This window comes from Oncorhynchus clarkii, chromosome 4 (assembly GCF_045791955.1).
Source record: "Oncorhynchus clarkii lewisi isolate Uvic-CL-2024 chromosome 4, UVic_Ocla_1.0, whole genome shotgun sequence".
NCBI lineage: Eukaryota > Metazoa > Chordata > Actinopteri > Salmoniformes > Salmonidae > Oncorhynchus > Oncorhynchus clarkii.
This window is the reverse complement of record NC_092150.1, coordinates 56,562,142-56,706,320: the sequence shown is the minus strand read 5'-3', so window position 1 is coordinate 56,706,320 and position 144,179 is coordinate 56,562,142. Positions and strand designations below refer to the sequence as shown.

At 43.2% G+C, this 144,179-nt stretch overlaps 1 protein-coding gene across 1 annotated transcript; it reads right to left on the bottom strand.

Moving 5' to 3' along the window:
* Window positions 1-76,165: 76,165 nt before the first annotated feature.
* Window positions 76,166-126,224, bottom strand: LOC139407736 (potassium channel subfamily K member 3-like). The gene is made up of 2 exons (XM_071151591.1): window positions 125,847-126,224; window positions 76,166-77,309 (listed from the first exon to the last, which is right to left on the bottom strand). Exons 1-2 carry the CDS (start codon window positions 126,127-126,129, stop codon window positions 76,372-76,374), a joined length of 1,221 nt encoding a protein of 406 aa, XP_071007692.1. The 5' UTR covers window positions 126,130-126,224; the 3' UTR covers window positions 76,166-76,371.
* Between the last annotated feature and the right edge of the window lie 17,955 nt (window positions 126,225-144,179).

The following is a 144,179-nucleotide window of genomic DNA, read 5'->3' as shown; positions in this document are numbered from 1 at the left end:
GTTGTTTTATGCACGTCAGCCCCCATTTTGCAGGCGCTGTATGGCCTACGGCCACATCTTCGCCTCGTGCAGCGCAAGAAAATGCAGATTTTGTGGATCTGGGGATCACGAGGCGAAGAATTGTGACGAGCCTAAGGCGTCAGCACACCTGTGGCGGGGGTGCCCGGCTCGTCAGAGGTCATACGCGTCTGTGGCTGGGGGGGGGGAGCAGGAGCGGGGGATGGGGGAAGAAGAGGAGGGGAAGGAAGCACGCCTCATGACCAGAGTACAGGCCCAGAGGGGAAGGTCGCAAGGAAGGAGGAGGAGCAAGAAGCGGCGGATGGAAGGGAGAAGGAAACAGAAGGCACGGGAGTAGGAGAACCAGGAAAAGTGGCGGAAGAAGGCAAGCGAGTGGAGGAGCATGAGAGAGAAGAAAGCGAGGGAGGGGTGGTGGAGAAGGAGACGGTGGAAGAGCTGGTGGAGTGGGGGGAATGTGCCCTGGTGGAAGAGATGAGGGGTATGGTGGAGGAGCTGGCGGGGGGGGGGGGGGGGTATCTCTCCACTGCCGTCATCACCAAAGAAGAGAATGAAGAGGAGGGAGCGATTGGCCGACAGTGAGAGGGAGGGGATGGCCAAGAGAGTGATGGGGGTGGGAGAAACCTCTGGGTTGCTGCTGGTTTCCACAGGCTCTCAATATCTGTTGGGTGGGGACAAACCTAACAAGACTCAGGACTGGGTACAGGAGGAGGTGGGGAGTTTTTTGTTTGGGGACTCAGCCTCCCCGAATTTTTTCCAATCCAGCTGCAGCACTGGGGAGGGGGAGGGTTGTGGGGGTAGACCCAGGGTGCAGGGCACCCCGGAGCCAAACACTATTCCTGCATCCTGGGTTGGTGAGATGGAGGAAGAGGGGGGGATGTTGGGAGTACAGATGGTGTTATCACCGGTAGATATGGAGCAGGGGAGCATCGGGTGAGTCTCCTGTTTTTGTTTTTTTCTGTCTGTGTTTAGTATTTGAGTGTATTACATGTTTTTATTTTATTCTTTCATGGGGTCTAATTTTACTTTTGTTAGTTTAAATGTAAGGGGTTTAAGGGATTATGTTAAGAGGAGGGCGGTTTTTAGTTATTTGGAGGGTGTGGGGTTTGATTTGTTTTTTTACAGGAGGTTCACCTGAGGGATGGAGGGGATGTTAGTAGGTTTAAGAAGGAGTGGGACAAAGGGGAGTCGGTTTGGGGTATTGGGGGTGTGCACTCATCGGGGGTAGGGATTTTGTGTGGGCACAGGGAGGTAAAAGTGGAGGGTTATAGGGGTGGATGTCACGATAAGGGATTGTAAATTTAGATCAGTGGTGGTGTATGGGCCACAGGTGGTGGCAGACAGGAGGCAGATGGTGGACTGTCTGGCGCCCCTGTGTGTCACAAATAGGAAATTAGTGATAGGGGGGGATTTTAATACAGATTTAGGAATAGGGGGGATGGCAGTGCAGGCGCCATCACCGGGCTAATGGCTTGCCATGGTCTGGTTGATGGTGGCCTGCACACTACTCCGAAAATGGCCGGTCCTACATGGCGCAACTCCAGGGAGGCTCGAGCTTTCCTGGAGCGTGCGCATAGTGGCTTTCTAGAACACAATGAGACTTGTTCTGCTATGTTCTTTAAGTCGGTTAGGGCCAGACAGAGTAGGAAGGTAATGCATGCCGTTAGGGAAGAAAATGGTAGTATAGTTAGAGAACCAGAGGATATGGTCAGGGTGACAACTGATAATTTCCAAGGTTTATTTAAGGAAAGGGAAATAGATGTAGAGCAGGGAAATGTGTTTTTAGAACACTTGTCCAGGCGGTTGCCGGAGGACATTAGAGAAGTGATGGAGGCCCAGATTTCACTAGAAGAGGTTGAGAGCGCTCTTAGGAGGATGGGAAAAGGGAAGGTGCCTGGGATGGATGGGCTGCCGGCTGAGTTTTATCTCAAGTTTTGGGGTATACTTGGACCAGTGGTCCTCGAAGTCTTGAAGGCCATCCTTGAGACGGGGGTCCCGGGGGGATCAATGGCTGTTGGTGTGCTGTCACTTTTATATAAGAAGGGAGAAGTAACAGACCTTGGCAACTGGCGGCCGTTGACCATGCTGTGTGTAGATTACAAGCTACTTGCAAAGGTTTTAGCAGACCGGTTGCGCACAGCCCTTCCCTACGTCGTCCATGAGGATCAGACGTGCGGGTAGAGGGTCGCTCTATTAGATGGAACCTACAGTTAATCAGGGACTCCATCGCTTGGGTTGAAGATAGAGGACTGCCTTTAATGGTAGCAGCGCTAGATCAGGCGAAAGCCTTTGATCGCGTGAATAGATCCTTTTTATTCAGATTGTTAGGTCGATTAGGATTTGGGGAGAAGTTCATAGGATGGATTCGTACATTATATGTCGGAGCGGGGTGCCGAGTTAGTGTAAATAGTCACTTGGGTGACGTTTTTGACCTCTCGTCTGGGGTCAGGCAGGGGTGCCCACTCTCGGCTCTCCTCTTCGTTCTGTACATGGAGCCTCTGGGGGCTGCCATTAGGGCAGACACAGGGGTGGAAGGCTTGTTGATCCCTGGAAGTGGTGGGCTGCGTGTTAAGATGACGCAGTACGCCGACGACACTTCCTTGCGGCTGTGCAAGGACTCATGCCTGACAAGGTCCCTTGCCATCTTTGGGGATTTCACCCGAGCGTCGGGAGCAGTTCTGAACCATGCAAAGTCTTCCGTCAAGTTTTTCGGAAGATGGCGCGGTAGAATGGATGTGCCCGGGGGGTTATCTCTCTGTGAGGGGGCCCTGAGGATTCTCAGGGTCCATTCTGAGACCTCCGGCTCAGCGACGCTAAACTGGAACATGCGTATCGCAGTGGTACAGAGGAAGCTAGCAATGTGGAAGGCTAGGTATTTGTCTTTTATGGGCAAAGTCCTGGTCCTAAAGGTGGATATGTTGCCGTCTCTTTTGTATTTGGCATACATCTACCCATTGCCGGCTTGTCTGAGGAGGCCTCTAGTGAGGCTTGTGTTTCAGTTCATGTGGAGTGGCAGGTGCGAGTGGGTCGCCAGGGCACGCATGCTCTGTCCCATCGGGGAGGGAGGTAGGGGGGTACCACATTTCCCCCTCAAGCTGGACGCAATTTTTGTTTCTTTCTTGTTAACGGAGCTTGCTCATCCAGTGATACACCGGTCTAACACGGGTCCTCGGGCGGAACAGCTGCCGTGGCACTTTGGTCATGCGGCCAAGTGGCTGCGTGCGCACCCTGAGGTTGAAGTTGCCCGAGTAGGTTTAGATCACAGGCACCTGTACGAGGAGGTCAGAAAGGCAGGGAGTCCGGCGCCTGTAGTGGGCATCTCGGAAGTGGTCTGGGAGGGAGTGCAGGCGCGGGGTCTGGACAACAGGCTAAAGGACCTGAATCCTCCATAAGTGCTTGCCGGTACGTTCCATCATGTACCGGTATAGTTTGGTGCAATCCCCCACCTGTCCAAGATCCTCTTGTGGCAGGGAGGAGACTGTGCGCCATGTATTTTTGGGACTGTGCCTTTGCCGGAGTAGTATGGGCTAGGGCACGGGTGTTGTTAGGTTTGGTAAGGGGGGATTTTGTATTGACGTGGGCCAGGTTAGAGAGCGGTGTAGGGAGAGCGAGAGGGACAGATAGGGGCAGGTTTCTGCTCTGGCTTCTCATGAGTCTCTTTAAACGGGGGCTGTGGGAAGCCAGGCAGAACATGGTGAAGACAGGGAGAGATTGGGGGGTGGAAGGGATAGTGAGGAGGGTGGAAGGAGATTTGAGGGGGGGGGGTGAAGAGGGAGGAGAGGAAGTGGGGGCAGCATGCTGCCCGGGAGAGGTGGAAGGTGGGTTTAGGGCTGGGTGTCATTTAGATTTGTAAGGGGATAGATTAGGGACGGGGAGATAGGGAAAGGTAGTTTGTAGGATGACGGGGAGGGAAGATGCTCCCCTGAGGATTTGTTTGGTATTTTTTGTTTAGTTAAATTAAAATACCATTATTGAAGTATGAATGAGAATTATGAGTTGTAAAGAATGAATGGTATTGAATGTAATAAATTATTTTTTCTACAAAAAAAATAGGGCTGTATTGTTTTTTCACGTTACGTTTAGTATTGTTTGTTATTATCTTTATTAAAGATGTATCGAGATAACCACGCTGCGTTTTGGTCCTCCTCTCCTTCGACGGAAGAAAACCTTAACAACACTCTTGGCATTCTGTCAACCAGCTTCATAAGGTAGTCACCTGGAATGCATTTCAATTAACAGGTGTGCCTTGTTAATTTGTGGAATTTCTTTCCTTCTTAATGTGTTTGAGCCAATCAGTTGTGTTGTGACAAGGTAGGGGTGGTATACAGAAGATAGCCCTATTTGGTAAAATATCAAGTTCATATTATGGCAAGAGCAGCTCAAATCAAAGTGTATTTGTCACGTGCCCCGAATACAACAGGTATTCAGTGAAATGCTTACTTACAGGTTCTAACCAACAGTGCAAAAAAGGTATTGGGTGAACAATAGGTGAGTAAAGAAAGAAAAACAACAGTGAAAAAGACAGTAGCGAGGCTATAACAGTAGCGAGGCTATATACAGACACCGGTTAGTCAGGCTGATTGAGGTAGTATGTACATATGGTTAAAGGTACTATGCATATATGATAAACAGAGAGTAGCAGTAGTGTAAGAGGGGTTGGCAGGTGGTGGGTAGTGGGTGGAAGGACACAATGCAGATGGCCCGGTTAGCCAATGTGAGGGGGCACTGGTTGGTCGGGCCAATTTGTACATGAATGTATAGTTAAAGTGACTATGCATATATAATAAGCAAAGAGAAACGACAGTCCATCATCACTTTAAGACATGAAGGTCAGTCAATCTGGGAAATTTCAAGAACTTCAAAAACCATCAAGCGCTATGATGAAACTGGCTCTCATTAGGACCACCACAGGAAAGGAAGACCCAAAGTCACCTCTGCTGCAGAGTTTAAGTTCATTAGAGTCAGCCTCAGAAATTGGAGCCCAAATAAATGCTTCACAGAGTTCAAGTAACAGACACATCTCAACATCAACTGTTCAGAGGAGACTGTCTGAATCAGGCCTTCATGGTCAATTTGCTGCAAAGAAACCACTACTTAAGGACAGCGATAATGAGAAGTGACTTGATTGGCCAATAAACACAAGCAATGGACATTAGACCGGTGGAAATCTGTCCTTTGGTCTGATGAGTGCAAATTTGAGATTTTTGGTTCCAACCGCCGTGTCTTTGTGAGACACGTGATCTCTGCATGTGTGGTTCCCACCATGAAGCATGGAGGAGGAGGAGTGATGGTGTGGGGGTGCTTTACTGGTGACACTGTCAGTGATTTATTTAGAATTCAAGGCACACTTAAACAGCATGGCTACCACAGCATTCTGCAGTGATATGTCATCCCATCTGGTTTTCGCTTAGTGGGACTATAATTTGTTTTTCAACAGGAAAACGACCCAAAACACACCTTCAGGCTGTGTAAGGGCTATTTGACCAAGAAAAAGTGTGATGGAGTGCTGCATCAGATGACTTGGCCTCCACAATCACCAGACCTCAACCCAATTGAGATGGTTTGGGATGAGTTGGACCGCAGAGTGATGGAAAAGCAGCTAACAAGTGCTCAGCATATGTCGGAACTCCTTCAAGACTGATGGAAAAGCATTCCTCAGGAAGCTTGTTGAGAGAATGCCAAAAGTGTGCAAAGCTGTTATCAAGGTAAAGGGTGGCTATTTTGAAGAATTTAATATATAAAATGCAGTTTGATTTGTTTAACACGTTTTTGGTTACTACATGATTCCATATGTGTTATTTCATAAAAATAAAGAAAACCCCTTGAATGAGTAGTTGTGTCCAAACTTTTGACTGGTACTGTATATTTTGAAATAGCACATTGAAACAAAGCCATAGTCTCAATATTTATTTTTCACAAGATACGATTTCATATGATATCATTTATTTATATATTATTTAATGAACCGAACAGTCCAAACATCAGACTAAAGTATTATTTGAAATTGGTGTGCACACTCAGATTGATGCGGAAAAAGAAACAAAGGATGCGTGCGTGTGACACTTAATCTGTGGTATTAGCACACATCCAGTAACCCAAGCCGTGTACCTTGCTCCAATGCCGGTCCACTAATGACTGTAAACACCTGAGAGCAGTCCCCAAGAGCCAACATAAATGGGTGGGGTCTGATCACCTCGACCTGGTGTATGTACTCAACCATGTTGGTCCCAAGCTATTGGAGAAATCTTTTGATTTTTCAATATGAGGACTTGTGCAACGTGTGGAGGAACACTGACAGTTCCATCACACAATGTATTTTGTATATTTTATAGCCATTTACATCAATCAAAACCAATCCCTGTTTGATGCCAACATCTTCCATTCATTTGGGGCTGGGGCTCATAGGTTCATTTACACAACTCTAACCATGTTTCCAGCCAACCATTTCATGCAGATGAATTACCTGACACATGAAAAAAGTCACGACTGGGCTGATGGAAACATGAAATGCAGGTACAATTGTATAAATGTCTACAGGCAATTTCTTCATGGTTTGATTATTTTGTGTCTGTAAGGGGTGCGTAACTGGTGGCAGGGAAGTCAGACGCAGGAGAGCAGAACTAGGTAATAGCCGGAGCAGTTTAATTGCAAAAACCAACCGCATAAAGAAATAACAAACATGGGTACAAAACCCGACGCGCACCAGTAAACATGTGCACAAGCACTTACAACAAACAATTCCACACAAAGACATGGGGGGGGAACAGAGGGTTAAATACCCAACAGTTAATGAGGGAAATGAAACCAGGTGTGTAGGAAAACAAGACAAAGCAAATGGAAAATGAAAAGTGGATCGACGATGGCTAGAAGACCTGTAACGCTGACCTGTAACGCCACCTGAACAAGGAGAGGAACCGACTTCGGTGGAAGTCGTGGCTTTCTGGCGCAGCACGGCTCGCTGAAGGTGAACATGAGCGGCATGTCTCCCATGTCTCCTCCGCGCACAGGAACCAGTCGTCCACCGATCCGGCTGAATCCCCCTTCCAGTGCGTACTGGGGTGAGGTTAGTGGAGGAGTGGCTGGGGTGAGGTTAGTGGAGGAGTGGCGGAGCGAGATCTGGGCCATCTCTGCCCAGGGCACGAACGCCGCCCACTCCCTCGGCCGGTCCTGGCAATAAGTCCTCAGAAACCTACCCACATCCTGGTTTACTCTCTCCACCTGCCCGTTACTCTCGGGGTGAAAACATCGTTAGCGACAATGGGTCTACCTGGAGGAGGAGACACTTGTTTGTGTAATTTAGATTACACAAACAAGTGTCTCCTCCTCCAGGTAGACCCATTGTAGCAGCAATCGACTCTGTGACATCCAACATTTCAACATTTGTGGATTACCACATTAAACCGATGGTTGAGAACTCCCATTTTATGTCAAAGATACTAGTCATTGATTGTGGGCTTACAACTTGTGGGCTTACAACTTACTGAACTGGTATTATCCAATAATTACTTTGTCATTGAGTCAGACTTTTTCCTTCAAATTCGGGGTGTAGCCATGGGCTCCCCTTTTCCCCCCAACTATGCAAACCTGTATGTGGGACAATTGTGGGCTTACAATTTACTGAACTGGTATTATCCAATAACTACTTTGTCACTGAGTCAGACTTTTTCCTTCAAATTCGGGGTGTAGCCATGGGCTCCCCTTTTCCCCCCAACTATGCAAACCTGTATGTGGGACAATTGTGGGCTTACAATTTACTGAACTGGTATTATCCAATAACTACTTTGTCATTGAGTCAGACTTTTTCCTTCAAATTCGGGGTGTAGCCATGGGCTCCCCTTTTCCCCCCAGCTATGTGAACCTGTGTGTGGGACAATTTGAAGAAGCACTCCTTTATAAAACAAACACACCCCTTACTTTCTAAAATACTCCTATGGAAGAGATACATAGATGATGACTTTGTGCTCTGGGAAGGAAGTCAGCAGGAACTAAATGAATTCCAAACTCTACTAAAAGAGAGCTCTGAATACCTCAAATTCATCATGCAGACTGATGAGAGAAAAATAAACTACATGGATTTATGGATTATCAAAGAGAATGATGCATTACGCACAGATTTATACACAAAGCCCACAGATTGCAATACCTTGCTATGTGCGGATAGTATGCATCCCTTTCCCCTCAAGAATGGTCTACCATATAGCCAGTTGTGCAGGGTTTAACAAATCTGTGGCCACCAGACAGATTTTGACAGATAAAATGACAGATAAATTCAAAATGAGAGGCTACAAGGACAAAACTATTGATGCTGCAATGATGAAAATATCTCAAAAACCAAGAAAGGAATTAATAAAAACTCAAAGAAGAAAAACAACGCAACCGTCTTTTGCACTAAGTACACCAAGGGTTCAGAGAAAATGAAAGCAATCCTGAAAAAGCACTGGCATATTCTGCAATCAGACAAAAAACACACCTCTTCAAGGAACACCCACTGGTGGTCTATAAGCGTGGTCGCAATATTGGAGATGGCTTGGTGAGCTCTGACATGCCCCCTGAGCACACTCAGACACTCTTGACTCCTATCCCAAATGGAAACTACAAATGTGGCTCATGCGCACAGTGCAATAGCACTATAAAAACATCTTTCTTCAAACACCCACATACAGGTCGAAAGATCCCTGTTAGGGGTATCACCTCATGCAAGACCAAGGGAGTAATCTGTCTCATCACCTGTCATGTGGAAAAGCCTACGTAGGACAAACAAAAAGACAATTAAAACAATGCATAGCTGAACACCGCAGCTCAATCAGGTGTAAGAACATTGACTATCCAGTAGCAGCTCAGTTTGTTGAAGCTAAACATTCAATCTCCTCCCTCAAATACACAGGCATTGAACATGTTGCTCTACCAAGGAGAGGAGGTAACATCGAGATCCTACTACTACAAAGGGAGGCTTACTGGATATCCTATCTAAAAACATTGACCTCTAGTGGTCTGAATATTGATTTTGATCTCAGGCCATTCTCATGAACAAATCTTTATTTTATGAGTCTTTTTTTAAGTCTTATAAATTGATATATTCTTTCTACAGTTTATTAACTTACACCAAATATGTTCCCCCTGTTGGTGATGCTCATTATACATTAACGTTGAACAAAAATTTTACATGTAACAAATATGAAATTAAATACGAAACAATCATGTGAAATTGAATTAAACACTAATGTATGTTGATGCTAATATGATGTACAATATTCAATTATGTTTCTATATGATAACAATAGCCTAATATATTTTATATGCCATAAACTATAGTTTTTTAAAACATTTTCACTATTTCATTTTAATTAACTTAATCATTATGACACACCCCTCACTATTGTCTACATAACCTGGTTCAAGTACTCATGACATTACCCTGAAGAAGGCACAGTGATGCCGAAACATTGGTAAATACCCATTAAATTGCCGGGAGTTTATACACGGAGTGTGCAACTTTATTTTGATAGTTTATAGTTTATTCTCCGTTAGTCAGCACCTCCACATCAACACATTTTTCTTGGTGTGCGCCAGATCATGTTTTTTAATCTTCTTTAACTTCAAACCAAACTTAATTTGTCACATGCGCCGAATACAACAGGTATTTCACCTTACAGTGAAAGGCTTACTTACAAGCCCTTAACAAGTAACGCAGTTCAAGAAATAGTTAATAAAATAATTATCAAATAAACTAAAGTAGAAAATAAAAAAGTAACACAATAAAATAACAATAATCTGTTTCACCTGTCTTTGTGCTTGTCTCCACCCCCCTCCAGGTGTCGACCATCTGCCCCATTACTCCCTGTGTATTTATACCTATATTCTCTGTTTGTCTGTTGCCAGTTCGTATTGTCAGGTCTTACCAGCGTCCTTTCCCATCTTCCTGTTTCTCAAATATCTGTTTCCTTCTTTTTCTCAGTTCTGACCATTCTGCCTGCCCTGACCCCGATCCTGCCTACCGTCCTGTACCTGCCTGATTCTAACCTGATCACAAACATTTACCTGTCCTCGACTTGCCCTTTGCCTGCCCCATGCTTATTATAAATGATCTGAGAACTGTACTATCTGCCTCCTGTGTCAGGAATGCCAGAACTGTGGTTTCAACACATTGCTGGAGCAATTTCACAGATTGTCTGTGAGGCAGCCCGCCACTACTGTAACCCCCCAGACTGTCAATTACCCTGCTACTAGCTGCGTTTCTCCCCAATCTACCCCGGCTTCCCAAGAACACTGCTTACCTTCTCCGGAGCGCTACGCTAGAGATCCCTGCTTACCTCCTCCAGAGCGCTACGCTGGAGATCCCCGGATCCTGCCAGGAGTTTCTCTCCCAGTGTTCCTTCATCTTTGAGCTGCAGCCATCTTCATTTTCCTCAGGTTGCTCGAGGACAGTGTATGTGATAACGCTGATGTCCGGGAGGGCTCTAGCCTGGGCTACAGCGGTGTGAGAGCAACAATCCACCATTTGCCACAGACTGGAGGAGTTCGTGGTGGTGTCAGGTGTCAGTGGTGTCAGAGCTGGGAATCCCCACACAACCCCTCTCCATTCCCATGGATGTCAGAGCTTTGGATGGGCACTCTATTGGCAGAGTCACCCACACTACGTGTCACATTAACCTGAGAGTGTCAGGTAATCACAGCAAGTCTATGCAGTTCGTGCCAATCGAACCCCCTCATGCACCCTTGGTTTGGGGTTTTCCTGGCTCCAGAGGCACAATCCGCTGATCGACTGAGCTACTGGTTCTATCCTGGGTTGGAGCCAGTTTTGCCATGCGCATTGCCTGAAGTCAGCACTGCCTGCCCCGGGACGTCTTCCTGTGGACTTGGGAAAAGCCACGGACCTCTCCACCATTCCCGCAGGGGAATACCAGGACCTCCGGGAGGTTGTCAGCTAGGCCCGTGCCACCTCACTTCCTCCGCACTGACCCTATGCCTGCGCCATCAACCTTCTTCTGGGCACTACACTGCCTCGGGGCTGGCTTTAATCCCTGTCAGGGCCGGAGACCAAGGAGATGGAGAAGTATATTGAGGACTCCCTGGCTGCAGGGGGTATCCGTCCTTCTCCCTCCCCCACCGGCGCAAGGCTCTTCTTTGTGGAGAATAAGGACAAAACCCTGTGTCCGTGTATCGACTACCAGGGCCTTAATGACATCACGGTTAAAAAACGTTACCCGCTTCCATTCATCGCCTCGGCTCTCCAGGGTTCTCCAAGTTGGACCTCCTGAACGCCTAACATCTGGTATGGATATGGGAAGGGGATGAGTGGAAGACCGCCTTTAACACAGCTATCAGGCACAACGAATACCTTGTGATGCCATTAGGATTGTTCCAGGCTCTGGTAAATGATGTTCTCCGGGACGTTGAACCCGTTCATATTCGTCTAACTTGATGACATCCTTGTGTTTTCCCACTAGGCTCAAAAACATGTCCTCCATGTCAGACAAGTCCTCCAGTTTCTTCTGGATAACCAGGTGTTCGTCAAAGCGGAAAAATGTGAATTCCATCGCTCCACCATCTCCTTCCTTGGGTACATCAAAGCTGCAGGCAACATACAGTTGGATCTTGAAAAGGTGAGAGCGGTGGTGGATTGGCCGCAACCCACCTTCAGAGTGAAGCTGCCATGCTTCCTGAGTTTCGCCAATTTCTACTGCTAGTTCATCCGGGCCGACAGCACTCAGGCCTCCACCCTGTCAGCGCTCACCTCTCCCAAGGTCCCGATGATGTGGTCTCTAGCTGCAGACTATAAGTTCTTGGGCCCCAATTTACCTCCGCCACCATCCTAATGGGCTCTTTCCTCTCGACTGGGCTGCCATCCTGGCTCCCATCAGACCCGGGCCTTTGTACGACAACGCTTTTGGTGGCCCACCATGGTTCCTGACATCTCCATATTCATTGCCGCCTGCAACATGTGTGCCCAGAATAAGACTCCTCGGCAAGCTCCGCCTGGCCTCCTTCAACCACTTCCTGTCCCTCACCGTCCTTGGTCACATATATCTCTGGACTTCGTCACTGGACTCCGCCTGTCTGATGGCTACATGGTTATCCTTACTGTGGTTGACCGTTTTTCCGAAGCCATGCAGCATGTCTTCCAGATCCATAGACTTCCGGTGGATATGGTAGCCTAGTGATTAGAGCGTTGGACTAGTAACTGGAAGGTTGCAAGTTCAAACCCCCGAGCTGACAAGGTACAAATCTGTCGTTCTGCCCCTGAACAGGCAGTTAACCCACTGTTCCTAGGCCGTCATTGAAAATAAGAATTTGTTCTTAACTGACTTGCCTAGTTAAATAAAGGTAAAATAAATATGGTCTCAGTTCTGGAAGGCGTTCTACACGCTCATTGTGTCATTTGCCAGCCTCTCATACGGGTTCCACCTCCGGTCAAACGGCCAGTTGAAGCTAGCCAATCAGGACCTGGAGATGACTCTTTGCTGCCTGGTCTCTGCCAATCCCACCATCTGTAGTCAGCAGCTCGTGTGGGTAGAGTATGTCTGTAACACCCTCCCTTACTCAGCCAGTGATCTCTCGCCTTTTGAATGCTCCCTGTGATATCAACCCGCTCTCTTCCCGGAGCAAGAGGAAGAGGTCAGCATACCCTCAGTCAAAATGTTCGTCCGCCGCTGTCGCCGTACCAGGAAGAGAGCCCGGTCGGCTCTTCTCTAGACCACCTCCAGGTATCGACGACAGGCCACCAGACCCCGGCTCCCCGTTATCGTCTCGGGCAGAGGGTATGGCTGTCCACTCAGGATCTTCCCCTCCAGGTAGAGTTCCTCAACCTGTCCCCCACTTTTAGGTGTCCTTTCCCAATCTCCAAGATTATTAGCCCCTCTGCTGTTCGTCTTCTACATTCCACTTTTCATGTGTCTAGGATTAAACCTATGTCCCATAGCCCTATATCTACTGCCCTTTGCCTGCCCCGTGTTGATAATAAACGATCTGAGAACTGTATTATCTGCCTCCTGTGTCGGCATCTGGGTCATATCCTGAGTTGTGATAGAGGCTTTATATAGGTTGTCCCGGTTCCGAGTCAAAGTGTGGGGATACAGATTAGTCGAGGTCATTTTCACATGTAGATAGGGGTGAAGTGACTATACATAGGAAATATGTAGTCTTTGACCATTTTTGGGGCTTTGCTCTGACACAGCCGAGTATATAGGTCCTGGATGGCAGGAAGCTTGTCCCCAGTGATGTCTTGGGCCGTACACACTACCCTCTTTAGCACCTTGTAGCGTCAGATGCTGAGCAGTTGCCATACAAGGCCGTGATACAACCAGTCAAGATGCTCTCGATGGTGCAGCTGTATACCTTTGAGGATCCGGGGAAACATGCCAAATCTTTTCAGTTTCCTGAGGTGGAAAAGGTGTTGTCGTGCCCTTATCACGACTGTCTTGGTGTGTTTGGACCCTGATAGTTCATTATTGATGTGGACACCAAGGAACTTGAAACTCTCAACCAGCTCCACTACAGGCCCATCGATGTTAATGAGGGCCTGTTCGGCCCACCTTTTCCCGTAGTCCATGATCAGCTCCTTTGTATTGTTCACATTGAGGCAGAGGTTGTTTTCCTGGCACCACACTGCAAGGTCTCTGACCTCCTCCCTATAAAGCAAGATGGCGCCGACAGAGATGGTTGCCTTGCTTCAGGTCCTTAGGAAACTTTGCAGTTATTAGTTTTTTTATGTATTATTTCTTACATTGTTAGCCCAGAAAATCTCAAGTGTTATTACATACAGCTGGGAAGAACTATTGGATATAAAAGCAATGTCAACTTACCAACATTACGACCAGGAATACGTCTTTCCCGAAGCGGATCCTTTGTTCAGACCTCCAGCCTGGACATGAGATCTTATCCCAGAGTCCGACCCAAAACAACAAGGTTGCCGCAAGAGAGGCAGACGGAGCGGCCTAATGGTCAGACTCAGAAGGCGAGGACGCTGTCCACCTCTTCCGAGCATATTACTCTCCAATGTCCAATCGCTAAATTAGGACACGAGTTGTCTTCCAGAGAGACATCAGAGATTGTAACATTCTCTGTTTTCACGGAAACATGGCTCAATCGGCATATGTTGTCAGAGTTGGTACAGCCACCCGGTTTCTTCATGCATCGCGCCAAGAAAGACAAACATCTCTCTGGTAAGAAGAAGGACGGGGGTGTATGCCTTATGATTAACGACTCATGGTGTAATCACAACAACACACAGGAACTCAAGTCATATTGTTCACCTGACCTAGAATTCCTTACAATCAAATGCTGACCACATTTTCTTCCAAGAGAATTCTCTTCAAATAGTCACAGCCGTTTATATCCCCCCAAGCAGATACCTCATTGGCCCTGAAAGAACTTCACTGGACTCTATGTAAACGGGAAACCATACATCCTGAGGCTGCATTTATTGTAGCTTGGTATTTTAACAATGCTAATCTGTGAATAAGACTTCCTAAATTCTATCAGCATATCGAATGCGACACGAGCTGGTAGCATTCTGGATCATTGCTACTCAAACTTCCGTGATGCATACAAAGCCCTCCCCCGCCCTGCCTTCAGAAAATCTGACCTTGACTCCATTTTGTTGCTCCCAGCCTATAGACAGAACCTAAAACAGGAAACTCCCGTGCTCAGGTCTATCCAATGCTGGTCTGACCAATCGGATTCCACATTTCAAGATTGCTTCGATCACGTGGACTGGAATATGCTCCGGAAAGCCTCAAACAATAACATTGATGTATAAGCTGACTCTGTGAGCGAGTTTATTAGCAAGTGGATTAGAGATGTCTTACCCACTGTGACTATTAAAACCTTTCCTAACCAGAAACCGTGGATTGATGGCAGCATTTGCGCAAAACTGAAAGCGTGAACCACCGCTGTTAATCATGGCAAGATGACTGGAAACATGACCGAATACAAACAGTGCAGCTATTCCTTCCGCAAGGTAATCTATAAGGCAAAGCATCAGTATAGAGACAAAGTAGAGTCGTGATTCAACGGCTCAAACGCGAGACGTACGTGGCAGTCAATCACGGATTACAAAAAGAAAACCAGCTCCGTCGCGGACAGCAACGTCTTGCTTCCAGACAAATTAAATAACTTCTTTGCTCGCTTTGAGGACCATACAGTGACACTAACACGGCCGGCTACCAAAGCCTATGGGCTCTCCTTCTCCGTGGCCAACGTAAGTAAAACATTTAAACGTGTTAACCTTCGCAAGGCTACCAGCCCAGACGGCATCCCTAGCCACGTCCTCAGACCATGCGCAGACCAGCTGGCTGGTGTGTTTACGGACATATTCAATCAATCCCTATCCTAGTCTGCTGTCCCCACATGCTTCAAGATGGCCACCATTGTTCCTGTTCCCAAGAAAGCTAAGGTAACTGAACTAAATGACTATCGCCCTGTTGAACTCACTTCTGTCATCATGAAGTGCTTTGAGAAACTAGTCAAGGATCATATCACCTCCACCCTACCTGATACCCTAGACCCACTCCAATTTTCTTACCGCCCCAATAGGTCCACTGACGATGCAATCGCCATCACACTGCACATTGCCCTATCCCATCTGGTCAAGAGGAATACTTATGTAAGAATGCTATTCATTGACTAAAGCTCAGCTTTTAACACCATAGTATCCTCCAAACTCGTCATTCAGCCCGAGACACTGGGTCTCGACCCGCCCTGTGCAACTGGGTTCTGGACTTTCTGATGGGCCGCCCCAAGGTGGTGAAGGTAGGAAACAACATCTCCACCCCGCTGATCCCCACAAGGGTGCGTTCTCAGCCCTCTCCTGTACTCCCTGTTCACCCATGACTGCGTGGCCATGCATGCTTCCAACTCAATCATCAAGTTTGCAGACGATAATACCGTGGGTAGGCTTGATTACCAACAACGACGAGACGGCCTACAGGGAGGAGGTGAGGGCCCTCGGAGTGTGGTATCAGGAAAATAACCTCTCACTCAACGTCAACAAAACAAAGTAGATGATCATGGACTTCAAGAAACAGCAGAAGGAGAACCCCCCCATCCGCATCGACGGGACAGTAGTGGAGAAGATGGAAAGTTTTAAGTTCCTCGGCGTACACAACTCGGACAAACTGAAATGGTCCACCCACAAAGACAATGTGGTGAAAAAGGTGCAACAGCGCCTCTTCAACATCAGTAGGCTGAAGAAATTTGGCTTGTCACCTAAAACACTCACACACTTTTACAGACGCACAATTGAGAGCATCCTGTTTGGCTATATCACCGCCTGGTACGGCAACTGCACCACCCTCAACCAGAGAGTAGTGCGTCTGCACAACGCATCACTTGTGGCAAACTACCTGCCCTCCAGGACACCTAGAGCACCCGATGTCACAGGAAGGCCAAAAAGATATTCAAGGACAACAACCACCCGAGCCACTGCCTGTTCACCACGTTATCATGCAGAAGGCGAGGTCAGTACAGGTACATCAAAGCTGTGACCGAGAGACTGAAAAACAGCTTATATCTCAAGGCCATCAGAATGTTAAACAGCCAGCATTAACATAGAGAGGCTGCTGCCAACATACAGACTCAAATCTCTAGCCACTTTAAAATAAAGGTATCACTAGTCACTTTAAATAACATCACTTTAATAATGATTACATATCCCACATTACTCATCTCATATGTATATACTGTATTCTATACCATCTACTGCATCTTGCTTATGCCGCACGGCCATCGCTCATCCATATATTTATATGTACATATTCTTATTCATCCCTTTAGATTTGTGTGTATTGTTGTTGTGAATTTGTTGGATTACTTGTTAGATATTACTTAGAGAGACGTTTTATTTCTCTATTTGTTTAGGTCAGGGTGTGATTTGGGTGGGCGTTCTATGCTTCTATTTCTTTGGTTTTGGCCTAAGTGTGGTTCTGTCACGTTCTGACCTTAGTTCCTTTGTTTTGTCAATTGTTTTAGTATGGTCAGGGCGTGAGTTGGGTGGGTTGTCTATGTTAGTTTGTCTATGATTTTCTATTTCTGTGTTTGGCCTGGTATGGTTCTCAATCAGAGGCAGCTGTCAATCGTTGTCCCTGATTGAGAACCATATTTAAGCCTGTTTTCCATTGTGTTTTGTGGGTGGTTATTTTCAGTCTTTGTGTGTCTGCACCAGACAGAACTGTTTTGGTTGTTTCTTTGTTGTTTGTTATTCAGTGGTCAGTTTTTTCATTAAATAAGATGAACACTTACCACGCTGCGCTTTGGTCCTCACCTTTTTCCCAAGACAGTCGTTACAGGTTCCCAATCAGAGGCAGCTGTCTACCATTGTCCCTGATTGGGAATCATACTTAGGCAGCCTTTTTCCCACCTAATGTTGTGGGTAATTATTTATTTTCTGTTTGTGTGCGCCACAGTTGCGTCTCGTTCGTTTTCTGGTTTCCTATTTTTTTGTGAAGGTTTCACTATGGTTAAAAAAATGTGGAATTACATGACGCTGCACCTTGGCTCATTTATGACAGGGAGTTTGAAGATAGTAAACGTGACATTACGGCATTGTCGGAACTAGAAGCACAAGCATTTCGCTACACTTGCATTAACATCTGCTAACCATGTGTATGTGACCAATACCATTTGATTTAGATCACTGGCTATAGTCAAGTCGGCCAAAAGCAAGAGCGTTTCCTGGTCTATCTCTTCCACTGCAAAAGGGAGTGTTAAAGGGAAAACAATCAGTTGCACAACTGAATACATTAAACCGAACCCCTCTGAATCAGAGAGTTGCGGGGGGGGGGGGGGCCTTAAACGATATCCACGGCACCCGGGGGAGCAGTTGTTGGGGGTTAACCGCCTTGCCTTTAAAACCAGTACAGTAACGCTAGCGAACTCAATCACCATGCAAGCATGAGATAGGACTGCCAAATAGCTTGCTTAAATGAACTCAGATGGAGAATTGTAACGGTTTTCCTCCTGGGAAGGAGAGGCGGACCAAAATGCAGCGTGGTTATAGTTAATGTTTTTTAATAGAAAAACTCAACATGAACATAATACAAAACAATAAACGTGGAAAAACCGAAACAGCCCTATCTGGTGCAACAAACACAAAGACAGGAAACATACAAACTATGGTCAGGGTATGACAAGAATAAGTAAATTCTAGCTAGCCAGCTCATTTAGCTAACCTATGATAACGTAGCTAGCCAACTAACATAGCTAGCATAGCTAACAAGTGAAACAGTGTCTGAGACAGTCCAGAAGAAGTGTCAGACTAGCTAAGGTAGCTAGCCAGATAACTTTAGTTAGCTACCATTACAGACACTGACAGTTAGCTAGCTAGCTAGACAGCCAAACGTTGACATTTACACTGAACAAAAATATAAACGCAACATGTAAAGTGTTGGTCCCATGTTTCATGAGTTGAACAAAGATCCCAGAAATGTTCCATACACACAAAAAAACGTATTGCTCTCAAATGTTGTGCACAAATGTATTTACATCTATTTTAGAGAGCATTACTCCTTCGCCAAAATAATCCTCCACCTGGCAGGTGTGACATATCAAGAAGCAGATTAACCAGCATGATCACTACACAGGTGCACCTTGTGCCCGGGACAATAAAAGGCCTCTCTAAAATGTGCAGTTTTGTCACACAACACAATGCCACAGATGTCTCAAGTTTTAAGAGGGCATACAATTGATGTGCTGACTACAGGAATGTCCACCAGATCTGTTCCCAGAGAACTTAATGTTAATTTCTTTACCATAAGCATTCTCTGCCATGTTGTTTTAGAGAATATGACAGTGTGTCCAACTGGCCTCACAAACGCAGACCACGTGTAACCACGCCAGTCCAGGACCTACACATCCGACTTCTTCACCTGCGGGATCGTCTGAAGAGGGGGAAGGGGGGTGCTGAGGAGTATTTCTGTCTGTAATATAGCCAATTTCTGGGGAAAAACTCATTCTGATTGGTTGGGCCTGGTTCCCCAGTGGGTGGAAATGGCATGGAAATGGCCTGGAAATGTTTGCAAGCTTTTGGCAACATTTTGTGAAATACTATTTAGTTTGCAGCAAAATGTCCTATACATTTTTTTTGTCAATGTGCAGTGGGCAGAACCTTCTCTTCATTCACTTGAAGGACAATCATTTGTTTACTTGCAGAAAAAAAAACATTTAGACAGTTTTTCGCATAGAGTATCTTATTGACAAGATCAGAGTTTCTTGTTACCAAGAGAACTTAATATTAAGTTCTTAATGTATAACTGGGGATATCAGTTGGCTATCACTGGCCCCTCAGTGAATTTTGGGGTCACTAAGTAGATCACATTGTATAGAACATTGCAATAAATATACTGTACTTTAACAAATATATGTTGTTCTAAAAATGTTGTCAACACTATAACCTTTGTCTGAATCAAGAGACAAAATATGGGTCTGATTCTTTTGGAAAAAGTCTCAGACAGTAGACAGTAGGCCTACATACCAAAATCCACAGATCTAGATTATTACAAAGTATCTCTATTCAATAAAATATATTTAGAATGTCCTAAAACCCCTAACAGCAAGCAATACAGATGTAGAAGCACAGTGGCTAAGAAAAACTCCCTAGAAAGGCAGGAACCTGGGAAGAAACCTAGAGAGGAACGAGGCTCTGAGGGGTGGCTGGTCCTCTTCTGGCTTTTCCAGGTGGATAGGTTTTTCAAGATGTTCAAACGTTCATAGATGACCAGCAGGGTCAAATATTGGTTATATTTACAACAAGCATCATCAACTGTTTGCTTGTCGTAAATGTAGAAGTCCATTTGTTTTCCAAATGTTTACTAGACACATAATTTGAAGTGAGGGATAAGTGAATAGGCTTGAATAGGTTTAATTCAACTAAAACATTAAGCATTCAATTATTTTAATCATGAGCTACATTATACAAAATGCTTGAAATAAACCAATTACAATTAAGCTTTGTATTCAATTCAATTATTGATGGGCTATGCAATGTCTCAGAGAACAGAGAGTACAGAATCCACACTAACATCCAGGCATAAAGTTCACTACACATTTATGCATTCATTGATCCATAGGTGATTTTACCATGCATTCATGACATAGAGGGTTAATGTTGTTTATGTTATTATGATCAACATCCTTAGAAGGATTATGTTACATAGGCTAACAAGGATAATTAAATGTCTCTGGTAAGGTATCATTATTGACTTGTAAATCTACCAGGATTTTGGTTCATTGAGGTCACATGAATCATCGGCCTCAGCCTCCAGGTTGGTTACTGTATTCAAATACATGGGAATCATTGAAAGGTTAAAATATGGACAGCAGATGGCAGACAAGTCCAAAGTGGTTTGGCTGGCTCTGGCTTGTTCTGCAAGAACCTCTGACTTGCTACCTATGATGAAAATTACAGGCCTCTCTCATCTTTTTAAGTGGGAGAACTTGCAAAATTGGTGGCTGACTAAATACTTTTTTGCCCCACTGTATATTACTAAAGATAAGAGTCTAGGGTTTATATCTAAGGTTTATTTAATCCTGTTGTGACTAGGGGGCAGTATTTTCATTTTTGGAAAAATAACGTTCCCGTAGTAAACGGGATATTTTGTCAGGACAAGATGCTAGAATATGCATATAATTGACAGTTTAGGATAGAAAACACTCTAAAGTTTCCAAAATTGTAAAAATATTGTCTGTGAGTATAACAGAACTGATTTTGCAGGCTAAAGCCTGAGCCTGTTTTGAAATCGCTGCGTTCCATGCATCCCTATTGAGCAGTGAATGGGCTATCAACCAGATTACTCTTTCTCCGTATTCCCGAAGGTGTCTACAGCATTGTGACGTAGTTTTACGCATTTATGTTGAAGAATACCCGTAAGCGGCTACATAGCAGTAGTGGTCACCTGATGCTCCCAGAGAGGTTCTCGCGTAAAATACAGAGGTAACCATTACTCCAATCGGTTCTACTGAAAAACGAATTGTCCCGATGGATATATTATCCAATAGATATTTGAAAAACACCTTGAGGATTGATTCTAAACAACGTTTGCCATGTTTCTGTCGATATTATGGAGCTAATTTGGAATATTTTTTCGCCGTTTTCGTGACTGCAATTTCCGGGCGATTTCTCAGCCAAACGTGAAGAACAAACAGAGCTTTTTCGCCTACAAAAATAATATTTTTAGAAAAAAGGAACATTTGCTGTCTAACTGGGAGTCTCGTGAGTGAAAACATCTGAAGCTAATCAAAGGTAAACGATTTAATTTGATTGCTTTTCTGATTTCTGTGACCAAGTTACCTGATGCTAGCTGGACAAAATGCAATGCTAGGCAATCGATAAACTTACAAAAATGCTTGTCCAGCTTTGGCTGTAAAGCATATTTTGAAAATCTGAGATGACAGGGTGATTTACAAAAGGCTAAGCTGTGTCTCAATATATTTCATTTGTGATTTTCATGAATAGGAATATTTTCTAGGAATATTTATGTCCGTTGCGTTATGGTAATTAGTGTCAGGCGATGATTACGCTCCCGCATGCGGGGTGGGGAGTCATTAGAGGTTGCACAATTGGTGGCTGACTAAATACTTTTTTGCCCCACTGTATATTACTAAAGATAAGAGCCTAGGGTTTATACAGTGCCTTGCGAAAGTATTCGGCCCCCCTTGAACTTTGCGACCTTTTGCCACATTTCAGGCTTCAAACATAAAGATATAAAACTGTCTTTTTTTGTGAAGAATCAACAACAAGTGGGACACAATCATGAAGTGGAACGACATTTATTGGATATTTCAAACTTTTTTAACAAATCAAAAACTGAAAAATTGGGCGTGCAAAATTATTCAGCCCCTTTACTTTCAGTGCAGCAAACTCTCTCCAGAAGTTCAGTGAGGATCTCTGAATGATCCAATGTTGACCTAAATGACTAATGATGATAAATACAATCCACCTGTGTGTAATCAAGTCTCCGTATAAATGCACCTGCACTGTGATAGTCTCAGAGGTCCGTTAAAAGCGCAGAGAGCATCATGAAGAACAAGGAACACACCAGGCAGTTCCGAGATACTGTTGTGAAGAAGTTTAAAGCCGGATTTGGATACAAAAAGATTTCCCAAGCTTTAAACATCCCAAGGAGCACTGTGCAAGCGATAATATTGAAATGGAAGGAGTATCAGACCACTGCAAATCTACCAAGAACTGTCCGTCCCTCTAAACTTTCAGCTCATACAAGGAGAAGACTGATCAGAGATGCAGCCAAGAGGCCCATGATCACTCTGGATGAACTTCAGAGATCTACAGCTGAGGTGGGAGACTCTGTCCATAGGACAACAATCAGTCGTATATTGCACAAATCTGGCCTTTATGGAAGAGTGGCAAGAAGAAAGCCATTTCTTACAGATATCCATAAAAAGTGTCGTTTAAAGTTTGCCACAAGCCACCTGGGAGACACACCAAACATGTGGAAGAAGGTGCTCTGGTCAGATGAAACCAAAATTGAACTTTTTGGCAACAATGCAAAACGTTATGTTTGGCGTAAAAGCAACACAGCTGAACACACCATCCCCACTGTCAAACATGGTGGTGGCAGCATCATGGTTTGGGCCTTTTTTTCTTCAGCAGGGACAGGGAAGATGGTTAAAATTGATGGGAAGATGGATGGAGCCAAATACAGGACCATTCTGGAAGAAAACCTGATGGAGTCTGCAAAAGACCTGAGAATGGGAAAGAGATTTGTCTTCCAACAAGACAATGATGCAAAACATAAAGCAAAATCTACAATGGAATGGTTCAAAAATAAACATATCCAGGTGTTAGAATGGCCAAGTCAAAGTCCAGACCTGAATCCAATCGAGAATCTGTGGAAAGAACTGAAAACTGCTGTTCACAAATGCTCTCCATCCAACCTCACTGAGCTCGAGCTGTTTTGCAAGGAGGAATGGGAAAAAATGTCAGTCTCTCGATGTGCAAAACTGATAGAGACATACCCCAAGCGACTTACAGCTGTAATCGCAGCAAAAGGTGGCGCTACAAAGTATTAACTTAAGGGGGCTGAATAATTCTGCACGCCCAATTTTTCAGTTTTTGATTTGTTAAAAAAGTTTGAAATATCCAATAAATGACGTTCCACTTCATGATTGTGTCCCACTTGTTGTTGATTCTTCACAAAAAAATACAGTTTTATATCTTTATGTTTGAAGCCTGAAATGTGGCAAAAGGTCGCAAAGTTCAAAGGGGCCGAATACTTTCGCAAGGCACTGTATCTAAGGTTTATTTAAGTTCAAATTGGTTTAGAAGGACCTCATATCCAGGGCTCATCCCCTCTCATCGGATGTTTATTAAATTAACTGAAATGGGCTGCCTGTTGCATTCCCTCCTGCCTGCATGTACACTTTACTTTCCGCTGAAATAGCACTTGTGATGGAGAATGGTTTCAGGGCAGGCAAATGCCAGGGACAACTAGACGGCTACTGAGCAAGTTAGAAAGCCTCTGTTCTGTCCCCTCCCCACTCTCTGTGAAGCCACTTGTCTCTACTCACTGCAGACTGGAGCCCTCTCAGCTCTCACCCCCACAAGGTCTGTTCAAGTGCCTCTCCATGTGACACAACAGATCAACTCTCACTTCAACCCTCAGAGAATAACATTCCTCTGTAATATTTCGAAGTGTTTATGGCACAAGGTTTGCCCCAGATTCCAATCTCACTTGAAGATGGGTAAGGTAAACAATACAGCATATCATGCTTAGCTAGAGCTCCTGGACTGGAACAGACTATAATCCTCAGGTTTTTGACAATTTTTTGGGAAGTATTTGCGGTCAATGTTGGAACACAACTTTAAAAATGAACGATCATATTAAGTGGTTGCTTTACTGAGCGGAATACATACATTTATTTCAGTGCTCACACATTTCCAAAGGCAGTTGAACTGACAGAGGATGGATGGAGCAAGGGCATATTGAGGTTACCAACAGAGCAGGATGGGACAATTGGCATTGTTTTTGTAACGCAATGGAGATAGCAAACAAAATGTTCTGAAAAAACTGCATAAATTATACATAAAGCTTCCAAGCCCAGATTCAAACTCAGTGTATTCATGGATGCCAAGGGAAGCCAGACTTCCCCAAAAAATGGACCAAGATTATCTCTGTGTTTCATACATTTCCTTCAATTAGCAAAAGGTTGAATGTACCATACCGGAGAAAGCATCTGAGCGAACTAAACAGCGCCCCTCTGTCTCAGTATGTGTAGCATATCAAATGGATGCTGTCTGGTCAGAAAGAGATTGACATTGTTGCAACCCGTAACATTGAATGCAAGGGAAGCCAGCGAGCATTTGGCCTCCTTTGATACATAAAAAAAATAAATAAATAGCCAATCAGCGTTGAGCCAAACTGAGTGTGAATGGTCCTCGTGCACCAAAAAGTGTCCTTGCGCACCAAAAAGGGTAGCCAGTTTGGATTTGGCTTCAGACGAGTCACATTACAAGCCAAACATCAGTATTGACAGAAAAATACTTGAATTATTGCATCTCAGTGTGCTGTTGTCCTCTGGTGGCTAGCTAGCTAAAATCATTCCATACCTAAATTAGCCATGGATGGAAATAGGGATTTGGACCTGTGGTTTTACTAAAAAAACACACACACACACGCACGCACGCACGCACACAAAAGTCTTGAGGTATTGCTTACCTGAGATAGAGTACCTTGTGATAAGCTGTAGGCCACACTATCTACCAAGAGAGTTCTCATCAATATTATTCGTAGCCGTCTATTTACCACCACAGACCAATGCTGGCACTAAGACTGCAATCAACCTACTCTACAAGGTCATAAGCAAACAAGAAAATGCTCATCCAGAAGCGGCGCTCCTAGTGGCGGCGGACTTTAATATAGACCACATATACTCCACACACAGAGATGCATACAAGCTCTCCCCCGCTCTCCTTTTGGCAAATCTGACCGTATTTCTATCCTCCTTGTTCCTGCTTACAAGCAAAAACTAAAGCAGGAAGTACCAGTGACTCGCTCAATACGGAAGTGTTCAGATGAAGTGGATGATACGCTACAGGACTATTTTCTAGCACAGACTAGAATATTTTCCAAGATTCATACAATGTCATTGAGGAGTACACCACCTCAGTCTTCGGTTTCATCAATAATTGAATTGACAACATCGTCCCCACAGTGACCGTACGAACATATCCCAACCAGAAGCAATGGATTACAGGCAACATCTGCCTCGTGCTAAAAGCTAGAGCTGCCTCATTCAAGAAGCGGTACACTAATCCGGACACTTATAAGAAATACTACTATGCCCTCAGACGAACCAACAGTCTGGATGACTGTGTGATAACACTCTCGATAGCCGATGTGAGCAAGACCTTTGAACAGGTCAACATTCACAAAGCCGCGGGCCCAGACAGATTACCAAAACGTGCACTCAAAGCATGTGCGGACCAACTAGCAAAAGGGTCTTCAATGACAGATGCATCCTCTCCTGGACCGAGTCTGTAATACCTACATGTTTCAAGCAGACCACCATTGTCCGTGTGCCCAAGGAAGCGAAGGTAACCTGCCTAAATAATTACTGTACCGTAGCATTCACGTCGGTAGCCATGAAGTGCTTTGAAAGGCTGGTCATGGCTCACATCAACAGCATCCTCCAGGATACCCTTGACACACTCCAATTCACAAACCACCCCAACAGATCCACAGATGATGCAATCTCAATCGCACTCCACACTAACCTTTCCCACCTGGACAAAAGGAACAACTCAGTGTTTAACACCATAGTGCCCACGAAGCTCATTACTAAGCTAAGGACCCTGGGACTAAGCACCTCCCTCTGCAACTGGATCCTGGACTTCCTGATGGGCCGCCCCAGGTGGTAAGGGTAGGAAACAACACGTCTGCCACGCTGCTCCTCAACACAGGGGCCCCTCAGGGTTGTGTACTTAGTCCCCTCCTCTACTCCCTGTTCACCCACAACTGTGTGGCCAAACATGACTCCAACACCATCATTAAGTTTGCTGACGACACAACAGTGGTAGTTCTGATCACCGACAACAATGAGGCAGCATACAGGGAGGAGGTCAGAGAACTGACAGTGTGGTGCCAGGACAACAATCTCTCCCTCAATGTGAGCAAGTCAAAAGAGCTGGTCGTGGACTACAGGAAAAGGCGGGCAGAACAGGCCCCCATTAACATCGGCGGGGCTGTAGTGGAGCGGGTCAAGAGTTTCAAGTTCCTTGGTGTCCACATCACCAACGAACTATCATGGTCCGATCACACCAAGACAGTCGTGAAGAGGGCACAACAAAACCTTTTCCCCCTCAGCAGACTGAAAGGATTGGTCCCCAGATCCTCAAAATGTTCTACAGCTGCACCATCGAGAGAATCCTGACCGGTTACATCTTTGCCTGGTATGGCAACTGCTAAGCATCTGACCGTATGGAGCTATAGAGGGTAGTGCGTACGGCCTAGTACATCACTGGAGCCAAGGTTCCAGCCATCCAGGACCTATATAATAGGTGGTGTCACAGGAAAGCCCATAAAATTATCAGAGACTCCAGTTCTCACTGCTAACGCACGTCAAGCGGTAACGGAGCGCCAAGTCTAGGATCAAAAGGCTCCTTAACAGCTTCAATCCGCAAGCCATAAGACTGCTTAACAATTCATCAAATGGCCACCGGACTATTTACATTGACCCCCCCCATTTATTTTGTACGCTGCTGCTACTATTTTGTACGCTGCTGCTGTTTTTTATCTATGCATTGTCACTTCACCCCTACCTACATGTACAAATTACCTTAAACCAACCTGTACTCCCACACACTGACTCGGTACCGGTTCCCCCTGTATATAGCCTTGTTATAATTTTTATAATTTTTTACTTTAGTTTATTTGGTAATATTTTCTTAACTCTTCTTGAACTACACTGTTGGAACTTCCGCCCCTTTCTTAAAATGTCTGCCCAAATCTAACTGCCTGTAGCTCAGAACCTGAAGCAAGGATTTGCATATTCTTGATACCATTTGAAAGGAAACACTTTGAAGTTTGTGGAAATGTGAAATTAATGACTGGAACGAATTGCAAAAATCGCTGATGTTGGAAACTGATATGTCCCTCACTAACTTTAAACAGCAGCTATCCGAGCAGCTCACCGATCGCTGCAGCTGTACATAGCCCATCTGTAAATAGCCCATCCAATCTACCTACCTCATCCATTGTTTTTATTTATTTATTTATTTATTGCACACCGGTATTTCTACTTGCACATCAACATTTGCACATCTATCAATCCAGTGTTAATTTGCTAAATTGTAATTACTTGCTACTCTGGCCTATTTATTACCTTACCTTAAAAAATAAAACAAATTAGATCTGGTCAAAGCTAATACAATTTAAAAACCAATAATACAATTAAAAAAACGTTTTTGTATTTTTTGTTGTACCGTCATCTTTGAAATGCTTGAGAAAGGACATAATGAATTATTCCAGCCAAGGCGCAATTACAATTTGGGCCACTCGATGGCAGCAGTGTATGTGCAAAGTTTTAGACTGATCCAATGAACCATTGCATTTCTGTTAAAAATGTTGTGTCAAGACTGCCCAAATGTGCCTAATTGGTTTATTAATAATGTTTCATATTCATTACTGTGCACTCTCCTCAAACAATAGCATTGTATTCTTTCACTCTAGTAGCTACTGTAAATTGGACAGCGCAGTTAGATTAACAAGAATTTAAGATTTCTGACCAAATTAGATATGTCTATGTCCTGGGAAATGTTCTTGTTACTTACAACCTCATGCTAATCGCATTAGCGCACATTAGCTTAACTGTCCCGAGGGTGGGACACCGATGTGTAGAGATCCTTAAGAGGTTTTAATATCAATAAGTTGACAATGTCACTTTGCACTTGTCAATCAATCGTAGCATGCAGCAAAACAATTGTGTAATGTGTACTTTAAAAAAATACTACACTCCTCCTATATGCTGAAAAAATGTTTGCCCGCTCCTTAGATCTGAAACATCTGTGTGGAAAATACATGGAAAAAAAGATGAACACCAACTGAATATTTGATTGACAGCTCCATCAAGTTTTGTCAGGTGGGACCTAAGAGAGAACCGGAGGTGAAGATGTTGGGGAAAGCTGTACAGGCTGTTCTCTTGTCAAACCGAGTAGAACACAGAAAGGTCAGATGGAGAGCTCTGTAATAATATAATTAGGTGGGTGCTTACATTTACCAATGTACACGTGTGTATTATGAGGGTAATATTACATTTGCCCATGTACATGTGTGTATTGTACACGTCTAAATTGGAAATTCGTTTTTTCCATAACCCACTCCCCCTGAGACACCGTCAGAGAGTGGGGTCACATCCAGGGATCAGCAACCCCGGAGCAATTAGGGTTAAGTGGCTTGCTCAATGGCACATCAACTAAACTTTCACCTAGTTAGCTAACCTTTTGGTTACTTGCCCAACACTTTTAACCGCTAGGCTACCTGCCACCCACTCTGTAGAGGCCGGCTAAGGTGGTCAGTACATGTCAAGGAGTTTAACGTAATGGCAAACCTGTTCACCTGTCAACATACCTACTAAATCATCTAAACCAAAATCTGGAGATATAGTAATCTATTTCAATATTTTATTGATATAGAGGTAAGAAATGAGGAGGATATAGACAGAGGGAGAAGTCCAGGGGTGTGCTGCAATTCAATCCCATGCAGGTAGGGCGACATATACAGTACGTGATTGACGCCACGGCCTTAACCGCACACGTTTTTGTTTTAGCTCCAGACAAAAACACCTGCTTTTCAAGGGCTTGATGATTTATTGACAAGTAGAATCAGGTGTGCTTGTCTGGGGCCACAACAAAAATAGGTACTGTTGCGGGTACTGGAGGTATACCTGCTCAGGTATACCTGCTGCTGCTCTTATGTTGTGGTACAGTGTATCAGTGGATTTGGTGCTGTCTGTAGAGTGAGGGTAATATTACATTTGGTAAAGTGAATTAGATTATTGTAGCTCTTTATCATATTATGCTCTTACATTATAGAGTTGATGAGCGTACATACAGTTGTCGTGTCTATGGCTATGCCGGATTAAGTGATATGACATGCTATTCTATAAAATAATTTATCTGTAATTAATATTACCTGATTGAGCTAATCATGTAAATGTAATTTCACATAATATTTACTCTGACCAGCAATAAATATTTACTCTAGGTTGGTGGTAGAGGGAGGGCCGTGTTGCCCAACCGAGTCCTTTGTCCTTTGAAGAATGTATCTGCTGGTAAATTGGATACGTTATAGTAACATTGTTGTGTGGTAGACGGGATACTCTGTCTGTTCCTTCCTGACCTGCGTTTGCAGCTGCTGTTGCTAACTCAACAGCTAGGAGGTATCACTTCTGTAGTGAATAAGAGTTCAAAGTTCATACCATTCGCAACCAAAGCTCACGCTGATGTTGGCTTCGTTCTGTAGTTATTATCTGAACCATTCTGACATCGGACCGTCGTCCTCACATCCTCGGAACAGGAGGTTATATTGTCGTCAAGGCTTTATATAGGAAGGGAGGGCATGTTTGAAAAGTTTTATAGCCCATGTCCCTTCACAGGGGCGGGCCACTCATTGAGCAGAGCCCTACCTTATGAAAACCCAAATCTCACATTTTAGAAGCTAAAATCACATTTCATCCCATCACGAAAATGTGATCATATTACTCCAGTGCTAGCCTCCCTACACTGGCTTCCTGTCAAGGCAAGGGCTGATTTCAAGGTTTTACTGCTAACCTACAAAGCATTACATGGGCTTGCTCCTACCTATCTCTCTGATTTGGTCCTGCCGTACATACCTACACGTACGCTACGGTCACAAGACGCAGGCCTCCTAATTGTCCCTAGAATTTCTAAGCAAACAGCTGGAGGCAGGGCTTTCTCCTATAGAGCTCAATTTTTATGGAATGGTCTGCCTACCCATGTGAGAGATGCAAACTCGGTCTCAACCTTTAAGTCTTTACTGAAGACTCATCTCTTCAGTGGGTCATATGATTGAGTGTGAAGGTGAACGGAAAGGCTATGGAGCAACGAACCGCCGTTGCTGTCTCTGCCTGGCCGGTTCCCCTCTTTCCACTGGGATTCTCTGCCTCTAAACCTATTATAGGGGCTGAGTCACTGGCTTACTGGGGCTCTTTCATACCGTCCCTAGGAGGGGTGCGTCACTTGAGTGGGTTGAGTCACTGATGTGATCTTCCTGTCTGGGTTGGCGCCCCCCCTTGGGTTGTGCCGTGGCATAGATCTTTGTGGGCTATACTCGGCCTTGTCTCAGGATGGTAAGTTGGTGGTTGAAGATATCCATCTGGTGGTGTGGGGGCTGTGCTTTGGCAAAGTGGGTGGGGTTATATCCTTCCTGTTTGGCCCTGTCCGGGGGTGTCATCGGATGGGGCAACAGTGTCTCCTGACCCCTCCTGATTCAGCCTCCAGTATTTATGCTGCAGTAGTTTGTGTCGAGGGGCTAGGGTCAGTTTGTTATATGTGGAGTACTTCTCCTGTCCTATCCAGTGTCCTGTGTGAATTTAAGTATGCTCTCTCTAATTCTCTATTTCTCTCTTTCTTTCTCTCTCTCGGAGGACCTGAGCCCTAGGACCATGCCTCAGGACTACCTGACATGATGACTCCTTGCTGTTCCCAGTCCACCTGGCCGTGCTGCTGCTCCAGTTTCAACTGTTCTGCCTGTGATTATTATTATTTGACCATGCTGGTCATTTATGACCATTTGAACATCTTGGCCATGTTCTGTTATAATCTCCACCCGGCACAGCCAGAAGAGGACTGGCCACACCACATAGCCTGGTTCCTCTCTAGGTTTCTTCCTAGGTTTTGGCCTTTCTAGGGAGTTTTTCCTAGCCACCGTGCTTCTACACCTGCATTGCTTGCTTTTTGGGGTTTTAGGCTGGGTATCTGTACAGCACTTTGAGATATCAGCTGATGTACGAAGGGCTATATAAATACATTTGATTTGATTTGAATTTCATATTCAAACATTTAAATTTAACAACAATTCCATGTGAATCCGATAACTCCGATGTGTAGACTTTCCACTGTAGAGTTTATGTCATCTTATCATTGATGAGAATGTCTCAGATGACAATCGAACTGACATCATATTCATTAACTTCTTGGTCCTACTTGAGACGTCTGCGTCTCAAGTAGGCACCTGGAAATGCAAATGCGCTACGCTAAATGCTAAATGTACTCGTTACAACTCAAACCTTGATCAAAATTCACAAGCAGGGTATTGAATTAAAGCTACACTTGTTGTGAACCTAGCAATCAAGTCAGATTTTTAAAATGCTTTTCGGCAAAAGCATGAGAAGGTATTATCTGATAGCATGCACCACCTGAAAATCCCTGAATGCGATGTAAACAAAGACTCTGCTTATCCGACGCAGCACAAAACGCAGAAATAAAATATAAAACATTCATTACCTTTGACGAGCTTCTTTCTTGGCACTCCTATATGCCCCATAAACATCACTATTGGGTCTTTTTTTCGTTTAAATCGGTCCATATATACCCAAAATAGCTTTGTATGGAAGCTATGTCATTCAGAAAAAAACATCGTTTTTAAACGCTGCGTAATTTTTTAAAATTAAAAAAGTTGACGATAAACTTTCACAAAACACTTCGAAATCCTTTTGTAATCCAACTTTAGGTATTAGTAAACGTTTATAATCTATCAAAATGATTACAGGGCGATGTATATTCAATAGCTCCTCGTTTGCAAATCAATGGCTGCCAATGTCTTCATTAACAACATCCGGGTGAAGACTGGAAGAAACGGATGCCAGATAGATGGATTTTCCAACAATTAATTCAATTGAAAATGACGACAATGGCGACATCGTGTGGAATTTGTATGAATTGCATGCAGGTCGATATTAAATTTTGTCCTCTTTTAACAACTCGTGGAAGTGACTTATGGAAATTATTTTTAGCTTTCAGAGAGCAGTTTTTCTTGCGTTTTTCAATGAAACACACAATCTGTTATAGTCACAGCCGTGATTTAACCAGTTTTAGAAACTTCAGAGTGTTTTCTATCCACACATACTAATCATATGCATATACTATATTCCTGGCATGAGTAGCAGGACGCTGAAAAGTTGCGCGATTTTTAGCTGTCACGCCCTGACCATAGTTTACTTTGTATTTTCTATGTTTTGATTGGTCAGGGTGTGATCTGAGTGGGTATTCTATGTTTCATGTCTTGTTTGTCTATTTCTATGTTCAGCCTGATATGGTTCTCAGTCAGAGGCAGGTGTTCGTCATTGTCTCTGATTGGGAACCATATTTAGGTAGCCTGGGTTTCACTGTGTGTTTGGGTGATTGTTCCTGTCTATGTGTTTTTCACCAGATAGGCTGTTTAGGTTTTCGTTACGTTTTGTTTTGTAGTATTGTATTGGAGATTCGTGTTTCGTATTATTAATAAACATGGATCGTAAACCACACGCTGCATTTTGGTCCGACTCTCCTTCTCATCAAGAAAACCGTTACAGAATCACCCACCACAAAAGGACCAAGCAGCGTGTCAACAGGCAGGAGCAGCGCGAGGAGAAGCGCAATAAGGATTTCTGGACATGGGAGGAAATCCTCCACGGGAGAGGACCCTGGGCTAAACCAGGGGAGTGTAGCCGCACTAAGGTGCAGCGGGAGAAGAAACAACAGGAGCAGCCCAAAGAGGAGATATGGACATGGGAGGACGAATTAGAAGGAAGAGGACCCTGGGCTCAGCCAGGAGAATATCGCCGCCCCAAAGAAGAACTGGAGGCGGCGAAAGCTGAGAGGCGCAGATATGAGGAGGCAGCACGACGTAGCGGATGGAAGCCTGAGAGGCAGCCCCAAAAATTTCTTGGGGGGGGGGCTAACAGGGAGTATGGCTACGCCAGGTAGGAGACCTGGGCAGACTCCCTGTGCTTACCGGGGGGCTAGAGAGACCGGACAGGCACCGTGTTATGCAGTGGTGCGCACGGTGTCTCCAGTGCGGGTGCATAGCCCGGTGCGGTATATTCCAGCTCCGCGTGTCTGCCGGGCTAGATTGAGCGTCGAGCCTAATGCCATGAAGCCGGCTCTACGCAGCTGGTCCCCAGTGCGTCTCCTTGGGCCGGCTTACATGGCACCAGCCTTGCGCTCGGTGTCTCCGGTTCGCCTGCATAGCCCAGTGCGGGCTATTCCACCTCGCCGCACTGGCAGGGCGACCGTGAGCATTCAACCAGGTAAGGTTGGGCAGGCTCGGTGCTCAAGAGCTCCAGTGCGCCTGCACGGTCCGGTTTTTCCAGTACCACCTCCACACCCCAGCCCTCCGGTAGCAGCTCCCCGCACCAGGCTTCCTGTGCGTGTCCTTGGCCCAGTACCACCAGTGCCAGTACCACGCATCAGGCCTACAGTGCGCCTCGCCTGTCCAGCGCTGTCGGAGCCCTCCTCCTCTCCAGCGCTGTCGGAGTCTCCCGCCTGTTTAGCGCTGTCAGAGCTTTCCGCCTCTACAGCGCTGCCGGAGTCTCCCGCCTGTTCAGAACTGCCAGTTAGCATAGAGCTGCCAGTTAGCATAGAGCTGCCAGTTAGCTTAGAGCTGCCAGTTAGCAAGGAGCTGCCAGTCTGCAAGGAGCTGCCAGTCTGCAAGGAGCTGCCAGTCTGCATGGAGCTGCCAGTCTGCATAGAGCTGCCAGTCTGCATGGAGCTGCCAGTCTGCAAGGAGCCGCCAGAGCTGCCTGTCTGCAGGATGCCGCCAAAGCTGCCAGTCTACAAGGAGCCGCCAGAGCTGCCAGTCTGCAAGGAGCCGCCAGAGCTGCCAGTTAGCATGGAGCAGCCAGGGCCGCCAGTCAGCATGGAGCAGCCAGGGCCGCCAGTCAGCATGGAGCAGCCAGGGCCGCCAGTCAGCATGGAGCAGCCAGGGCCGCCAGTCAGCATGGAGCAGCCAGTCAGCATGGAGCAGCCAGTCAGCATGGAGCAGCCAGAGCAGCCAGTCAGCATGGAGCAGCCAGAGCAGCCAGTCAGCATGGAGCAGCCAGAGCAGCCAGTCAGCATGGAGCAGCCAGAGCTGCCAGTCAGCATGGAGCAGCCAGTCAGCATGGAGCAGCCAGAGCTGCCAGTCAGCATGGAGCAGCCAGTCAGCATGGAGCAGACAGAGCTGCCAGTCGACCAGACTCTTCCAGATCTGCCAGTCGACCAGACTCTTCCAGATCTGCCAGTCGTCCAGACTCTTCCAGATCTGCCAGTCGTCCAGACTCTTCCAGATCTGCCAGTCGTCCAGACTCTTCCAGATCTGCCAGTCGACCAGACTCTTCCAGATCTGCCAGTCGACCAGACTCTTCCAGATCTGCCAGTCGACCAGACTCTTCCAGATCTGCCAGTCGACCAGACTCTTCCAGATCTGCCAGTCGACCAGACTCTTCCAGATCTGCCAGTCGACCAGACTCTTCCAGATCTGCCAGTCGACCAGACTCTTCCAGATCTGCCAGTCGACCAGATTCTCCCAGATCCGCCAGTCGACCAGATTCTCCCAGATCCGCCAGTCGACCAGATTCTCCCAGATCCGCCAGTCGACCAGATTCTCCCAGATCCGCCAGTCGACCAGATTCTCCCAGATCCGCCAGTCGACCAGATTCTCCCAGATCCGCCAGTCGACCAGATTCTCCCAGATCCGCCAGTCGACCAGATTCTCCCAGATCCGCCAGTCGACCAGATTCTCCCAGATCTGCTAGTCGACCAGGATCTGCTGAAACCGCCAGCCAGCCAGGTTCTGGTAGTTTCTACTACCTGCCTGGGCTTCCTCTCAGTGCTGAGCTTCTTCTCAGTGCTGAGCTTCCTCTCAGTGCTGAGCTACCTATCTGTCCCGAGTTACCTCTGTCCCGAGCTGTCCCTCTGTCCCATGTTATCATTGTGGTGGGTAACCTATTTAGGGACGTTTAGGAGGGGGATTAAAACTGTCATGGAGTGGGGTCCACGTCCAGCGCCAGAGCCGCCACCGCGGACAGATGCCCACCCAGACCCTCCCCTATAGGTTCAGGTTTTGCGGCCGGAGTCCGCACCTTGGGGGGGGGGGTACTGTCACGCCCTGACCATAGTTTACTTTGTATTTTCTATGTTTTGATTGGTCAGGGTGTGATCTGAGTGGGTATTCTATGTTTCATGTCTTGTTTGTCTATTTCTATGTTCAGCCTGATATGGTTCTCAGTCAGAGGCAGGTGTTCGTCATTGTCTCTGATTGGGAACCATATTTAGGTAGCCTGGGTTTCACTGTGTGTTTGGGTGATTGTTCCTGTCTATGTGTTTTTCACCAGATAGGCTGTTTAGGTTTTCGTTACGTTTTGTTTTGTAGTATTGTATTGGAGATTCGTGTTTCGTATTATTAATAAACATGGATCGTAAACCACACGCTGCATTTTGGTCCGACTCTCCTTCGTATGAAGACGAAACCCGTTACATTAGCAGAATGTTCGAAAAAGGAGGGGGTAGAAGTAAGAGGTTTAAGTACCACCGCATATGTTCAATTGGTCGGATTACCAGAATATAGTTAATTTCCCCCCATCTTCTGATGTTCCCAGAATCTCTATGTTACCAAGGGTTTTGCAAATGTAACATCAGTAGGGTAGAGAGAGGAAAAAGGGGGGAAGAGGTATTTATGACTGTCATAAACCTACCCCCAGGCCAACGTCATGACACAGTTCATGCTTGTAACAGGGTTTACAATTAAGTCATGAACATGCATCTATTCGTCCTATGTCCTATTCTGAGTTTGAAAAACAAATCCATACTTTTGTGATACAACCCTAAGAAATGCATGTAAATTGGAATCACTCTGTGTCTGTGTGTCTGATACTGCGAAGCCCATTTGGCAGTAGGTGCTTTTGATGAATAGTGGTACATAACAATGGCTCAGGTCTGCTGTACAAGCGCAGCAAAATCACACATTCACCTATAAGCCTATTAAAAGCAGCAGGGCACGTAGGAAATAGTGTCTACGGCTTAATCAAGCCTGTTGCTAAGCTACATCTTTCTAGTCTCATTTGATGTCTTTCCCAGACACCCTAATCAATTTAATGGCTCTCTTTCATGTATTTACTTGTTTGCTTTTCCCCTGCTTTTTTTCATTGAAAACAAGGGTCCTCATTTTGCACATGGAGAGATGTATTTATCACTTGAAATGGCTCAACTCCAGCCATGATGACTTGGTAGCACTTAAAGTAGTTGAATTTACTGTACTAAGAAATGCTATTAGCCCTACTTTAATCATATATTTCCACATGCTGCCGAGATGATCACACTCCCAGGGAAATCACTGCAGTTCATGTACTCCTAACATGTATTCCTAATTTACTTGAATGTTTATTAAAGCAAAGTGATGCATACTGACTACATTCAAACCCCAATTAAAATGTGATACAAGTCATTGATACAAAGCTTTCCATTGGAATCCCCTCATATATTCAGTATGTATCAGTGAAATAAGTAAGAAGACTGTCCCTCAAGCCTGTGGTCACCAGCTGTTGAGACACTTGGAGAAGAAGAAAAATAATTTCCAGCTGATTTTCAAGCATTTGCCTATGGCCAGCAGTCAAAGCAAAAGCACACACATATACACACACATATACACACACATATACACACACACACACACACACACACACACACACACACACACACACACACACACACACACACACACACACACACATGAGAGCACACACATGGCGTTGGATGTGACATCTCCATATCAGTTAGACAGACACACGTATGCACACATACAGACACACGCACGCACACACACACACAAATACACACACGTACAGACACACACTTTGGGCACAATACATTGCCGTTGGCTGGAAATGTGCAGGATGTAATAGAATTGGCAGCCCTCCATGTCCCTTAGAGAATATGTCAACAATCAGTCTGCATCGTTGTAATAACTGTTATTTCCAACTCAGAGGCAGGCTGATGCAATCCTGGATGCCCTTTCATTGGAGACCTGCGTTTCAAATTGGAGAGGCGTTCAAGTAAACACGTACTGGGGACACTGTCATCATTGTCAAAGATCGAAGTCTCAGGTGACTGTTGACGTAAAAGGGATGTGAAAAGAAGGGGATATGGGCTGGATGGAAAGAGGGAGTGAATTAGATATAAAATACAACATGATGCCAAAGACTTCTATGTAACCCTCAGGCTTGTATAAAAATTGGATCAGTAAATCGGATGGAAATGTGTATTGTAGAAGAACAACGTTGGTCATGTCTGTTATAGTTACTCTATGACTGTCGCATAACTGAAGTTGTTTGTCTGTATTTTGCATCCTCAGTCACATGAGCAAGCTCACATTTCCATATTTGGCTGTGATGATACAGCAACAGATATCTCTACATGTGCGGGAGTGAGCTCACCTAATTTAGTTGGATCATAAATCGGCAACGGCAAAACAGAACCTCCACAGCCCCAAAGCTTAGTACTGCAAACACATTAAAGGGATAGTTTGACATAATTACATATTTTAAAAACAAATGTAAGTTAATGTCTCCGTTGAACATGTTTTACATTTCATGTTTTGTTGCTCAATTACTTGTTATGAAATGATTTTGAGATCATATGTCATTTCGCTGAACTGTCCCTTTAGTGGTGTCTTTTAACAAGTAAGGTGTTCTGTGTTTGAGTCAGTCTTTTGAGACCATAAGGAGACTAGAATTTGAGCAGAGCCAGGGTCTAAGGCTATGATGTAGAGCTGGGTCATGTTCCACAGTTTATGCTTTAACCACACAATGGTTTGACGTAAACAACCTTTACCGTGTTTGACCATTCTTTTAAACTATACACACATTTGCATAAGAGTAATGAAAAGCTGTTGGTAAAGCATGATGGTGAAACCCATAGATGGTAGTAGAAGCTTATGAATAATTTGCTTTGCATTGCCACCCTGCTTAACATCCTCTCTGATTCAGAGGGGCTGGGTTAAAATGGGAGACACAATTCGGTTGAATGCATTCAGTTGCACAACTGACTAGATATTCCCTTTCCCCTTTCCCTTTATTCTTTGAATATATTGAATCTTTGTTCTCTTTCATCCTTGAAAAGATGTGTGATATAAGCCTAGTGTTTATAGAAATGACCTCATACATGAATGTATTCTAATACAATGACCTATGCCATAAGTTTGCATTCAGTGTATTGTTATAGCTGTAGACCCTCAAAAGTACAGTACATGTCCTTATTATGATGCAAAATAAATGACAGGACTGCCTCTCTCTCTCTCACCACTGTCACATAAGCCTTCATGTATTGTACAACAAGTCCATCACATACTCAATGCTACACGGGTAACAAATTGTGATCAGCACATAAGACAGCAAACCCCTGGTTACCTTAGGCCTAATCATCATGCACCAGCCAAAGTCACAGCAGGCTTTCATTGGTTGCTCAACCATTCTCTAGTGGTGCACGATGCACTTTTGGCTGGAATCGCTGCTCTTGCCGCTCAGACGCTCTCTGAAGTCCTTGTGCTCACCAGAGGAGGCTGTTGAATGCACATGTCCATGAGAGAATCACTGTGATGGCAGCAGTGCATCGCCCAATGAAAAAACAAATAGAACAACATAGGTGTTAGGAATATTGTGAATAATGACTAAACAATATCTACATTTTAAATAGAACTATAACTAATGAAACGTATACTCTTTTATTATCTGATTAAACAATATTAATTCATAACTAAGGGATTGTGGAGCATGAAACAGGGGGTAATTAAATAAAATAAATACCATTCCAGCCAGGTTGGAGAGGACTGGAATTGTGGGTTTTTAAGTAAGCAAAAAGCGTCGTTGACCTATGGTTGAACCGACTCAACTTAGCTCTTTAGATAAGGCAGAGAGTGTTTTCCTGGGTTTTCTATTATCTGGAACTGTCTTCTAAATTGTGATGGATGAAGGTGAAGATTCCAGAAGTTAATCTAGATAAGTGTGTGTCTGGAGTGAGCGAGCTAGTGAGTTGGAATAAACTATTGAACCCGTTCTGGTCCTGGTCGTTAGGAGGAAGGACGTTTTATAACCTATGATGTCATATTTTGTATATAAACTGTTGTTCGTGGTTACATGGCAGCGCGCTCCAAAGAATAAATACTATTATCTAATTTTGATAAGACTGGTCTGTGTCTATTTTATGCAAATAAGAATCTTACAAATTCTCATAGAATAGACTAAGTGAATTCAATTAATGAAAACATATTGGAATTATGAAATTACATTTAACAATAGGCTAAAGAAATAAATAATTTTTCGGAATGGAGAACAGGAGAAGAGGAGAAAAAACAGAGGGGTCATTGGCATTATAAAAACAGTAAAAACACAATACAGAAACAGACATGTGGGCTGTATTCATACTGTGTGTTGCCTCCCTGATTAAGTATAATTTGTGTCCAATAGCGGGGTGTCTTTTTTATTCCTGTATTTTCTCAGTTTTATTGTTTTTTCCCAGATCTCGTTGGTAGAATACAGAATGAATAAAAAAATCTGAATAACACATCAAATCTGCTGAACCTATGCGTATCATATGAATCAATGCATTTTTGCATGAAATATTGCATGAGAAGCCATTCTGAATCAGATCTGGCTTGGTTATCTAAATGCCGAGACAGCCACTCGACGTGAGCACAGTGGTAACGAGGCGATAAGGTGAGCTCGAGCCGCGACTTCTTCGGTAGGACACATAATCATAACTGACACAGGAGCAACACGGCAAACTTAACAATAATAGGCGGTGAAGTCACAAACAGCACAAACATTTCTGAGGCACTCAGTGCTACTCCCTTTGAAAAAACGGCAGTAAGTTATATTGCCATGGCTTCATTAATAATTTTGTTATTGTATAATTAATGTCCTTCTGTACAGTGCTTACATATCTGTAGAACAGGGAAAAAACGTTGTATATTCACAAATTCATTCTCACAAATCCTCTTGTAGTGTTTGCATCAGCAGGTGAGGTTTGATGAGGATGTTACTGCTTACAGGTTAGGAGCTATCATTAGTGTAAATATACCTTGCATTTCCATTCTTTCAAGTTCTCAATTATATTCAGGCTCAAATCAATCTTCAGATCTGCAATGCAGCATTAAAGGTCAAAGGTGAGATGTAATATTTTTTCTTTAATAAAAAAAAATCTATCGAATATAAGTGAAAGACAGAGCATTCAGGAAGTATTCACACCCATTCACTTTTTCTCCATTTTGTTGTGTTACAGTCAACATTTAAAATGGATTAAATTGAGATTGTTTGTCACTGGCCTACCCCATAAAACCCCATAATGTCAAAGTGGAATTGTGTTTTTCACATTTATGAAAAAATTAAGCTGAAATGGTTTGAGTCAATAAGTATTTAAGGCAAGCCTAAATAAGTTAATGAGTAAATATTTGCTTAACAAGGATCCACCATTTTTTTTAGATGTTCACCTAAAATGACATACCCAAATCTAACTGCCTGTAGCTCAGGACCTGAAGTAAGGATTTTTTAAATATTTGTATTTATTTATGAATGTATTATAAGGATATGCATATTATTCTTGATACCATTTGAAAGGAAACACATTTGTGGAAATGTTTAATTAATGTAGGAGAATATAACACATTATATCTGTACTTATATTTGTACCATCATCTTTTAAATGCAAGAGAAAGGCCATAATGTATTATTACATCCCAGGTGCAATTCGATTTTCGATTTTGGCCACTAGATGGCAGCAGTGTACATGCAACGTTTTAGACTGATCTAATGGACCATTGCATTTCTGTAAAAAATGTGGCATCAAGACTGCCCAAATGTGCCTAATTGGTTTATTAATACATTTTCAAGTTCATAGCTGTGCACTCTCCTCAAACAATAGCATGGTATTATTTCACTGTAATAGCTACTGTAAATTGGACAGTGCAGTTAGATTAACAAGAATTTAAGCTTTCTGCCAATATCAGATATGTCTATGTCTTGGGAAATGTTCTTGTTACTTACAACCTCATGCTAATTGCATTAGCCTAAGTTAGCTAAACCATCCTGCAGGGGACACACCAATCCTGTAGAGGTACAGTGCCTTGCGAAAGTATTCGGCCCCCTTGAACTTTGCGACCTTTTGCCACATTTCAGGCTTCAAACATAAAGATATAAAACTGTATTTTTTTGTGAAGAATCAACAACAAGTGGGACACAATCATGAAGTGGAACGACATTTATTGGATATTTCAAACTTTTTTAACAAATCAAAAACTGAAAAATTGGGCGTGCAAAATTATTCAGCCCCCTTAAGTTAATACTTTGTAGCGCCACCTTTTTCTGCGATTACAGCTGTAAGTCGCTTGGGGTATGTCTCTATCAGTTTTGCACATCGAGAGACTGACATTTTTTCCCATTCCTCCTTGCAAAACAGCTCGAGCTCAGTGAGGTTGGATGGAGAGCATTTGTGAACAGCAGTTTTCAGTTCTTTCCACAGATTCTCGATTGGATTCAGGTCTGGACTTTGACTTGGCCATTCTAACACCTGGATATGTTTATTTTTGAACCATTCAATTGTAGATTTTGCTTTATGTTTTGGATCATTGTCTTGTTGGAAGACAAATCTCCGTCCCAGTCTCAGGTCTTTTGCAGACTCCTTCGGGTTTTCTTCCAGAATGGTCCTGTATTTTGCTCCATCCATCTTCCCATCAATTTTAACCATCTTCCCTGTCCCTGCTGAAGAAAAGCAGGCCCAAACCATGATGCTGCCACCACCATGTTTGACAGTGGGGATGGTGTGTTGCTTTTACGCCAAACATAACGTTTTGCATTGTTGCCAAAAAGTTCCATTTTGGTTTCATCTGACAAGAGCACCTTCTTCCACGTTTGGTGTCTCCCCCAGGTGGCTTGTGGCAAACTTTAACCGACACTTTTTATGGATATCTTTAAGAAATGGCTTTCTTCTTGCCACTCTTCCATAAAGGCCAGATTTGTGCAATATACGACTGATTGTTGTCCTATGGACAGAGTCTCCCACCTCAGCTGTAGATCTCTGCAGTTCATCCAGAGTGATCATGGGCCTCTTGGCTGCATCTCTGATCAGTCTTCTCCTTGTATGAGCTGAAAGTTTAGAGGGACGGCCAGGTCTTGGTAGATTTGCAGTGGTCTGATACTCCTTCCATTTCAATATTATCGCTTGCACAGTGCTCCTTGGGATGTTTAAAGCTTGGGAAATATTTTTGTATCCAAATCCGGCTTTAAACTTCTTCACAACAGTATCTCGGTGTGGCCTGGTGTGTTCCTTGTTCTTCATTATGCTCTCTGCGCTTTTAACGGACCTCTGAGACTATCACAGTGCAGGTGCATTTATACGGAGACTTGATTACACACAGGTGGATTGTATTTATCATCATTAGTCATTTAGGTCAACATTGGATCATTCAGAGATCCTCACTGAACTTCTGGAGAGAGTTTGCTGCACTGAAAGTAAAGGGGCTGAATAATTTTGCACGCCCAATTTTTCAGTTTTTGATTTGTTAAAAAAGTTTGAAATATCCAATAAATGTCGTTCCACTTCATGATTGTGTCCCACATGTTGTTGATTCTTCACAAAAAATACAGTTTTATATCTTTATGTTTGAAGCCTGAAATGTGGCAAAAGGTCGCAAAGTTCAAGGGGGCCGAATACTTTCGCAAGGCACTGTAAGTCACAAAATAAGCTGCATGGACTCACTCTATGTGCAATAATAGTGTTTAACATTATTTTTTGAATGACTACCTCATCTCTGTACCCCACACAACAATCTGTTAGGTCCCTCAGTCTAGCAGTGAATTTCAAACACAGATTCAACCATGAAGGCCAGGGAGATTTTCCAATGCCCTGCAAAGAAGGGTAGATGGGTCAAAATAAATAATAAAATAAAAAAAGCAGACATTGAATATCCATTTGTGCATGGTGAAGTTATTCATTACAATTTGGATGGTGTATTAATACACCCAGTCACTACAAAGATACAGGTGTATTTCTTCCTAACTCAGTTGCTGGAGAGAGGAAGGAAAACACTCAAGGGTTTCACCACGAGGCCAATGGTGACTTTAAAACAGTAAAAGAGTATAATGGCTGTGATTGTAGAAAATTGAGGATGGATCAACAACATTGTAGCTACGCCACAATACTAACCTAATTGATAGAGTGAAAAGAAAGAAGTCTGTACAGAATACAAATATTCCAAAACATAGAAGGCACTAAAGTAATACTGCAAAAATAGTGTCAAAGCAATTTTTACTTTTTATCATGACAAAGTGTTATGTTTGGGGAAAATCTAAAACAACACATTACTGAGTAACACACTCTTCATATTATCAAGCATAGTGGTGGCTGCATCATGCTATGGGTATGCTTGTAATTGTTACGCACTGATGAGTTAAGGATAAAAAAGAAACAGAATGGAGCTAATGACAGGCAAGATCCTAGAGGAAAACCTAGCTTAGTCTGCTGTCCACCAGACACTGGGAGATGAATTCACCTTTCTTTTTTCTCTTTTTTTTACCTTTCAGAAGGACAATAACCTAAAACACAAGAACAAATCTACACTGGAGTTGCTTACCAAGAAATGAGTGTTCTTGAGTGGCCGAGTGACAGTTTTACTTGAAAAGCTATGCCAAGACCTGAAAATGGTTGTCTAGTAATGATCAACAACCAATATGACAGAGATGGAAGGATTTTGAAAAGAATAATTGTCAAATATGTCACAATCCAGATGTGGAAAGCTCTTACCCAGAAACACTCACAGTAGTAGTCACTGCCAAAGGTGCTTCTAGAAAGTATTGACTCAGGGGTGTGATTACTTATGTCAATTAGCTATTTTTTTCTTACATTTTCAAAATATATGCAAACATTTTGCCAAGGTTTGCACATGACAGGGACTCCGTGAAGCTCTGTCTAGTCTTTCGAAAGTGAGCGCAAGCTTGGCCACATGTCCAATATGAACCCACTGCATTCATCCTGTGTGACTCAGTCGGTAGAGCATGGCGCTTGCAATGCCAGGAGTGTGGATTCAATTCCTGCTGGGGCCATCCATGTAAAAATGTATGTGCACACCACTGTAAGTCGCTTCAGATAAAAGTGTCTGCAAAATGCCATTATATTACAGTACATACTACTTTTCTTTTAACCTAAGTAACATATAATTCACACTCTGAATAGAAGATCGATTCATGTTTCATACCAACATTTTATTTTCAACATCGGAATAAAATAACATTTAAGATAGATAGGCGTACTAGTATGCTAATTATGATCAGTATTGGTTAACCGTATAATATATAGTGTGATCTCCACAGTGCAACAACAACATTAACAAAACAGAAACAACGACAACGACAACAATACAGTTAAGTAAACGGCAGAAAGACAATTATATTGTCTTCATGTTATGAATGGGTGGTACTGTATTGGGAATGGGTTTGGTCTTTCATGTTGAGCTGCTTCCTGACAGGGGCTGTTTGGAGTGGGTCTCTCTCTCACACATGCATGCACACACAAACACACAGACCAGCACACACACATGCACACACACACACACACACACACACACACACACACACACACACACACACACACACACACACACACACACACACACACACACACACACACACAATTAGATCAGCCTGCTAAAGCTCTCATTACCCACTACATCTGCTTTGGGTGCACACAGAAGCCACAGATAACCATAAAGCCATAATGCCAGGTGCTTTAAACACACTGATCTAACACGTGGCTCCGTGTGCCACCTGAATCGGTGATTCAGATTCACGTTGTCAACTTAATTTAGTACAAAGTACTATACACTATTATGTATTTTGATGATTAAAGCTGAACATCTAATATATGTAAATTAAGATTTTGGGAATAAAGTACACTGAGTGTACAAAACATTAAGAACACCTTCCTAATATTGAGTTGCACCCCCGCCTTTTGCCCTCAGAACAGCCTCAATTTGTCGGGCATGGACTCTACAAGATGTAAAAGCATTCCACAGGGATGCCTGCCCATGTTGACGCCAATGCTTCCCATAGTTGTGACAAGTTGGCGCGTGAAAAACCTTCCAACAGGACAACGACCCTAAGCACACAGCCAAGACAAAGCAGGAGTGGATTCGGGACAAGTCTCTGAATGTCCTTGAGTGGCCGAGCCAGAGCCTGGACTTGAATCCAATCGAACATCTCTGGAGAGACCTGAAAATAGCTGTGCAGAGACGCTCCCCATCCAACATAATAGAGCTTGAGAGGATCTGCAGAGAAGAATGGGAGAAACTCCCCAAATACAGGTGTGCTAAGCTGGTAGCGTCATACCCAAGAAGACTCAAGGCTGTAATCGTTGCCAAAGGTGCTTCAACAAAGTAAATGTGATATTTTTTTACAGTTTTTTCCAACTGCTTACACACAAAATCTTTTCATGTCACACGATTTTTGAAACCTCTCACTTAAAGTGCATAACTACACACCAAATATCCAAAACCATAAGCTATTTCTCAGTCTTTGACTAAGTTGCATAAAACACTTTTTTCAAAACACTACACACAATTCTCTACCTAAAACACAAAAATCTAACAGGAAGGGACTTGCTTTCCTTTTCCAAACACAACCAATCAAAATGCTACACTTATTCAACACACACACTCCTCACATGTGCAAACATGTGCAAACACTAATAGCTTAACTGATCACTAACCAATCACTGCTTTACTGTAGTATAGGCCTATAAATAGGTCATAGGTCAGATGACCTGTTTTGAACAATGGATGCCAACAATGGACAGAGAGCAAGAGGAGTAGGAGGGAGAGGAAGATGAAGAAGAGGACGAGGGCAAAGAAGAGAAGGAAGGAGAGCCATCTCTGATGAGATTATTTATTTTATTTTATTTTATTTTACCTTTATTTAACCAGGTAGGCAAGTTGAGAACAAGTTCTCATTTACAATGGCGACCTGGCCAAGATAAAGCAAAGCAGTTCGACAGATACAACGACACAGAGTTACACATGGAGTAAAACAAACATACAGTCAGTAATACAGTATAAACAAGTCTATATACAATGTGAGCAAATTTTTATTTATTTATTTATTTATTTATTTATTTTACCTTTATTTAACCAGGTAGGCAAGTTGAGAACAAGTTCTCATTTACAATTGCGACCTGGCCAAGATAAAGCAAAGCAGTTCGACAGATACAACAACACAGAGTTACACATGGAGTAAAACAAACATACAGTCAATAATAAAGTATAAACAAGTCTATATACAATGTGAGCAAATGAGGTGAGAAGGGAGGTAAAGGCAAAAAAGGCCTTGGTGGCAAGGTAAATACAATATAGCAAGTAAAACACTGGAATGGTAGTTTTGCAATGGAAGAATGTGCAAAGTAGAAATAAAAATAATGGGGTGCAAAGGAGCAAAATAAATAAATAAATTAAATACAGTTGGGAAAGAGGTAGTTGATAGGGCTAAATTATAGGTGGGCTATGTACAGGTGCAGTAATCTGTGAGCTGCTCTGACAGTTGGTGCTTAAAGCTAGTGAGGGAGATAAGTGTTTCCAGTTTCAGAGATTTTTGTAGTTTGTTCCAGTCATTGGCAGCAGAGAACTGGAAAGAGAGGCGGCCAAAGAAAGAATTGGTTTTGGGGGTGACTAGAGAGATATACCTGCTGGAGCGTGTGCTACAGGTGGGAGATGCTATGGTGACCAGCGAGCTGAGATAAGGGGGGACTTTACCTAGCAGGGTCTTGTAGATGACATGGAGCCAGTGGGTTTGGCGACGAGTATGAAGCGAGGGCCAGCCAACGAGAGCGTACAGGTCGCAATGGTGGGTAGTATATGGGGCTTTGGTGACAAAACGGATTGCACTGTGATAGACTGCATCCAATTTGTTGAGTAGGGTATTGGAGGCTATTTTGTAAATGACATCGCCAAAGTCGAGGATTGGTAGGATGGTCAGTTTTACAAGGGTATGTTTGGCAGCATGAGTGAAGGATGCTTTGTTGCGAAATAGGAAGCCAATTCTAGATTTAACTTTGGATTGGAGATGTTTGATATGGGTCTGGAAGGAGAGTTTACAGTCTAACCAGACACCTAAGTATTTGTAGTTGTCCACGTATTCTAAGTCAGAGCCGTCCAGAGTAGTGATGTTGGACAGGCGGGTAGGTGCAGGTAGCGATCGGTTGAAGAGCATGCATTTAGTTTTACTTGTATTTAAGAGCAATTGGAGGCCACGGAAGGAGAGTTGTATGGCATTGAAGCTTGCCTGGAGGGTTGTTAACACAGTGTCCAAAGAAGGGCCGGAAGTATACAGAATGGTGTCGTATGCGTAGAGGTGAATCAGAGACTCACCAGCAGCAAGAGCGACCTCATTGATGTATACAGAGAAGAGAGTCGGTCCAAGAATTGAACCCTGTGGCACCCCCATAGAGACTGCCAGAGGTCCGGACAACAGACCCTCCGATTTGACACACTGAACTCTATCAGAGAAGTAGTTGGTGAACCAGGCGAGGCAATCATTTGAGAAACCAAGGCTGTTGAGTCTGCCGATGAGGATGTGGTGATTGACAGAGTCGAAAGCTCAATGAATACGGCTGCACAGTAATGTTTCTTATCGATGGCGGTTAAGATATCGTTTAGGACCTTGAGCGTGGCTGAGGTGCACCCATGACCAGCTCTGAAACCAGATTGCATAGCAGAGAAGGTATGGTGAGATTCAAAATGGTCGGTAATCTGTTTGTTGACTTGGCTTTCGAAGACCTTAGAAAGGCATGGTAGGATAGATATAGGTCTGTAGCAGTTTGGGTCAAGAGTGTCCCCCACTTTGAAGAGGGGGATGACCGCAGCTGCTTTCCAATCTATGGGAATCTCAGACGACACGAAAGAGAGGTTGAACAGGCTAGTAATAGGGGTGGCAACAATTTCGGCAGATAATTTTAGAAAGAAAGGGTCCAGATTGTCTAGCCCGGCTGATTTGTAGGGGTCCAGATTTTGCAGCTCTTTCAGAACATCAGCTGAATGGATTTGGGAGAAGGAGAAATGGGGAAGGCTTGGGCGAGTTGCTGTTGGGGGTGCAGTGCTGTTGACAGGGGTAGGAGTAGCCAGGTGGAAAGCATGGCCAGCAGTAGAAAAATGCTTATTGAAATGTTCAATTATGGTGGATTTATCAGTGGTGACAGTGTTTCCTATCTTCAGTGCAGTGGGCAGCTGGGAGGAGGTGTTCTTATTCTCCATGGACTTTACAGTGTCCCAGAACTTTTTTGAGTTAGTGTTGCAAGAAGCAAATTTCTGCTTGAAAAAGCTAGCCTTGGCTTTTCTAACTGCCTGTGTATAATGGTTTCTAGCTTCCCTGAACAGCTGCATATCACGGGGGCTGTTCGATGCTAATGCAGAACGCCATAGGATGTTTTTGTGTTGGTTAAGGGCAGTCAGGTCTGGGGAGAACCAAGGGCTATATCTGTTCCTGGTTCTAAATTTCTTGAATGGGGCATGTTTATTTAAGATGGTTAGGAAGGCATTTAAAAAAAATATCCAGGCATCCTCTACTGATGGGATGAGGTCAATATCCTTCCAGGATACCCCGGCCAGGTCGATTAGAAAGGCCTGCTCGCTGAAGTGTTTCAGGGAGCGTTTTACAGTGATGAGAGGAGGTCGTTTGACCGCTGACCCATTACGGATGCAGGCAATGAGGCAGTGATCGCTGAGATCTTGGTTGAAGACAGAAGAGGTGTATTTAGAGGGGAAGTTGGTTAGGATGATATCTATGAGGGTGCCCGTGTTTAAGGCTTTGGGGAGGTACCTGGTAGGTTCATTGATAATTTGTGTGAGATTGAGGGCATCAAGTTTAGATTGTAGGATGGCTGGGGTGTTAAGCATGTTCCAGTTTAGGTCGCCTAGCAGCACGAGCTCTGAAGATAAATGGGGGGCAATCAGTTCACATATGGTGTCCAGAGCACAGCTGGGGGCAGAGGGTGGTCTATAGCAGGCGGCAACGGTGAGAGACTTGTTTTTAGAGAGGTGGATTTTTAAAAGTAGAAGTTCAAATTGTTTGGGTACAGACCTGGATAGTAGGACAGAACTCTGCAGGCTATCTTTGCAGTAGATTGCAACACCGCCCCCTTTGGCAGTTCTATCTTGTCTGAAAATGTTGTAGTTTGGAATTAAAATGTCTGAATTTTTGGTGGTCTTCCTGAGCCAGGATTCAGACACAGCTAGAACATCCGGGTTGGCAGAGTGTGCTAAAGCAGTGAATAGAACAAACTTAGGGAGGAGGCTTCTAATGTTAACATGCATGAAACCAAGGCTATTACGGTTACAGAAGTCGTCAAAAGAGAGCGCCTGGGGAATAGGAGTGGAGCTAGGCACTGCAGGGCCTGGATTCACCTCTACATCGCCAGAGGAACATAGGAGGAGTAGAATAAGGGTGCGGCTAAAAGCAATAAGAATTGGTCGTCTAGAACGTCTGGAACAGAGAGTAAAAGGAGGTTTCTGGGGGCGATAAAATAGCATCAAGGTATAATGTACAGACAAAGGTAAGGTAGGATGTGAATACAGTGGAGGTAAACCTAGGTATTGAGTGATGAAGAGAGAGATATTGTCTCTAGAAACATCATTGAAACCAGGAGATGTCATTGCATGTGTGGGTGGTGGAACTACTAGGTTGGATAAGGTATAGTGAGCAGGGCTAGAGGCTCTACAGTGAAATAAGCCAATAAACACTAACCAGAACACCAATGGACAAGACATATTGACATTAAGGAGAGGCATGCTTAGTCGAGTGATCAAAAGGGTCCAGTGAGTGGAGAGGTTGGTTGAGGGTCACGGCGATTTAAACAGCTAGCCAGGCCATCGGTAGCAAGCTAGCATAGGATGGAGGTCTGTTGTTAGCCACCTCTTGCGTTCGGTCAGTAGATTAGTGGGGTTCCGTGTGGTAGAGGGGATTAATCCAAATCACACAACAACAACAAAAATAAGAACAATAGATATAGTTATAGAGGCCCGAGAAGAAAACATAATAATAATAAAAATAAATAAATTGTCCGATTGTCTATTCAGATAGCAGCCGGTAAGACAGCTAACGATTAGCGGGCCGCAGATGGGCGTTCAGGTAACGTCGCGACGGAGGAGCCAGCCGGATCTCTTTCAGGTAGATAACGTCGGCAGTCCAGTTGTGAAGGCCCGGTGGGGCTCCGCGTAGGCAGTAAAATGGGTCCGGATAGGTGACTGCAGCCCAGGAGTGAATGATGGAACTCAGGAGTGATTGACGGAGCTGGCTAGCACCGGAATAATTGATGTTTGCTCCGGAATCGACGAAAGCCGATTGTCACACGGATAGCAGCTAGCTAGCTGTGAGATCCGGGTATGAATGTCCAGAGAGCAGTTGAAATCCAGGAACATGGAGAGAAAAATTGGTCCGGTATGTTCCGTTCCGAGCCGCGCTGCGCCGTACAAAACTGGCGATAGATTTTCGATAGATTTTCGAGCTAAAGGATAGCTGATGACCACAAACCGTGGTTAGCTGAATACTAATGATTTGCCAGTAAAGAAGCTAACTAGCTTCTGATTAGCTTCTGGATTAGCTTCTGGGCTAGCTCCTGGCTAGCTTCTGGCTAGTTTCTGGCTAGCTTCTTGGAGTTTCTGGCTAGCTTCTTGGAGGATTACAGATCTGAGGTAAATAATACTTTTTTATAAATATAAATTGGTGAGGCGGGTTGCAGGAGAGTGTTTTGAAGATGAGTTGATGGAAAATAAAAATAAAATGTATGTGAAAAAAGTTGTATATATATATATACAGGACACGACAAGACGAGGACAAAAGACGTCTGAACTGCTATGCGATCTTGGAGTGAATTAGGGCAACACTTGTTGATCATGTGATCAACCACGGTTTGACCATGAGAGAGGCTGGACTGAGAGTCCAGCCCAACTTGAGTCGATTTACAGTGGCGTCCATAATTCGAACCTTCAGAAATGAGAACAGGTATGCAACTATATAATGACTATTTTAGCATTACAGTAATGCACTGTAAAATACGTATGACTGCATAGTATTGCATACACATTTGTAACTCTAAGCCATCCATTTACTGCACTGCATTGAATGAATGAGGTTGGTTATCATGCTGTACTACATTTTTTTGTACATTGTTTACAGTTCCTATGCTGAACACATACTGTGTTTGAATTCTGTACAGGACGAGGACGCTTGTTTACAGATGTACAAGAGACTGCAATTATAAATATGGTTTTGGCCAACAATGCAATTAGGATTCGAGAGATAAGAGAGCATATCTTGAAGAATGACACCATATTTAACAACATCAATGCTGTAAGCCTGTCGACCATACAACGCATCCTCCAACGGCACCGAGTGACGATGAAACAACTTTACAAGGTGCCCTTTGAGAGAAACTCTGACAGAGTCAAGAATATGCGACATGACTTTGTAGTGGTATGTTTGCAACACTACTTCCAGTACTTCAGACCATATTTACTCATCTGTATATCCTTTTGTCTGTTACAGAGAGTATTGGAGCTGGATGCCCATGTAATTCACCATGAATTTATTTATGTGGATGAGGTTGACTTCAACCTCACCAAAACCAGGCGCCGCGGAAGAAATGTAATAGGACAGAGGGCATTTATCAATGTCCCCGGACAGCGTGGGGGTAATATAACTATGTGTGCTGCCATCACTCAAAACGGGGTCCTCCATCACAATGCCACACTGGGTCCGTACAACACCGGCCATATGCTCACTTTTCTGGATGCAATTTACACAATGCTTGTCCCTGATCCAGATCAGGAGCCTGCTAGATTTGTGGTTTTATGGGACAATGTTAGTTTTCACCGGGCTGTTCTGGTCCAAAACTGGTTTGTCCCCCATCCACAATTTGTAGTTTTGAACCTACCCCCATATTCACCTCTTCTAAATCCCATAGAGAAATTCTTCTCAGCCCGGCGCTGGAAAGTGTATGATCGCCAACCCTATGCCCGCATGCTGCTTCTCCAGGCAATGGAGGACGCATGTGGGGACATAGAGGGGGCCTCTGTCCAAGGTTGGATACGCCACGCTAGGAGATACTTCCCTCGATGTTTGGCAAGAGAAAGCGTATCTTGTGTAAAAACTGTAATACCTGTTTTTGCTTTGTCAGTATGGGGTATTGTGTGTAGATTGATGAGGGAAAAAAAGATTTTAATAGATTTTAGAATAAGGCTGTAATGTAACAAAATGTGGATAACGTCAAAGGATCAGAATACTTTCCAAATGCACTGTATAATGAGCATTTGGCTGATCAGCACAATAGACCCTTTTTGATCAGTGAGCTACCAAGATGGGCCGGCCTGGTTTTCTGATAGGCTGAGCTGAGGTCACGCTAACTCATATTTAAAGTAAAATGCTGCATCAGCAAAGAGACCAAGTCCGACTCTGTCATCAGTTAGACAGCCAAGATCATGAACCTTAAAAAAAACTAAAAGGGTGCCTTTCAACCTAGAAAGAACACATTCACTCAAAACTTCCTATTTTTGGGCCAGCTAAAATGATTCCTGTACTGAAAGTGTCTGTCCTGCACCTGTGCCTGTTTCAGTGTGATGAGTGAGCCAATGTGTTCTTCTCACATTCTGAACATTTCAAAATGCAATTGCGGGAAAAACACAGCCTTGGAAGCTTCATCCCACTGTCGTTGTCGAAGAGAGCAGGGTCTCAGCTTTCTGTAGGATAAAATATTTATTTCTAAAATCTCAATATTCAGTTTAATAACAACTATGTTGCAACAAAGATATGATATGGCATTACGAGGGCATAGACCAATAGGTCTCATAGGATGCCAAGAGTTGCCTGTAACTGCAAAGTTCTTTAGGACATTATATTTACTGTTGAATGAAGACATGGCTACTAGAAGTGAGTAAGTAGCCTGTTATATTTAAGCAATAAGGCCAGAGGGGATGTGGTATATGGCCAATATACCACAGCTAAGGGATGTGCTTACGCACGGTCAGTGGCGACCCATCATTCAGAGCCCCACCTGTTTTGAGCCCCACATTTGAGCCCAACATTTTTTGGGCTTGCCTGTTTTTGCATGTTATTTTGGCATTAGTACGTGTCACATATCAGTTTGCAAACAATGTAAAAACGTTTTTTTGTATATATATATCATTGAGTTAATAAAGCCGCAGCTCCAAAATGCAGGTGTTTTAGCCTAGCTCAGCCTAGCTCAGTGCTTTCTGTGGTGGTGGGGCAAGCCAGCAGAAAATACGGAGCGTTGCGCTGTGATTGGCTCAGTGTTCTGTCACACATGGGCAGTGGCGGATTTAGGTATAGGCGACATGGGCAGCTGCCCAGGGAGGCATCTTCCCAGGGGCGGCACGGGTCGCCAGCACAAAACATTTCAAATCAAATCAAATGTATTTGTCACATACACATGGTTAGCAGATGTTAATGCAAGTGTAGCGAAATGCTTGTGCTTCTAGTTCCGACCATGCAGTACTATCTAACAAGTAATATGACTTAACAATTTCACAACAACTACCATACAAGTGTAAAGGAATGAATACGAATATGAATCGATGGCACCAACTAAACAGACTTTTTGGGACATAAAGAAGGATTTTATCTAACAAAATGACCATTCATGTTGTAGCTGGGACCCTTGGGATTGCAAAAAGAGGAAGATCTTCAAAAGTAAGTGATTTATTGAATTGCTACTTGTGATTTTATGAAGCCTGTGCTGGTTGAAAAATATGTTGACGTGGGGCACCGGCATCAGACAATCACATGGTATGCTTTCTCCGTAAATTCTTTTTGATATCGGACAACGGATTAGATTAACAAGGATTATATTATATAAGACACTTCTATGTTCATGACACTTGTATGTTCTAACCCCAACCCTTCAATTTCACAGGATTTTGTCGGCTTGTGTCCAGCTAGCGAGACACCTATCCCTAAAGTTCAAAATAATAAACATGCAATTGGCCATTCTGTCAATGAAGCATGATTTGTGCCGCGCTCAAAACAACTGTTAACTCGGAACTACGAAAACCTGACTATACAAGCTCTGACTGGGAAAATACTTTTTGAACAGTCATCCAATTCGAATTGTAAATCTGGCCTCTTTCTAGAGCTACGGCCTGAAGATTAAAGATGTCATCATGATTTGAATTATTTTTTTCAGAGTTGCTAGTTGTTTTGAAGCACCATAAAACCAGAGAATGCCAGATTTTGATGATAAAATTTGCCCACGAAGGACCGGTCGGTCGCCTCTGAAGTGAGCACAGCAAAACAAGGTGAGTCCAAAAATGTATTGTATGCTGCTGAATTAATTATGTAATATGTCAGGGAGATATAAATACTGTAGCTAAGAAAGTAATACTATGTCTATGTTGTGAAGTAAGATGTTAGTAGGCCATGTGCCTCACCCTAATAATTTGGTCTATTTACCCTTCTTAACTTCGCCTACTGTTCTGACTTGCTGGTGCACATGTAGCCTATTTTAGAGAAATGTAATCATTGAATATTGTAAGAGCTTTCATTGTTTGCTTATATGCCCCCTTTATTTATCCTATGGTTCTAACTTGGTTTAAAGGGAGAATACTGTAAGAATGGCCCATGTTCTGAATTCTGTTGCTGTATATTTTAAAAGTGCTAAACAAATAGTTATATTGACTACGTCCGTCCAAGCTCGCTCATTAATGTCTTAATCAAAATTACAGATTGTCTCTTATCCACTCGTCGTCCCCTTATGCCATAGTTTGTACATCTCAATTGTCATTAGAAACCACATTTGTTTAAGCAAGTCAGCCATATCAGCTATGTTTTTTTAAAGGCAGTAAATGAGTCTGAATGAACTGTTTCACTGTCAGACAAGGCAAGGACTGCTGTTGGGGCAGCTTTATGTAGGCCGTTCGTGGCCACCGTTTGTCACCATTACAGTGCAATTTAATGTTGTGTAGTGGCTTTTGCCCCACCAAGAATTACATGCGAAAATCGCCAATGTGCATGACGCCAACACGGAGTGCCTGGATACAGCCTTTAGCCGTGGTATATTGGCCATATATCACAAACCCCAGATGTGCTTATTGCTATTATAAACTGGTTACCACTGTAATTAGAACAGTAAAAAGTAACGTTTTGTCATACCCATGGTATACGGGCTGAAATACCACAGCTTTTAGCCAATCAGCATTCAGGGCTCGAACCGCCAGGTTAATAATTAGAGTTAGCAATCTAGTTAATATGTTTTCAGTTTCCACTTCCTCATGAGTTGAACCCCAAAATTAATAACCATATGACATTAGTTAGTGAAAATAAATTATGTAATTCATCTCTATTGAACAAAAAAAATCGAGAAAATCTGGAGTCCTATAGTCTATAGTACTATAGTCTAATTGTCATCACAAAATTCATGTCAGTCACTTTATTAGGTTGCACATCAAATAATCTTTAATCATGCATTCTTGCTTGGACGTGTTAAATTAAATGAAACAACTTCTTTATTGAATACCTCAGTTGCCTATTTATTACATTTCTTAATAAAGCACTATGAATGACTTTATAACTTTATAATGACTTTTCTAATCCAATCAAGATGGCATAGCAGTCAGACATCTTTGTCCTCGTCTTGTCGTGTCCCGTATATATATTTACAACTTTCTTCGCATACCTTTTTATATATATTTTTTTATTTTCTAAGCTAGCCAGAAGCTAACCAGAAGCTAGCCAGAAGCTAGCCAGAAGCTAACCAGAAGCTAATCAGGAGCTTGCCAGAAGCTAACCAGAAGCTAATCAGAAGCTAGCCAGAAGCTAGTTAGCTTCTTTACTGGCTAATCGTTAGTATTCAGGTAACCACAGTTTGTGGTCATCAGCTATCCTTTAGCTCGAAAATCTGTCGCCAGTTTTATACGGCACGGCTCGGACCGGAACATACCGGCCCTATTTTTCTCTCCATGTCCCCGGATTTCAACTGCAAGCTCTGGACATTTATACCTGGATCTCGCAGCTAGCTAGCTGCTATCTGTGTGACTATCGTTGATTCCGGAGCAAACATCAATTATTCCGGTGCTAGCCAGCTCCGTCAATCACTCCTGAGTTCCATCAGTCACTCCTGGGCTACAATCACCTATCCGGACCCGTTTTACTGCCAATGCGGAGCCCCACCAGGCCTTCACAACTGGACTACCGACGTTATCTGCCCGAGGGAGTTATCCAGCTGGCTCCTCCGTCACGACGTTACCTGAACGCCCATCTGCGGTCCGCTAATCGTTAGCTGTCTCATCGGCTGCTATCTGAATAGACCTAGGGGACAATTTTTTTTTCTTCTTGGGCCTCTATAACTAAATATATTTTTATTTTTTTTGCGAATTGGATTGATCCCCTCTACCACACGGAACCCCACTAATATAACCGACGGAAACGCACAAGGTGGCTAAAAACAGACCTCCATCCTATGCTAGCTTGCTACCGATGGCCCGGCTAGCTGTCTGAATCGCCGTGACCCCAACCAACCTCACTACTCACTGGACCCTTTTGATCACTTGACTAAGTATGCCTCTCCTTAATGTCAATGTGCCTTGTCCATTGCTAAGCTTGATGCCCTCAATCTCACACAAATTATCAATGGACCTACCAGGTACCTCCCCAAAGCAAAAAACACGGGCACCCTCATATCATCCTAACCAACTTGCCCTCTGAATACACCTCTATTGTCTTCAACCAAGATCTCAGCGATCACTGCCTCATTGCCTGCATCCGTAATGGGTCAGCGGTCAAACGACCTCCACTCATCACTGTCAAATGCTCCCTGAAACACTTCAGCAAGCAGGCCTTTCTAATCGACCTGGCCGGGGTATCCTGGAAGGATATTGATCTCATCCCGTCAGTAGAGGATGCCTGGTTATTTTTTTTAAATGCCTTCCTAACCATGCCCCATTCAAGAAATTTAGAACCAGGAACAGATATAGACCTTGGTTCTCCCCAGACCTGACTGCCCTTAACCAACACAAAAACATCCTATGGCGTTCTGCATTAGCATCGAACAGCCCCTGTGATATGTAGCTTTTCAGGGAAGTTATAAACCATTATGCACAGGCAGTTAGAAATGCCAAGGCTAGCTTTTTCAAGCAGAAATTTGCTTCCTGCAACACTAACTCAAAAAAGTTCTGGGACACTGTAAAGTCCATGGAGAATAAGAACACCTCCTCCCAGCTGCCCACTGCACTGAAGATAGGAAACACTGTCACCACTGATAAATCCACTATAATTGAGAATGTCAATAAGCATTTTTCTACGGCTGACCATGCTTTCCACCTGGCTACCCCTACCCCGGTCAACAGCACTGCACCCCCCACAGCAACTCGCCCAAGCCTTCCCCATTTCTCCTTCTCCCAAATCCAGTCAGCTGATGTTCTGAAAGAGCTGCAAAATCTAGACCCCTACAAATCAGCCGGGCTAGACAATCTGGACCTTTCCTTCATAAAATGATCTGCCAAAATTATTGCCACCCCCATTACTAGCCTGTTCAACCTCTCTTTCGTGTCGTCTGAGATTCCCAAAGATTGGAAAGCAGCTGCGGTCATCCCCCTCTTCAAAGGGGGAGGCCACTCTTGACCCAAACTGATACAGACCTACTGTATATCTATCCTACCCTGCCTTTCTAAAGTCTTCGAAAGCTAAGTCAACAAACAGATTACCGACCATTTCAAATCTCACCATACCCTCTCTGCTATGCAATCTGGTTTCAGAGCTGGTCATGGGTGCATCTCAGCCACGCTCAAGGTCCTAAATGATATCTTAACCGCCATCGATAAGAAACATTACTGTGCAGCCGTATTCATTGAGCTTTCGACTCTGTCAATCACCACATCCTCATCGGCAGACTCGACAGCCTTGGTTTCTCAAATGATTGCCTCGCCTGGTTCACCAACTACTTCTCTGATAGAGTTCAGTGTGTCAAATCGGAGGGTCTGCTGTCCGGACCTCTGGCAGTCTCTATGGGGGTGCCACAGGGTTCAATTCTTGGACCGACTCTGTTCTCTGTATACATCAATGATGTCGCTCTTGCTGCTGGTGATTCTCTGATCCACCTCTACGCAGACGACACCATTCTGTATACTTCTGGCCCTTCTTTGGAAACTGTGTTAACAACCCTCCAGGAAAGCTTCAATGCCATACAACTCTCCTTCCATGGCCTCCAATTGCTCTTAAATACAAGTAAAACTAAATGCATGCTCTTCAACCGATCGCTGCCTGCACCTGCCCGCCCGTCCAACATCACTACTCTGGACGGCTCTGACGTAGAATATACATAGGTGTTTTGTTTTGTTAGACTGTAAACTCTCCTTCCAGACCCACATCAAACATCTCCAATCTAAAGTTAAATCTAGAATTGGCTTCCTATTTCGCAACAAAGCATCCTTCACTCATGCTGCCAAACATACCCTTGTAAAACTGACCATCCTCCCAATCCTCGACTTCGGCGATGTCATTTACAAAATAGCCTCCAATACCCTACTCAACAAATTGGATGCAGTCTATCACAGTGCCATCCGTTTTGTCACCAAAGCCCCATATACTACCCACCATTGCGACCTGTACGCTCTCGTTGGCTGGCCCTCGCTTCATACTCGTCTCCAAACCCACTGGCTCCATGTCATCTACAAGACCTTGCTAGGTAAAGTCCCCCCTTTTCTCAGCTCGCTGGTCACCATAGCATCACCCACCTGTAGCAAGCGCTCCAGCAGGTATATCTCTCTGGTCACCCCCAAAACCAATTATTTCTTTGGCCGTCTCTCCTTTCAGTTCTCTGCTGCCAATGACTGGAAAGAACTACAAAAATCTCTGAAACTGGAAACACTTATCTCCCTCACTAGCTTTAAGCACCAGCTGTCAGAGCAGCTCACAGATTACTGCACCTGTACATAGCCCACCTATAATTTAGCCCAAACAACTACCTCTTTCCCTACTGTATTTATTTTATTTTTTTAATTTGCTCCTTTGCACCCCATTATTTTTATATCTACTTTGCACATTCTTCCACTACAAATCTACCATTCCAGTGTTTTACTTGCTATATTGTATTTACTTTGCCACCATGGCCTTTTTTTTGCCTTTACCTCCCTTATCGCACCTCATTTGCTCACATCGTATATAGACTTGTTTCTACTGTTTTATTGACTGTATGTTTGTTTTACTCCATGTGTAACTCTGTGTCGTTGTATGTGTCGAACTGCTTTGCTTTATCTTGGCCAGATCGCAATTGTAAGTGAGAACTTGTTCTCAACTTGCCTACCTGGTTAAATAAAGGTGAAATAAAATCAAATAAATAAATAAGATGGACCTAAATCATGGGCTGGTGCCACCAATTGTAAAAGTAAGTGGCACCAGTGACACCAGGGGAAAATGTTAGTCTAATTAACAGTTAGAGTAGGTGTTGATTCAGTAAAGAATACAGTATATGACAGGCACTAATTTGTATATAACCTAAGTCGTTAGCGTGGCTTTTATAACATATAAGGCTTAAGCAAACAGGCAGTGATGTGGTATGGATTAAATGCTAGGGCTGAATTCTTGTCACAGTACGCCCCTGGCCCAGTGTCAGGCAGCAGCAACACACACACATGCACACACACACACACACACATACACACACACACACGCACACACACACACACACACACACACACACGCACTGTGCCTATTGTCAGGCTGCAACAACAGCAAAGCTGGAGGTTACGGTTGCATAACACAGCTAATGTCAACCCCATCGCATGAGATGAAACCCCGGAATCCATGTCACCGGCTGCCATTTTCTCTGAGTTGGAGGCCAGCTAAACAATCACCCATTACAGTTGATTTGAAACAACTTTCACAACCAAGCAAGCTCCATCACCGAGACCAGCCTGCTCAGTTCAACGGGTGTGAAATTAAAGTAAGTAGCGTTGTCGTATAAGATAGAATAGGCGTCAAAACGTCCTTTTTCATACGATCAGAGACAAGTAAACACACCACGTATGCCCCCCCCCCCCCCCCCCACACACACACACACAAGCACTCATACATGCACTTCTCACACATGCGGAGTGTTTGAGTTATCTAGAGGCCTCTTCATGCAATTGCTCTCTGCTCTTGGGCCAGTTGATCCCCAGCATATAAATGCACCAGTGGGTTGATTAAAAGCCTTTATAGCTCCCACGCAGGGCCTTTGGGTTAGCTCCGCTGTGAGCAAAAATAGAGTGTGTGAAGAGGAGAGAGATGTTGTAAGTAAGATGACTCCGACGGATATGGCAGATCTGCTTCTAGCTGCTAGGCAATTCTGCAGTGTTTTGCTTTGTGTATTATTTCGCCATCGCACTGCACACTGTCCTATCCCATCTGGACAAGAGGAATACCTATGTAAGAATGCTGTTCATTGACTACAGCTCAGCATTCAACACCATAGTACCCTCCAAGCTCATCATTAAGCTCGGGGCTCTGGGTCTGAACCACGCTCTGTGCAACTGGGTCCTGGGCTTGCTGATGGGCCGCCCCAGGTGTTGAAGGTAGGAAACAACACCTCCACCTCCCTGATCCTCAACACAGGGACCCCACAAGGGTGTGTGGTCATTCCCCTCCTGTACTCTCTGTTCACCCATGACTACGTGGCCATGCACACCTCCAACTCAATCATCAAGTTTGCAGATGACACAACAGTAGTAGGCCTGATTATCAACAATTCCTGACATTTAATCCTAGTAAAAAGTCAATGTCTTAGGTCAGTTGGGATCACCACTTTATTTTAAGAATGTGAAATGTAAGAATAATAGTAGAGATTTAATGAATTATTTCAGCTTTTATTTCTTTCATCACATTCCCAGTGGATCAGAAGTTTACATACACTCAATTAGAATTTGGTAGCGTTGCCTTTAAATTGTTTAACTTAGGTCAAACGTTTTGGGTAGCTTTCCACCAGCTTCCCACAATAAATTGGGTTATTTTGGCCAATTCCTCCTGACAGAGCTGGTGTAACTGAGTCAGGTTTGTAGGCCTCCTTGCTAGCACACGCTTTTTCAGTTCTGCCCACAAATGTTTTGTTTTTGAATACTTATTATTTCTTTCCTTGGGTCCAGCTCAGCCCCTTTACCTGCTCCCCCCATTACTGTGTGTTTTCCAATAAACCCTGAGTTTGACGGTAGATTTCAGTTGTCGTGGTTATTTCGTTCTCACTTTTACTTTTTCACTATTATAATTTGCATGAGTTATGTTACGCGTCTCGTTACTATCTCCCCTAGACTGCCGGGCCAAAAGGGATTCGTAACACAGGGCTTTGTGATGGCCACTCCAATACCTTGATTTTGTTGTACTTAAGCCATTTTGCCACAACTGTGGAAGTACAGTGCCTTGCGAAGGTATTCGGCCCCCTTGAACTTTGCGACCTTTTGCCACATTTCAGGCTTCAAACATAAAGATATAAAACTGTATTTTTTTGTGAAGAATCAACAACAAGTGGGACACAATCATGAAGTGGAACGACATTGGATATTTCAAACTTTTTTAACAAATCAAAAACTGAAAAATTGGGCGTGCAAAATTATTCAGCCCCTTTACTTTCAGTGCAGCAAACTCTCTCCAGAAGTTCAGTGAGGATCTCTGAATGATCCAAGGTTGACCTAAATGACTAATGATGATAAATACAATCCACCTGTGTGTAATCAAGTCTCCGTATAAATGCACCTGCACTGTGATAGTCTCAGAGGTCCGTTAAAAGCGCAGAAAGCATCATGAAGAACAAGGAACACACCAGGCAGGTCCGAGATACTGTTGTGAAGAAGTTTAAAGCCGGATTTGGATACAAAAAGATTTCCCAAGCTTTAAACATCCCAAGGAGCACTGTGCAAGCGATAATAATGAAATGGAAGGAGTATCAGACCACTGCAAATCTACCAAGACCTGGCCGTCCCTCTAAACTTTCAGCTCATACAAGGAGAAGACTGATCAGAGATGCAGCCAAGAGGCCCATGATCACTCTGGATGAACTGCAGAGATCTACAGCTGAGGTGGGAGACTCGTATATTGCACAAATCTGGCCTTTATGGAAGAGTGGCAAGAAGAAAGCCATTTCGTAAAGATATCCATTAAAAGTGTTGTTTAAAGTTTGCCACAAGCCACCTGGGAGACACACCAAACATGTGGAAGAAGGTGCTCTGGTCAGATGAAACCAAAATTGAACTTTTTGGCAACAATGCAAAACGTTATGTTTGGCGTAAAAGCAACACAGCTCATCACCCTGAACACACCATCCCCACTGTCAAACATGGTGGTGGCAGCATCATGGTTTGGGCCTGCTTTTCTTCAGCGGGGACAGGGAAGATGGTTAAAATTGATGGGAAGATGGATGGAGCCAAATACAGGACCATTCTGGAAGAAAAAATGACCTGAGACTGGGACGGAGATTTGTCTTCCAACAAGACAATGATCCAAAACATAAAGCAAAATCTACAATGGAATGGTTCAATAATAAACATTTCCAGGTGTTAGAATGGCCAAGTCAAAGTCCAGACCTGAATCCAATCGAGAATCTGTGGAAAGAACTGAAAACTGCTGTTCACAAATGCTCTCCATCCAACCTCACTGAGCTCGAGCTGTTTTGCAAGGAGGAATGGGAAAACATTTCAGTCTCTCGATGTGCAAAACTGATAGCGACATACCCCAAGCGACTTACAGCTGTAATCGCAGCAAAAGATGGCGCTACAAATTATTAACTTAAAGGGGCTGAATAATTTTGCACGCCCAATTTTTCAGTTTTTGATTTGTTAAAAAAGTTTGAAATATCCAATAAATGTCGTTCCACTTCATGATTGTGTCCAACTTGTTGTTGATTCTTCACAAAAAAATAGAGTTTTATATCTTTATGTTTGAAGCTTGAAATGTGGCAAAAGGTCGCAAAGTTCAAGGGGGCCGAATACTTTCGCAAGGCACTGTATGTTTGGGGTCATTGTCCATTTGGAAGACCCATTTTGCGACCAAGCTTTATCTTCCTGACTGATTTCTTGAGATGTTGCTTCAATATATCCACATAATTTTCTTTCCTCATGATGTCATCTATTTTGTGAAGTGCACCAGTCCCTCCTGCAGCAAAGCACCTCCACAACATGATGCTGCCACCCCCGTGGTTCAAGGTTGGGATGGTGTTCTTCGGCTTGCAAGCTTCCCCCTTTTTCCTCCAAACATAACTATGGTCATTATGGCCAAACAGTTCTATTTTTGTTTCATCAGACCAGAGGACATTTCTCCTCTTTTTGGAGGTTTTTGAGCAGTGGCTTCTTCCTTGCTGAGCGGCCTTTCAGGTTATGTCGATATCGGACTAGTTTTACTGTGGATATAGATACTTTTGTAGCTGTTTCCTCCAGCATCTTCACAAGGTTATTTGCTGTTGTTTTGGGATTGACTTGCACTTTTCGCACCAAAGTACGTTCATCTCTAGGAGACAGAACATGTTTCGTTCCTGAGCGGTATGATGGCTGCGTGGTCCCATGGTGTTTAAACTTGCGCACTATTGTTTGTGCAGATGAACGTGGTACCTTCAGGCATTTGGAAATTGCTCCCAAGGATGAACCAGACTTGTGGAGGTCTTCCATTTTTTTCTGAGGTCTTGGCTGATTTCTTTTTATTTTCCCATGATGTAAAGCAAAGAGGCACTGAGTTTGAAGGTAGGCCTTGAAATTAATCTACAGGTACACCTCCAATTGACTCAAATTATGTCAATTAGCCTATCAGAAGCTTCTAAAGCATTGATATAATTTTCTGGAATTTTCCAAGCTGTTTTAAAGGCACAGTCAACTTAGTGTATGAAAACTTCTGACCCTCTGGAATTATGATACAATGAGTTATAAGTGAAATAATTTGTCTGTAAACAATTGTTGGAAAAATTACTGACCGACTTGCCAAAACTATAGTTTGTTAACAAGAAATTTGTGGAGTGGATGAAAAATGATTTAATGACTCCAACCTAAGTGTATGTAAACTTCTGACTTCAACTGTACCACTGGTATGCCATTTTTTTATTGTTCTAATTAGGATGGTTTCCAGTTTTTAGTAGCATCAGACACCGCTGGGGTTTGTGGTATATGACCAATATACCATGGCTAAGGGCCGTATCCAGTACACTACATTACCAAAAATATGTGGACACCTGCTCGTCGAATATCTCATGTCAAAATCATGGGCATTAGCATGTAGTTGGTCCCCCCTTTGCTGCTATAACAGCCTACACTCTTCTTTGAAGGCTTTCCATTAGTCAGAGCTGACAGACAGGTTGGTTGAGTGGCCAATTTTACTCAACTTAATTTCTGTCTCTTTACTAAAAATCAATTTCCCTTGCCAAAAACGTTGTGCTATTATCTTTAATTCTCTGTCTGGGGAAATGCTTTATCCATAACAGTTATATGGGGTCTACTGTCCTCCCCCGGGAAACCTTTGTGCACTCGAAGAATAAATCAGAAGTTATTATTCTGGGTGACCTAAATTATGATTGGGAAATGCAGAATTCAGGCAATCAAAAGAACATGTGTAATGATCTAAACCTAATCCAGCTGGTGACTAAGCCTACATGGCCCAACCCTAGAGATCCATCAGTCAACTCTGATTGATCTTATTTTAACGAATAGACATCTCCTTGGTCGGGAGGCGTTCGGCGGTCGACGTCACCGGTCTTCTAGCCATCGCCGATCCACCTTTCATTTTCCACTTGTTTTGTCTTGTCTTCCCACACACATGGTTTCAATTCCATCATTACATGTGTATTTAGCCCTCTGTTCCCCCCATGTCCTTGTCAATAATTGTTTATTGTAAGTTCTTGTGCACGTCATGTCTGGTGTGCTACGGGTTTTGTACCCATTGTATTTTGATTTGTTTTGTTTACGGTGATTTATATTATTAAACTACGCCGTTGTAACACAGTTTTTGCTCTCATGCGCCTGACCTCTCTGCCGCCAGTACGCACCCCTTACAGAATTCCGGACCAAACTTATGGAGTCAGCAGGAGCAGGTACACCGGGTATAGGGGTGGAGGAGCACGTCCGGGAGCACGCAGCAATGCTCCACCATCTTGGCACTGCCATGGATCGCGTTGTCCAGACAATGGACTGCTGGGAGAGACAGGGGGTTCTCCCAGCATCTCCACCAGCACAACCGGGGTCCCCACTACACACCCCTTCTTCTCCTGGTCCCAGTGGGATTCGTCTCTCCCTTCCCCAGGAATATGATGGGACGGCTGCGAACTGCCAGGGGTTCCTGTTGCAGCTGGACTTATACCTGGCAACCGTTTACCCGGCTCCTTCGGGCTGTGAGAGGGTGTCCGCCCTCATCTCGTGCCTCACCGAGAAAGCCCTGGAATTGGCCAACGCCGTGTGTAGAGAGAGATGCGGTGTTGGACCAGTTCAACCACCCACCCGCCTCTTCCATCTGAAGCAGTGGACGAGGAGCGCCCAGGAGTTCGCTCTGGAGATTTGGGCACTGGCTGCCGGCGCGGGATGGAACGACAGGACCCTAATCGACCATTATCGCTGCAGTCTGTGCGAGGACGTCTGTCTGGAATTGGCCTGCAGAGAAACCACCCTCACGTTCGACCAGCTGGTGGACCTGTCCGTCCGGCTGGAAAACCTGCTAGCTACCCGTGGACGTTCAGATCGGGGTCTGTTGGCTCCATCCCCCCACACCCCTTCTCCGATACCCATGGAGCTGGGAGGGGCGGTGCGCAGAGAGACCGGAGGGGATTCCAGCTCATGCACCATCTGTGGCCGCAGAGGTCACACTGCGGGTCGGTGCCGGGTTGGTTCCTCTGGGTATCGAGGCAACAGGCAGGACGCTCTGGCGTCACCCCAGGTGAGCCGGCACCATTCTCACCCAGAGCCCTCTGTTGCACATATGTTTATGTATGTCACTTTTCCTGAGATTTCCCCGCATTCCCAGCATGAGGCGCTCGTCGATTCAGGCGCAGCTGAGAATTTTATAGATAGATCGTTCGCCCATATTTTAGGGATCCCCATTGTTCCTGTGACTGTGCCCTTCCCCATTCACTCCTTCGATAGTCGACCATTAGGGTTAGGGTTGATTAGGGAGGCCAACGCTCCTCATTGGCATGGTGATGCAGGGGGGTCACAAGGAGAGAATTAGTCTCTTCCTTATTGACTCTCCTGCGTTTCCTATGGTGCTAGGCCTACCCTGGTTAGCTTGTCATGACCCCACTGTTTCTTGGCCACAGAGGGCTCTCACGGGGGGTGGTCGCAAGAGTGCTCAGGGAGGTGTTTAGGGGTTTCTGTTGGTGCTACTACGGTGGAAAGTGCAGACCAGGCCTCCACCGTGTGCACCTCCCCTGAATTTGCCGATTTGGCTCTCGCCTTCCCCAAAAAGAAGGCGACTCAATTACCACCCCATCGACGGGGCGATTGTGCAATAAATCTCCTGGTAGACGCTGCACTTCCCAGGAGTCACGTGTATCCCCTCTCACAGGCGGAGACGGAGGCATGGAAACATATGTCTCCGAATCCCTGCGTCAGGGGTACATTCGGTCCTCCACTTCACCCGGGTTGATCTATTGGGCCCACACATCACCCTTCTCTGGTAATCCTGGGATCGGTCGGACGGTGCACTGTTTGAGCCGGAGGTACTGATGGCCTACCTTGGCTAAGGACGTGAGGGTTTATGTTTCCTCCTGCTTGGTATGTGCCCAGTATAAGGATCCTAGGCACCTGCTCAGAGGGAAGCTACACCCCTTACCCGTTCCACAATGGCCTTGGTCGCACCTGTTGGTTGATTTTCTTACCGATCTTCCCCCCTCACATGGTAACACCGCGATCCTGGTCGTTTTTTAGATCGGTTCTCTTAAGTCCTGTCGTCTCCTCCCTCTGTTCGGTCTCCCTACGGCCCTACAGACTGCGGAAGCCTTGTTTAAGCACGTCTTGCAGCACTATGGGGTGCCTGAGGATATAGTGATCGAGGTCCCCAGTTCATGTCTAGGGTCTGGAAGGCGTTCATGGAACGTCTGGGGATCTCGATCAGCCTTACTTCAGGATTTCACCCGAGAGTAATGGGCAGGTGGAGAGAGTAAACCAGGATGTGGGCTGATTTCTGTGGTCTTATTTCCAGGACCGGCCGGGGGAGTGGGCAGCATTCGTGCCTTGGGCCGAGATGGCACAAATCTCGCTTCACCACTCCTCCACTAACCTCTCTCCCTTCCAGTGTGTACTGGGGTACCAGACAGTTCTGGCGCCTTGGCATCAGAGTCAGACCGAGGCTCCCTGCGGTGGACGACTGGTTCAGGCGCGCGGAGGAGACATGGGTAGGCACCAGAACCTTCAGCGGGCCGTGCTGCGCCAAAAAGAGAATACAGACCGTCACCGTTGTGAGGTCCCGGTGTTCGCACCGGGGGACCGGCTCTGGTTCTAGACCCGAAATCTGCCCCTCTGCCTGCCCTGCCGGAAGCTGGGTCTGCGGTTTGTGGGGCCTTTTAAAGTCCTGAGGAGAGTGAACAAGGTTTGTTATAGGTTACAGCTTCCCCCTGATTACCGTATTAAACATTCGTTCCATGTGTCTCTCCTCAGGCCGGTGGTAACTGGACCGCTCCAGGAGTCTGAGGTGCGAGAGGTTCCTCCGCCCCCTCTGGTCATCGAGGGGGTCCCGGCGTACTCCGTTCGCTCCATACTGGATTCGATGCGTCGGGCGATGGGCCTTCAGTATCTCGTGGAGTGGGAGAAGTACGGTCCGGAGGAGAGGTGCTGGGTTCCTGTCGAGGATGTGTTGGATCCTTCAATGCTGCAGGAGTTCCACCGTCTTCGTCCGGATAGCCCTGCGCCTCGCCCTCCGGGACATCCCCGAGGCCGGTGTCAGCGCACTGCTGGAGTCGCACGTCAAGGGGTGTACTGTCACGACTTCCGCCGAAGTTGGTCCCTCTCCACGTTCGGTCGGCGGTCAGCGGTCGACGTCACCGGTCCTCTAGCCATCGCCAATCCACCTTTCATTTTCCATTTGTTTTGTCTTGTCTTCCCACACACATGGTTTCAATTCCATCATTACATGTGTATTTAGCCCTCTGTTCCCCCCATGTCCTTGTCCGAATTGTTTATTGTAAGTGCTTGTGCACGTTATGTCTGGTGTGCTATGGGGTTTGTACCCATTGTATTTTGATTGTTTTGTTTACAGTGATTTTTATTATTAAAAACTTAGGGCTGCAATACCATTAACGGGATCGATATGACAAAAGCAAGTGAAAGTGCAGGGCGCCAAATTCAAAACAACTGAAATCTCATTATTAAGATTCCTCAAGCATACAAGTATCTTATACCATTTTAAAAGTAATCTTGTTGTTAATCCCACCCAAGTGTCCGATTTGAAATAGGCTTTACAGCGAAAGCACCACAAACGATTATGTTAGGTCAGAGCCAAGCCAAAGAGAGGAGTCACAAAAAGCACAAATAGAGATAAAATTAATCTTTAACCTTTGATGATCTTCATCAGATGACACTCATAGGACTACATGTATGTTTTGTTCGGTAAAGTTCATATTTATATAAAAAAATCTCAGTATACATTGGGCACGTTATGTTCAGTAGTTCCAAAAACATCCAGGTTTTTGCCTGCCATATGAGTTCTGTTATGCTCACAGACATCATTCAAACAGTTTTCGAAACTTCAGAGTGTTTTCGATCCCATACTAATAATAATATGCATATGTTAGCAACAGGGACTGAAGAGCAGGAAGTTTACTCTGGGCACCTTTTCATCCAAGGTACTCAATACTGCCCCTGCACCCATAAGAAGTTAAACTGGCCGTTGTAACACAGTTTTTGCTCTCCTGCGCCTGACTTCTCTGCTGCCAGTACGCACCCGTTACAACACCAGTGTATTATATTTCTACTGGTGTCTTCACATTAGTAACCATTGCCCAATTGTTTGTGTTAGAGACGTGAGAATACAAAAAAATAAGCCTCGTATCATCACAAAGAGGAACTTTAAAAACTTGAAACTGTGAACAGACTTTTTTTTTTACATTGTCTTTATTTTAGTGTCCTTGATTGTATTTCAGTTATACCTGAACCTGATTAAGCTTTGAGCGTCTTTGCAGATGTCTTAAATGTTATCTTCTATAATCATGCTCCCTTCAAAACATTATGGGTTGAAAGTAGATTGAATGCCTGGTACACTCCAGAATTATCAGAAGTAATTCTAATTCATAAAAGAGATGAGGCCAGGAACACCGGCTTAGGCCCAGACTGGCAAGCTTTTAACACTAGAGCCTCCTGGTCTTTCAGCCTATAAAAGTCGACAAAGTTGCCAGGCGTTCAATTTAGCATACACATCAGATGCATGTCAACCCGCAAAGTACGCAAACATAAGCACCAAGACTTGATAAATAGTGCATGAAGAAATATTAGTGGACATACAGTACCAGTCAAAAGTTTGGACACTACTACTCATTAAACGTGTTTTCTATATTTGACTATTTTCTACATTGTAGAATAATAGTGAAGACATCAAACTATGAAATAACACACATGGAATCATGTAGTAACCAAAAAATTGTTGAACAAATCAAAATAGATTCTTCAAAGTAGCCCGCCCCCCTTTGCCTTGATAACAGCTTTGCACACTCTAGGCATTCTCTCAACCAGCTTCACCTGTTGTAATGGAAACTATCAGCCTTACGACGAAGCAAGCTACATGAATGGGCAGCTAGGTGGGGTTCAGGCACTTGTGAAAACCTACTGTCAATATGCCCTGCTCATTCATTGTTATTCACACAAACTAAACTTAGTTTTAGCACAGTGGACAAGCAATATTCAAGACGCAAAGTATTTTTTTTTGTATCATTGACAGTTTTCATAACTTTTTTACCTGGTCATACAAAAGGACAGCCATGCTTACTGAGATTGACAATACCATTGTGATAACGGGAGGCTTTGCTATTCATTGGAACTTCAAAAGTAGAGCAGTGCATGCTGTGCACCAAGGCCAGAGATAATTGGATATGTTAATTTAAATGCATTCCAGGTGACAACCTCATGAAGCTGGTTGAGAGAATGCCAAGAGTGTGCAAAGCTGTCATCAAGACAATGGGTGGCTACATTGAAGAATCTCAAATATAAAATACTACATGATTAGGTTACTACATGATTCCATACGTGTTGAACGAGACACGTTCTGTCTCCTAGAGATGAACGTACTTTGGTGCGAAAAGTGCAAATCAGACCTATTCTACCCTGTCATTCTAAAGTCTTCGAAAGCCAAGTTACCAACAGATTACCGACCATTTCGAATCCCACCGTACCTTCTCTGCTATGCAATCTGGTTTCAGAGCTGGTCATGGGTGCACCTCAGCCACGCTCAAGGTCCTAAACGACATCATAACCACCATCGATAAGAGACATTACTGTGCAGCCGTATTCATCGACCTGGCCAAGGCTTTCGACTCTGTCAATCACCACATTCTTATTGGCAGACTTGACAGTCTTGGTTTCTCAAATGATTGCCTCGCCTGGTTTACCAACTACTTCTCTGATAGAGTTCAGTGTGTCAAATTGGAGGGCTTGTTGTCCGGACCTCTGGCAGTCTCTATGGGGGTGCCACAGGGTTCAAAACTCTCCTTCCAGACTCATATTAAGCATCTCCAATCCAAAATTAAATCTAGAATCGGCTTCCTATATCGCAACAAGGCATCCTTCACTCATGCTGCCAAACATACCCTCATAAAACTGACCATCCTACTGATCCTCGACTTCAGCGATGTCATCTATAAAATAGCCTCCAACACTCTACTCAACCAATTGGATGCAGTCTATCACAGTGCCATCCGTTTTGTCACCAAAGCCCCATACACTACCCACCACTGCGACCTACACGCTCTCGTTGGTTGGCACTCGCTTCATACTCGTCGCCAAACCCACTGGCTACAGGTTATCTACCAGTCTCTGCTAGGTAAAGCTCCACCTTATCTCAGCTCACTGGTTACCATAGCAGCACCCACTCGTAGCACACGCTCCAGCAGGAACTGTATATCTCACTGGTCACCAACAAAGCCAATTCCTCTTTTGGTCGCCTTTCCTTCCAGTTCTCTGCTGCCAATGACTGGAACGAACTGCAAAAATCACTGAAGCTGGAGACTCACATCTCACTCACTAGCTTTAAGCACCAGCTGTCAGAACAGCTCACAGATCACTGCACCTGTACATAGCCCATCTGTAAACAGCCCATCTATCTACCTCATCCCCATACTGTATTTATTTATTTATCTTGCTCCTTTGCACCCCAGTATCTCTACTTGCACATTCATCTTCTGCACATCTACCGTTCCGGTGTTTAATTGCTATATTGTAATTACTTCGCCAATATGGCCTATTTATTGCCTTATCTCCCTTATCTTACCTCATTTGCACTCACTGTGTATAGACTTTTTTTTTGCTATCTTTTTTTCTACTGTATTATTGACTGTATGTTTTGTTTATTCCATGTGTATTCCATGTGTTGTTGTATCTGTCAAATTGCTATGCTTTATCTTGGCCAGGTCGCAGTTGCAAATGAGAACTTGTTCTCAACTAGCTTACCTGGCTAAATAAAGGTGTTAGTTAGTTAGTTTTAACGTCTTCCCTATTATTCTCCAATGTAGAAAATAGAAAACAATTAAGAAAAACCCATGAATGAGTAGGTGTGACCAAACTTTTGACTGGTACTGTACATAGAGCAGCAGTCTCTAAAGTGCAGGGTAGAGTACCAGATGGTAGCCGGCTAGTGACAGTGTATAAGTTGGAAGGCAGGTACCGGCCAGCGGCCGGCTAGTGATGACTGCTCAACAGTCTGACGGCTTGAAGATAGAAGCTGTTTTTCAGTTTTGATATTCCTGTACTGTCTCCGTCTGTTAGATGGTAGTAGGGCAAACAGGCCATGGCTCAGGTGTCTGAGGTCCTTGATGATCTCATTGGCATTGGTGATGGGTTGGGCTAACTGCACCATCCTCTGTAGAGTCCTGTGATTAAGGGGGTGCAGTTATCCTACCAGGCATGGATACATCCCGACAGAATGCTCTCGATGGTGCATCTGTAGAAGTTCTTTAACCTTTGAGGTTGAATAGAGCCTGTTGCGACTTCTTCACTATGGTGTTGGTGTGGGGGGACCATTTCAAGCCCTCAAGGATGTAAATTTAATCTTTTGACCCTCTCCACTACGGCCCCATCGATTTGGAGGTGGGCGTGCTCTCTTTGCTGTCTCCTGTAGTCCATGATCAGCTCCTTAATTTAGTTGACATTAAGGGAGAGGTTATTTTCCTGGCACCACTCCACCAGGGCTCTCACTTCCTCCCTGTAGGCTGTCTCAACATTTTTGGTGATCAGGTCTACCACTTCGGTGTTGTCAGCAAACTTGATGATTGCTTTGGAGTGCGCAGCCACACATTCATGGATGAACAGGGAGTACAGGAAGGGGCTGAGCACGCACCCCTGTGGGGCCCTCGTGTCGAGGATCGGCGTGGTGGAGGTGTTGTTATCTACTTTTTCGACCTGGGGTTTCCTGGCAGGATAGGGAAGGAGCAGTGCAATTGCTGTTGTATAGTCCATGGATCTGTTGGGGCGGTATGCAAATTGAAGTGGGTCTAGAGTGTAACAGAGTATGTTGCAATCCCTTGTGTCTCTCTGAAAGGATATCATCGCCCTGAGCTCATCTACGTTATTGTCCAGGGCCTTAACATTAGTGAGTAATATACTCAGAAGCGGTGGATGGTTTGCTCGCCACCTGAAACTGACTAGAACCACAGCTCTCCTCCCACTCCTCTGGTGTCGTTCTTTTGGTGGAGCACATGGGATGCTCAGGCTACCTCGGGAAATCCAAACAAAGGATCCAGGTCATGTGGAGCAATGTAATAGCTGCCAAGGTTGGGGTGAGTTGTGACACAATGTTACAACTATCCCAAGTGAGATGTGGGTGCAGTGATTTGAAGCATACAAAGTTGTAGGCCAACAATGGAGTATGCATGTGTACATGTTTCTCAACTGTTAATCTGACTGAAAATGATTCCTATGTGTACGTTGGCATGCACGTACGCAGACAATTATTGTTTTAGTTGTTGTACTGTATAACTTACAAAGTCAAGTGTGAAAACAAACACAATATAACAATGATTGGTGTAGTTCAGTTGTTTGCATTTGAAAAAATGTTTTCATAAGGTTTGTGAGTTAAGTAGTTTCTTGGTTAAGAATAGTGCCACAATGTGTTAAACATGACAATGGTCTTCTGATTGGCAAAGACTGGGGAGTTTTTGAGGATGAAAATAAATAGGATGTAGCTAAGCACAGGCTAAATCCTAGAGTAAAAACCTGCTTCAGTCTGCTTTACACCAGACACCGGGAGAGGAATTCACCTTTCAGTAGGATAACCTACAACACAAATCCAAATCTACACTGGGGTTGCTTACCAAGAAGACAGTGACGAAGTTACAGTTTTTAATTAAACTGGTTGAAAATCTATGGCAAGACTTGAAAATTGCTGGCTAGATATGATCTCCAATACCTTCACAGAGCTTAAAGAATTTTGAAAATAATAATGGGTGAATATTGCACAGTACAGGTGTAAAAAGCACTAATGAGATTTACAGCTCAGCTCTAAGGTGTTTCTAACATATACTCAGGGGGTGAATAATTATATATTAGTATATTAGTATATATTATATATATTAGTGTTTGTTTTATTTTTCATTAATCAAAAAACAATCTTCCACTTTGACATTAGAGAATTCTGTGTAGTACGTTGACAAAAAATTATAATTACATTTTAATCGCACTTTCTAACACAATAAAATTTGAAGAAATCCAAGGAGGGTGTAGACTTTCTATAGGCACTAAAATCACTTGGCTAAACAGGCAAAATAAATGATTAGGTAGAAACACTTGTTCATTGACTTACTGAAATTATTCTCTTGTAATTGTAGGCTATTTGCTGATAGATTATTTTCAATATTATTGCAACAGCAGGCCTACCTACTCAATAACATCGTATGGGGTTACTCACCACAATCCATTGAATAATAAGAAGTGTTCATCATTAGCCGCAGGAAGGGGGGTGTTTTAATTCAATCAAATGATATAATTACTCCTGCCTGTTCAGATATAAAGGAAATCCTTGAAAATACTACACCAGATAACATAATTTAGCCACATGTGCATTGTTTTTCGTCACATCATTAAGCGCATTTTGATTGTATTATTATTTAATTTTATTTTATTTAACTATTTAAAATACATACTGATGCCCCACCAGGCAACAATTACATACTGTAATTCAAAATTCAAAAGGTAATCGCAAATCTGAGCTATCTTTGTTGCAGGTTCATGGAAACAGTTGAATAAGATTGAGAAAAAAGAAGAAACCCACACACTGCTTTTGCCTTGAGGCCGATACGTAGGGCTTGGTGGGGAGCGGTGATATTAGCAAGAGCAGTGTGCGGGTTTCTTATTTTTTCTCAACAATTCACCAAGCTGTTGAAAAATACTGTGATGAACTGAGATTTTAACTTTCACTTTGGTTACCATTATCACCCAATCAGAATATATAAAAATTAAAAAATAAATGTTGGTATTAAATTTCCAACTTCTATACTTTATTAAGAAAATGTGATTAATAACTCCAACTCAAAGAAATGGTAATCTTCAAATCAATCTGAAGTGATTGAATCAAAAAGAGTTTCAATTTAAAATCTGTTAAACATTCATAGTACCATCTCATGATGTTTCAAACAAATCTAATTTCTCTATAACATAAATATTATTCAGTAAATCATTAACTTGTGATCCATATGACCCTCACCAAAGACGCTCTATCTGCTTGAAGATGTGCATTCCCAGTCGACAAAACGTGCCATGTGACATCATAATGATGTAGGTTTCTGGTTATAAATTGGTTTTCTGGTTGAGGAGATGGAAAATAAACAGATTAAAACCAAGTAAAGATATAATTTTTTCATAACGTCAAGACATATTTTTCTGGATGCGAAAAAGGCATTTAAAAATCTATTTCAACCAACTGAACCAAAGACAAAAGACATCCGAACCAAAACCCAGTGTAAGTTCAAATGAAACAGCTGTAGCTTTTTGGATTTGTGCTTCTTCTTGGATGACACACACACGTGGAAAACCGGCATATGGTAAGTTAATTCATACGAAAATACATATACATTTTAATATGAATTTGACGATGCAAATTGGAAGCAAATTCTAAGCCTACAAAACAAGGATCCCAGAAGTAAAAATGTGTGTCACTTTCATAGGGTATTACAAATCTCCCTTAGACAATATTTACGAGCATTACACCTATAAGAATAAATTATTTAGGTACCAAAAAATCAGGTGAGTAAGCATAAATTCCAGTGCCTTAAAGCACACAATAATGTTATAAAGTGCAGCAGTAAATTAGACTGTCTACTACAGTATACACAGTGAGCCCAAATGCTCTCAGTAAAACCCTATCATGAAAACATAAAACAAATGAATAACAAACATACAGTAAATCAATTATATGGATGTAAAAAAAAGCATTAGAAAGAAAATTACAATACTTTTTACAAAGAAAGTATGATAGGTCTTGAGGATTGAGAGAAAGATACAGTAAGTAACTAAAGCAGATCAAAAGTGTTCAGCTTGAAACTGAACTTCAGTTACAGACTCAAGACAGAGTCGACTGAGTTTTTAGAATACTTTAACTGAAAATATACCTTCTTCCCTAGTAACTACGTTGGTTAAAAACTGTATTCATATGAGAAATATATTTACATTTATTTTATTGATGACTACTGGGAGTTTTTATTGATGATTACTGAGAGTAACACTTCTATATATCTCTTGTGATATATTGAAGTGATAATATTATTTGTGAAAAATAATAGTATCACTTCACCAAACATAAAATCAAGTGTGGCTTATGATGCACAGTCTCTTAAAATTAATAATCCTCGCTTTCACATAAAAATATGTCTCTCATAGTGCAATGTCCTCTTATCATTCAAACAATCTCCCAATATTGAAGATCATGAACTTCAACCTTAAATATGGCAAAATGTGAAAGGATGCTGAAAATATAGTAAAGATATAGTTCAAGGGTCAAAACTTCGGCCTATTCTTGTTTTTCGAAAATCAGTGACATTAATCGATCACTTAAGTGCCAGTGCAAAACAAATCACCACAGGACAATGATCCCATGAGGACTGTTAGTTGAGCGCTCTTGGTTTAGTCCATCTAAAATGGTGCCACAGTCCTTCCGTGTGGTAGAGAGGAGGTGGGGCTTGGTTTTATATGCATTGCGTCCTCCAGGCCTCTATATGGAGCTTCGCCGCTTGCTGTGTCCTAGTCTGTATGGGGTGAGACTGTGCAGGCCCGTGGACACAGAGCTGATGGCAGAGTGGGGATGGTGCATGCTGCAGATGCAGCCGTTGGAGTGAAGCGGGTGGAGGGGGTCGGAGGAAAAGGCCTCCCCCTGCTCCATGTATGTGTCCGAGGTGGACAGGTCCCGGGGGATGATCATGGGGATAGAGTACTGCAGCTTCTCCCTACTCTTGTACCACAGGCAGGAGCACATGGACTGGAAGTGGAGCACCTCCGCGTATACGTTTCGCAGCCCCCTCCCTGCTCCCCCCACACCACTGTTCCCTGATCCTCCACCACACCCTGAGGCAGCTGAGGAGGAGGAGGGCAAGTCGGGGGTGCAGCGCATGTGGTTGTGCCCTCCGGCCTGGCCGTTTCGGGAGAGGAGGGCGCGCTGCTCGGCGTCCCGCTTCTCGTCCTCTGCGTTCATGGTCATGAAGCGCAGCACGACAAGGTTGAGGAAGGCTCCGATCACGGTCAGGCCAGTGAGAATGTAGATGAAGCAGAAGGCCACGTACTTGGGGTTGGTCTGTAGAGCGTGATCCTTCTGCAGTGCTACATAATCCCCGAAGCCGATAGTGGTGAGCGTGATGAAGCAGTAGTAGTAGGCGTGGAAGAAGCTCCATCCCTCGAAGTAGGAGAAGGAGAGTGCTCCAATGCACAGCGTGCTCATGCAGGAGATGAAGCCAATGGCCACCATGTTGACCATGGAGACCTCAGTGCGCCGCATGCCAAGGCACTTCTTCAGGCGGTGCAGCAGGTAGCGCACCAGGGTGTTGATGCGCTCCCCCAGGCTCTGGAACATGACCAGGGTGAGAGGGATGCCCAGCAGGGCGTAGAGCATGCAGAACACCTTGCCTCCATCCGTGCTGGGGGCCGCATGGCCGTACCCTAAGACAGAGAGAGACAGCAGTAGAGAGTCAGTGGGGTGGAACAGACAAAATGAAGTCAGTTGAGGTATTCAATTGAGTTTATTGAGTTACTTTGTTTAGTGAGTGAGCGAGTTAGTTGAGTTAGTTAGTCAGTCGCGTTAGTTGAGTTTCTTCTATAGTTGTTAGTCTTTTGAGTTAGTCAGTTAGTTGAGTTACTTAGTCAATTGAATTAGGGATGAAGGTCGAAAGTGCCACAGTTTTGAAATTCAACACAATTTAACATTCCTAATTTTGAGGGGCTCCAGATAGGATTTTGGCAGAATACAAGGTAGTTATGAATGTGCAGCAGTAGTGGTGGTGAGAATGGTTCAGTGTTGATGTTGTGTGGGGGAGAAAGGCCTTCAATTATTCATAACGAGTCAGTCTCTCTGGGGTTTGGCAAGTATAGACCACTAAGGACAGTTGCTTCTAATTAGCCCCTTATATTGTTTTGGGTGAGATGCACTTGCTGTCAATATGAATGCTCTCTCTTATTGAAGGAAGATCAGTTAAGGGTATTATTTTTGAAAATGTTTCTGCTAGGTGTATTGTACAAGGTTTGTATCAATAATTACAGTACACAGATACTGCATAATGGAAACAAAATGTATTCTGTATGCTAGGGTGTTACCTGGCCAACTGAACAGGCTTTGACATGATTGATCAAGGGAAAGAAAGGACAAAGACTGTCTAAAAAATAGAGACACCCAATTTAAGCAGAAAGCCCAACTTCAGAAGGCCAAGCAATAATGAAACATGATTTTACGATTAGCGCAATTCTTTTAAAACTTAATATTTTTTTTAAACGGGTTGATATGAGATGAGAAACAGGTTTTTAGTGATCTTGCACTTACTGATAGAGCCACTAAAAACCACTTGGAATGATAGAATAAAGGGTTTTTCAACACTTCACAGCAGTTCTGAAGAAACGACTCATTCCATGGGTACACCAGGTGAGCTGACCAAGCTGATAAACCCACTGAATGAGTGATCTGCCATGCACCCTGGCACATTTTAGGTGAAAGAAATAACATTCAGGCTGAAAAATCTAGCTTTAACCGATTTATCAAAAGTGCAGCCAACCTCAATCCCACACACACCCCGTCCCACACACGTGTACTTTAACATGGTTGTCAAGGGAAATATATATTTCCACGTGCGGCGGACCAGTTGCATGCAAGATCCTTGCAACCCGGTGTCAGATAACAATGGTGCCAGAAAAGACTGTTCAATTGTTTGCATGTAATTACTTTGCTGTTTGATTTAATTTCAAGGCCTCTGGTTTTATTGTCACACCAACCTATGTGGTTAACTCGTCTGTCTCGCTGAAGGCAAATGAGTTTAAAATCTCACCCGCCGCACTGCCTTGAAAGGGTAAGCTGTCCTGGGCTTGGCTCTTCCTCTCCGAAGTGAGAAGAAATAACATCCTGACGACACTAGTTCTAGTTTAATCTACTGTACGTTAAAGCATTCATCTTCCTATCCTGAGACGTTTCATGTTATTTTCAGATGAGTTTTCCATCTCTATCTTTCTTCACCTTGTCCTATAGGGCAGATTAAGATGCTTTACGGTGTCCTACACTAACATACTTTTAAGACAATTTACAGCATATATCTCTTCATCCACAGTACTTATGAGGACACAAATGTGGCAGGAGATTTACTGCCTCGATTCTTATTTTCAACCTCCTTCAATATTTCTGTCTCTCATATCTCTCTCTCATATATCTCTCATCTCCCCCTCTCTTTCGCTCTCTCTCTCTCTTCCATCTCCACCTCTCTCTTTGTCTCGCTCTCTCTCTCCCCCCCTCTCTCTCTCTCTCAATCTTAAAATTATCAACTTTAGTTTATATACAAGCATCATGAAACACTATCAATTCATTTGGAGAAAACCTGTTTTTTGCACCTAACTTGCTTACTACGTTTTCCATCTTGTTTCTTACTTGACAGACTCCGTGAAATGGTGACCTCTTCCTGAATATATACAAAAAAAATGTGTGTATGGTTTCCTCGAAACAAGGGTGTGTCTCAATTTACCCCTTTGGCTCAAATTATCGCACTCTCCACTACAAATTGTGAAGATTAGCTGATATTGGATAAATACAGACCAAATTGAAGTGTATTGGGTTTCTTTGCGTGTTCTATAGTCTTGTGAAGATAGGGGGGTGACTGGGACAGGTAATGTAATAATCCATAAGTTTTGTAAAAGTTGCACCTTACATCGAATCATCTTGAAACATTCTATTTCAACCTAACTTTCATTAATGTTTTATCTGGTTTTTAATTGGTTTCTCTGTTCATTTTCATTATCCCTTTTCAGCGTTATGATATCCATGACATCCATAATGGTTGTGGATGTGATGGATATTAATGTATCATATCTTAGCTTCAGAAGATTGTGTATCCACCACATTTTGTGTGCTTGTTCTGGTATGTATTCTTTAGACCTCTAGTTCTCAACTGGCTTTGCCTGGGGACCCAAATTTGACAATGACAATTGAGTCGCGACCCAATATTATGGACTGTTGACGATTACATTTTGTAATGTTGTATTGCAGCTGCCTTCATGGGCAGGCTTCACCTGCAAAATAGACTGTCTCATGGGTCTACTATTACGGATTTAAAGAAAGTGATTACACAGCCATATTAACGGAGAAAATATTTATTATAAATTCAAGAGAATAAGCCATTTTAATTAGGAGACGAGTTCAGGAGTGGGGTTTAATACATTATCAGACTCAGAACATGACATCAAAACCAGTCCAATAATGTTAATGAACAGTAACACGTACCAGTCCAATAATGTTAATGAACAGTAACACGTACCAGTCCAATAATGTTAATAAACAGTAACACGTACCAGTCCAATAATGTTAATAAACAGTAACACGTACCAGTCCAATAATGTTAATAAACAGTAACACGTACCAGTCCAATAATGTTAATAAACAGTAACACGTACCAGTCCAATAATGCTAATAAACAGTAACACGTACCAGTCCAATAATGTTAATGAACAGTAACACGTACCAGTCCAATAATGTTAATAAACAGTAACACGTACCAGTCCAATAATGTTAATAAACAGTAACACGTACCAGTCCAATAATGTTAATAAACAGTAACACGTACCAGTCCAATAACGTTAATAAACAGTAACACGTACCAGTCCAATAATGTTAATGAACAGTAACACGTACCAGTCCAATAATGTTAATGAACAGTAACACGTACCAGTCCAATAATGTTAATAAACAGTAACACGTACCAGTCCAATAATGTTAATAAACAGTAACACGTACCAGTCCAATAATGTTAATAAACAGTAACACGTACCAGTCCAATAATGTTAATAAACAGTAACACGTACCAGTCCAATAATGCTAATAAACAGTAACACGTACCAGTCCAATAATGTTAATGAACAGTAACACGTACCAGTCCAATAATGTTAATAAACAGTAACACGTACCAGTCCAATAATGTTAATAAACAGTAACACGTACCAGTCCAATAATGTTAATAAACAGTAACACGTACCAGTCCAATAACGTTAATAAACAGTAACACGTACCAGTCCAATAATGTTAATGAACAGTAACACGTACCAGTCCAATAATGTTAATGAACAGTAACACGTACCAGTCCAATAATGTTAATAAACAGTAACACGTACCAGTCCAATAACGTTAATAAACAGTAACACGTACCAGTCCAATAATGTTAATGAACAGTAACACGTACCAGTCCAATAATGTTAATAAACAGTAACACGTACCAGTCCAATAATGTTAATAAACAGTAACACGTACCAGTCCAATAATGTTAATAAACAGTAACACGTACCAGTCCAATAACGTTAATAAACAGTAACACGTACCAGTCCAATAACGTTAATAAACAGTAACACGTACCAGTCCAATAATGTTAATGAACAGTAACACGTACCAGTCCAATAATGTTAATAAACAGTAACACGTACCAGTCCAATAATGTTAATAAACAGTAACACGTACCAGTCCAATAATGTTAATAAACAGTAACACGTACCAGTTTCTAAAATAGAAAAAACAGCAATCATTAGGAATTCTTAATCATCAATTACCATGTGAAAAGTTTCACAACCATAAAGTTAAAAAAATATTAACTTAGTGAACAATAACTCATAAACATGTTAATTTTATTGTGTTTGTGTGCGCGTGCGCGCGTGTGTGGCCTATCAGTGGGAAAGCTGGGGGTGTTGCTTCAGTTTTATACTTTATGGAAGTCTGGGGTGATGGTTGACAGGACAACTCGGAGGTCATGCTCGCTGTCCAGTTTGTTTCTGCTTTTAGTTTTCAGCACGGCCATTGCAGAGAAGCCACTTTCACACAAATAGGTAGTGCTGAACGGTAGCATGATTCTGATTGCATGACAGGCGAGAGCAGGATACTCTCCCACTAAACTGCACCAGAACTGTGGCAGTGTCGTTCCCGAGTTGCGCATGCTCAGTCCGCGATCAATCGACAGCGCCACCAGCTGATCCTCTTCATTGCTTGGCAGCGTGACGCTTCCCAGCTCCACTCGAAAGGCGTCCCGTGTTCAGTCGTCTTGTCTCCCGTTCTCCTCCTGGAAGTAGTTGCAAAACCTTCCCTGCAGCTTGACATGATGCTGTTTAACGTATTTTTTTGTCACTGTGTCGCCGTGCGCTTTGTAGATCAGATTCTGAATATCGAAATCAGCGTTGGGAAACATGCCAATACTCCAGTTAGAAACACGATTTGCCAAAACGTAAACTTCATCTGGAAGGCATCCACTTTGTCCCTCGGTTCAAATCGATTGTGCCCCTCCCTTGCATTGACACATTGAGCGAATTCAGATGATCAAAAATATCTGCCAGGTAGGAAACCTGTGCGAGCCATTCCTTCCAAGTCCGAACGGAGCTAGCCATTTCAACAGTACTGATGTGCGGGAAAGCGCACCGACGCTTGTGTGTAGCCGTAAGGTTGTGAAAGTCAGCAACAATATGCGCTGAGGCCGTATCCTTTCAAAATAAAAGTGACACTGAGGGGCAGTGTTTTTACAGCTAATGCCGGTCTGCCTGGGCTGATGCCGTGCAGGTGTTTGTACACATGCATATACACACACTCTCATTCAAATACGCACATACACGGACACACGCACATGTAAATAGTGCCAGACATGCACTCAAACATATACAGTTGGCACTGCTGTTATGATTTTAGTTGTCCTTGATGGCCTTTGTTTTTTTTGCATTGTTCTTTTCTGTTTTCCTTTGGGATCTTGGAGGGTTTGGTCCCGGTTTTTGGCATTGAATCATGTATCACATAGAATCATGTAGTAACCAAAAAAGTGTTAAACAAATCCAAATAGATTTTATATGTGCGATTATTCAAAGTAGCCACCCTTTGCCTTCATGACAGCTTTGCACACTCTTGGCATTCTCTCAACCAGCTTCATGAGGTAGTCACCTGGAATGCATTTCAATTAACAGGTGTGCCTTGTCAAAAGTTAAATTGTGTAATTTCTTAATGCATTTGGGCCAATCAGTTGTGTTGTGACAAGGTATGGGTGGTATACAAATGATAGCCCTGTTTGGTAAAAGACCAAATCCCATATTATGGCAAGAACAGCTCAAATAAGCAAAGAGAAACGACAGTCCATCATTACTTTAAGACATGAAGGTCAGTCAATCCGGAAACGTCGCAAAAACCATCCAGCACTATGATAAAACTGGCTCTCATGAGGACCGCCACAGGAAAGGAAGACCCAGAGTTACCTCTGCTGCAGAGGATAAGTTCATTAAAGTTATCAGCCTCAGAAATTGCAGCCCAAATAAATGCTTCACAGAGTTCAAGTAACAGACACCTCAACATCAACTGTTCAGAGGAGACTGAGTGAATTAGGCCTTCGTGGTCAAATTGCTGCGTAGGAACCACTAGTAAAGGACACCAGTAAGAAGAAGAAGAGAATTTGCTTGGCCCAAGAAACATGAGCAACGGACATTAGACCGGTGGAAATAGGTCCTTTGGTCTGATGAGTCCAAATTTGACATTCTTGGTTCCAACCGCTGTGTCTTTGTGAGATGCGGAGTTGGTGAACGGATGATCTCCGCTTGTGTGGTTCCCACCGTGAAGCATGGAGGAGGAGATGTGATGGTGTGGGGGTGCTTTGCTGGTGACACTGTCTGTTATTTATTTCGAATTCAATGCACACTTAACCAGAATGGCTACCGTAGCATTCTGCAGCGATACGCCATACCTTACCATCTGGTTTGCGGTTAGTGGGACTATCATTTCTTTTTCAACAGGACAACAGGACAATGACCCAAAACACACCTCCACTAAGGAGAGTGATGGAGTGCTGCATCAGATGACCTAGCCTCCACAATCAACTGACCTCAACCCAATTGAGATGGTTTGGGATGAGTTGGACTGCAGAGTGAAGGAAAGAAGCCAACAAGTGCTCAGCTTAATTGGGAACTCCTTCAAGACTGTTGAAAGGCAAGTGGTCCTTCACCCTACATATACAGTAAACTGTCAGCTATGGATGACTGTAGAACTGCTCTGTAAATGACTGTGCAGACCTAGGTTTTGTTAGTAAGTACACTCTTTACTGCACACAGCACACAGTCCTTCAGCCTGGGTATATGATGATAGGACACTCTACTACTCTAACTGTACTGTCTACTCCAGGAGCCCCAGAAGTTAGTTTGGAGAGGCCCATGTGACAACACAATACCGCCCTTTACCCCGTGTCCCCTAACCACGACCTGATGACTTTGCCTTCCTGAGTCAGGATGTGTCAGTTTCTCTGGCCGGCACGTAGTTTTTCCTCCAGGGGCCACTCACATTGTTCAAAATTATTAGAATCACTGGGAGAGGAAAAGTGGAGAAGTGTACCATCACCCTCTATGGCAGGTAAAGAGTCCACTCAGGGCCGTGCACAGACCTTTCAGAGGGCAGGTGCTCAAAATGAAAAAAATAATAATAAGACTTTCATAATTAATTAAACACTAACTGCCTCTGAGCATTGATACTTTTTTAACATAGGCCTATTTATTTCTGCAATAACACACTCACTCATCACAAATTATTCGTAATCTTCTAACTCATGATATACACTGTGTCCAAAATATTAAGAACACCTTCCTAATATTGAGTTACACCCCCCCCCCCCCCCCCCCCCCCCTCCTCTTTTTGCCCCCAGAACAACTTCAATGGACTCTACAAGTTGCACAGTGGTCTAAGAATCCGGAGTGGCGCAGTGGTCTAAGGCACTGCATCTCATGGAAGAGGTGTTACTGCAGTCCTTGGTTGGGAGTCCCATAGGGCGGCGCACAATTGGCACAGCGTCGTCTGGGTTTGGCCGTCATTTTAATTAAGAATTTATTATTAATTGACTTGCCTAGTTAAATAAAGGTTAAATAAAAATACAAGGTGTTGAAGGTGTTCCACAGGGATGCTGGCCCATGTTGACTCCAATTCCTCCCACAGTTGTGTCAGGTTGGCTAGATGTCCTTTGGGTGGTGGACCATTCTTGATACACACAGGAAACTGTTGAGTGTGAAAGACCTAGCAGATTGCAATTCTTGACACAAACTGGTGTTCCTGGCACGTACTACCATACCCTGTTCAAAGGCACTAAAATATGTTATTGCCCATTCACCCTCTGAATGGCACACGTACACAATCCATGTCTCAAGGCATAAAAATCCTTCTTTGAACCTCTTAAGGACGCTTTTTTAAAACTTTTTGCCTAGACTAACATACCCAAATCTACCTGCCCATAGCTCAGGACCTGAAGAAAGGATTTGCATATTTTTGATACCATTTGAAAGGAAACTCTTTGAAGTTTGTGAAAATGTGAAATGAATGTAGGATAATATAACACATTAGATCTGGTAAATGATAATATAAACAAAAAAAACATGAATTTTCTACGTTTTTTTCTCCTATCTTTGAAATGCAAGAGAAAGGCCACACATTCAGATAGGAGTTTAGGTGTAATCTAGATTTTGACCACCAGATGGCAGCAGTGTGTGTGCAACGTTTCAGACGGATCCAGTGAAGAATTACATTACTGCACGATATTTTGTATCAAGTTTTGCTGGTGTTTGCCCAAATGTGCCGAATTGGTCAATTGATACATTTTCAAATACATAACTGTAGAGAACATACAAAAATGCTATGGTAATAAAAAATGTAAGTTTACACACTCCCAGGAGTGTCATACATGATGAATCATTAGCTTATACATTAACTTTCACACATCTAGATGGCTGGGCGGGGTGGGTGTGGAGCCAAAGACAGCAGTGGGTTCAAACTGTAGACCCCAGATCCTACATTTTAACATAAAAATAGATTTGATCAAACAAAACGATGCTACATTTTATCTCTGGGACCCTCAGGATGACAAATCCGAGCAAGATTACTGAATGTAAGTACATTATTTATCTTCAGAGGTGAATGTATCAAACCAGTAGCCGTGATAAAAGTGCTTTGCTGTTGTGCACTCTCCTCAAACAATAGCATGATATTTTTTCATTATAATAGCTACTATTAATTGGGTACCACAGTTAGATCAACAATAATTGAAGCTTTCTGCCCATATAAGACCTGTCTATGTCCCAAAAAGTTGGCTTTTGTATACAATAAATAAAGTTGTTCTATTATGATGATTCAGCCTCATAGAAGTTAACAAACTTTACAGTTTAGTGTGTAGGCTAGGTGAAAAATGTTGTGAGGACAACACTATATTTGTCATACATGGGGCAGCAGAGAAAAACTCAAAAAAGTAACCCATCAGATAGGCAAATAATTAAAAAATCAAATCAAATGTATTTGTCACATACACATGGTTAGCAGATGTTAATGCGAGTGTAGCGAAATGCTTGTGCTTCTAGTTCTGACAACGCATTAATAACCAACAAGTAATCTAACCTAACAACTCCAAACCTCTACCTTATACACACAAGTGTAAAGGGATAAAGAATATGTACATAAAGATATTATAAAGCATTTTAACAAGACCCACTAGCAGTATTGTATTGAGTGTTTGATTCAGACAACGGCAGCAATAACAGTTTAAGTCTGCCTGCCATGTTATCCTTAACCCCCCAAGGCCTGAACATAGTCTAGACCATAGAGGGACTTTGGTCGTTGTGCAATCTCTCCCTCAAAAATGTGTTCACAATTTTTAATCCCCCATATTCATTTTATCAGGCCTTTGCTCGGCTTTACGCAGCTTTGAGCCATATTAACCTTTACACAGATTTTCAAAATTAAATTCCTGATATCTTCCAAATGTTTTTCTTACAAAACCTGTAGCAGGGTTTAAACAATATGATCTATGTTCGGTCACCTTCATGGCTGTGGCAGCCGGTTAAGTGGTAAGTGGTTCAGTCTTGTGTACAGATGAGAGTGTATAGACTAGTTTCCCTCGTCGTGACGTGTGCTTTCAGAGGCACCCACCTGATGCAGTTAACCGTCTTGATTATCCTGATTAATTGGGTGGAGACAAAGAGGCTTTGAAAACACATCAAGGATGGCATAATGTGCCTGTTAGGGCCCCCTGTCTCTGTCATTATTACATTTCCATTGATTACAGAGCACATTTTGTTCTCACCAAAGAGAAGAGGAACACCACCCATTTATCAACCTGCAGAGCACGTACAGTACATCACCTCGCAAATGGGCCAGGATTCACAAAGGGGGTGAATCTATCAAAGAAGGAATTTGTGGAAAGGCTGAGGTGCTGTATAGACAGACCCATGTCTGGCAAAGAGCTGGAAATCAAAGAACCTTGGTCATGAGTTCAAGACAACATGAAATTGCAAGCATTAGGCAATGTCTAACAGGCCTTTCATATGAGGTATTTTCACATGACAATGTAAACAACTGGGACTTGAAAAGGACTAACGGTATAAAGATTACGTAACAAGACATGATACCCACATCAGGGTTGGCGTTAATTCCAATTTAATTTGAAATTTTACTGAAATTCCTGAATTAACTCATGAAGTAGAGCATGTATGTTGAATTCAATTTGTATGGAATTTAAGTTAAGGTAAAATAATTAATCTTAAGAAATTAATTGCAATTCAGTATTTTCAAAGTTAATGGAATTAATGTACATAATTTCACACATTACGACAAGAGAGACGACACAACCCTACATAAAGAGAGACCTAAGACGACAACATAGCATAGGCAGCAACACATGAAAACACAATTGACTACAGGATTAGTTTTAAAACATTTCAAGTTGTATTGAAATTGTAGCAGCTTTGTGGAATTGTTGGGGATTATAATTCATTGGGATATGAATAATTGGAATTGACCTAACATTGGAATTGAGAGGAATTTTATTATATCTGAAGACAAGCTACAAGAGTAGGGGGACCATGACAGCAGAAGTGCCCTAGGTGGGGTCATGGACTCTGGGCTTCATCCCTTACTAGATGTCCTCTGACATCTGGAGCTCCCTGGAGCCATGTGCAAGGCTGGATGCTGAATGTTAAACTGCCACAGCAGGAAGCAAGAAATAATCTGGGTGGTGGGTTCAACTCTAGACATCAGATAGACTGTAAAACATGGGACACCTGTTGGTTCAATAAGCAAAGAACATCTGCATCAATGACAATGGAGTTTGTTAGGAGGTCCCATAGCTTTGCGATGCTGCCAAACCATATTTGGCTAGCATAGTTTTCCAGCACTGATGGCCACATTAAACTAGTCTTGTCATATTCCAAGCAAACTGTGAAAATTCCCAGAACTTTATCTAAGATTCCACTTATTTTTTTACTTATTTTGTACATAATGTTGCCGCTACCGTCTCTTATGACCGAAAATAACTTCTGGACATCAGAACAGCGAATACTCACCAAGAACTAGAATAAACTTTTTCCTTTAATGAGTCTGACAAGAAGGATATACTGCTTTCCCGGGAACCGGCCCAAATCCCCATAATTTGCGTGAAGAAAAGACGGAGGAAAAGGAGCAGGACTCTAACCCGGAAGCTTAGAAGAAATCCCGCTATCCCTCCGACGAACCGTCAATACAGGACTAAGATCGAATCGTACTACTCCGGCTCTGACGCTCGTCGGATGTGGAAGGGCTTGCAAACTATTACAGACTACAAAGGGAAGCACAGCCGAGAGCTGCCCATTGACACGAACCTACCAGATGAGCTAAATAACTTCTATGCAAGTAACACTGAAACATGCATGAGAGCATCAGCTGTTCTGTGTTCTGGACGACTGTGTGATCACGCTCTCCGCAGCCGATGTGAGTAAGACCTTCAAACAGGTCAAAATTCACAAGGACGCAGGATCAGATGGATTACCAGGACAAGTACTCAGAGCATGCGCTGACCAACTGATCTCCCTGTCTGACTCTGTAATATCCACATGTTTCAAGCAGACCACCATAGTCCCTGTGCCCAAGAACACTAAGGTAACCTGCCTAAATGACTACCGACCGGTAGCACTCACGTCTGTAGCCTTGAAATGCTTTGAAAGGCTGGTCATGGCTCACTGAGCTATAGTCAATGAGCAGCCTTCTCACATAGGTGTTCCTTTTGTCCAGATGTGAAAGGGCAGTGTGGAGTGCAATAGAGATTGTATCATATGTGGATCTGTTGGTGTGGTATGCAAATTGGAGTGGGTCTAGGGTTTCTGGGATAATGGTGTTGATGTGTTCATCACCATAATGCCCTCAAAGCTCATCACTTAGCTAAGGACCCTGGGACTAAACACCTCCCTCTGCAACTGGATCCTGGACTTCCTTACAGCCGCCCCCAGGTGAAGGGTAGATAACACATCCGCCACGCTGATCCTCAACACAGGGAACCCTCAAGGGTGCGTGCTCTACCCCCTCCTGTACTCCCTTTTCACTCATGACTGCAAGGCCAGTCACGAATCCAACACCATCATTACGTTTGCTGATGACACAACAGTGGTAGGCCTGATCACCGACAAAGATGAGACAGCCCATAGGGAGGTCAGAGACCTGACCTTGTGGTGCCAGGACAACATCCTCTTCTTCAAAGAAACTGATCGTGGACTACAGGAAAAGGCGGGCCGAACAGGCCCCCATTAACATCGGGGCTGTAGTGGAGAGGGTTGAGAGTTTCAAGTTCCTTGGTGTCCACGTCACCAACAAACTATCATGTGCAAACACACCAATACAGTCGTGAAGAGGGCACTACAAAACCTTTTCCCCCTCAAGAGACTGAAAAGATTTGGCATGGGTCCCCAGAACCTCAAAAAGTTCTACAGCTGCACCATTGAAGCATCCTGACCGGTTGCATCACTGCCTGGTATGGCAACTGCTCGTAAGGCGCTTTAACAGCTTCCACCCCCAAGCCATAAGACTGCTGAACAATTAATCAAATGGCCACCGGACTATTTACATTGACCCCACCCCCGATTGTTTTGTACACTGCTGCTATCTCAACTAATCTGTACCCCCGCACACTGACTCGGTATCCCCTGTATATAGACTCGTTGTTGTGTTATTGAGTTACTTTTTATAATTTTTTGCTTTAGTTTATTTGGTAAATATTTTCCTAACTCTTCTTGAACTTCTCTGTTGGTTAAGGACTTGTAAGTAAGCATTTCACGATAAGGTCTACACTTGTATTCTGCGCACGTGACAAATAAAGTTAATTTGATTTGATTAAGTTCTAGTTAGCGTTGTATGTAACATTAGGATGATAACCAAAAACATTAAAATAATGTAGAGAAATAGGAATGGTTGTAAGAAAATATTACGGGAACATTCTGCTAATGTTGATGGAGATGTTATTTGAAACACCCATAAAAACAAGCAGGGAATATTCCCACAATGCTTGCATAAAGTGTGATGTTATGACATGAGTATTCCAAAAACGATCCATAAACATTCTTCAGCAATCATGTCTGGATTCAATTAAACTGGTTTGGAGAAAACGTTACTGGAACATTCTGCTAATATTAAAGCTAGAATCCTTAATTGAAACCATAACAAAGCGGTTGCCCTACCACAGTTTTGGTGAAAATCTGGAGAAATCTCAATCAAATTCATAGACAGAGCTATGGATGGAAGGATATCAAAATCATAGTTTTAACCATGTTTTAATTTAAAGCTACAGAGTTTGTTTACATTTACATTGTTTACAAACATTGGAGTAAAACAAGCTTGCATTTTGGGTTCTGATGGGAAACAACCATTGAACGAAGCACATTGTAACGATGGGTGAGGAGTCAAACGCAGAGAGCAAAGTAAACGGGAAAAAAACCGCTTTAATGTCCTTAACAAAGTAACAGGTCCAAACATGGGTGAATGCCCTAAAACACAGGTGCAAAACAAACCCGAAAACCTAGTTACACAAACCCGGACAGCGAAAACCCAAAACCGACGATACACCACAAACGTAACAAACACAACAATAACGTGACTTTACAAAAACCGAACCAGTACCATGTGGCCCAAACACTCTCACGGAAACAAACACCCACAAACCAAAAGTGAAACCTAGGCTACCTAAGTATGATTCTCAATCAGAGACAACTAACGACACCTGCCGCTGATTGAGAACCATACTAGGCTGAACACAAAAACTAACATAGAAAAACAAACATAGACTGCCCACCCCAACTCACGCCCTGAATAAAATAACAGAACTATGGTCAGAACGTGACACCCATTAGGCATTTATAAGTTATATCCTTTAATAATCAGTGGGTATGCAGTATATCATTAATTTAAAAGTCCAAAGATGTATGTAGCAACTAAGGATTTTAGCTTTAATGGAGATGTCATCCGAGACACCTATAACAAGAAGCAGGGAACATTCCCTTAATACTCTTATTAAGTTAAAGTGTGATGTTATGAAACTATTGTTCCAATAAAGTTCCCTAAACATTACTCAGCAATCGTGTCTGGAGTCAATTAAATTGGTTTTGAGAAAACATTACTGGAATGTTACGCTAAACTTAATGGAGATGACATTTGAGACACAAACCCAGGTATCTTAATTTTCTCACAGCAGGAAAATAGTCCTGCAGCAATTGGAAATGTGAATTACTACAGTATGTGAATTATAATTAATGGACATTTTTGGATGGGTTGATAAGGGCAAATCAAGTCTGACATTTTTAAGTGGAAATCACAAACAATTTTAAACCTCGGATACACTAAAAGTTTTAATTTCCTGTGGCGCAATAACATTTCTCCTGCAACAGGGTGGTCAAATTAAGATCCTGTAAAGTCCTAACAACCAATTTTTTCTTTTTTTACCTTTACTTAACTAGGCAAGTCAGTTAAGAACAAATTCTTATTTACAATGATGGCTTAAGAACAGTGCCGGAACAACAGATTGTTACCTTGTCAGCTTGGGGATTTGATCTAGCGACCTTTCGGTTACTGGCCCAATGCTCTAACCATTAGGCTAACTGCCTCCCCAACGATGTGTATTGATAACAACAAACAGCCCAGAAAACCAGGATCATTCCCCGAACATTAGCTAACATACCCATTAAGTTCTAGTTAGGTTTTGAGCTAACATTAGGATGATAATGTCCACCAATTATTTTTTAGCACCAAATGTTTGAAATTAAATATCCATGGAATGGTCTCCTAATGTTCACTAAAATGTTCACAATTGCCTTTGTTTAACTTGGGTTAAACGTTTCTGGTAGCCTTCCACAAGCTTCCCACAATAAGTTGGGTGAATTTCGGCCCATTCCTCCTGACAGAGCTAGTGTAACTGAGTCAGGATTGTAGGCCTCCTTGCTCGCACACACTTTTTCAGTTCTGCCCACAAATTTTCTATAGGACTTTGTGATGGCCACTCCAATACCTTGACTTTGTTGTCCTTAAGCCATTTTGCCACAACTTTGGTAATATGCTTGGAGTCATTGTCCGTTTGGAAGACCAAGCTTTAACTTTCTGACTGATGTCTTGAGATGTTGCTTTAATATATTCACACACTTTTCAATCCTCATGATGCCATCTATTTTGTGAAGTACACCAGCCCCTCATGCAGCAAAGGACCCCCACAACATGATGCTGCCACCCCCGTGCTTCACGGTTGGGATGGAGTTCTTCGGCTTACAAACCTCCCCCTTTTTCCTCCAAACATAACGATGGTCATTATGGTCAAACAGTTCTATTTATGTTACCAGAGGACATTTCTCCAAAAAGTACGATCTTTGTTCCCATGTACAGTTGCAAACCATAGTTTGACTTTTCTATGGAGGTTTTGGAGCAGTGGCGTCTTCCTTGCTGATCGGCCTTCAGATTATGTTGATATAAGACTCGTCTCACTGTGGATATAGATACTTTTGCTGTTGTTCTGGGATTGATTTGCACTTTTCGCACCAAATTACCTTCATCTCAAGGAGACAGAACTTGTCTCCTTCCTGAGCGGTATGACAGCTGCGTGGTCCCATGGTGTTTATACTTGCGTACTATTGTTTGTACAGATTAACCTGGTACCTTCAGGCGTTTGCATCCTAGGATGAACCAGATTTGTGGAGGTCTACAATTTTTTTTCTGAGGTCTTGGCTGATTTCTTTAGATTTTTTCCCATGATGTCAAGCGAAGAGTCACTAAATTTGAAGGTAGGCCTTGAAATATATCCACAGGTACACCTCCAATCGACTCAATTGTTGTCAATTAGCCTGTCAGAAGCTTCTAAAGCCATGACATAATGACATTCTGGAATTTTCCAAGTTGTTGAACGGCACAGTCAGCTCAGTGTATATACATTTCTGACCCACTGGAATTGTGATACAGTGAATTATAATTGAAATAATCTGTCTGTAAACAAATGTTGGAAAAATGACTTGTGTCATGCACAAGGTAGATGTCCTAACCGACTTGCCAAAACTATAGTTTGTTAACAAGAAGTTTGTGGAGTGGTTGAAAAACGAGATTTAACTTCCGAAATTCCGATTTAACTTCCGAATTCAACTGTACATGATCAGGTGCATCCTCTTTCCAGTGCTGCTGAAATGTTTTGGTACAATTCCCCAAATCTGTGCCTCGATACAATCCTGTCTCGGAGCTCTAAGGACAATTCTTTCGATCTCATAGCTTGGTGTTTGCTCTGACATGCACTGTCAACTGTGGTACCGTATATATACTGGTGTGTGCCTTTCCAAATCATTTTTTAATCAATTGAATTTACTGGTGGATGATGAATGGAAATAGGATGCACCTGATCTCAATTTCGATTCTCATAGCAAAATATGTGAAGACTTATGTAAATAAGGTATTTCTGTATTTCTTTATTTTTATAAATTAGCAAAAATTGCTTTGTCATTATGGGTTATTGCATCTAGATTGATGAGAAAAAACACTAATTTAATCCATTTTAGAATAATGCTGTAACGTGTCAAAATGTGGAAAAACTCAAAGGGTCTGAGTACTTTCTGAATTCACTGTATATAGTTTTTTTGTGGTGTGGGTTTTATATAAGCCTTTGGGCTTCCAAACACACCTGCACACCGTTTACATTTTATTTGTTTTTATCTGTATTATTGTCTATCACTTTTTTTCTTTGGTGCAAATAAATGCTACATTTTTAACGAGTATAAATCATGTGTTCTGGGACCTTTCTTGCAACATCAGGTGAGTGTTTTTTGCACCCTAAAAGAAATTTGTAAATATCCACGAAACTGGACAGTTTTTGTGTTTAGGAAACGTATTGTTTGTGAAGTTCACACCAGACTGTTTCCACAACCAAATAAAACATTCTGGATACATTAAAGAACAGACAAACCCAAATCGGTTTGCTAGGTTGTCACTGTGACCTGCTTCCACATGACCTACTGTGTCTAGAAAACGTAATGTAATCTAGAATCTTTTAACAGCACAGCCATATAACAAACGTTCTCAACCCAGTCTTCAAACATCAACCATCCCTAAACTCTTATAATGTATCATTTAGACCGTTGTGTTTTAGCCGGGAGCTACAGTCCGTTTGTGCTCTAGCCAACTCATTTATTTGTGCTAATTTATTGTGCCATGCTAAACATGTACAGCATGGTATGACAACGATATAATATCTACAACATATACCGTATGGGACCCAGGCTAGTTGCGCCTGCCTAGGAACTGTATTGCTCTATGGTAGGTGCTCTATGGTGGTTTCTCTGCCCTGCCCCCAAGCCTATTTAAAGCTAAGTGTAGCATTCCCAGGGGTAATGCCAGTCTCCCTGTCACTACTTTAAACCACATACAGCTCAAACTGTCACACCCTGATCGGTTTCACCTGTCTTGTGCTTGTCTCCACCCCCCACCAGGTGTCTCCCATTGCCCCCATTATCCCCTGTGTATTTATACCTGCATTTTCTGTTTGTCTGTTTGTCTTGTCCCGTCAAGTCCTACCAGCGTATTGCTGTGTTTCATGTGCTCTAGTTTTTCTTAGTCTTCCCAGTTCTGACCTTTCTGCCTGGCCTGACCCTGATCCTGCTGTCCTGTACCTGTCTGACTCTGATTTGCCTGCCCCTTGTACTATAATAAACTCTGAGACTTGTACTATCCGCCTCCTGTATCTGCATATGGGTCATATCCTGACTTCTGATAGTATGAACGGGCCATGACTGACCCAACAGACTCGGACCAGTTCCGCAACACTTGTCTCCATCCAAGGAGTCGCCATTGGTAGACACGAGGTAGTACTTCAAGACCTTATGGAAAGACCCCAGACCTTGGTGGAATGCCATGACCACGCTTCCACTGCATTGCTGGACTAATTCCGCTGGTTATCTACTAAGCAGCACGCAACAACAGTAACCCCCCAGACTGTCAGTTACCCCGCTACCAGCGGCGCTTCTCCCCAATCTACCACGGCTTCCCAAGTTACCCTGAGCCAAGGAGACAGCCCAGCACATGGTGCAGCATGTCTTCCAGATCCATGGACTTCTGGGGGACATGGTCTACGAACGTGGTCCTCAGTTCTCGTCCCGGTTCTGGAAGGCATTCTGCACCCTCATTAGGGTGTTGGCCAGGGTGTCTTCCGGTTTTCACCCCCAGTCTAACGGCCAGTCGGCGTGAGCCAATAAGGACCTGGCGACTGTTCTTCATTGCCTCATCTCCGCCAACCCCACCATCTGGAACCAGCAACTCGTGTGAGTGGAATACACCCACAACACCATTCCCTGCTCGGCTACTGGTCTCTCGCCTTTCGAGTGTTCCATGGGATATCAGCCCCCACACTCTTCACTGAGGAAGAGGAAGAGGTCAGCATACCCTCGGCCCAGATGTTTGTCAGTCGTTGTCGCTGTACCTGGAAGAGAGCCCGGTCCACTCTTCTCAAGACCACCTCCAGGTATCGCCGACAGGCGGACCGCCACCGGATCACTGCTCCCCTCTATAGTCTCGGGCAAAGGGTATGGCCGTCCACTTGAGATCTGCCCCTCTGGGTAGAGTGTCCTGTAAACTTTCCCCCATTTTATCGGCTCTTTTCCCATCTCTAAGATTCTTAAGCCCCTCTGCTGTTCCTCTTCTGTTGCCCGAACCCTCTGTATACATCCCACCTTTCATGTGTCTAGGATTAAACCTCTGTCTCACAGCCCTTTGTATCCTGTTTCCAGGCCCACCCCTCTCCTGTCTCATCGACAGCCATCCGGCGTACGCGGTGAGGCGCCTCCTGAGTGTTCAACCTCTGGGCAGGGGATTCCAGTACCTGGTTGACTGGGTTATGGACAAGAGGAGAGGTGCTGGGCCCTGCTAGGAATATCCTGGACCCAGCCCTCATCGCTGAGTTCTGCCGCCGGCACCCTGTTCAACCAGGTAAGTGCCCTGGGCGCCAGGTGGCTCCGCTAGAGGGGGAGGGGTGGTACTGTCACACCCTGATCTGTTTCACCTGTCTCGTGCTTGTCTCCTCCCCCCAGCAGGTGTCTCCCATTTTATACCTTCGTTTTCTGTTTTTCTGTTGCCGGTTCGTCTTGTCCGTGAAGTCCTAACAGCGTGTTTCTTTGTTTCCTGTGCTCTAGTTTTTGTTTTACTTAGTCTTCCCAGTTCTGAGCTTTTTGCCTGTCCTGACCGTCATCATGCCTGCCGTCCTGTATCTGCCTGACTCTGATTTGGATTATGACTCTTTGCCTGCCTTGACTTACCTTTTGCCTGCCCCTTGTACTATAGTAAACTCTGAGACTCGTACTATCCGCCTCCTGTGTCTGCATCTAGGTCATATCCTGAGTTCTGACACTAACACCAAACGACTCCCTGATTGTTTATTCATGCACTCCAACACGGCGCTGGCCCATCATTCCCGCCATCTCTCTTCCCCCTCCCCTTCTCTCCATTAGCCCAGCGAGCTTTTGACCTATAAGAGACCCCTGCAACACAGCTGCTCTCACAGGGTTCTTCAGTGGTGTCCACATCTGCACTGTGAGACCAAGAATGCTGGGAATGACATTACATTTGACAATGAAAGAGTTTAATAATGTATCCTGAGTGAAAAAATGTTTTACTAACTTTTACTGGCTTCATTAATGTTCAATCAGCTAAAAGAGGAAAAAAAACTTTTGGTGAGGGAAAAAAAAGCATTTTTGAAGAAGTATAAGAAGAAGAAGAAGTATTTAGTATCTAAAACATTTATTATGTGATATAATTTTAATCTAGAGCACTTCAACAGTGGGCCCACAATGATCAGGACTAAACTTTGACATTAATATTTATTTCATTCATTCAGTTGATTTTTTTATTAACTGAAATTGCAAGATATCATTGGCCTTCATATTGATATCGGTTGATCATATTGATATCGGTTGATCATATTGATATCGGTTGATAATGGCGTAACGACCCTAGCCTGTTATGAAAGCATCCTGGGTTCCATCCTTGTTTAGGACAATACTCACCCTCTGTTCGCTACAATGACAAAAAAATATGATAGTGTATTCAATTGCCAACATTCTGCCACTCATGCATGTGAAAATGTGTGGCTCATGACATGGACCACGACAATATTTTGATCAAAGTTATATATGAAATTCCATGCCATGTCAGTTTTGGGATCAGACATAACGGCTAACTGGCCAGCTACACCGGACACCTACCTTTTGCTGAGTGTGAGGCACCCATATTAATTTATATGAAAGCTGGGCGTAGGCACTTTGGCTACATGAAAATCTTGCGCAGCGCATCAAAAAAATCATATTTTTGTTTCTATTTTCAAGATTTCAACATGCAACTCATGACCAAGAACATTAGGACAAAGTAGCTTGCTCTCTGCCCATGCCAGTAAAAAGTTACTCTTCCGGTGTAGCAAATAGAAAGCCTGTACTGTTTTCTCGATGTCCTTATGTAAGAAAATAGTGGTTATCAGAACACCCAGAATTTCCATATCGGCACATCTCTAAACAAAATAATTAAGCCATCAATTGTGGATCCCACTGAGTTGTTTCGTCATCAACTCCCTGGTTCAGCTCATTCAACCTCAAACAACCAGACAGGACAAACATCAGCCCAGGGGGAAAAACTGGTAGAAAAGACCAGAAACTGTTGCAACCAGTTTTGTACACTTGGTCCTTCAAAATGACAAAACAAACCTCTTGCATGTATCGGTTGACGCTAGAAGCTAGTGCTTCGAAGCCCCATAATTTTCCACGGGTACAAACTGAAGTGACCTTAGCTGATGGAAGTCAAGGGCCTGGGGCCAGGGTCCGAATGGCTCTCATGTTTATGCCAGCCAGTGATCTGTGGCCACAGGGGCCCATGCAGGTCCACCAGCTCTCACAGTCTTGCACAAAGACCAGGCCATTTATTATTTGTAAACTGATGTGACGGCAGAGGAGAGACAGCACATTGGCAGCGGCGCTGTTTGGGTTAGGTTTAACTCAGTTACCCCTCCTGCGGGCTCTGGTCTCCTATGCTGGGCCCTTCAGCATCTATGTTGCTCTCATCCACCCCACAGCTGAGTAATGTCATCATGTTCATCACAGCCCCAAAGAGACAGGAAGGAGAGGGGTGGCTAGATCAGATAGTCGTTATTTGGTTGGCGCATCCCCGTCCACACCCGCCTCTACCACCCCCCCCCCACACATCTGTGCAAACATCAACACACACACACACACAAACAGCTCAAAAATAAATTCAACCCATGCATGTACAGGCTGTGTCAGTTGGTCCTCTAGTAGTCTAGACCAATAGAGTAATCAGGCCAATTATTTCCTGCAGTCACTTTGGAAAAAAATAATAATGACAGGCGGCTATTTCCATACACTGTTTCCCAAGGATCCTTTTTAGGGGATATGAGAAGAAACCTTGGCAGCAAGCGAGGCATTCCAAACCGAGTGTGAGATCCCAGGAAGATTAATCAGTCACATGGTTTGTAGACCTGATACACAGTCAACAAGGACACATTGTCAGCATAGGGTTCAGCTGACATTTAACGGGCTTAGGTACATAGACAAGTTGAGTAAAGACAGTAGAAAGAAGGGTAAGAGAGGGGGAGGTAAGAGGAGGTGATAGGGGTTTCTATACAGGCTTTTAGAGGGGTAACTAGAATGACGGCCACTTCCGTATCAAGTGTCCCATCTGAGCAATCCTCGTGTGTGTGTGTGTGTGTGTGTGTGTGTGTGTGTGTGTGTGTGTGTGTGTGTGTGTGTGTGTGTGTGTGTGTGTGTGTGTGTGTGTGTGTGTGTGTGTGTGTGTGTGTATGGGCGCGTGTGTGTGGGAGCGTGCGCGGGAGAGCAAGAGAGCGAGAGATGCAACCTGCTCTGTTTAGGTTGAGAGACTGACACTGACACAATGACAGTGTGTGCTACTGGGTATGTACTTGAAAGCACATGTACACGCTTGACATTAAAGGACATTTAATGGATACGGTCAAATTAAACTGTCATATAAAAGATTTGCAGAATAACATTTCAGTATGAAGTCCCTTTATATTGCTTGGGGTTTAAAATCCATCCCTTGTGGTAAAGAGCTGGCAAAGCCCCAGGTCTTCTGGCCATTGTAAACCCTGTGGCACACTACTAGCATTGCCAATATTGGACAGAACATTCCAAAACAAGTCAGCTGACATAAAGTACATATCTAAGTCATGGGGTCTGACCAGGAAAAACACTTGGTAACACTTTAATTAACGTTGACAGGTATAATATATTATCACTTGTTATAAGCATTTCTAAGCCCTTATATTGTCTTATTATAAGGCTTGTAACATGTTATGCAATTCCTCAATGATTTAAATATAGCTGTTATTTAGTCAGGATCACTATGAGACGAAAGTAAGACATGGTAACACATTTGTTAAAGCTGAAATTTAAAATGCTTGATTACTATTTATAAGCATGTACAGTTGAAGTCGGAAGTTTACATACACCTTAGCCAAATACAGTTAAACTCAGTTTTTCACAATTCCTGACATTTAATCCGAAAATAAATCAATGTCTTTGGTCAGTTAGGATCACCACTTCATTGTAAGAATGTTAAATGTCAGAATAATAGTAGAGAGAATGATTTATTTCAGCTTTTATTTCTTTCATCACATTCCCAGTTGGTCAGAAGTTTACATACACTCAATTAGTATTTGGTAGCATTGCCTTTAAATAATTTAACTTGGGTCAAACGTTTCGGGTAGCCTTCCACAAGCTTCCCACAATAAGTTGGGTGAATTTTGGCCAATTTCTCCTGACAGAGCTAGTGTAACTGAGTCAGGATTGTAGTCCTCCATGCTTGCACATGCTTTTTCAGTTCTGCCAACATATTTTCTATAGGATTGAGGTCAGGGCTTTGTGATGGCCACTCCAATACCTTGGCTTTGTTGTCCTTAAGCCATTTTGCCACAACTTTGGAAGTATGCTTGAGGTCATTGTCCATTTGAAAGACCCATTTGCGACCAAGCTTTAACTTCCTGACTGATGTCTTGAGATGATGCTTCAATGTATCCACATAACATTCCATCCTCATGATGCCATCTATTTTGTGAACTGCACCAGTCTCTCCTGCAGCAAAGCACCCCAACAACATGATGCTGCCACCCCCGTGCTTCACGGTTGGGATGGTGTTCTTCGGCTTGCAAGCCTCCCCCTTTTCCCTCCAAACATAACGATGGTCATTATGGCCAAACAGTTCTATTTTTGTTTCATCAGACCAGATGACATTTCTCCAAAAAGTACGATCTTTGTCCCCATGTGCAGCTGCAAAATGTTGTCTGGCTTTTAATGGTGGTTTTGGAACAGTGGCTTCTTCCTTGCTGATCGGCCTTCAGGTTATGTCGATATAGGACTCCTTTTACTGTGGATATAGATACTTATGTAACTGTTTCCTCCAGCATCTTCACAAGGTCCTTTGCTGTTGTTCTGGGATTGATTTGCACTTTTCTCTAGGAGACAGAACGCGTCTCCTTCCTGAGCGGTATGACGGCTGCGTGGTCTCATGGTGTTTATATTTGCGTATTATTGTTTGTACAGATGAACGTGGTACCTTCAGGCATTTGGAAATTGCTCCCAACGATGAACCAGACTTGTGGAGGTCTACAATATTGTCTTGGCTATTTATTTTGATTTTCCAATGATGTAAAGCAGAGGCACTGAGATTGAAGGTTGGCCTTGAAATACATCCACATGTACACTTCCAATTGACTCAAAATATGTCAATTAGCCTGTCAGAAGCTTCTAAAGCCATAACATAATTTTCTGGAAAATGTTTTTCCAAAATGTTTAACTTCTCTAGGATAGGGGGCAGAATTTGGAATTTTGTATGAAAAGCATGCCCAATTTCAACTGCCTGCTATTCATCCCCAGAAGATAAGATATGCATATTATTAGTAGATTTGGATAGAAAACACTGAAGTTTATAAAACTGTTTGAATCATGTCTGTGAGTATAATAGAACTTATGTAGCAGGCGAAACCCCGAGGACAAACCATTCAGATTTTTATTTTTGAGTTCACCCTCTTTTCAATGAGCTTTCATTGGGATTCCAGATTTCTAAGGGACTTGCTTGCAGTTCCTACGCTTCCACTGGATGTCACCAGTCTTTAGAAATGGGTTGAGGTTAATCCTTTGTGTAACGAAGAAGTACCGCATCTTGAACAAGTGTCACGTCACGTGTACTGTTTGATAGAGGTGCAAGACCAGAAAGCATGCTTGAGTGTGTTGTCTTCCTCTATTGAACACAGATCACCCCGTCTTCAATATTATCGATTATTTACTTAAAAAAATACCTAAAGTTGTATTACAAAAGTTGTTTGAAATGTTTTGGCAAAGTTTACAGGTAACATTTGAGATATTTTGTCGTCACGTTGCGCAAGATGGAACCGGTGTTTTTCTGGATCAAACGTGCCAAATAAATGGACATTTTGGATATATATCGACGGAATTAATCGAACAAAGGGACCATTTGTGATGTTTATGGGACATATTGGAGTGCCAACAGAAGAAGCTCGTCAAAGGTAAGGCATGATTTATATTTGTATTTCTGCGTTTTGTGTCGCGCCTGCAGGGTTGAAATGTTTTCTCTCTTTTGTTTACTATGGTGCTATGCTCAGATAATAGCATCGTTTGCTTTCGCTGAAAAGCCTTTTTGAAATCTGACATGTTGGCTGGATTCACAACACATGTAGCTTTAATTTGATATCTTACATGTGTGATATCATGAAAGTTTGATTTTTATAGGAATTTATTAGAATTTGGCGCTCTGCATTTTCTCTGTCTTTTGGCCACACATATCCCAGAGTTAAAGGCACAGTCAACTCAGTGTATGTAAACTTCTCACCCACTGGAATTGTGATACAGTGAATTATAAGTGAAATAATCTGTTAACAATTGTTGGGGAAATGACTTGTGTCATGCACAAAGTAGATGTCCAAACCGACTTTCCAAAACTATAGTTTGTTAACAAGAAATTAATGGAGTGGTTGAAAAACGAGTTTTAATGACTCTAACCTAAGTGTATGTAAACTTCCGACTTCAACTGTATGTGCCTTTTAAATGTTGTATAAGGCTTATAATATGTTATGTCTTTCTATTTAAAACAGTTTTAACTGCCTGACATCATAGAGAGGTCATAGGTGCTTATGATAAGTATATTATAATGCTTAATAATGTGGTCATAAGCACTTGTCCCTGCCTTCCTGCAGTGTCAGCATACCCTTGTCACTGATGACATGTGGGGCTGAACAGTGATGTACCCCCTTGAACGCATACAGCAGGCTATTTATGGCACTCGCCTACCTGAGAACACCCGCCTGTGACACACAGGATTGCAAACATGTCACGCAATTGGAAATATACGGAGCCAAGCAATGAAGCAATCTTGACAGACCAGCTGTAATTTTACATGGTTATTTTATGCCTGCCTAGTGATCGAGTAATTTTCACTGTGCAGCCGGTTAATGTTTTATTCAGTCGAAAGCTCTTTTCAAAAATAGCTTTTGCTCATCTCTCTGTTTCGTGCTCTCTCTCTCTCTCTCTCTCTCTCTCTCTCTCCAATGCTCTCTCACTCACTCCCCCTTTCTCTCTCTCTCTCCCCTGTTCTCTTACTCTCCCCCTTCCGCTCTGCTATCTCTCTCACCAACTCTCTCTCTCTCCCATCTTATTCGGTGAGAGCTGTGCCCTTGCTCTATTGCAGCATGTCTAGCGCAGTCATCCGGCTGCACCAGCTGATTCCTCTGATACACTCTTACAGGAATGGGAGCGTGATAAGGGATGGGTGCTCCCTGGCACAGGGCCGGTCAGTCACTTTGCTTTCAGGAACAGATGCCTGTAGCAAACCAACATCTGCTAAAGGTGAGGGGAGGCACTGAGGGAGAGACTGGCAGACACACACCGATCCCTCTGATCACTTTACTCTCACCACAAAAATAAAATAAAAAACACTGTAGAGCTCTCCTGGATGAAAAATAGGGAGATATGGTTTCCAAAGTTGATATGTAGCAAATAGTTCTCCCACCTTCACTGGATGTGGTAGGGACAGGGTAAGGGCGGTCTGGGGATTGGGATCGAAAATAGACCTAGGGTGAATGGTTGAAGGGTTTGAATCAGTACCAGCAGGTCTCTTCTGGAGTGGGTGAGTTTGCTGAGACTTTGGTTTGCATCAGCACATAGACAGACAGCCATGACAGTTGGTTGGGCAACAGGCTTTGGGTAGAACCCTCCCCGGGGCATCTACGGTACCAAAACAAACGCAAACACACACACACAAAGGTTATACATCAGAGTCATGGATACCCAAACCCTCTCTGCACTTGTTCTCTCACTGGGCTTTGAGTGAAATGTAAACGCTATCACAATAGCGTTGCACAAGCCTATTATAGGCGCATCCTGCATAATGACTAGTGACTTCAGATCCAATTAAATCACGTAATGGATCTTATTTAGCCGTTATATGAAGAGCAATTGTTCGTCCTATGTTAATAGTTTAATACATGCCGGATCCTCATTTGTTTCCTTTCTGACATCAGTTTTAATATCATTATGCAAATATAAAAATAAGATATATAATACACTGATGTCAAACCAAATGAATTGTTCCTTCGCTACCGATTCTATCTTGTACATCTTATCCAAAAAAAGAACCTCATCTTATGCTAAATATTCTCTATCTATTTCACAAGGCATTAATGAAACTGATCAATCAGGAACCTAACGTGTGGTGAACAATTATATTTTTCGAAGAAAGGGATATTTTGTTGTGTGTGTGGTCCAGCTCTGGTCCAGGGTGTTAGTTCGGCTTGCTGTTCAGAAAGGCACATTTTGGACTATTCCAGTGTGTTCCATTGTGCCAAGCATGCTAAATCAAGTGCAGCTAAAGTATGTGAAAAAATACACAATCATTAACAAATACTCTCCGTGCCATGAAGGACACCTGGTGGGTCCAAAGGCAGATGATATCCAAAGCCTCGCAGACTCAAACAACACCCATAGATTCAGATTCAGATTGTTTAATATTCAAATGTACAGGGTTGCAGGTGTGATTGCAGGGTACAGTCAACATCTTAGGCTTCGCGCTCCAACATGCAGGACTAGTGGAATAAAATAATGAAAATGGTAATAAAATAATAGAAATAACCAGTGGTGGAAAAAGTACTACATTGTCATACCTGAGTAAAAGTAAAGATACCTTAATAGAAAATGACTCTAGTAAAAGTGAAAAGACACCCAGTAAAGTCTGAAGTCTAAAAGTATTTGGTTTAAAATATACTTAAGTATCAAAAGTACAAGTACAAATCATTTCAAATTCCTTATATTAAGCAAATCATATGGTGCCATTTTCATGTTTTTTAAATTTACGGATAGCCAGGGGCACACTCCAACACTCAGACATAAATTACAAACAAAGCATGTGTGTTTAGTGATCAGTAGGGATGACCAGGGATGTTCTCTTGATAAGAGTGTGTATTGGCAATGATGAATAAATAAATGTCCATTGGGGCGGAGGCAGAGTAAAGGCTGTTGAGGAGATGGGGTGGAATGACCATAGGGGGGTATTTGTATTTATTAGGGGTTCCCATTAGTTGTTGCCAAGGCAGCAGCTACTCTTCCTGGGTTCTAAACACATTAAGGAATGTACATTACATATAAAACAGTACATCATATAACATTATTACAGCACTACATATCTACAATACAAAATGTATAATACCACCATACAACAATATTACAATGTACGTGTGTGTAGAGTACATGTGCTAGCGCTTCTGTACATATGCATGTGTCTGTACTTTTGTGTGAGTCTTCACAGTCCCCACTGTTCCATAAGGTGCATTTTTACCTGTTTTTTTTATCTGATTCTACTGCTTGCATCAGTTACTTGATGTGGAATAGAGTTCCATGTAGTCATGGCTCTATGTCGTACTGTGCGCCTCCCATAGTCTGTTCTGGACTTGGGGATTGTGAAGAGACCACTGATGGCATGTCTTGTGTCGTATGCATGGGTGTCTGAGCTGTGTGCTTGTAGTTTAAACAAACAGCTCGGTAATTTCAGCTTGTCAACACTTCTTACAAAAACAATAAGTGATGAAGTCAATCTCGCTTCCACTTTGAGCCATGAGAGATTGACTTGCATATCATTAATGTTAGCTCTCCATGTACTTTTAAGGGACATTTCCAGGTGTTAGAATGGCCAAGTCAAAGTCCAGACCTGAATCCAATTGAGAATCTGTGGAAAGAACTGAAAACTGCTGTTCACAAATGCTCTCCATCCAACCTCACTGAGCTTGAGCTGTTTTGCAAGGAGGAATGGGAAAAAATGTCAGTCTCTCGATGTGCAAAACTGATAGAGACATACCCCAAGCGACTTACAGCTGTAATCGCAGCAAAAGGTGGCGCTACAAAGTATACACTTAAGGGGGCTGAATAATTTTTCACGCCCAATTTTTCAGTTTTTGCTTTGTTAAAAAGGTTTGAAATATCCAATAAATGTCGTTCCACTTCATGATTGTGTCCCACTTGTTGTTGATTCTTCACAAAAAAATACAGTTTTATATCTTTATGTTTGAAGCCTGAAATGTGGCAAAAGGTCGCAAAGTTCAAGGGGGCCGAATACTTTCGCAAGGCACTGTATGTACACTTCTAACCCACTGGAATTGTGATACAGTGAAATAGAAGTGAAATAATCTGTCTGTAAACAATTGTTGGAAAAATTACTTGTGTCATGCACAAAGTAGATGTCCTAACTGACTTGCAAAAACTGTAGTTTGTTAAGAAGACATTTCTGTAGTGGTTGAAAAATGAGTTGTAATGACTCCAACCTAAGTGTATATAAACTTCTGACTTCAACTGTGTATACTGCATTCTATCCTATTGTACTTTGGTGGTCAAGATGTGTTGGTATCTGTACTAATGGCGCAAAAGCCATGACAGGGAGGCATAGTGGAGTGGTAGCGCAAGCAGTTGCTCTCAACACCACTTGGGTACACTGCAGCATCCACCGAGAGGCTCTTGCTGACAAAGGAATGCCTGACAGCTTGAAAGACGTTTTTGACACTACAGTGAAAATGGCTAACTTTGTTAAAGCAAGGCCCCTGAACTCTCATGTATTTTCTGCACTATGCAAAGATATGGGCAGTGACCATGTGACGCATTTACAACATACAGAAATGCACTAGTTATCAAGGGGCAAAGTATTGACATGTTTTTTTTAATTGAGAGACGAGCTTAAAGTTTACTTTACTGACCATAATTGTCACTTGTCTCACTGCTTGCATGATAACGAGTTTCTCACGCGACTGGCCTATCTGGGTGATGTTTTTCTCGCTTGAATGATCTGAAACTAGGATTACAGGGACTCTCCGCAACTATATTCAATGTGCAGGACAAAATTGAGGCTATGATTAAGAAGTTGGAGCTCTTCTCTGTCTGCATTAACTAGGACAACACACAGGTATTTCCATCATTGTGTAATTTTTTGTGTGCAAATAAACTAAAGTTTACGGACAATGTCAAATGTCCGTAAACCTGAGTGAGTTGGGTGTGCAATTATGCAGGTACTTTCCCGAAACGGATGACACAAACAGCTGGATTCGTTATCCCTGTTATGCCCTGCCTCCAGTTCACGTACCGATATCTGAACAAGAGAGCCTCATCGAAATTGCAACAAGTGGTTCTGTGCATCCTTTCAAGCACACACTTCTCACCTTTGGTGAGTTATTCACAATTTTCGATGAACAAATAAAGTTTTGTATAAAGGATGGCTGAATAAATTGCAAAATTATTGATTATTATTATATTATTATTTGTGCCCTAATCCTATAAGAGCTCTTTGTCACTTCCCACGAGCCTGCTTGTGACAAAAACTCACACTCATTCTTATGTTTAATAAATGTATCGTATAGTGTTGTGTTTGGCAAGCTTACAACAATGGCAAAAAACAACATTTGAGAGTGTTGCTGGAGGGGGTATGCAGCTGGAGGTTGAATGTTTGAAGGGGTATGGGACTATAAAACGTTTGGGAACCACTGCTTGAGATCATCCAGAATTTCAGATCAACTGCAATTAAACATGTCTGGAAAAATTACCAGCAAGACGGCTGGAGATTAAATATGTACAGTGGGGAAAAAAAGTATTTAGTCAGCCACCAATTGTGCAAGTTCTCCCACTTAAAAAGATGAGAGAGGCCTGCAATTTTCATCATAGGTACACTTCAACTATGACAGACAAAATGAGAAAAGAAATCCAGAAAATCACATTGTAAGATTTTTTATGAATTTATTTGCAAATTATGGTGGAAAATAAGTATTTGGTCAATAACAAAAGTTTATCTCAATACTTTGTTATATACCTTTTGTTGGCAATGACAGAGTAATAACATTTCAAATGCTCTGTACATCAAGGTAGAGTGTAGTTATGTTCCATGAAGGAAAGTTTCTAGAGAACATTACCTGCCAAAAACAATTGTAAAGTATCTAAAAACTGTTCTTCCATAAAATCAATCAAATGTTAAGCATATTTTTGGACAACAAGCTTTACTTGTTGCCAGAAAGATATTCAACGCGTGGTGTACTTTACTGAGTTTCTGTGGCCTGTGTTTTCTGTGTTTTCTTTGTTCTGCGATGGCGCTCTCTTAATCACAAATTTCCACTCAAAGGATTACCAAATAATTCATATTTCTATACCTGTCCATGAGTCACTGAGAGGAACGTGTGTGTGTGTGTGTGTGTGTGTGTGTGTGTGTGTGTGTGTGTGTGTGTGTGTGTGTGTGTGTGTGTGTGTGTACACGCTCTGGGTAGACGAGTACATGAGATTATGTCTGTTGTTTCATTCAGAAAACGCCACATTTTATTTGATTTATTTAACCTTTATTTAAACAGGAAGGGCTCATTGAGATTTAAAATCTATTTTTCAAGAGCGTCCTGGCCAAGATAGGCAGCACCAAGTCATTACAGAAATTACAGACAAACAATATGAAAAACCACAAGTAATCTAGTAAAAACCAAATCATTCACAAGAGTATAACAAAATCAAAAACAGCAAATTAAAAACATTGACAGGTCAGGGAATCAGTCTCAAGATCATTCATCAGTGATTTAAAAATACCAATCGGGACAAGTTCTTCCAGTTTAAAAGTATTTTGTAAGGCGTTCCTAGACGATGGCGCAGAGTACATAAAAGCCCTTTTACCAAATTCAGTTCGGACATTTGGAACAGTTAGCAGGATAAAGTCCAGTGAACGAAGAGAGTACCCACCACATTTCTGAACAATAAAAATGCCCAAATAAAAAGGTAGTAAACCCAAAATGACCTTGTAAATAAAAGTGCACCTGTGCCTGAGCCTACGAGTGACAAGAGAAGGCCAGCCAACCCTGGTATACAAAGTGCAGTGGTGCGTAAGGGTTTTGCAGTTTAAAATAAATCTCAAAGTGCCATGGTAAAGGGTGTCAATTGATCTCAAACACTGAGCGGAAGCATTCATATATAAAACATCCCCATAATCTAGTAAAGGCATAAATGTATCTGATACTATCCTCCTTCTGGCTTTAAATAAAATCCCAATTTCAGCTTCAATTTTTTTGTAAGTTGTTGAATATGCAATTTAAAAGAGAGGCCGTCATCAATTAAAATTCCAAGATATTTATATGAGGTTACAACCTCAATCTCCTTGCCCTGACAGGTAGTAATAGGTGAAACGTTCAGAGGTCTATTTCTTGCTTTAGAAAACACCATTATTTTAGTTTTGTCAGTATTGAAGATAGCTTCAATTGACATAAGGTATGTTAAGCAGTAGAAAAAGCAGTTTGCAAGTTCTGGAAAGTTTTTGTAAGAGACGAGGCACAACAGTAAATAACAGTATCATCAGCATAAAAATTAAGTTGTGCATTTTGGACATTTTTGTCTAAATCATTTATATAAATAGTGAATAAGAGAGGACCAAGTACAGAGCCTTGGGGCACACCATTAAAGACAGACAATTTAACAGACATAAGCCCATCAAATTGAGTGCACTGAGTTCTATCAGACAGATAGTTAGCAAACCATGCAACTGCATGCTCTGAAAGACCCACACTCGACAATCTCTGCATGATCAACTGTATCAAAAGCCTTAGAGAGATCAATAAAAAGTGAGACACAGTGCTGTTTTTTGTCAAGGGCTTCAGTGATATCATTTAAAATCTTCATGGCTGGGCCTCCCGGGTGGCGCAGTGGTTAAGGGCGCAGCGCCAGCTGTGCCATCAGAGTCCCTGGGTTCGCGCCCAGGCTCTGTCGTAACCGGCCGCGACCGGGAGGTCCGTGGGGCGACGCACAATTGGCCTAGCGTCGCCCGGGTTAGGGAGGGCTTGGTCGGTAGGGCTGTCCTTGTCTCATCGCGCACCAGCGACTCCTGTGGCGGGCTGGGCGCAGTGTACGCTAACCAAGGTGGCCAGGTGCACGGTGTTTCCTCCGGCGCATTGGTGCGGCTGGCTTCCGGGTTGGATGTGCGCTGTGTTAAGAAGCAGTGCGGCTTGGTTGGGTTGTGTATCGGAGGACGCATGACTTTCAACCTTCGTCTCTCCCGAGTCCGTACGGGAGTTGTAGCGATGAGACAAGATAGTAGCTACTACAACAATTGGATACCACGAAATTGGGGAGAAAAAGGGGTAAAATTCTAAAAAAATAAAAATAATAATAATAATAATTCTTCATGGCTGCTGTAATTGTGCTATGCTTCTTCCTGAAGCCCGATTGGAACATTGATAAAATAGAGTAGGTAAATAAAACCTCTTTTAGCTGTTCACTCACAAGGGTTTCAAGTAGTATTTTTTCACCAGGGGCTGCTCAACAGCTTTGAGATTAGCCTATAATTATTTAAAATAGTTGAATCTCCCCCTTTTGAAAGTGGTAAGATAAATGCTGATTTCCAGATTTTCTGAATTTCATTACATTCCAGGGTTAGATTGAACAGATATGTAAGTGGTTAAGCTATGAAATCAGCTGCCAGATTTAAAAAGCAGGGATCCAAAAGATCAGGACGTGCAGGCTTTCTCTGATCTAAGGATTTCAGGGCTTTATGTACCACCTGCACTGAGAATGGCAAAAAGCTAAAAGTTTGACCAGCTCTCACTGGTTCATCCACACAGGCTTGTACAGAGACAGAGGACACTGAATCAAACAGCCTACCAGATGATACAAAGTGCTCATTGAAACAATTCAGCATTGCAGTTTTGTCATATACAGCAACAGAGTCCTTCAAAACACATGACGGTAATTCATTAATAGCCTTCCAAAACTATTAAGGGACAGCGAGGGACAGCGTGTATGTATGAGTCTGAATGTGAGTATTTGCCATTGTGAGTAGATTGGGTGTTGAGGTCGATTGAGAGAACGGGTTGGGGATTGTTGAGCTGCCACTGACAGCCCGCCTGGCTGTCAGTGGCAGCTCAACAAGAGCAAAAAGGAGCAGCTTCGACAAGACACTCCGCGGATGAAGAAGGAACTCAGGTCAGCCAGAAATAGGGTTACTTTGGTTAACTTCAAGTAATGAAGTGCCGAGTTGAGAGAGACCCGTGATCGTTACACCAGCAAAAACAAAATAGTTTGCACTACACAACAAGGAAGTTACTCAACCATAAATAAATAGGTTATTAGTAGGAACGTGGTTTAGGAACTTGGTTTCCATCACATGGAAACTGGTGGACTGAACTGGTGGGGTCGAAAACGACAATATTAAGTTGATTTGCCGGACGCTGCAGATGGTGCATTGTATTTACTTATCCCTTGGATTGAAGCTGAATTTGTGAATGTCTCATAGAGGGATTTGGATCCTATTTTGTATAGTTTAAAGCTGACCAGATCCCGCTAGCTTATCTTCCTATGAATGAACACAATAATGTTTTGTTTTGGCAAGGTTAACCATCAGTCATTTTCCATTAAAACAACAGGACACAACAGAAAAAAAATCTGCAAACATGTCAGGAGCACAGCCACATCTCCAATATCCTCAGTTTCACAGCACCACACAGAACGAGCTTTCGCAGCCAAAAATACTCTGCATCGTTTCATTATTTTCTCTCTCTGCTTTCCTGACGAAAATCCTGAAAATCCATTAAATATTTTGACAAATCCGATGTCAAATTGACAAGGATTTATTTCCTTTAATCTGCCATGCCAAGGCTATACCCGGCTTATTGCTGGTACAGTAGTAGGAGTGGCTACTGCCTGGCTCTGACTGGTTGTTCTATAGTGCCACTGACACTCAGGGCTCCAGTTCTCCTTGTCACTTTGAATCTATGTTTTTATGTTTCCTTTATGTAAGGGCTTGAGGAAGCAAGGGCTAGGAGGCCACTATTCTCTCTTAATAATACCACTGCTAATATAACGCTCACTCATCATGCCACCGCAAGTACTCATGGCTATCATTTTTTTTCTGAAATTAGGATAAGTGCCTTGTCATCTTTTGGAAGTATTGTTTTGATTCAGAGTGAAAGAGGAGGGTACTGATAATGGGGGTGAGGTGGTGGCATCCAAATAGAATAATTCAAAGAATGTTTGAATATGAATATTTTAAAGTGATAGATAGATAGTTTGGCAAAATTACATATTTCGGTATTTCTTTCTTTACCTTGAAAGCAGTCTATGGACAAGAAGTGACTGCAATCCACACTTTGTTTTGCTAAACACGCCACTACTATTAGCATTTTCAGCCCAAAAAAATCTGAGCTATTGTCCTTTGAGCATGTTTTAAATGTCGTGCCCATGACTGCTTTCAAGGTAAGGAAACAAACATCTAAATATGTAATTTTGCTAAACTATCCCTTTAACCCTTTATACTCATGGGAATTGGCATGTATGGGTATGGCTCAATTGAAATGTTTCTTACAAAAGAAATATGAAAAGCATGTGCATAACCGTATTAGCAATTGAAAGGGAACAGTTTGGGGATTATTGGGAAATTATGAGACCAAAGGTCAGGACACAACAGTTCACCTAATAGTCGGGATATATTTCAGCAACATGATACAAATATTTCTAGAAAATCTGGCGTAAGTGCAACATAAAACTAAATAATTACAAGAGTTTGAGTAAAATAACTAATGGGTCCTCCAAGTGGCCACACACCTCTCCAACGTGGGCACAATTCCTAAGTAATTTCAATGCACTTTTATGACTCAAAGAAGAGTCTTCAACTATAAGGTGCTTTTATGAGCTCTCCTAGCAATGACACGTATAGTTGTTTTGTTTGGAACACAACCCTGCATCCCCACCATAACACAATTACTGTTGTTTACACAATCCCCCAAAAACGGTCCATTATAAATCGCAATCAGGCTCAGATAGGCATCATTTGACCGCTTGACTATTGCCAACATAATTAGCTAAGTATAATAAATAAATATGGTATTACAGTGTTAGGCTTTCACAATGCAATTCAGGGAAACAGATCATTATTTTGGTGCGCATGGAAAGGTGACATGAGTGCATTCAGGTGCGTGTTTCTACTGCAAATTTTCTTCACAATAGACAAACCGGGGATCATTCTATTCAGAATAACACATGGTAACTTTACATCAAACATAGTGATCATAAATGTTGACACTGTATACGACATGAGTGGAAATGTGAAGTGCACATTTGGACTCCTGGGTGTTCTCCTCAACGTCTCATCTTTCAAAATACATAGTCCTCTTAATAAGGGTGTTTCCCTCAATCAGGCAACAAAAAATGTGCTAAAGTCGCCTAATTAGCAAGAGGGATAGGGGCAACTGCTTGTTGCGCGAGGTGCTCAAGTTCAGAACAGCTGTCAGTCAAAAAATCTGTTGATAAGCAAATGCTTGCTAAGGCTACGGTTTATAGGGAAGCCCAAAAGCCTAAATATGTAATTTTGCAAAGAAATGCAAAGAAAATTATAAAAGTTGACTCTTGGAATTCTCATCCAAATGACTTAGTATCTTGTTGCAACGACTTAGAATCTCATTTGAACGATTTAGTGTCTTGTTTGAACGACTTAGTCTTTTTCCCTATGTCGTTCAAATGACTTAATTGTTCTTTTATCTACTTAGGCCTAATTTGTTATGCAGCGCCAGCTGTGTTTATCAGACCGTTGCTGCAGCCATTCATTAACTGATTACATCCATTGATATGATAAATTCTCCTTCCAGACTCACATTAAGCATCTCCAATCCAAAATGAAATCTAGAATTGGCTTCCCTATTTCGCAACAAAGCATCCTTCACTCATGCTGCAAAACATACCCTCGTAAAACTGACCCTCCTCCTACCGATCCTCGACTTCAGCGATGTTATTTACAAAATAGCCTCCAACAATCTACTCAACAAATTGGATGCAGTCTATCACAGTGCCATCCATTTTGTCACCAAAGCCCCATGCACTACCCATCACTGTGACCTGTACGCTCTCGTTGGCTGGCCCTCGCTTCATACTCGTCGCCAAACCCACTGGCTCCAGGTCATCAACATGTCTTTGCTAGGTAAAGCCTGCATTATCTCAGCTCACTGGTCACCATAGCAGCACCCACCCGTAGCACGCGCTCCAGCAGGTATATCTCACTGGTCACCAACAAAGCCAATTCCTAATTTGGTCGCCTTTCCTTCCAGTTCTCTGCTGACAATGACTGGAACGAACTGCAAAAATCACTGAAGCTGGAGACTCATATCTCCCTCACTAGCATTAAGCACCAGCTGTCAGAGCAGCTCACAGATCACTGCACCTGTACATAGCCCATCTGTAAATAGCCCATCCAACTACCTCCTCCCCTTACTGTATTTATTTATTTACCTTGCTCCTTTGCACCCCAGTATCTCTACTTGCACATTCATCTTCTGCACATTAATCACTCCAGTGTTTAATTGGTATATTGTAATTACTTCCCAACCATGGCCTATTTATTGCCTTACCTCCCTTATCTTACCTCATTTGCACACACTGTATATAGACTTTTTCTACTGTATTATTGACTGTATGTTTATTTATTCCATGTGTAACTGTGTTGTTGTATGTGTCGAACTGCTGTGCTTTATGGCCAGGTCGCAGTTGTAAATAAGAACTTGTTCTCAACTAGCCTACCTGGTTAAATAAAGGTGAAATAAATAAAAATGATTACTCATTAACAGTTCTTTGATAGGGCTACTTTGAATGCCCGAACATGTAAGTGGGCCAACAAGATCTCATGGTTTTACCAAGTTGACTTCAGATTCTTTGGTCAACGAGGTGACCAAGAACCCGATGGTCACTCTGAAAGAGCTCCAGTTCCTCTGTGGAGATGGGAGAACTTTCCATCTCTACAGCACTCCATCAATCAGGCCTTTATGGTAGAGTGTCCGGACAAAAGCCACTCCAAAGTAAAAGGCACATGACAGCCTGCTTGGAGTTTTCCAAAAGGCACATAAAGGAGAAACAAGATTCTCTGGTCTGATGAAACCAAGATTGAACTCTTTGGCCTGAATGCAAAGCATCATGTCAGGAGGAAACCTGGCACCATCCCTACGGTGAAGCATGGTGGTGGCTGCATCATGCTGTGGGGATTTTCTCAGCGGCAGGGGCTGAAAGACTAGTCAGGATCGAGGGAAAAATGAACAGTGCAAAGTACAGAGAGCTTCTTGATGAAAACCTGCTCCAGAGTGCTCAGGACCTCAGACTGGTGTGAAGGTTCACCTTCCAACAGGACAACAACCCTAAGCACACAGCCAAGACAATGCAGGAGTGGCTTCGGGACAAGTCTCTGAATGTCCTTGAGTGGCCCAGTCAGAGCCCAGATTTGAATCCAATCTAATATCTTTGGAGAGACCTGAACATGGCTGTGCAGCGACGCTCCCCATCCAACCTGACAGATCTTGAGAGGATCTGCAGAGAAGAATGGGACAAACTCCCCAAATACAGGTGTGCCAAAGTTGTAGAGTAATACCCAAGAAGAGTCGAGGTTGCATTCTCTGCCAAATGTGCTTCGCAACAAAGTAGTGAGTAAAGTGTCATTTCACTTTTTATTTTAAAACAGTTTATGCTTTGTCATTTAAGGGTATTTTGTATAGATTGATTTTTGTATAATTTTTTTATTTCACCACTTGGTGAAGGTAGGTAACAACACCTCCGCCACACTGATCTTCAACCCCACAGAGAGCATGCTCAGTCCCCTCCTGTTCTCCCTGTTCACCAATGACTGTATGGCCATGAACGTCTCAATCATCAAGTTGGCTGACAACACAACAGTGGTTGGTAGGCCTGATGACCAACTATGACGAGACAGCCTACAGGGAGGAGGTGAGACCCCTGGGGGAGTGGTAATAGAAAAATAACCTCTCCCTCAATGTCAACAAAACAAAGTTGCTGGTTGTGGACTACATCGACAGTGTCTCGCTCTGACCTTAGAGATCCTTTTATTTCTCTATTTGGTTAGGTCAGGGTGTGATTAGGGTGGGCATTCTAGTTTTCATTTCTATGTTGGCCTGGTATGGTTCCCAATCAGAGGGAGCTGTCTATCGTTGTCTCTGATTGGGAATCATATTTAGGCAGCCTTTTCCCACCTGTTGTTTGTGGGATCTTGTTTTTGTGTAGTGCCTGTGAGCACTCCATTACTTCACGTTTTGTTAGTTTCTGTATTGTTTTGGTGAGTTATGAAACATGCGGAACTCTACGCACGCTGCGCCTTGATCCATTTATTCAACCAACGTTCGTGACAGACAGGGCCGCAATGGAGAGGGTTAAAAGCTTCAAGTTCCTCTGTGTGCACATCAATGACAACATGAATTGGTCCCTTCACACAGACAGCATGGTGAAGAAGGCATAACAGCACTTCCTCAACCTCAGGAGGCTGAAGAAGGTTGGCTTGGCCCCTAAGACACTCACAAACTTCTACAGATGCAACATTGAATTATCCTGTCAGGCTGTATCACTGCCTGGTGTGGACATTGCACCATCTGCAACTGCAAGGCTTTCCAGAGGGTGGTGCGGTCAGCCCAAACCATCACAGGGGGCACACAGTCTACCCTCCTAGACATCAACAGCACCAGCAGGCGGAGACAGTACAGTTGCATCAAAGCTGGGAATGAGAAACTAAGAAACAAAATCCAATCAAACCTAATTTTATTTGTAACATGTGCCGAATAACCTTACAGCGAAATGCTTACTTATAAGCCCTTAACCAACAATGCAGTTCAAGAAAGAGTTAATAAAATATTTACTAAATAAACTAAAGTAAATTGTTTTAAATAAAAAGTAACTCAATAAAATATCAATAACGAGGCTATATACAGGGGGTACCGGTACCGAGTCAATGTGCGGGGGTACAGGTTAGTCGAGGTAATTTGTACATGTAGGTAGGGGTAAAGTGACTATGCATAGATAATAAACAGCGAGTAGCAGCTGTGTAAAAACAAAAGATAAATGTAAATAGTCCAGGTGGCCATTTTATTAATTGTTCAGCAGTCTTACGGCTTGGGGGTAGAAGCTGTTAAGGATCCTTTTGGACCTGGACTTGAGCCATGATCAGCCTTTGAAAGCAATTCATGGCTACCGACGTGAGTAATACAGGGCGATAGTCATTTAGGCAGATTACATTCGCTTTCTTGGGCACACGGACTAGGCTGTTCTCCTTGAAACATGTAGGTATTATAGACTCTGTCAGGGAGAGCTTGAAAATGTCAGTTGGTCCACGCATGCTCTGAGTACATGTCCTGGTAATCCGTTTGGCCCCGCGTCTGGCCCCGCGACCTTGTGAATGTTAACCTGTTGAAAAGTCTGTTGAAAAGCGTGATCACACAGTCGTCCAGAACAGCTGGTGCTCTTATGCATGCTTCACGGTTGCTTGCCTCGAAGCAAGCATAAAAGGCATTTAGCTCGTCTGGTAGGCTCGCGTCACTGGGCAGCTCGTGGCTGGGTTTCCCTTTGAAGTCTATAATAGTTTGCTAACCCTGCCACATCCAGCGAGAGTCAGAGCCTGCATAGTAGGACTCAATCTTAGTCCTGTATTGATGCTTTGCCAGTTTAATGGTTCGTCTGATGGCATAGCTTGATTTCTTAGAAGATTCAAATTAGTGTCCAGCTCTTTGAAAGCGGCAGTTCTAGCCTTTAGCTCAGTGCGGATGTTGCCTGTAATCCATGGCTTCTGGTTGGGATATGTACTAATGAAGCCAGAGTAGGTATACTCCTCAATGCCATTGGATGAATCCCGGAACATATTCCAGTCTGTGCTAGCAAAACAGCGTCCACGTCATCCTACCACTTCCGTATTGAGCGAGTCACTGGTACATCCTGCTTTAGTTTTTGCTTGTAAGCAGGAATCAGGAGGTTAGAAATATGGTCAGATTTACCAAATGGAGGGAGAGCTTTGTATGCGTCTCTGTGTGTGGAGTGTTCTTGAGTTTTTTTTCCTCTGGTATGATATGCTTGTAGAAATGAAGTAAAACGGATTTAAGTTTACCTGCATTAAATTCCACTAGGAGCGCCACCTCTGGATGAGCATTTTCTTTTTTGCTTATGGCCTTATACAGCTCATTGAGTGCGGTCTTAGTGCCAGCATCGGTTTGTGGTGGTAAATAGACAGCTCCGAAAAATATAGATGAAAACTCTCTTGGAAGATAGTGTGGTCTACAACTTATCATGAAGTGCTCTACCTCAGGCGAGCAATACCTAGACACCCCGACCCCTCGTCTTACCAGACATAGCTGTTCTGTCCTGCCGATGCAAGGAAAACCCAGCCAAATGTATATTATCTGTGTCGCCGTTCAGCCACGACTCGGTGAAACATAAGATATTACAGTTTTTAATGTCCCGTTAGTAGGAGAGTCTCGAACAGAGATCATCCCGTTTTTGTCAAGTGATTACACGTTGCTCAATAGAAAGGATGGTAGTTTTTTAAAGTGTCATATTCTTCCTGAGGGTGTATATGAACAGATTTGAACAATATTCCATGTTGTTAAAATGCAATCAGTCCCACTTTAAATGCAATAATGTTTCATACACAAGTTATTTTCAAAGAGATGTCTAACAGCAAGCGCGCTACAATACATAACACTGTTCCACTCACCAGATGATGATCATTTGAAACTTAAGTTCTTGTTGAAAGTTATGCTTAAAAGGGAGAAGGTAACAAATTAGCAACAACATCCCCTTTGATAACACCAGCTGCAGCCGCTGCAAACTAGCTGACAGAAAAAGTCAACTAACTAGACCATAGACAAACTACTGCTCGCTATTGCACATTGACCTGTCGGCCTTCAAGAAGGTAGAAGTTAACATACTTTTGTAAAAACAGGCCAACCCATTAAGTCAAAATGTGATTAGTTGATTCCCCTGTCACTCCAAATTTTTTGCCCAAATACGGTTGAACGGCGGATGCCTTTATCTAGCGTCTGATGGCCTAGCCAATGGCTTTATCTCTCCAGAGACAAAAGAAAAATCCTGATTGGATCTTTATTTCTCTTCAGAGTTAACCCTTTCTAACAAAAATTGAAGAGATAAAATCAGAACATGATTGAAAATAATAATATCATTATTGTTATTATTATATTATTATAGTAATTATTTTATAAATCCTTTGCCCTTTTCTGAAGGTGTCACGACTTCCGCCAAAGTCGGCTCTTCTCCTTGTTCAGGTGGCGTTCGGCGATCGAAGTCACCGGCTTTCTAGCCATCGCCGCTCCATTTTTCATATATCCATTTGTCTTCTCTTGTTTCCATACACACCTGGTTTTCATTTCCCCAATCAATCTACTTGTATTTAACCCTCTGTTTCCCATTATGTTTTGTGTGTAATCGTTTCATGGCATTGTGGTGTTTAATTACGCACTTTATTTTTGTATGTTCCATGTTTTGAGCGCATTTGATTTATGTAGTACTCTCGTTTTTGAAACTAAATTAACAGTGCACCTGTTTACATCACTCTACCCTCCTGCACCTGACTTCGCCTCTATACATCCGTTGACAGAATTACACACCGAGCAATGGAGTCAGCAGGAGCAGGTACCCCGGTTAGAGGAGTCGAGGAGTGTGTCCATGAACATTCGGTCATGTTACATCATCTTGGTGCCATGATGGATGGTGTTGTCCAGACCATGGACCGCTGGGAGAGACAGGAAGTCTCTCCAGTGTCTCGACCAGCACAACTGGGGTTGTCTCCACCCGTTCCATCCGGAGAGAATTCCAGTGGAATGCGTCTCTCCCTTCCCAGGGAGTATGATGGGACGGCACACAGTGCCAGGGATTCTTGTTACAACTGGACCTCTACCTGGCCACTGTGCACCCAGCTCCCTCGGGAGGGGAGAGAGTGGACGCCCTCGTCTCCTGCCTCACAGGAAGAGCGCTGGAGTGGGCAAACGCCATGTGGAGAGAATGAGACACGGCGCCAGACCACTTCGAGGAGATCACCCGTCGCTTCCGGGCCGTCTTCAACCATCCACCACAGAGCAGCAGGAGAAAGGATCTTCCATTTGAGACAGGGGACGAGGAGCGCCCAGGACTTCGCCCTGGAATTCCGGACCCTGGCTGCCGGAGCAGGCTGGAACGACAGGGCCCTCATCAACCACTATCGATGCAGCATACGAGAGGACGTCCGACGTGAGCTGGCCTGCAGGGATGCCACCATTTCCTTTGACCAACTGGTGGATTTGTCCATCCGGTTGAATAACCTGCTGCTCACCCGCGGACGTACAGAGGGGGCTCTGTCGGTTCCATCGTCCAGCACCCACGCTCCGGTGCCCATGGAGTTAGGAGGGGCTGCTCATAGGGAGACTGGAGGAGGAGCCATCACGTGCGCCATCTGTGGCCGCAGAGGACACACTGCTGGTCGGTGCCGTGTTGGTTCCTCTGGGAGTCGAGGCAACAGGCAGGGCACTCTGGCGTCACCCCAGGTGAGTTTGCACCACACTCATCCAGAGTCCTCTGTTGATCAACTATTTGTGCCTGTTTGTTTCCCTGAGTTTTTGCAACATTCCCGGCATAAGGCGCTCGTCGCTTCAGTCGCAGCTGGGAATTTTATCGACAGAGCATTAGCCATTAGGTTAGGGATCCCCATTTTTCCTATAGTTAGACCATTCCCGGAACACGCTCTAGATTGTCGACCATTAGGGTCCGGGCTAATCAGGGAGGCCACCATCTCCTTGGAAATGGTTATGCAGGGGGATCATGAGGAGAGAATCAGTCTCTTCCTCATTGACTGTCCTGCAGTTCCTGTGGTACTAGGCCTTCCCTGGTTGGCTCTGCATAATCACACTATTTCCTGGCAACAGAGGGCTCTCACGGGGTGGTCGTGAGATTGCTCAGGGAGGTGTGTAGGGGTTTCTGTTGGTGCTACCACGGTGAAAAGTCCAGACCAGGTCTCCACCGTGCACATCCCCCCAGAATATGCCGATTTGGATCTCGCCTTTTGTAAAAAAAGAAGGCGACTCAATTACCACCTCATCGACGGGGGGATTGTGCGATAAATCTCCTGGCAGACGCTACGCTTCCCAGGAGACATTGTATCCCCTGTCGCAAGCAGAGACGGTGGCTATGGATACATATGTCTCTGAATCCCTGCGTCAGGGGTACATTCGGTCCTCCACTTTACCCGTCTCCTCGAGTTTATTTTTTGTGAAGAAGAAGAATGGAGGTCTGCACCCGTGCATTGACTATAGAGGTCTCAATCAAATCATGGTGAGGTACAGTTACCCGCTACCTCTCATCGCCACGGCGATTGAGTCAATGCGTGGGAAGCGCTTCTTCACGAAACTGGATCTCAGGAGTGCGTATAACCTGATGCGTAACCGGGAGGGAGGCGAGTGGAAGACAGCATTCAGTACCACCACAGGCCATTATGAGTACCTCGTCATGCCGTACGGGTTGATGAATGCTCCATCAGTTTTCCAATCCTTTGTAGATTAGATTTTCAGGGACCTGCACGGGCAGAGTGTAGTGGTGTATATCGATGACATTCTGATTTACACACGGTGAGCACGCTACACGCGCCGAGCATGTGTCCTTGGTGCGCAAGGTACTTGGACAACTGTTGGAGCCTGACCTGTACGTCAAGGCTGAGAAATGCCTGTTCTTTCAGCAGGCCTTCTCATTCCTAGGGTATCGTATTTCCACATCAGGGGTTGAGATGGAGAGTGACCGCATTGCAGCCGTGTGTAATTGGCCGACTCCCAATTACTACCAGAGATTTATCCAGGGTTTTGGCCAGGTTGCTGCGCCCATTACCTCACTACTGAAGGGGGTCCAGGGTAGCCTAGTGGTTAGAGCATTGGCCTAGTAACCGAAAGGTTGCAAGTTCATATCCCCGAGCTGACAAGGTACAAATCTGTCGTTCTGCCCCTGAACAGGCAGTTAACCTGCCGTCATTGAAAATAAGAATTTGTTCTTAACAGACCTGCCTAGTCAAATAAAAAGGTTGCGGTGGTCGGCTGAGATGGACAGGGTTTTTGGGCAGCTCTGTTTACTTCGCCTCCAGTGCTGGCCCATCCGGATCCCTCTTTGGCATTCATAGTGCAGGTGGTCACGTCCGAGGCTGGGTATGTTACAGATTACAGCTTCCCTTTGATTATCGTATATAACCCCTCGTTCCATGTGTAATTGTTTCACTATTTTTAATGTCTAAAGAATCCATATTTTCTGAAATATGAACACAGAAATACTGGACATTTTGAACTCTTATTATGTTGGTGATTTCAACACCATTATCTCAGAAACCCTAGACCCTCTCCAATTTGCTTACCGCCCCAACAAATCCACAGATGATGCAATCTCTATTGCACTCAACACTGCCTTTTCCCACCTGGACAAAAGGAACTGTCACGCCCTGGGCTTAATTATCTTTGTTTTCTTTCTTATTTTGGTTAGGTCAGGGTGTGACATGGGGGATTTATGTGTTTTGTCGTGTCTAGGGGATTTATGTGTTTGTATGTTTATAGGGCTGGTTCCTGTCTAGGTAAATTGTATGTCTATGGTTGCCTAGATTTGTTCCCAATTAGAGGCAGCTGTCTACCTTTGTCTCTGATTGGGAACCATATTTAGGTAGCCATATTCTTCGGGTATTTTGTGGGTGATTGTTTCCTGTGTCAGTATTTGTGCCACACGGGACTGTTTCGTTGCCAGTTCACTTTATTATTTTGTATCTGTGTTCATGTTTAGTTTTTCTTATTAAAAACCATGGACACCTACCACGCTGCGTATTGGTCTGATCCTTGTTTCACCTCTTCAGATGAAGAGGAGGAAATCTGCCATGACAAACACCTACTCATTCAAGGGTTTTTTCTTTATTTGTACTATTTTCTAGATTGTAGAATAATAGTGAAGACATCAAAACTATGAAATAAAACATTTGGAATCATATAGTAACCAAAAAAATGTTAAACACATCTAAATATATTTGAGATTTGAGATTCTTCAAATAGCCATCCTTTTCCTTGATGACAGCTTTGCACACTCTTGGCAAAAATAAAGAAAAACCCCTGAATGAGTAGGTGTTCTATAACTTTTGACCGGTAGTGTGTGAGAATGCTATTCATTGACTACAGCTCAGCATTCAACAACATACTGCCCTCAAAGCTCATCACTAAGCTAAGGACCCTGGGACTGAAGACCTCCCTCTGCAACTGGATCCGGGACTTCCTGCCGGGTTGCCCCCAGTTGGTAAGGGTAGGCAACAACACATCCGCCACGCAGATCCTCAACACGGGGGCTCCTCAGGGGTGCGTGCTCAGTCCCCTCATGTACTCCCTGTTCACACATGACTGCAAGGGCAGGCACGGTGTCCACATCACCAACAAACTATCATGGTCCAAAAACACCAAGACAGTCGTGAAGAGGGCACGACTTTTCCCCCTCAGGAAACTGAAAAGATTTGGCATGGGTCCTCAGATCCCCCAAAAGTTCTACATTTGCACCATCGAGAGCATTCTGACCGGTTGCATCACTGCCTGGTATGGCAACTGCTTGGCCTCTGACCGCAAGGCACTACAGAGGGTAGTGCGTACGGCCCAGTACATCACTGGGGCCAAGCTTCCTGCCATCCAGAACCTCTATACCAGGCGCTGTCAGAGGAAGGCCCTAAAAATTGTCAAAGACTCCAGACACCCTAGTCATAGACTGTTCTCTCTGCTACCGCATGGCAAGCGGTACCGGAGCGCCAAGTCTGGGTCCAGAAGACTTCTTAACAGCTTCTACTCCCAAGCCATAAGACTCCTGAACAGCTGATCAAAGGGCTACCCAGACCCCTCTTTTATACTTCTGCTACTCTCTATTTATTATCTATGCATAGTCACTGTAACTCTACATACATGTACATATTACCTCGACTAACTGGTGCACCCACACATTGACTCTGTACAGGTCCCCCCTGTATATAGCCTCGCTATTGTTATTTTAATGCTGCTGTTTTATTATTTGTTACTTTTATTTTCTATTTTTTACTTAAACTTCTTAAAGCATTGTTGGTTAAGGGCTTGTAAAGTAAGCATTTCACTGAAAGGTATAGTAGACCTGTTGACAAATACTATTTGATTTGACAAAATTACAATCACGGTCTTGAATTGAACTCACATTTTACTGATCTCGGGTCTTGACTCGGTCTCGTTTTGAGAAATGGTCAGTGTTTTCCGGTTATGCAGTATGTTTCTCAAGAGATGTAGCTGTGTGTCTGCCAGAGATGTGACTTCACTGTTATGCACTATCATGGGGTTATGACTTGGTGTAATTGCGTTTCTACAGTATCGTGTGTGTGTGTGTGTGTGTGTGTGTGTGTGTGTGTGTGTGTGTGTGTGTGTGTGTGTGTGTGTGTGTGTGTGTGTGTGTGTGTGTGTGTGTGTGTGTGTGTGTGTGTGTGTGTGTGTGTAGAGTATATAATATACTGTAAGAGTAGGTGTGTGAATGAGAGGCCAGTTGAACAGTGCAAACTCTGGTGTTGCCATCAATAATTAATGGTGAATTGAAAAGCCAAACACTGTGTCACTGCCAGCCAGTGGGCTCACAATTACAGCATGCGGTTTCAGCTTCTTGGATCGGGTTTGCATGCAATTAGTCCTCTACATGTGATAGGGTTATCACCACCTTGGGTCACCAGGCACAACTGCCCCAAGTCACCCAATACAGAGCCGAGCCAGAGGTGGGGACCAGAGATGAGGCTGGGGATGAGGGTGATGGTATGGAGGAAGGTGCATGTAGTTACTTAATATAAAAGGTGATAGTGGGAAATGTGGTTAAGGGATTTAGGTGAGTGTACTTCCTCCATCATGTAGGCTACATTTCTCTTTTGGCAGTGGAAACAACTTTCAAACCTAAATATTATGTTGAGATTAATTTTTAACATATAGAATATTATCTGGTGAGACTTTTAAAGACCACGCTTTGGTTAGGCTCAACATTTGCACCTGATACTTCTGAATACCCATTATTCCAACGACCCTTGCAAAGATTATGATTGCAACATGTTAAAGATAATATTTATTCTACGGTTGTGATGGATTGCTTTGTAAGACATATTCCATACCAGAGGTCCAGTCAAAAAAGAAGCAGGGTCCTAACAAGATTAAACACCATATTTGCAATGGTATCTCACTATAAATCAGATAAAAGTTGATCTTAATAATTTCAAAACCTACTGCAAACTCTCATAGCAGGGCCGGCCCTAGACATAAGTGATCGCTTGGGGCCCCGTGGCTGCTAGAGTGCTCCCAACAAAAACACACACATATATATATATATATATATACATTTACAAATAAATAAAAAATTGTGTCTCAACTTTAGAGTTGTTTAGAGTTGAGTAGTTGAATACACAAGATGCAATTTATAAATTTGGTTGTGCATCAGCAGTTTTTCTCTTATTATGTCAGTCACTGACAGTCACTCAATTAGCTCATCTCCGTCAGCTATAATGGTCGAGTTAGCGACCAGGCATGCAGGGAACATGCCAAAGTGCCCTGACCTCCAGGGGCCTCACATTGATGTTGTTAGTCACACTAACTCAGATATCATATTAGTATTGCATAAGTCATGGCAAAATGTGTAGAACTGCAGGAAATGAGTTTGAAAACTGCAAAAATGTTTCTCCACCCTATGGCAACAATGTGGAGAATTGCATAATGAGTACAATTGCATGAAATTAGTTATAAAATTGCTAAATCTTCGCTTCACCTCACTGGAAATTCTGTAAAATTGTAACAAACTTGCTTTAAAAATGCAACATTTTCTCTACACCCCATGGCAAAATGTGCAGAATTGCAGGAAATTAAGTCTAAAACAAAAAACAAAAAAATTATCTGCTGCAAAAGAGGAGGGCCACTAAAATGTTTTGCCCACCGGAATTTTCTTTGCTTAGGGTCCACAAAAGGCTATGGCCAGCCCTGTTCCATACCAATGCAACTATTTAGAAATATTCTGTAAACTCATTTTAAATGTGTCTGTTTGCTTTAGTAAAGCCTATGCTAATAATAATAACAACCCGATAGACTGAACCAAATGGGATTGTTTGTCAAATAAAAAAAGCATGAAACGTGATGGACTAAATGTAATCTTCAGCAAGGTCATAAAGGCTAGTTTGAATAAATCCCTTCTCGAACTTGCAAGGCCATGGCACATAGCCTACGCATTATCTAGGCTATTTTGGTGTTTACTTTGATTAATGCAACACGTTCAAATGCAAAACGTCACTGGTATAGCAAATCTTACCTATGGTCGTGATCACCGTGATTGCAAAGTAAAAAGATCCAGCGAATTTCCACTGTACCCCGGCTTTGTGAGGCTTCAGCTGCAACACCACCCTCTCCAGCTCATCGAAGTTGAATTGAGAGAGATTGTAGGTGTTCATAAGCTCTTGTTTTCGGTCGTACACTTTCTTTTTCTGGGTCTTCTCCTTCTTAGATTCCAAGGCATCGAAGACAGCCGCACCGACTAACAGGTAGGTGAACGTGCAAATGATGAGCGACAGGGTCCTCACGTTTTGTCTCTTCATGGTCAGGGTGAGTAGACGGGCTCCAGAAGTTTGAACGCGGATCTTGAGGATGGGGAGCTCGGCTGGTTCATGGCTAGGCTGTCTCTATAGACAGGGACAGTGGCGCTATGAAAGCTCTCTGATTACCTTATTTGCCGAAGCGCCCATTTACTCGCGGAGCTGTTCGTTTCAGCACCACCCACTCCTATTGCGAACCCCCCTCACACTGCGTGCCGTCTGCGTGTGCGTGCTCAGGGTCTGTGCGTTTGTCTGCAGAGAGCGGGAGGTAGGCAACTGTAGACGGCAAGTTTATGGTTATATCACCATTTGACAAAATTGTGCTGTTTTTTGACATTGCATTAAAGGAAAAAACATCCCATTGCCCACCACAACTTTATTTCAACACGGAAAGGTGATATTTGGCTGAGACGTTGATTAATGAGCGGGGGCGCTGGTATCCTTGTGGTTAGAGCATTGGACTAGTAACCGAAAGGTTGGAAGAGCTGACAAGGAAAAGATCTGTCGATCTGCCCCTGAACAAGGCAGTTCGTAGGCGTCATTAAACATAAGATGTTGTTCTTAACTGACTCGCCTAGTTATTAAATAAAGGTTAAAAAAATGAGATGTCAAACTTTATTAACCCACTAAAGAAAACATCCAGAAGTGTGATGAATTCCCAATGTGTTATCACTATGGTTTCAACCATTTAACAACACAACACAGAATGTTATCACTGCAATTTCAACAATTTAAAAGCACAACAAAGTTCAAATGAAAATACAATGTCAGATATTTTGTATATCACTGTGGTTCATCTATAATAGCACAACCAAATAACCCGGATTGCAGTTGAGATTACATTAAAAGTACATTGTGCAAGTGATCAATGCTGATAAAAACTCTGCACAGTTTTTAACAGCAATTGTGAAGATTGCCACAGACCTGTGACCTTTGCATGCTATCTTGAACATGATTACATAAGAAGACACTTACAGTTACAGTAGGCTAACCTCAAAATGTGTCCATGGATTTGTTAACCATTGGGTTGAATAACAACTGTTACATTCGTTTGTAAGAAAACCTTAACTTTAGGCTAATTACAAAAATATTAATTCATTGTGTTTGGTTGACAACGCAACGAAATATAAAATTTATATTTATTTATTTTTATATATTTTTTAGGGGGTAGATCAGCTTTAATATTGCAGATAGATTGTAGCTTCAATCAATGTAATTTTCTGCATCACTTCCAATCCCTCATAAATTATTTTGCTAATATATACATACACATACACACATATACATACACATAGAAATACATACATACATATAAATACATATACACTACCGTTCAAAAGTTTGGGGTCATGTAGAAATGTCCTTGTTTTTTAAAGAAAAGCACATTTTCTGTCCAATAAAATAACATCAAATTGATCAGAAATACAGTGTAGACATTGTTAATGTTGTAAATGACAATTGTAGCTGGAAACGGCTGACTTTTAATGGAATATCACTTCTGTGTTCCAATGGCACGTTGTGTTAACTAATCCAAGTTTATCATTTTAGAAAGCTAATTGATCATTAGCAAACCCTTTTGCAATTATGTTAGCAATTATGTTGTGCTGATTAAAGAAGTAATAAAACTGGCCTTCTTTAGAATAGTTGAGTATCTGGAGCATCAGCATTTTTGGATTCGAATACAGGCTCAAAATGGCCAGAAACAAAGACCTTTCTTGTAATGGTCGTCGTATGAATAAGGTGAGGACCAAGGTGCAGCGTTGTACGTGTTCATCCTTTTATTAATGGAACTGAACACTGATTAACAAAACAACAAAGAGAACAACCAAAACAGTTCTGTCTGGTGCAGACACAAAAACAGAAAGCAAATACCCACATGATCTTTATGGCCTGTGACATCGGGTGGTGTAGGTGTCCTGGAGGGAAGGTAGTTTGCACCCGGTGATGCGTTGTGCAGACCTCACTAACCTCTGGAGAGCCTTACGGTTGTGGGCGGAGCAGTTGCCGTACCAGGCGGTTATACAGCCCGACAGGATGCTCTCGATTGTGCATCTGTAAAGGTTTGTGAGTGCTTTTGGTGACAAGCCGAATTTCTTCAGCCTCCTAAGGTTGAAGAGGTGCTGCTGCGCCTTCTTCACCACGCTGTCTGTGTGGGTGGACCAATTCAGTTTGCCGTGATGTGTACCTCGAGGAACTTAAAACTTTCTACCCTCTCCACTACGGTCCCGTCGATGTGGATAGGGGGGTGTTCCCTCTGCTGTTTCCTGAAGTCCATGATCATCTCCTTTGTTTTGTTGAAGTTGAGTGTGAGGTTATTTTCCTGACACCACACTCCGAGGGCCCTCACCTCCTCCCTGTAGGCCGCCTCGTCGTTGTTGGTAATCAAGCCTACCACTGTAGTGTCGTCCGCAAACTTGATGATTGAGTTGGAGACGTGCATGGCCACGCAGTCGTGGGTGAACAGGGAGTACAGGAGAGGGCTCAGAACACACCCTTGTGGAGCCCCAGTGTTGAGGATCAGCGGGGTGGAGATGTTGTTACCTATCCTCACCACCTGGGGGCGGCCCGTCAGGAAGTCCAGTACCCAGTTGCACAGGGCGGGGTCGAGACCCAGGGTCTGACGAGTTTGGAGGGTTCTATGTTGTTAAATGCTGAGCTGTAGTCAATGAACAGCATTCTCACATAGGTATTCCTCTTGTCCAGATGGGTTAGGGCAGTGTGCAGTGTGGTTGCGATTGCATCGTCTGTGGACCTATTGGGGCGGTAAGCAAATTGGAGTGGGTCTAGGGTGTCAGGTAGGGTGGAGGTGATATGGTCCTTGACTAGTCTCTCAAAGCACTTCATGATGACGGAAGTGAGTGCTACGGGGCAGTAGTCATTTAGTTCAGTTACCTTAGTTTTCTTGGGAACAGGAACAATGGTGGCCCTCTTGAAGCATGTGTCTGGGCCTGCAGCCTTGCGAGGGTTAACACGTTTAAATGTTTTACTCACGTCGGCTGCAGTGAAGGAGAGTCGGCAGGTTTTGGTAGCGGGCCGTGTCAGTGGCACTGTATTGTCCTCAAAGCGAGCAAAGAAGTTATTTAGTCTGTCTGGGAGCAAGACATCCTGGTCCGCGACGGGGCTGGTTTTCTTTTTGTAATCCATGATTGACTGTAGACCCTGCCACATACCTCTTGTGGAATCAGATTGGTTTGTATAGTCAAACTGGAATTAAAGCCAGACTAAGTTAGTGGCACAGATTGAACTATCCAAACAGAATACACATCTCCTTCAAATGTTGATATTTGGTTGTGTTGACAACCAACCACAATTCAATATCCAGTTTGCTACAAATTAATCATTGACATGTTGGATTCACGCCTCCATCATAACCAAACATCAAAGTTAAAGAATAGGATGGAATCTAATCTAATCAAACTTTAAAAACATTTAAATAAAGTTTGATTTGATTTAGTCCTATTACTTTTGAGATGAAGGCATGAATCCAACATATTAATGATACACTTGAAGATTACTTTTGAAATAAACCAAAGCTTGAAACCCTTGGACTATTTGTTGTTACGTTCCCCAGTTTCTGTGTTGTAGTTTGTGTATTTGAGTGTGTGTTTCAGGAAATGGCTTCCTGAAATTCTCCCCAAGCAGCTGGTTGGTCGGCCCCGAATTGATGATTGGAGAGCTGACCTCAGCCCCTCGTCAGGACGCAGCTGTCTCCAATTACCAATGCCTTCTGTAGCTATATAAAAACCAGTGTTCTGTTTCTCAGAAAAAGATTGATTGTAATATCCTGAGATGATTGCTGAGAGAGGAGGCTGATGGCTATAGCATATGTTGGTTGTTTCTCAGAAAGAGATTTGGTATGTGTTATGTTAGTTATTGCTGAGGGAACTGATTGGTTATGTCTGATGTGTGTTAATAGGATGCAGTGTTTTGATATGTGAAGTTGTTTGTAATATTCTGTTTTTTGTTCCCAGGGGGGAAGGGGAAGGCACCTAGGGAGTGCTTAGGCAAGAGGCCCACGGGCACACATAACCCTTAGTATTCACTGTCTAGGCACACTAGGTAAGACCTGGGTGGACCACCCCCTGTATTTTGGTTAGGGCACCAGGTGGTTCTAAATTAGGTAAGTAGTGGTTAGGCAGGTAAGATGGAGGGGGGCTTTGACATTTACTTTCTTCGCTTTGGTTCCGTCTAGCCCCTTTTCCCCATATTACCATGTGATGGAATAAATAAACGGTACCACTCTCTGCCTTTGTCATCCTTACTCACACCTACAGTCCCATACCGCTTTCACTTCATGGGGAGTTGAGTTGTAGCAGGGTGTTGTGTTCCCTCTTCACAGTGGCGTGCGTAACATTTGTATTGTTTATTTCAGTTGAAAACTAGGTGTAATTGAAACACTAGCTGTTGATCAGTTTGCAAATAGGCCTAAATAGTATCATTGCTGATATGACTTATACAGTACATTTGGAACGTATTCAGACCCTTTGACTTTAACCACATTTTACGTTAGTTTTATTCTGAAATGGATTCAATTGTTTTTTTTCTCCTCAAATCTACCCACAATACCCCATAATGATAAAATCTAAAAAAACTGACATCACATTTACATAGGTATTCAGAACCTTTACTCAGTACTTTGTTGCACATTTGAATCTTTTTGGGTATGACGCTGCAAGGAGGGCACACCTGTATTTGGCAGTTTCTCTCATTCTCTGTAGATTCGCTCAAGCACTGTCAGGTTGGATGGGGAGTATCACTACAAAGCTATTTTCAGGTCTCTCCAGAGACGTTCGATCGGGTTCAAGTCCGGGCTCTGACTGGGCCACTCAAGAACAGGTCCTGAGCGCTCTGGAGCAGGTTTTCATCAAAGCTCTCTCTATACTTTGCTCCGTTCATCTTTCCCTCGATCCTGACTAGTCTCCCAGTCTCTGCTACTGAAAACCATCCCCACAGCATGATGGTGCCACCACCATGCTTCACCGTAGGCATGGTGCCAGGTTCCCTCCAGATGTGACAGTTGGCATTCAGGCTAAAGCGTTCAATCTTGGTTTCATCAGACCAGAGAATCTTCTTTCTCATCGTCTGAGTCCTTTGGATGCCTCTTTGTAAACTTCAAGCTGGCTGTTATGTTCCTTTTACTGAGGAGTGGTTTCCATCTAGCCACTCTACCATAAAGGCCGGATTGGTGGAGTGCTGCATAGATGGTTGTCCTTCTGGAAGGTTCTCCCATCTCCACAGAGGAACTTTGGAGCTCTGTCAGAGTGACCATCGGGTTCTTGGTCGGGTTCCCTGACCAAGACCCTTCTCCCCCGATTGCTCAGTTTGGTCGGGCGGCCATCTCTAGAAAGAGTATTGGTGGTTCCAAACTTATTCCATCTTAGAATGGAGCCCACTGTGTTCTTGGGGACCTTCAATGATGCAGACTATTTTTGGCACTCTTCCCCAGATCTCAGAGCTCTATGGACAATTCCTTCAACATCGTGGCTTGGTTTTTGCTCTGACATGCATTGTCAACTGTGGGACCTTTTTATAGACAACGGTGTGCCTTTCCAACTCATGCTCAATCAATTGAAACCAAGTTGTAGAAACATCTCAAGGATGATCAATGGAAACAGGATGCCCCTGAGCTCAATTTCACGGCATAGCAAATGGTCTGAATACTTATAAATACACTTTTTAAATGTTTTTTATACATGTCCAAAAATGTCCCCCTCAGAGAAAGTTTATTTGTGCTTGATAAGTATATGTTTTGTCTTGGAGCTAGTTGTGCTGTGATGGATCTTGATAGTGATAGGGTACTTTTGTGCACACTCACACAACAGATTGGAGAAACCAGACATATACTCCAAATGAAAGACAATGAAGAAATGTACATAACTGGTGAATATAATTAAATAAACCTCAACTTCATTATCAGAAGTGTTTAGCAGTAACATATGCAGTATCAATAATACATTGAATGAACAGCAATGACAACTAAACATTATATTAATGGGGAAAGGTCATTGATTAACGGTAGCCTACATTTACGACTGGTGATTTTTTAAAATTCATTAACATTGACAAACAATTCACACCATGAAAACAATGAATGCACACAAATTGGAGGGAGTGAGTGTGCACATTAGTGAACCCCGGCCTTGGTGTCTTCACAACACACTATTTGAAAAAAAATGTAATCTTTGCTTAAACGTTTTGACGTCCGTTTTAGTACTTGATTAAGGCTATTCAATTTCTCATGCCCATCCCTTTCCAGTACCAGGACATTTTAGCCAAAAACCTGGTTGCCTCTGCCAGGAGACTGAAACTTGGCCCCAAGTGGATTTTCCAGCAAGACAATAACCCCAAGCACACATCAAAATCATCCAATAAGAAATGGTTAATTGACGACAAATTAACATTTTGCAATTGCCATCTGTCTCCGCACGTGAACCCCATTGAAAACCTTGTGGTTTGAATTGATGAGGGCAGTCCATAATCACAGATGAAGGATATTTTCACGGCCGTCAAAAGAAGTGGACCAAAGTGCAGCGTGGTGAGCGTACATTTTATTTTTTTATTTAAGGAATGTCACCAACAAAACAAGAAACAAGCGCAACAACCGTGACGCTTACAGTGCTAAGTGCCACAAACAAAGCTAACTACCCACACTGAAGGAAGGAAAAAGGGTTACCTAAGTATGATTCCCAATCAGAGACAACGATAGACAGCTGTCCCTGATTGAGAACCATACCCAGCCGAAACATAGAAATAAAGAAACATAGAAAACAAAACATAGAATGCCCACCCCACATCAATCACATCCTGACCTAACCAAATAGAGAAATAAAACAGCTCTCTAAGGTCAGGGCGTGACAGGTATCAAGGATCTGGATATATTCTGTATGGCGGAATGGACTAAGAACCATCCCAATGTCTTCTCCAATCTCATAAAATATTTTTGAAAAAGGCTCAGTGCCGTTATCCTTGCAAGGTGTGGTATTGAAAGGTATTGAAAAATGTGTGCCAATAATTTTGACCTCAATGTTTTTTAGAGAAAATCTAATCATTTTGTAAAATGTTATAAGTATAAAATAATGTAATTCCCCATCTTTTGGGAGAATACAATAGTCTTTTTCCCCCACCCTTTTTAGGGTGCCAATAATCTGACTGTACATGTACAGTTTAAGACACAACATTCTAGGCTAAGAGCACTGGCATTTCAGTCCAAGGGCCTTCTTGTGTCCATGTTCACAAGCAAGGTGTAATTTCTGCTCTCGTACACTTGCTGCTCAGTTTAGCTTTAGCTCAAGGCTATTTTCACACCTGCCAAAATGTCACTGAACGTTTATTTAATCCACAAGACACTTTGTACCATACTGTACTCTGTACTTTACTCTACTACAGTTGAAGTGTTCTGTTGGTTTTTTTCTTCAGAAAACTTTAAACTGGCAGAGTTGAACATTAACTGCCCCTAAAAGGCAAATAATTCCTTTGAAAATGGCCAATGTGGCATCGATATTAGTCAAACATTTATTCTAGTATCACAATTTACTACAATGTGTAAATAGGTTATTTTTGATCATAACACCAGTCTCGTCTAAAACTGAGTTTAGAACCTCAGTGTGTCACAATGAGTAAATGAAGGTTGGGTTTGGATTACAATTATGTCAACAAATCATGCTCCCATTTCCCAAACTCCCTTCATTGAGAGGGGGTCAAGTACTTTTTTCTCTCATTAAAATGCAAATCAATTTATAACATTTTTGACATGTGTTTTTTTCTGATTTTGTTGTTGTTGTTATTCTGTCACTGTTCAAATAAACCTACCATTAAAATTATAGACTGATAATTTCTTTGTCAGTGGGCAAACGTACAAAATCAGCAGGGGATCAAATACTTTTTTCCCTCACTGTATATATCTTTGTATGTCGTGACTACAACACAAAGCATATTGAAACATGGTGGCAGCGGTACTCAGAAGAACCTGGATCTCATCCATGTAAATTAAGAATACATCCCAGGCGGCAGTTTGAAAAAGTGCTGAGTTTACAGGCTAGTCATCGTGCCGAACGTTAGAACATTAGCTGGCTATTGTGAGAGACTCTATGCTAAAAGCTAGCTGGCTATTGGATACAAGCAGATTCGTGAGTAGCTAACGTTCTATTCTACAACTAAATCGCCATGGAAAATGCACTCAAGTCTCCGGGAAAAATATACTTTTTATGAATGTAATTTAGCACTGACCTGGAAAAGATGGAAAGAGGAATTCAATTTGTACATGGCTCTTACAGTGAGAGAAAAACCTGATGACTACAAAGTGAAGCTACTGTTTTATCTCATTGGGGAAAAGGGCAGAGAGATTTGTGAGACCCTGTGTGTGGGCAGTACAAAAGACAATCTCTCTGTTGAGGAAGTAATTGCAGCATTGGATGCATTTTGTCATCCCAAGAAAAATGAAACAATTGAGAGATATAATTTTTTCATGCAAAGTCAGGGCCAAGATGAGAGTTTAGAGAAATATCTCACTGAATTGAGGACTCTAGTGGCCACCTGTAACTTTGGAGTAATCACAGACTCTTTTATCAGGGACAGGATTGTTAGTGGCACATATGACCCACACTTAAGAGAGTGCTTACTCAAAGAGACTGATCTCAGTTTGGAGAAATGCATACAGATTGGAAGAGCTGTAGATCTGTCCAGCTAAAGTCATAAATGTGCAGGGCCCTGTAGCAGTGCATGCAGTAACACAGAAAGAGAGACCGAGAGGGAGAGGAGACCCTACAGAGGGACAGAGCATTATACAATGCAAATATTGTGGACGGACACATAAGAGAAAAAAGGAAAAATGCCCTAATATGGACAAAAATGTAAATCCTGTGGAAAAAACAATCTCTACGGTTTGCAAAAGTGCAGGGACAAGCAAGAGAAACAGAGTCCTGGCAATTGAAATGTGCGTCAGCTGACTCAGAGCAGTGAGGATGTTCTGTGCATCACACTAGGACCAAAGTCAGAGAGCATCAATGTGGTGCAGGAGAAAGCCACAGGCCCCAATGCAGCTCTCTTTGCAACCATGCTGGTCAACAAAACGTTAGTCAGATTTCAGCTAGATTGTGGTGCTAGTTGTAATGTTATCCCTGCAAGCCAGTCACCTAGAGCCCTGCAGTCAGGTATTGCTGATGTATAGCAAGAGTACTCAGACCCCACCGGGGAAGTGCACACTTAAAGTGATCAATCCACACAATAAGAAAACCTACCGAGTTGAGGTCATCGTAGTCAACAAGAATGTGGACATGCCAAATCTAGGCAGTAAGGCTATCCAGGCAATGGAGTTGATTACTGTGCAACATCACAACATCCTGGTCAACGAGAAAACAACAGGATCCTGGACTAAAGAGCAAATTAAAGAGGAGTACTCTGATGTATTCCAGGGAGATGGATGCTTACCCGACGAACTGAAGCTGGAAGTGGATGAGCGAGTGGAGCACGTCCAGCTGCCTAAGAGAAGAGTGCCAGTGGCACTATATAAACCACTCAAAGAGGAGCTCAGTGGTCTAGAGAAAAGACGGATGATAAAAGCAGTTGAAAAAAGCACAGATTGGATTAGCAGCCTGATCGTAGTGAAGAAACCGTCTGGAAAACTAAGAGTGTGCATTGATCCGAAACCTCTCAACAAGGCGCTCAAGAGGAGCCATTACCCACTTCCCACTATTGAAGATGTGCTGCCAGATCTGAACAGAGCACGCGTGTTCTCTGTTTGTGATGTAAAAAACTGATTTTGGCATGTGGAACTGGAGGAGGAATCCAGCTATCTCACCACGTTCTCTACTCCCATGGGACGCGACAGGTGGCTGCGCATGCCAATGGGAATCAGTCCAGCCCCAGAGATCTTTCAGAGGAAGTTGAACCAGGCAATGGAAGGTCTTTCAGGAGTCAAAATCATTGCAGATGACATCCTGATTGTGGGAGAAGGAGACAATGATGAATGCTCTGGACCATGACAAGAACCTGAGAATGCTCCTGAACAGATGCAGGAAGCTCAATATCAAGCTGAATCCAGAGAAGCTGCAGCTCAGGCTGAAGGAAGTTCCCTACACTGGTCACCTGCTCACATCAGAGGGGTTGAAAGTGGACCCAGGAAAAGTGACAGCCATCAGACAGATGCATAGGCCTACAGATGTGCAGGGGGTGCAGTGCTTCCTGGGCATGGTAAACTACCTAGCCAAGTTCTGCAGCCACGCCACAGAGATCTGCGAGCCACTGCGACAGCTAACACAGAAGGACTCACTGTGGGAGTGGTCAGAGAGACATGAGCAGGCTTTCAATAAAATCAGGGATACCATTGCTCAGACCCCTGTGCTGAAATACTACAACCCAACAGAGCAGCTTGTACTACAGTGTGATGCTTCAGAGAGTGGGTTAGGAGCAGCCTTGATGCAGGGAGGACAACCAATAGCATACGCCAGCAGAGCCCTGACAGAGACTGATAGAGAAGGAGCTGCTTGCAGAGCCCTGACAGAGATTGATAAAGGGTATGCACAGATAGAGAAGGAGCTGCTTGCAGAGCCCTGACAGAGACTGATAAAGGGCATGCACAGATAAAGAAGGAGCTGCTTGCAGTGGTGTTTGGCATGGAGAGGTTCCACCAATTCACATATGGACGAACAGTGGAAGTGCAGTCAGATCACAAGCCTCTAGAGAGCATCATGACAAAGCCTCTCCTCAGCGCACTAAAAAGACTACAACGCATGCTCATGAGACTCCAAAGCTACGAGGTCAGTCTCCAATACATTCCAGGAAAACATGTGGTGCTGGCTGACACCCTGAGCAGGGAGTGCCTCACAGAACAAGACAACAGAGGCCCTGTGGATGTCCAAGTGGAATCAATCAATATGATACACTACCTCCCTGTGTCAAGCGAGAGACTAAAGCACATCCAGAGAGCCACTGAGCTGGACCGGGAGCTCCAGACACTGAAATATGTGATCCTGCAGGAGGCCTGAAGTGAAAGGACATGTACCCTTCGAAGTAGCCATGTATTTTCACAACAGAGATGAGCTGAGTGTGCAAAATTGGGTTATCTTCAGTGGTGAGTGAGCAGTTGTTCCATTCCTCACACATAGGAACAGAGGGATGTCTGAGAAGAGCTTGCAAGTGTGTCTACTGGCCAGGCATGAATGCACAGCTGAGAACATACATGGCACAATGTAGCACCTGCACTGCATGGGGGTATGAAGCAGCAGAAAGAAACATTGAGGCCACACAAAGCACCAAAGCGTCCCTGGGAAAAAATAGGGACTGACCTGTTCCAGTTCAATGACAGAGACTACATGGTCACAGTTGATTATCTCTCCAAATTCTGGGAAGTGGACCATTTGGAGAACACACAGTCGAAAACGGTCATTTGAAAACTGAAGACACACTTTGCAAGCTATGGGATACCTGAAATCCTTTACTCAGACAATGGTCCCCAGTACTCTTCAGACGAGTTCCGAAGTTTCAGTAAGGCTTGGGACTTTACACACAAAACAATGTCTCCAGGATAGCCGCAAAGTAATGGGAAAGTGGAATTGGCAGTGAAAACAGCCAAAAGACTGATGGCAAAAGCAAAGAGAGCAGGTTCTGACCCATACCTGGCCATGCTGGATCACAGAAAAACCACGTCACAAGGAACAGACAACAGCCCTGCAATGGTGCTCATGGGAAGACGTACAAAGACACTACTTATAATGAGTGAAAATCTTGTGAGACCAGGGATGGAAAACTGTCAGCTGGAGAAGTTCAAAGAAAGACAATAGAAACAGGCAAGGTACTACAACACCTCTGCTAAGTATCTCACAGAGCTGCAATGAGATGACAGGGTGAGAGTTCAGCCACTCACAGGACAGACACAGTGGTGGCAGAGGGCCACAGTAGTCAGACCTGTGGAGCAAAGGTCCTATGAGGTGAAAACAGAACAGAGACGAGTCTTCAGGAGGAAAAGGCGACACCTGAGGAAGCGCAGAGAAATAGAGGAGGATTTCCCCACTGTTGAGGAGCCTGTCACAGAGCCAGTAAACAGAGCACCAGCTGACGCCCAGCAGGGTGCTGAACACAACCTAGAGGTGAACTCTGCACCTCAACAAGAAGATCCAAGCATCTCAGGTCAAGCACCTCCTGATGTAATCAACACTCCCCATACAAGGTCTGGTAGGGCCATCCGAAGACCTATATACCTGAAAGAATTTATGTGAAGGTAAAAAATAATAACAATTAATGAACAGTCAGAGACAGTAAACAAACATTCAGTTCACCTTCCAGTCTATTGCAGACATGGACTACAAGCCAAAGTTAGGTGGAGTCTGCCTTTGTTGTAAAAAAACAAAAAAAAGAGAAAAAAAGGAGAACATGTAGCAATATTGATGTTACTCAGGAAACAGAAACCAGTTGTTACTTACTTTATTAATGTGCTGTTTGACAACATGCCTAGTAAAGTTTGCTTAACTATATATCTTTGTCTGTCATGACTACAACACAAATCATATTGAAACACCTGTCACAGGCTCCAGTCACCTCATAAGAGAGGAAGTACATTGTTTATGAGGATTGACTGCTGTAGTTGTTTTTGACAGATGTCCAGTTTGCAGCCAAACATGCAGCACAGAGAAGACCAGCAAGGGGACCCTCAGCGTCACACAGACATGCCCTCGCTGTGTGCATTCCTATACTTTTTGGGGGGCCTTTATTTAACTAGGCAAGTCAGTTTAGAACAAATTCTTATTTACAATGACGGCCTACCCCAGCCAAACCCTCCCCTAACCCAGACGACACTGGGCCAATTGTGCGCCACCCTACGGGACTCCCGATCACAGCCGGTTGTGATACAGCCTGGGATCAAACCAGGGTGTGTGTGACCGACCAGTGTCTTTGATGAGGGGCCAAGAGCTGATCTACTCTGCCATGCCCATCAAAACGGTGATGACAAAGACCTTACCTCCAGCCTCACCTCTTGCCTGCTCACCAACGATCGTCGATGGGGAGAGCAGAGTTAGGTATGTTTAGTCTGACCTGTTCAAACTTCAACATAGTCTATGTTTGTTTGTCAGATGTCACCTATACTATCTGCCATTGGTGATAGAACAGTGACTGTGTATGTGTTCACAGATGCATCTATGGAGCCAGCACTTGGAGACTTGCAGGATGATGTGTTGGAGTCCAGACTAATAGACAGGCTTGATACTGAGACGTGGCACTTGGCATAAACATTTCACTAGACACAACTTTTACTTGTATTGTCTTTTGTTAAATTATTATTTATTAAACATTATCAGACAATATGGGGAGGGAGAAACCCTGTGTATTCTGCACCAGGATCAGGGAACTCTTGTTGTATAGGGGACACTACACAGGAAGGTATGACCACTGACATGTTTGCCAAGGTAGCCCCATTACCACCAGACAAAATGTGATTGGCATTATCTGCATTACAATGACAAAGAAACATGAAAGGTGCACGTTGTTATATTAACAGAACACTGCTTCTATGGTATTATGTGAAGGGTTGCTTGTTCTACATGGACTTTCTACTACATTTGAAAGTGGTCAAAACACTTATTTATGTAGAATATCTACATAAATTCAGCAATTGCATTCTTCTTCAATTACTCTATATGCTAGAGACCCATTTAAAGCTTCCTCTGGCATCTCACCATACATCTGCCTGTAGTTATTGAACTGAAACTGCAGGAGGTTTGTTTGTTGTGATTTAGTGGGGGGAAACAGCTGATGGCAAGGTTCTTACAGATGGGTGTGTCTTGGGGATGGCAAGGACACACCCAAGAAAAGGCCACATCAAACCACATCCCTAAGCCAACTCACGTTTGGCTTCTGTCATGGTCGCCAGCATTTCTTAAGGAGCAAGCCAAACAAAACGAGGCCAAACCAACGGGTGCAGTTTAAAGCTTTTGATGTATGGTTAAAATGCTGCCATAGAAACAATGACAGAAAGAAATTGTATTTTCAATTTCTGTAAAATATGTATTTTCAACGTCCGTTCAACTTTCATTCAGAACCGAAAATGTTCAAGATTAAAAAAATGTACTTATCAATTTCATTTTGCTCACTGGGATGTAAATGTTTGGTCCACCCTGTTTCATTTATAATTTATGGAAGTTGAAGATGTGTACTTGGCGGGTTGCCTATAAACCAAATAAAGGTACATCTACAAGCATCAGCCAACATTGAGACGCCGCTCCTAAGTAATTAGGATCATCAATCACATTTATGAAGGTTCAGTTTGAGGGAAACATGGCAGGCTCTAGATTGACTACTAACAAACACTGACATAAAATATTTTTTTCCATTGAGCAAAGTTCTGTATACTCTTTGACCTCCCATTCAGAAGACACTTTCCATGTTCCCTTTCCAAATACCAAATCTCTTTATAAGAGGTCATTACTCAAACTTGGAAAATAAATAAATAAAGATGATAAAGATGAGCAAAAAATACCGTATAAAATAAATAATACAAATACTGAGCTATATTGTAGCAAAAAAAGTAGCAAAAAAAGGGACATTATGTTATACGAATACAATTGATATTTTGTTTTACAAGTAATAAAAACGATTCTCGAAAAGATATGTCAAAATTCTTGCCATCCCTGTTTTCAATACCTTTCCAATCAAAACAAATTGTATTTGTCACATGCAACAGGTGTAGTAGACCTTACAGTGAAATGCTTACTTACAAGCCCTTAACCAACAATGCTTTAAGAAGTTAAGAAAAAATTAAACAAGTTAAGTAAAAAATAGAAAATTTAAGTAAAAAATAAATAAACAGCATCAGTAAAAGAACAAGCTAGGCTCTATACAGGGGATACTGGTACAGAGTCAATGTGAGGGGGCACTGGTTAGTCGAGGCAATTGAGGTAATATGTACATGTAGGTAGAGTTATTAAAGTGACTATGCATAGAAAATAAACAGAGAGTAGCAGCAGCGTAACAGAGGGGTGGGTGCAATGCAAATGGTCTGGGTAGCCATTTGATTAGATGTTCAGGAGTCTAATGTCTTGGGGGTAGAAGCTGTTTAGAAGCCTCTTGGACCTAGACTTGGCGCTCCGCTACCGCTTGCCGTGCGGTAGCAGAGAGAATAGTCTATGTGTCACACCCTGATCTGCTTCACCTGTCCTCATTATTGTCTCCACCCCCTCCAGGTGTCGCTTGTTTTCCCCAGTGTATTTATCCCTGTGTTTCCTGTCTCTCTGTGCCAGTTCGTCTTATGCCCAAGCCTACCAGCGGTTTTCCCGTTTTCCTGCTTTGCCCTTTTCTCCTTTTGCTAGTCCTCCTGGTTCTGACCCTTGCTTGTTTTTGTGGACTCCATGCCCGCCTGCCTGACCATTCTGCCTGCCCTGACCTCAAGCCTGCCTGCCCTTCGGTACCCCCTGAACTCTGAACTGGTTTTGACCTTTTGCCTGTCCATGACCATTATCTTGCCTACTCCCTTTGGATTTATTAAACATCTTAAACTCCAACCATCTGCCTCCTGTGTCTGCATCTGGGTCTCGCCTTGTGTCATGATACTATGACTAGGGTGGCTGGAGTCTTTGACATTTTTTAGGGCCTTCTGTGAGTGCTACGGGTCGGTAGTCATTTAGGCAGGTTACCTTAGTGTTCTTGGGCACAGGGACTATGGGTATGCTTGAAACATGTTGGTATTACAGACTCAGACAGGGAGAGATTGATCAGAGTTGGTCAGTGCATGCTCGGAGTACACGTCCTGGTTGTCCGTCTGGCCCTGCGGCCTGAATGTTCACCTGTCTTACTCACATCGGCTGCAGAGAGCGTGATCACACAGTCGTCCGGAACAGATGATGCTCTCATGCATGTTTCAGTGTTACTCTCCTCGAAGCGAGCATAGAAGTTATTTAGCTCATCTGGTAGGCTTGTGTCACTGGGTAGCTCTCAGCTGTGCTTCCCTTTGTAGTCTATAATAGTTTGCAAGCCCTGCCCCATCCGACGATTGTCAGAGCCGGTGTAGTACGATTCGATCTTAGTCGTGTATTGACGCTTTGCTTGTTTGATTGTTCGTCGGAGGGCATAACGGGATTTCTTATAAGCTTCCGGGTTAGAGTCCCGCTCCTTTTAAAGCTGTAGCTCTACCCTTTAGCTCAGTGCAGATGTTGCCTGGTTAGGGTATGTACGTATAGTCACTGTGGGGACAACATCATCAAGGCACTTATTGATGAAGCCAGTGACTGATGTGGTGTAGTTCTCAATGCCATCTGAATAATCCCGGAACATATTCCAGTCTGTGCAAGCAAAATCGTCCTGTAGTTTAGCATCTACTTCATCTGACCACTTTTTTATTGCCCGAGTCACTGGTGCTTCCTGCTTTAGTTTTAGCTTGTAAGCAGGAATCAGGAGGATAGATTTATGTTCAGATTTGCCAAATGGAGGGCGAGGGAGAGCTTTGTACGCATCTCTGTGTGTGGAGTAAAGGTGGTCTAGAGTTTTTTTCCCTCTGGTTGCACATTTAACATGCTGATAGAAAGTAGGTAAAACTTATTTGAGTGTACTTGCATTAAAGTCCCTGGCCACTCGGAGCGCCGCCTTTTGAGGGTTTTCCTGTTTGCTTATGGCTGTATGCAGCTCATTGAGTGTGGTCTTAGTGCCAGCACCGGTCGTTGATGGTATGTAGACAGCTACGAAAAATACAGTTAAACCCGCTAGATAGATAGTGTGGTCTACAACTTATCATGAGATTCTCTACCTCATGCGAGCAAAACCTCAAGACTTCTTTAGAAGTCACCATCTGTTGTTTACAAATATACATAGGCCGCTGCACCTTGTCTTACCAGAGGCTTCTGTTCTATCCTGCCGATAGAGTGTATAACCTGCCAGCTGTATGTTATCCATGTTGTCGGTGAAACATAAGAAAATACAGTTTTTAATGTCCCGTTGGTAGTATATACGTGCTTTTAGTTTGTCCCATTTATTTTCCAGCGATTGTGTGTTGGCTAATAATACGGATTGCAAAGGCAGATTAGCCACTCAATATTCAATAGTCAATATTCAATTCAATCAATCGTCCAGAGTTCAAAGGTCACAAACCCAAAATGAGATTGAGGCCAATAAAAATATCAAATGTAATTTAAAACTAAGATCCTAAAAATCTATTAAATGCAGGAGAATCAACAAAGGAAAAGTCTATCCGATATGCTCACCACTCCTTGGTGATGATAGGAAGTTTTTATGTGAGATTCCAGTAATTCCCCTTTTCCAGGGAAAATAGGCCAAAGCAACAGGTTTTAATAGCACATTTTCTGTTCCATTTTACTTTCATTCTTTCTCATGTCACAGCCATTTTGCTTCTCTTGCTCATTTAAAATGTATGCCAAACAAAAAACATTGATTTCAAAGTTTAACATACCAAACAACTCTATGCATAAGAACTACATTTAACAATTTACACAGAAAAAAATTATTACAACATATTTACTGGAAGAACTGTGAAGATGCAAAATTTGAAAACAGAATTTTGGTCAAATCTCCCTCAGTTTGTGATGTGATCATTTTTTCCAAAAACTCTGTTACATATCTGCTCTGAATTAAGATTCAAATATGTCTGCAGAACCAATGGGGTGTCAGCTATGACATGACAAATTGAGTTAGAAAAAATACTATTTTGGTTATTGAACTTGTCAGCGTCGTGTGTATAGGTGGCAGGGAAGTCAGGCGCAGGAGAGTCAAAATGAAGTGTAAATTGAGTCTTTTAATAAATGTCAACAGAACATGCTCCATAACACTAAAACGTACAGACATGGAAAAAAAACATGGGTACGAGGACAACAAAATAACAACAAGGACAATAAAACAATCTCTGACAAAGACATGAGGGGAAACAGAGGGTTAAATACACAACAGGTAATGAATGGGATTGAAAACAGGTGTGTGGGAAGACAAGACAAAACCAATGGAAAATGAAAAATGGATCAATGATGGCTAGAAGACCAGTGACGTCGAACGCCGAGCACCGCCCGAACAAGGAGAGGCAACGACTTCGGCAGAAGTTGTGACAGAACTACAGTAAGTGAAGT

Excerpts from the sequence above, each read along its gene's own strand:
- LOC139407736 (XM_071151591.1), bottom strand. The coding sequence starts at position 126,129 with ATGAAGAGACAAAACGTGAGGACCCTGTCGCTCATCATTTGCACGTTC. Across the intron at positions 77,310-125,846 it reads CACGGTGATCACGACCATAG|GGTACGGCCATGCGGCCCCC; the intron begins GTAAGATTTGCT and ends TCTCTGTCTTAG.